We start from the raw sequence: 104,106 nt of genomic DNA, 5'->3' as shown, positions 1-104,106 counted from the left end.
ACTAGTGGCTTAACATTCCTATATACTAGCTTTAGTATTGCAATATACTATATAGGGTAGATCTTTATTTTGGCTAGTAGGTTTAACTTAAATATAATTAGTAAAATCCTCTATGTAATTTTAAAAGGTCCTAGTCTAATATAGTCTAATTTCTTACTTAGTCGTTAACTCTTAAAATTTTTGTATAGTAGCCACACTTTATCTCCCTCCTTAAGATCTAGTCCTTTAGATCTCTTAGTATTATAGTACTTTTTTATTTTCTCTTATACTTTTTTTACTAATTCTATAAAGTTTATATAAAGATTTATCAACGTCTTTATTCTCTCTTTAGCTATACTACTTGTTTTCTTCACTTACTATAGTAATAATAATGTTCTTGGCTTATATCTATAGTTTGCCTTAAATAGTAATATACCTATTCCTTCTTAAGGTGTTGCATTGTATATAAATTATATAACTGGTAATAGCAATACCTAATTGTTTTATGCATAATTAATATAATGCCTTAGATACTGCTCTAGCATCTAATTTAATCTTTCTATTTAACCGTCTGTCTGCGGATAATATATAGTAGAAGTTACTACTTAAACTCCTTACTCTGCTAAGAACACTTCCTAAAATACTACTATAAATCTTAGATCTCTATCCGATATAATTTTACTTAGTGCTCTATATCTTATAAACACTTCTTTAACATAGATTCTAGCAATATCTTCTGCTGATATTTCTTCTATATAGGCTATAAAGTATCCCTACTTTATAAGCTTGTCTACTATTATTAAGATCGCGTTGTGATCTTATCCAGTAATAGGATCTCTTAATTTTAGTAACTTAATAATAAAGTCCTATAATATAACCTCCTATAGTCTCTCTAGTATTTTAATAGGTTATAGCCCTCTATATAGCTTATGCCTCGTTAGTTTATTCCTTTAATAATTTAGATATTCCTTTATAACCCTTCTAGCTATCCTCTAGATTCTATCAATAATATACTCCTCCTAGAGTCTCAACACTAAGCCCGTAGCTCTATTGTGTCCTTAGGTTAGTCCCTTATAAAAGTCCTCTATAAACTACTCTACTATACTTCTTAGGATATACTTTACTTCTTAATTTTTATATATATCCATCTGTAGATCTTCTAACTATACTTCTAGAATTCTTTATACCTAAAAGCTTTCTAGTGTCTTATAGACTTTCTCTAGTTTATTATCTTCTTAAGTTGCTGTAATTTTCGGATAATTATACCTAATTAATCCGTCTATATCTTTTCGCAATAAAGCCCCTAATGGCTTTTCCTCATTTTGTAGTTTAGCTTTACGGCTTAAAGTATCTACCCGCGTATTATCTATACCTTTAGTATACTAAATCTCGAAATAGTATTTCGTAAGCATCTCTACCCATCTAACCTGTCTTTAGTTAAGTTCCTTTATTATTAAAAATCCTATTAGGTTCTTATAATCCGTTTTAACTATAAATAGTTTCTCTATACCTTATAAGAATACTCTCTATTTCTTTAATACTATAACTATACCTAATAACTCCTTATTATAGATGTTATAGTTTAACTCTAGTAGTATTATCTTCCGACTATAGTATGCCACTAGGTACCATCTATCTTAATACCTTTATATAAAGCACGCCCCTAGTATATAGTCTAATATATCTATTTTTATAACCGTCTCTAGTCCTAGTTAATAGATCTTAAGAACTGGCTCCTAGGTAAATAACTTTTTAACTTTCTTAAAGAGTTCTCTTTACTCTTCCCCCTATACCCATAGTTCTTCTTTCTTTATTAACCACGTAAATGGCTTAATATCCTTTAACTACTACGCTATAAACCTTCTACAGTAATTATAAAACCCTAGGAACGATTTTAACTATATAACGTTCTCTAGTTCCTACCAATTCACTATAGCCTCGATCTTTTTTAGATCTATACTAAGTTAGCCTAGTTTAATAATAAATNTAACNAAATNNGTCTTNCTAGTAAAGAACTNNTATTTCTTAATTNCTACTAGCATCTATTCNTCTTATAGTCTNTTTAANACCTATTTAACGTGTTCCCCATATTCTTCCTTAGTCATTAAGTAAATAATAATATTGTTAAGATATACCATAACAAATTTATCTAAGTATTCTCCTAATATATTGTTAATACGCTTCTAAAACGTTACTAGTGCATTTATAAGCCTAAATTGCATAACTAATAGTTTATATAGTCCTTCCTTTAACCTAAAGGCTGCCTTCCATTTATTGCCTTCCTTAATTCTGATCTAATAGTACGCCTATCTTAGATCTATCTTTATAAAGATTTGCGTATTACTTATCCTATCTTAGATTTCGCTAATTAAGGGTAAAGGATACCTATCCTTCCTGGTAATACTGTTTAACTATCTATAGTTAATATACAGCCTTAGTTTACTATTCTTCTTTAGTATAAATAGTACTAGATATCCTGCTAATAACTATAATAGTTTAATATATCCCTTTTATAGATTCTCTTAGATAAACTCTTTTAATGCTCTACCTTCTTCTTTAATAAGCTTATAGGTTAGAAAGAACTTTAGACTTATTCCTAGTTCTAACTCTATTTTATAGTCCTATGCTATATATTCTAATAGCTTTTTACTTTCCGGTGACTATAGTTTCTTACCGTACTTATAGTATCTCTTTAGTATATAGCTTAGTCCTTTTTCTATTTCTTTGTAGGTTGCTCCTACTTAGTACTATACTAACTTGGCTTATTATTATATCTTATGGCGTTAAGTATTTCTAATATTAACCTAACCTATAATCTAATTAATCCTTGGATTGTATTCCTATAACTAAGGTATGCCTAATACTACCTTATCCCGTCCTAATAGTAGGATATTAAAAGACATCTCGATTTGTCTTCCTTTAATAGTTATCTAAATAGGTCCTGTTTTAAGATTAATAATCCCTCCTCTATAGGTTATTAGATCTCCTAAAATTATAACTAATAGGTAAGGTTACTCCTTTTGTCTATAAAGTAGTCCCATTCTCTTAACTACTGCTAGTAAGATATAGTTTTATATTACTCCACTATCTATTAGCGCTTTAAACTGCTAATCTTATTAATTAATTTATAAATTTAGGTGTTATTCTTAAATTCCTTTAAGGGTCTAAGGCTCTACCACTAGCTTCCTCTGGTCCTATAGGCCTCTACTTTTCCTAACTATTAGCTGCTTAATCCTAGTATACTTGGCTCGTTCTTTAGCCAATACCTAGTTCGCTTTTTATCTTTAATATACTATAGACACGTATTTTCTAGGCATTCCTACCACTATTGTCCGTCTAAGTATTCTTCCGTAAGAAATCTTCCTAGTTAAAGTACTAAACTTCCTTCCTTTTGGATTTCTATTAGATGCTATCCATATATATATTTAGCATTCCTATACTATTACTTATCCATTATCCAGTATATCCTTATAGGGTATTTCTAATTCTTTTCTTTTGGATTCTTATGTATTTTGTATATATCGTCTATATACGCAATCTATAATAACATATAGTGTACTAGGTACTTTAGGTTAACTCTTAGCTCGTCTTCATCCCTAAGTTTAAACCTTTATTATACTAATCTAAACGTTGCAACTTTATTCGCAGGTGCTAAGATGCATCTCTTACTTCTCCAGTCCTCTAAACATTCCTCTAGATCCTTTAATGTCATAATTAAGGCTCCTTTAATATATATTATAGCCTTCTCTATAATCGGGTAGTCCTAAATAACTTTTTTATCCAACTATATATAGAAATCTTCCCACTTATTATTGTGCCGTTGCCTATACTACTTTTAGTACAGCTACTAGAGTATATATAGTCTGTCCGTAAGGAAGTATCTTCTTATTACTATATCGTAACAGCCCTTTATATTTCGTTCCTTAAACCTAGTTAGAATTCCTAAATCCTCTTCTTATTCTAGTTCGGTAAGCCACTTAGCTCTTAGTATGCCTACTCTTAACCTATTAGTAATTCTTTATACTAGTGCTCTGTCCTTTATACGTCCTAATATACTAGATCTCTTATCTAGTTTCTATTCTTACTATACAATAATTCTTTACCTAAACTCTTCTATAGTTTCTTTTAGTTTGCGCCTTACGCTCTAATCCTTAAAGTTATCTTACTTCTTAATCCTAGTATTAACTTTTTAATCTTTAGTCCGAACACTTCGTTTAACTAGTAAATCCTCTAGGTCTATATATTTGTCTCCTAGTCTAATTACTATTTATACCGCAGATTCTCTAATCTATAAAGAAGCTCCTTACCTCTTATCTATAGGTGTTCTGATTTATACCCTAAATTCTTAACCCCTTAGGCTCTTTAATCCCAAGCTTGCTTCTGACTTAAGCTTAGCTCTAGCCTTAGTCTAACTAGGCTTACTTAGTATTCTTATCTCATCTTAAGAGTCTTAAATCTCACTTATCTCGTCTTAAGAATCTTGTGCCTGTAGGAACTTCCGTCCCGAGCTTATTTATATGTCTTTAAACTAAGCTACTGCTCTGCTCCATCAGTTATCATCTATTATAGGTCCTTAAGCTTGCCTTATCTCGTCTTAAGAATCTTAGTCATCTTTTATCTCGCTATAAGAATCTTAAGCCTTTAGCCTTTTGCCTTTATTAAGTGCCGAAGTAGTTTATTATCCTACTTCTCTTATATTTTATAAAGCGATAGATATTATATCTAGTGGGGTTTCGATCCCTACTAATATTCCCTATTCCGTAATAGAATTATCCTCTACTTCTAGTATAATATCTCTAAGGTCTACTTGCTCCTAGTAAGCGGCCCTTGTTGCCTTATCGTCACGGAATATTTCGCCTAGGTCAAATTTATCGTCCTTAATATCCGATCTGCGAACTAGTTTGTTAGTTCCTCTATATCCTATAAGTGCTAGCTCTTATAGCTAATAGCTTACGCCGTACTTAGCGTCCTTATAAATTTGGTATGCGTTATTATAACAAAACGCAAAACTTCTAATTAAATATTCTTTTGTTCCTCGTAGTATATTATTATCCCTTTATACGTATATATCATCTACTAGTCTCGTGCCTTTTACTATATAGTAACTCTACCCACTTCTATAGTCTCTAACGTAATGACCCTATTTTCCGCAATTTATGCAAGCTCCTTCTTTAAACCATTTCTCTTGCTATAGAGTCCGCCTAAATGTCTTCTGCTGTTAAGATCCCTAATTCGGCCTCTGCTCCTTAGACCTTTAATTACTTAATCCTTATCCTCTAGGTTTCTATAGTTTGCTCTATCTCTTATAGGCTTCTTTAGTACTACTTAGGTCTATTAGCTCTACGCCATACCATAGTTTCTAACTTAGCTTTTATTGTTGCGTACTTTACGCCTTATATAACTATAGAACTCTATCCTAGCCTCTTTTAGCCTGTTCCCTTTAGTAGATCTAATTATTAATCTTAATTGCCTGATCTATTAGTTCCCTTAGGGTATCCGCATCTTCTATTAGAATAATCACGTCCTAAACTTTAGCCTTAAGTCCCTATTTATACTATACTATAAGCGCCCTATTATTCTACTCTACTTATATTGCTAGTATCTGGAACTATATTATATACTTAATTACTAAAGTTTATTATATAAGGTTCTAGAGTTTTCTTTCTGCTATAGTTATTTCTTCTAGGTCTCTAAATATCTGCGTTAGTCGTTTTATAAATCCTTCCTAACTTAAGAACATAAATCACACGTCTTAGTTAGTAGTCGTTATTCCGTTTACCTATATTTCTATAAGGTAAGGTTTAAACCACTTAAGTGCTTTCCCTAATAAGAATAGTCCTATATAGGCTATCCGATCCACAGGTGTAGGTAACTTTACTCCCTCCTATAAGACCTTAAAATACATCTATATAAGGAATCCTTTAAGCTTTAACCTCTCTCCTATAAATCTCTTAATTAATAGTAGCTTAATCTTTACTGCTCCTATCCCGTTAAGTCTTTCTTCCAACACTGTATTATTAGCTATTAGCTAGTTAACTATTTCCTATAGCTATCTGACCGTCATAGGTTGCTATAAGTTAGTATCCGCTATACTAGTATCACCTTCTATCCTTAAAGTAGTTGCTGCCGTTAATGGCGTTATAGTGGCTGCTTTTGATGGCATGTTATTTAACTTCTTATATTAATACTATAACCGGGTAGTAATTATATAACGGAACCTTATAGCAAGAACTACGATGGGCTTATTAATAGGCTAGGTGTATAGGAAATGTAAATATAAAAGTCAATAACGTAATAATAACTGGTGGAGTGGTTGCCCAATAGATTAACTCCAATTGTATTCTAAGAATTACTATAAGGAAGGAACTATCTAGGTAGGGACTGAGGGTCCTTAAATACACAACCGTACTCCTATGAAATCCTTCTTATATGTGATATACGCTTTATACGTAAGGTATATAAGTTCCTCTTGTTCCTCTTATTTAATACGTAGCACATTATATAACCTTAGTTACCATTCCTCGTCACATAGTTCTATCGGCTCCATCCTAGACCGTGCCTAAATCAACCAACTAGCTTCTTCCGTCTCCTCTCCAAGTAGTCGTAACATCGTACTTAAAGCGTCCGTAACATTAGTGTATATCCGCATTACGGAGATTATAGGCTAAACCTTAACTCCTAGGCTACCCGCTCCTTCTGCTAATTTAAAGTAATATAACTATTAATTAATCTAAGCCTATAGAGCACAGAAAGCACGTAGCGCTTAACGCCGTTAGCTTAGAGATATATCCCTAATAGCTATAAGATATAATTTACGGAGTTTTATAAAAGGCTAAATATAAGCGTAGAAGCTATTAGAACCGCACGGCCTTTATATAAAGAATATTTATATTAACTTTCTTAATATGCTATAATTATATGCTTTAGTATAGGTATATAAGTCTTTACGGCTTAATAGCACTGCCTAAGGTTAAGCTACTTAATATCCGCATATTGGTTAAAGCTACTAAATAGTAACTCTTTCTCCCTTAGCTCTTTAAGCTCTCCCTAAATAATAAGAGTAATACTAGCACCCGCTATACCGCGTTTCTCCATCTCTTTAGTATAGATATTTAGGATATTAGCATCCTCTAGGAGTTTACTAAGGAGCTCTCTTACTCTTTTTTTCTTTAGTGCCTTATGTAAACCTTTAGCTATTATAATCCATTTAAGCGCTAGGTCTCCTATAGATATCCACTATAGCCTAAGATAATTAATAATTACTTAGACCTTCTCTATAGCGGATATCCTATTAGCGGATATTATAGATATTATAGGTATTTCGTTAACTCCTACTTCTTTATCCTCTTAGGGATCTATATAGTTTGGTAGCAATAAGTAGGCTATTAAAAACCATATTTAAGCTAAGGAGAGTAATAGGGGAGACAATAGGGGAGATAATAGGGATGGGATAAGACCGCTAATGCCCTTAGATACTATATCCGCTATATCTCTTAATCCTCTAGCGGTGTTAGTTAATAAAGAGGGTAGTTTATTATTAAAAGTTTAAAAAGACTAGCTCCCGCTAGACGAAGTAAAGGGGTTTCTTTAACACTTTTTAGATACACCTATGGCTAGCAGTTAGTTCTGGAAAATCTATTAATTAGAGAGCTAATTAAGGCGATTTTAATGTAGGTATTTATAGGATAATAGACGTAGTGGTTACTTATATTAATTTCGTTAAAGTTAATGGATTGCCTTATATAAATAGAGCGGCTTAGCTTCCAAAAGCTTACTAAAGTGGCTTAGACTAAGAAATAGATGGATCTATCGAATAGGTTAGCTTGCGGATATTCGATTATCCGCGCAGTAGATATTCATCGGTTTCTTATTACCTCAGCAAGCTTAGACGTGATTCCATTGGTGCGGATTTTCAATCGGTCCGCAAGCTGACTAACTACGTTTGTGCGAAACCACTGGAATCACGTCTAAGCTACATTTCCAAGGGTTCTTAGGCGCTCCGACAATACCCATGATTTTTCCTATATTCGCGGTCGAATCGCTCAACTATAACGGCTTAAAATACTACCAAAAGTTGATCGATTAGAGAGACGACCTAATATTTTATAGATATTAGGTCTAAATTAGCCTACAACCCCCTAGAGTTAAGATTATTTTCGTTAAAAAAAAAAGGCGTTATTAGGTGTCACGGAACCCCACCGTAGGGGCCTCCATAGGAGAGCCCCGTGCTCTCGCGTACACCTCGCGTACAGCTTACGTCAGCTACGCGTAGGTATATCACCTCCTTACGCCCTTGACCCTTACGATCGATCGCGCAACGTCTTGTAGACTCCCCGAATACATACGCTTTGTAGCCATTACCCGCGCTCCATGACATTACGTTGCGCCTTTTTTTTTTCTTCTTTACCGACGCTTAGCCTACGACCAATTCTATGTCTCTATAATACCGCAGACGCTGCCAGAAGCAGCGTGTCTATAAGTTACCTCACTTTATACTCCCAAAGAATTAATAATAGTAAGACGAAATTCCTTACTAGCTACTATATTAAACTTAAAGAATAACCTAATACCTATATTGAAACCACAACACCAATTAGTCCTAGGAGGATTTAATTTATTAGCCCTAGCCTTAACCCCTAAAGGGAAGCCTAGTGGCTTAAAAGACTATAATGACTATAAGGGGGATATTAACAATATCTTATCCTTTATTAACTATATAACCACGGATAAATAAGCTAAAGGGCTACTACCCATTGAGATCGAGATACGAGACGCTGAGATATTTATAAAAATAGTAGCACAAGAACCTAATAAATACTACCGCCTTCTATAGAACTACTATCTAAAGCTTATACGAGCTGAGATGCGTACTGCCTAAGATTATAATATTATCTAAGACCTACAAGCTCGTAAGGCGCTCGCTGACAACACACGCTAAGAGATCGAAGACGACCTCCGCGCGTCTAAACGCGATATCCAACGATTAAAGAAGGCCGAGATTATACTTATTGCTACGGTTACCGAAAGAGAGGGTATAATTAAATACCTATAATCTTAGCTTAATAAGCACATTTGTAATAATACTAGACACCTCTCTACTGTATATAATGCTACCTAAGTCTCTACGCCCCCGGCAACCTTACCTACTTAACGCTTAATAGAAGGTTAGCGCTAAGCAGCTTTACCTAACGGGAACCCCTACTATAGCAGCGGCGACGACAAAAGCCATAATAATTAAACCTAAACTACCACTATAGGGTCTAATATACGCTACCCTAATCCCCTAATCTTTAAGGGTGACCGCAAGGAATATAGCTACTAGAAGATATAAACCCGCGAGAAACTAACCTAGAGCGCCTGCCTTTTCCCTATAGAAGATACTAAGATTAGCTATATTATTAGACAAATAAAGGGTATCCCGTTTAATAGGCTTTTCGCTTAATAGGAGACTAGCAGTCCCTAGAAGTAGCAGTCCTACTAGGAAGTCCTTAATGACTTTAACTAAATATACCGCGACTATAACCTAGTAGCTACTAGTCAAGCTAAACTATGCACCCTAAAGATAAGTCCTACTGAATTATTTAACAAGTTCTATATTAAATTCTAGAAATACACTAGAGTCCTTGCCTAAGACGACGCTAAAGACTAAGAAGATCTCCTTAAAAAAGTCACTTATCGCCTTAGTTACGCAGCCGCTAGCCATAACTATAACGACGTTTATAATATGGTAGCAGCCCTACGGAAGATTAAATAACGGCTAAACTAGATCACTACTGTAAACCCCTACTCGAAGACCTCCCTATAGAAGCCCTCTAGACCTACTAAACTACCGACGCCTACTACCCTAAGCAATACCACTGGTCCTAATATTGACCTCTCTATACTAGCCTTCCCAAAGAAGCTACTAGATAGAGAGCGCGAGCTACTCTAAAAGCTAAGGCGTTGCTATAAATGCCGTTAAGAAGGCTGTTATAGCTATAGCCTAAACTGCCTAATAGCTAGGTTTAGCAGCCGCTATTAAATACCTAACCTTATACCCCAGACACTAAATACGTCGCTATGCGCCGCTACTGTATAAGATAAAGATATAGTAATGGTAGTAGAATTAGACGCGAAAGCGGAAAATATAAAGTTCTAGCCCTAAGTTATAGGTTAGGACACTCTAATAATAGAGGGATCTATATATCGGCTTACTTAATAGATAGCTTAGTAAGAATGGAAGGACGGAAGTAAATAGTCTTACCTATAGAGGGAACTACCGCTAAGAAATAATATAAAACCCGTTCTATAATTAACTGCAAAGCTATTAATAAATTTATAGATACCTAATTTGTATATACTTATAACCTACCTACCTTACCCCTTACTAAAGCCCGCGCCCTATAACTTACTAACGGTAGTTGTACTACATAAAAGATTACCTATATAGCATAACTCTACCTAAATATAAATGGACACTAGGAGGAGCTTTAGGCCTATATTACACCACTTACAAACTACCCTATTATCCTTAGAATGAACTAGCTTAAATAATATAACCTCGCCATTAACTGGTAAAAGAGAGAAGTAACCTTTAACTCTAAATACTGCAGAGAGACTTGCCTAGGGCATGGCCTAGCCGCCTCTATCTACTCCCCAGGACATTAACCTAAGGAAACCCTTATTACTCCACCTATAACCAACTACTACTATATAAGCACCGCGGCCTTCTACCATATAGCACGTAGGAAAGGCTAGACTGTTGCTGTAGCCTCCTAATTACGACTATATAAGCTTAATAAGATTAGGACCACGTCCTCTATAGTAATAGGATAGATATAGTTAACCTCCTAGAAAACAATGCCCCCGTAGAACTTTACGGACTTTTACCCTTAAACTTTAAGAAGTTTATAAAGCTTAAAAAAGGACTTACCAATAAGAAACTCCGTAAGCTCCTCCCTAAGAAATACTATAACTTTATTGACATATGCTTATAAAAGAGCGCAAATACACTCCCCCTATATTAACCTAACGACTATACCATTAATATTAAATAAGGAAAAACGCTGCCCTATAAGAGACCTTACCTAATATTAAAAGACGAACTCTTAGTTATTAAAAAGTATATTAACAAGCACCTTAATAAAGGGTTTATTCGTCCTAGTATATCCCTAGCAGCCGCCCCTATCCTCTTTACTAAAAAGCTAGGAGGAGGTATTTAATTCTACGTTAACTATAGAGGATTTAACGCTATTACGATTAAGAACTGATACCCCGTACTGCTTATACGCGAAACCCTTAAACGGCTTAGCTAAGCCAAAATCTATACTAAACTTAATATTATTGCCGCCTTTAACCGCCTCCGAATACGGGAAGGTAATGAATAAAAAACCGCATTCGCATTGCGCTTCGGCCAATTCGAATACACCGTTATGCCTTTTAGCGTATATAACGGCCTAGGCAGCTTCTAAAGCTATATTAATAATGCCTTACGGGACTACCTTAACGACTTCTGCTCCGCGTACCTAGACAATATACTTATTTATAGCGACGACCCTTCTAAGCATACCGAGCACGTTTAAAAGGTCCTACAGCGCCTTAGAGACGTAGGACTTTATATTAATTTAAAGAAGTGCGAATTCTTAGTTACAGAAGTAAAATACCTTAGATTAATTGTTACTACTAAGGGTGTCCGTATAAACCCCAAAAAAGTATATATAATTACTAGATGGCAAACCCCTACCTATATTAAGGACGTATAAGTCTTCCTTAGTTTCGCCAACTTCTATCAGAAATTTATATATAACTTCTTAGGTATTATAGCACTACTTATAGCAATAATGCGAACAAAGGGCCTTTCCGCAAAAGGAAGAAAAATATATCTACGTTTTATCTAGACGCCTAAATACAAAAAGGCGTTCTAAGACTTAAAAGATGCGTTTACTAAAGCACCTATCCTAGCTCACTTTATACTAGGATGACAACTCTATCTTAAGACTAACTCCTTAGACCACGTTAACGCGGGCGTCCTCTCCCAGATAGGTAATGACGGTCTCCTTTACCTAGTCATATTCTACTTGTCTAAGCTTACACTATAAGAATATAACTACGAGATCTATAATAAGGAACTCCTTGTAATTATATAAGCGTTTAAGAAATTCTAACTGGAACTTTTCTTAGCAGAACCTAACTAGCTAACTAAGGTCCTTACGGATTATCGCAACCTTAAGTACTTTATAACTACGAAATAACTAAACTAACGCTAAGTACGTTGGAATAAGTTCCTCTCTAGTTTTAACTTTAAAATTGCATATAGGCTAGGAGTATAAGGTACTAAGCCTAATAGCCTAATACGCCGTTCGCAAGACCTTTCTTAGTTAGAAGATAACCCTTATAATTAATTCCAATAACAAACAATCCTAAAAGTATGAAACTTAGCCCTAGGTATACTACCTAAGATAGAACCAACCGCCCCTTAGCTTTATACCATAGAACTAAAGTTACCCCCTAAAATTAACAAACTTATTACTATAGTATATAATACCCCTATTAACCTATTACTATATTAACTAATTACCGCAAAGATCGCCGGTACCCGTACACTGCCTACCAACCTCTAAAGTTTAGGCTAGATTAATATAGCAGCCTTAGAAGTAAAAGAGAATAGGCTCTATTATAGAGGCCGTCTATTTATCCCCAACTTAGAAGACCTATAACGGCAACTAATCCAAATGGCCTATGACCTCCGATTAAGCGGCCACCTAGGTAAAAAAGGAACCTATAAGCTTTTCAGCTAATACTACTTCTGGCCCAAAATAATAGACTTAGTTAAACGCTTTATAAGCGCCTGCCACAGCTATAAATATGCTAAAGCATTTTATATAAAATACCAAGGACTGCTATACCCTCTACTAGTACCTATATAACGATGGGCAGATATCGCCATAGATTTTATTATCAACCTACCGCCTTATAAGTGATATGGCCGAACCTATAAGAACATCCTTATAATAATATGCCGACTTATAAAAGAACGCCACTATATCCTAACCAAAGGCGTAGCTGTAAGCGACATTGCCAACACCTTCCTCCGCGAAGTCTACCGACTATATAGGTTACCCGACTCTATTACGTCTAACTAAGGCATATAATTTAACTCTAACGTATAGAGGCGGATCTACCAACGCCTTAGTATCTCCGTTAAGATATCTATATCCTTTTACTACGAAACTGCGGGATAACTAGAAAACGCTAACGCTAGTATAAAGGCGTACTTACGATAGGTAGTCGCCTATAGTTAGGACGACTGGGTAAACTACCTTCCGCTAGGTAAATTTACAGCAAATAACTACATCTTAGCCACTATAGGACTTACCCCATTCTTCGTAAATAAAGGATATTACCTATAATCCGGTATAGAGCCACCAGAGCCTATTAATAAGAAACTGCTATATAGAAAACGCCTTAAGATGCTACTTACCAATTAATATGCAGACTATATAAAAGACCTACTCAACTACTACAAAGGAGAGATGGCCTAGGCCTAAGCGAAATAAGCTTACTTCGCCAACCGCCACAGAACACCACTACTGGAGATGCGTGTTAGCGACTGGGTATAGCTAGATGTACGCAATATCTCTATATAGAGGCCTATAAAGTTACTTAATTATAAGAACCTTAGCCCCTATCTAATTAAACAAGTTATTAATAGAGGAGCTATATACGAACTAGAGCTCCCGCCTGCCCTAGCCACCCGTAGGATATAGCCTATATTTTACCTATAGCTACTATACCTTTACTAGCCTAACCCCTTACCGGGACAGATATAGCCTAAACCCCTACTAGTACTAATCCAAGATAAGAATGAAGATAAGAACCACAAGGAGTGGACCGTTGAATAAATTATTAACTCTAAATACTTTGGCAAAGGTAGAGGACGATAGCTCTACTATAGAGCTATCTATATAGGATTCGATATAGATTAGCTAGAATAGCAACTATAGAAAGACTTTAAAAATGCAAAGGACCTAATTAGCGACTTTTACCACGTAAACCTACAGAAACTGGGCCTAAGTAGAGATTTTATACCTAATCCTCTATGGGAGCCCTTATAGAGTTAAACCGTTGTATATTGCCACGTAAGGGCAAATTACCGTTAAATTGCCGCAGATTGCTATTATATAATGGCAAAATGCGATCACGTGACCAGAATATTAATAAGATGTCTAGGAACTTTAACCGGCGGTTAAAGTTATCTAATTAGTCGGATTCTTAGGTGCCAAGCCTTATTACATAACGTTGTTTTAAGCCCTTAGCAATACCCCCTTTACTTTTCCTTCTCTATACCTTAAATGTCCCTTCTATATATACATAGCAACCACAGCGTCGCCGGAGCTCCGCCTCTATAAGAGGGGGGGTAGTGTCACGGAACCCCACCGTAGGGGCCTCCATAGGAGAGCCCCGTGCTCTCGCGTACACCTCGCGTACAGCTTANGTCAGCTACGCGNNGGTATATCACCTCCTTACGCCCTCGACCCTTACGATCGATCGCGCAACGTCTTGTAGACTCCCCGAATACATACGCTTTGTAGCCATTGCCCGCGCTCCGTGACATTAGGAATCCCGTAACTATATACAACTTTATTAAATGCTAGCTAATATATATAAAACCTATATAGATCTATAATAGCTACCTTAAAGAACCTATTATAGACTGGCGGATATATATTGTCCACGTTATAGTGTATAATATAGCTGTAACTACGCCAAAGAAAGGTTACTAAAGGACCATCTCCAGTCCCGTAAATGCTCTGCAGAACTATCGTACGCAGAACCGTCATACGCAGAGCCGTCGTGCAGAGCCTCCGTATGTAGAGCTTCGTGTAGAGCTTCGTGTTGAGCTTTGTGTAAAGCTTGGTGTAGAGCTTCGTGCAGAGCTTTGTGCAGAGCCTCGTGCAGAGCCTAAGTAGGCGAATTACCCGCGCTTTCTGCTTAATATCGCGGGGGCTAATAGGGTAGATATATTCATCGATTATAGAGCTGCTTCTGCGGATTAATTTAACGGTATTTCTGAGATAATAGCTGCTGTGGGGGTGCGGATTAATTTCGTTAAAAAAGGTAACTGTTCTACATACAAACAAAGTTGGATCGCTTAAGAAATACTGGAAAAGTCTCTCAGACCATAGAATCAACTTTTTGACAAAAAAGGTTAGCGATATCCGCTTGCGGATATACGTATGTCCGCTAATTGATTCTACGGTCTGAGCTTGCTGAGGTAAGGTTTCTTAGTCTGAGCATGCTGAGTCAACGGAAATTCATGGAGTCGGGAGCACGCACGTGAAATTGAGCGGTGTCGGCTATGCTGCAAATGCAGCTATACCTAATATGGAGCAACGCAGAAACTCCGTCCTGCAGTTGAATTGTATCTTCTGGGTTTCTAATCTTGGCGTATGGAGTGTCTGGGCTGCTGTGGCTGTGCTATTACTATCTTCCGATTGTGTCTATACTTGAATTCGAGGCTCTCCAGTATTACCTCTTTTTGGTTGGCTATCTCAGCTAACGAGCAACATAACCGACTCCGAAACGACGACTCCCCATACCATCATCGGTTTTCCGTGAACCGCGGCTTTGCTGTTGAGGGTAATCCATCCCTCCGACTGCACTCGTGCTTCACTTGTTTCGCCATGCAGGACGTCCATATACACAAACGCAAGCTTTCAATTGCTACACTTCTATTTCAAAATTCATTACGCCTGCCCGGGACAACCTCACTTGATGAATCGGCGACGGCCTGCCGTTACCGACTAACGACTCTGCCATGTCAGATTCCGTAGGTAAGAGGCGGATACCCCAAGATAATATTATGTCGCGCTTCCTCCTATGTCACTGTTTCTTAGATATCCTGGCTAATACTTGTACTTTGCACTAGACAGAGTCTTTAGCCATGCCCTTAATACCGTCAACAAGGTCCGAACTGGGTCGCAAAAGCCGCCGTCGGCGATACGTTTGAAGCTGTATGGCCTCTATAAGCAGAGTATGGGTACGCGCTACAATAACCTGCGGGTAATGAGGGTCGCTTGCTGACGCTCTGCGAAGAGGGAGATGTGGAGGGTACTATGGAAAGACCCGAAGGCACTGAAGAGGAAGCTCATCGCGCGCGAGAGAAATGGTATTTGATCTGACGCGCGATTCTACGTATAAACATTAAGGCGATTATAGGGATGCATGGAAGCAACAGTCCGGCCTCTCCCGAACGGAAGCTAAACGCCGCTACATCACTACCCTCATTGACACAATGCACAAGTACGCGTCTCCAAGTCCAGACTCCCGCGAGCTTGTCGCAGAGCTTGAATTTGTCTGGGATCAGGTAAAATCGAACGTACCGTCGTCCTCTTCCTCGTCACCTCTCCAGACCCTTGGTACTCTGGGTTTACATATGCCTCCTTCCTATCCAGCGCTTGGATCCTCTCATGGATCGCGCGACTACCGCGCCCCGGACCAAATACCCCCAGACGGCCCTCCGAGAGTCCGAAGTCCCATGTCCCAGGATGAGGAGGAAGAATTAGATGACAATGGAGACGAGTTTGTGGACGCGCAGGATTCCCAATATAATCCTAATCTAGAGCATGAAAATGAGGCCGACCATCCGGACCAGGCTGAAGATGCTCCACACGACAGATCATTAGCTAAGCCACCACCACCATCATCCCCGTCTGACCAGAAGTGGCGCCGGCGCGTCGAACAGGCACTTGTTAAAATGACAGCCGAGGTTGCTGCGCTGCGAGAGCAGCTTGAGTCGCGCCGCCTATTTACCAACAATCGAACACACACGGTTTTCAGTTGGCTGTTTAAATTCATCTGGACTGGTTTGAAGCATATTGCGGTCGACATAGTAGTTCTTGGTATAGTTTTACTCTGGATGCGACGCAAGGAGGACCGTCGACTAGAGGGAGCCATTCGGGTATTATTAGGAGATGCAGTTGCCCAGGTGCAGAAGGTTGGGGGTGCACAGACTGCTAGCATTGGCAAGATACCGCCCCCAAAGATTCCCGGCAAGAAAAATAGAGGGACTTAAGTCAACCTCGGCATGTTGAAGCGAAGTTGTTCGGTATTGTGTGGCCCTTATGGATATTATCCTGCAACATTCTAATACGGTCTAAACGGCAAATACCCGGGCTTTTAGAGGAGTTCTTAGCAAGTCGTTTAGCAGTGAAATTATGGTTATACCGTTTCATGATCTGACGAGGTATATGAGTGATGGCTATGAATTGTACGTTTACGCTCTCGCTTGAGACGGGTGTATTTTTACTAGGTATATATAAAACTCGGGAGAGGAAGGCCTGGAGAATCGACATTGATGCAGGGCTGGAAATAGAAAACCCAGTTCAAATATCCAATTCACCTTGAGGTTCAGTTAACAATGTTTCGATCTCCCACAATCAAATGGCTTACGTCAGAATTCAAAACACAAACATGTCAATTGGAACAACGTGTGGTGTTGTGAAATGCTAAGAACATCGTTAATTGCGCGACCACTTGTGACGAAATTCTGAGAGTAGCCTATGGAGGCTAGAAGTCGCAATCATGTCAGCACGCCAACCTCCTAATATGAAGTCGTCGACCTCCACCGAAAGGAAGACTTCCACATCCACCTACGCTGGCTCTTCCCGACCCCGCGTACCCTCAGCTTCAATACCAGAGAATGAAAGGCGAAACTCTACCACAACGCATACAAGGAGACAATCGGCAGCAAATACAGCCTCCGAGCGGCGAACTGATAGAACACAGGTTTTATCGAGGGAAACTGTCACAGCGCGAACAAGGAGTCCGCTGAAGCACACCACGGAAAGCAGAGTAAATGCGAGAAGAACCAGAGACACGGAGAGGCTAACAAAACCCACGGAAAGAGCGTCTACAAGTAGTGCAGGCACGAAGAGAGGCAACGATGAGACTAAGGGTATGTTGTGGTGCTGTGATTGAGTGTTGTGCAATTATGGGACCATTTCTAACTGTAACTTGCGCAGCGCCATGGGCCCCCCAAGCTTCTCTTATACCTCACACAACGGCACCTCTTGCGTCGCGGATATCCGTACCTCCTCTGGCATCATCAGCTCCCCAGCCGCTCCAGCCTCAACCGCTGAACCAGCTGTCTCTTGATGCGCAAGAGGCAGCGATAATCGAAGACCTTCTTTTTGTATTCATGGGGTTTGAGGGACAGTACATTCGATATGCAGACAATTACAATCCGCTTGATGAAAAGGAACGCCTTATTGGTCCTCCGTTCCGAGTCCTTCCTGGGTTAGACCCCAGTCTGCGAGATTTGACCACCTCCATGCTAAAGATGGCAACGCATTATACGGCAGTGGAGGCATTCGTGGAAGTTCAGAGCAGAGAACAGTTTGGTGCTGTTAACCACGCTCTCTGTGCAGCCGTGAGACAATTGCTTAAGGAGTATCTAGTTCTTATGGCCCAATTGGAACACCAGATGCTCACGAATCCCGCATTTACCCTCCATATTCTCAATCTTCACACCAAACCAACGAGTCATATGTTATTTCAATTGTATACCATGGGTATTGAACTGCTCAAGGCAAATGGTATTCTGGAAGACGATGACTCGGAGGATTCCATGGATGACACCGACAACCTGGAGGGTATTCTTGAATCACTGCGCGAAGGGGGAAATATAGGCCAAGCCGGCCTGCCTAGCAAGAAGATATGCAAGGGAGGAAGTGTTCTAGGCCTAATAACGAAAAGATTGGCATCTATGTCCGGCGATCCTGCCGCAAGGACACTGCTCACGACTCTTCTCAGAGAAGCTAGTCGTCCCTACATGGCTATGTTAAATGAATGGCTTCATCACGGAGGCATCAAAGACCCACATGCAGAATTTCTCATAAAAGAACAGAAGAGTATCAAACGGGAGAGGCTAGACCAAGATTACACCGATGAGTACTGGGAGAAACGCTACACCATTCGTGATAACCTCGTTCCTCCCCAGCTTGAGGGTGTCAAGGACAAGGTTTTACTAGCAGGGAAATATTTAAATGTTGTACGAGAGTGCGGTGGAGTCGACGTCAGCAAGGTTGTGGAAGACGTGCCCACGAGCTTTGATGATTCTCGATTTCTCGAGAATGTCAATTCGGCTTACGCCTATGCAAACTCCTCCCTCTTCAATCTGCTTCTTACTACGCACGCTCTACCCGCTCGTCTTCGATCGCTAAAGCACTACTTCTTCCTCGACCGGTCAGATTTCTTTACCTACTTCCTAGAGCTAGGCACATCCGAGCTCAAGAAGCCTGCCAAACTGGTCAATATTGGAAAGTTACAGTCTCTGCTGGATATTGTTCTTCGGCAACCTGGCAGTGTTGCTGCTGAAGATCCTTACAAAGAAGATGTTAAGGTTCAAATGAACGAGATTGGTCTTACTAACTGGCTGATGAAAATTGTCAATGTCACTGGATTAGATCAGGATGCAGCAACCGGAAGCATTTCCAACTATCTTACTCCAGCTACACAACCACCATCCGTGACAGATGATAAAGATATCACTGGTTTTGATGCCCTTGTTCTAGACTACGCAATGCCATTCCCTCTTTCGCTTGTTGTAAGCCGGGTCACCCTGACACGCTACCAGCTACTCTTCCGGTATCTCCTTTCTCTTCGACACCTCGAGACACTTCTCGTCGGCAGCTGGTCTGACCACAGCAAGGTCTTGAGTTGGAAGCATCGTAGCAAGAACCCTCAGATCGAAATGTGGAAACGAAAAGCATGGACTTTGCGTGCAAGGATGTTGGTGTTTGTACAACAGTTATTGTACTATTGCACAGCTGAAGTGATTGAGCCGAACTGGGTATCGCTAATGGCAAGGCTGAATGAAGGCAACGAGGATGTCCCCCAGAAAGCGGATGAACCAGCACAAGTCAAAAGAACAGTCGATGAGCTCATGCAGGATCATGTTGACTTCTTAGCAACATGCTTGAAGGAGTGCATGCTTACGAATTCTAAGCTACTACGGGTATGTCATATCTCTTCGCTCCTATTATCGTCTATAATACTAACCACATTCTTTCACTCAGATCAATTCCAAAATCCTCGCCACATGCACCATGTTCGCAAACTTTACCTCCTCTCTCTCTCGCTACCTCGTCGCCGCCGATCCTGATCTAGCAAATTCTTCTGCCGCTGCCCCCGCCAACGTCAAGCCCTCGCACGGCCACTCGAAATCGTCTTCAACCTCAGTTGCTTATGATCCAGCCAAAGTCAACAAAATGTTTGACATCCTGAACAAGTACGAAGACAACTTCGCCCGCCACCTTAAGATCCTTCTAGACACCCTCAACTACCTCGCTGCGACCGAGACGGTCGTGTTCTTGAGCCTATGCGCAAGACTTAGCACAGCTAGTGAAGGAACCCCGGGGGCCGGAGAGAGCGTTTACGGTTGAGAAATAACAAGACGGCCTTTGTCATGACTGATACGCAGATCTCGTTTATTTTTCAAATTTCTAATGCGGGTGTTCATACGGCGCGATCTCAGGATGCTGCAGCGGCGATTTCATTTATACTCGGAACGTGGCGGACAAGCCGCAATTCTGGACTCCAGGAACCCCTTTGTCGGGCATGGCGTTTGCGGGTTCTAGGCTGAGGGATGTGGTGATATAGAGTCGGAATCAGCAACTCGTTCGCAAGCGTGGCGTTACGGATTTGCGTGTTGTTTGATCCAAGTGATAATTCTCATTGATTTTCTTTGTATACCCTTTTGCAGACGGTTTTTGTGGCCGGGTTTCTTGTCTAGGGCAGGCGGTAGATCCGTCGATGCTGAATGAAAAATTCCCGGCTCTTGAACCTGTTCTCTAGCTTGCGAGATTAAAATATCTTCAGAAGCAGGCGATCCCATAACATGGCTCTTGCCCCTTTTGAAGAGGTTCAACACGGAGCAATGTTTGGCCGGCGCGTCTGCAAAACAAATTTCCGCGTTTACCTCAGCAAGCTCAGACGCGATTCCGTTGGTGCGGAGTCAATCGGCCCGCGAGCGAATGACTAACCACATTCGTGGTGCACCAGCGGAACCAAGTCTGTTTTCTAAGGTTTATTACCAGCTCCAATAATATCTACAATTTTCCTTATACTCGCGGTTAAATTGCTTAACTACAACGGATTAAAATACTACTAAAAGTTAATCGATTAGAGAGACCCGATATTTTATAGATATCGGGCTAAAATCAGCTTATAATCGCCTAAAGTTAAGATTAATTTTTATTTAGTTATATATTGCGTTATTAAGGATTATAATATTATATATTATTATCATTTCTTGATTAACGTCTGATGCCGTCCTCTAGCTGAGTCCATGCAGACGAGTGCCGTTAAGTTAGGTACAAAAAACCTCCGAGGGAAGGTATTACCTCAGCAGGCTCAGACGTGATTCCGTTGGTGCGGATTTTCAATCGGTCCGCTATCTGACTAACTACATTTGTGCGAAACCACCGGAATCACTGTCGAATATGTGGTCCGTGCGGAACACCATAATCAGAAGTACGCGTATAGCTTATATTGATTTAATCAGTACGATACTATCATCCATGCCTTTCAATTGCACTTCTAATGATATAGACCTTGTTTAACCGACTTAATATAACATTCAACTAAATCGGGTAGCTAAAACCCCACCACCAGAGCTCTGCCCGATTTTACGACTTGGACGACCATGGTATGAGCATAGATTCGCCCTGCGCGACGACCCCCACTCTATGGGGCCTCGTTCCCACCACCGTGCTCACGTCTCATCGTGACAAATCATTCCATCTGATGAGCCTGATTAGCTATTCGAGTCACAAAAGGGCACGCTTACTTTCTATTATGAATTAAACTAGTAGCTGGGTATCATCAAACATATATGCTCATCAAAGCATCATAAACCAGCCTCAGCCTCAGACGTCCCATGCACTTCCCTGCCCTCCACCACAGCATCTTCACACCTTTCCCAAGCCCACCAAACCTCGAACCCCCAAACCCCTAACCCCGTTCACCGCCTCAACCTCGGATCCCTCGCCGCATCATACGTCCCCCCTTGCCCCTGCCCCTGCCCCACCACCGCCGGCGGCACCACCCCCCCCCCCCCCATCCCCCCCCCCGCCTCAACCTCGGATCCCTCGCCGCATCATACGTCCCCCCTTGCCCCCCCTCCCCCAGAATCCGAAGCCCTCCTCCCGCCGCCACCAGCTGCTCCTCCCGCCGCGGCGCCAACCCCCGGCACGCTGCCGCGCCGCTCCAGCGCGCGTCGGTAGTACTCGAGGCCCTTCTCGGCGTGCGCGTCGTACGCGTCCAGCGCGCGCATCTTGTGGTACGCGGTCACAACCTGCGGGGGGAGCTGGCGCCGCGCGGTGCCGTCGGGGCTCTGGCTCTGGCTCTGGCTCTGGCTCGGTGCGGGGGGAGGGGCACGGTACGGCGTCGTTTTGATGGCGGGCGAGCCGGATGCCGGGTCCCAGGGCGTGGAGAGCGAGGTGATGAGGGAGGCGTTGATGCGTTCTTGTCGGGCGAGGAGGGCGAGGCGGGTTGACGGGGTGAGAGGTGGAGGAGGAGCGTTGGCGGAGGGGGGAGGCGGGGCGGATATGATGTTGGCGCTGGGGGTGGGTGTTAGTTGGTGGTTGGCTGGAGAAGGGAGGGAGGGAGAGAGGGGTGGTAACGTACCGGACTTTTTCGTTGTGAGCTTCGACGTTTTTGATTATGGCGCGGAGGCGCTCTTCTCGGTTGAATGGGACGGTGACAATTTTGTTGAATCTGGGGGGGAAGTTAGTGGTGTTGCGAGTGGGTATTGAGGATTGTACGTACGGAGGCGCTGGGACGATGAAGGCGCGGGTGAGGGTTGCCTTTTTATTCCGTCAGACATGCTCTTAGCATACCATGTTATCTACTATTCATGCATACCTTTATCTCCGGGTCTAAAGGTAGGTCTGGGGGAGTTCCAGGATTCTGCGGTCCTGCCATTGCTCTCACCACGAACTTTGAGGACGATGGTTGATGGTGATGGCGATGGCTTGGCAGCGGGAGATGGACAGGTCGCGGCTCGGTTTCGCGTCATCATGTGGATTCGCATTTACCAAAACACCTAGAGATCGCGTGAAGTATATTGTGTATCATCTTTCTTGTGTGTTATGATGTGGTATACATTGTTATTGTATATTACCAGAAATATGCTAATCTGTTATCTATTTATTATAGTCTTTTCATTCCTGATACCCTTCCCAGCTCCTCTATCGACCGAGTGGCGGTTACTTTCGCTACTGTCAGCCTGGCGTCGATCACTACTGCATCAAAGATAGATCAGAGGCGTCTTGGCAGCTAATCTTGACTGTATATATAGAAGCTCAATGAACAAGAGTTCTCATTCTGAATTGTCCGGTCAACATCCTCTTTCACAACGGCTAGGTACCTCCATAAATTTTCCTACGTTATTTAAGTGTTATTCAAGACAAATTTCTTCTGCTTTAGATAAACTAAAATGTAGACCCTCAAAAATACCATTACTGAAAATCTCGGCGGTAAAATCTCACACTTTCTTGCTCCCGAATCGGGCAAATTCTCTCTCGAGCAGGTTCCCTCATTGGACGGAAAAGTTGCCGTCGTAACAAGTGGCTCAGAGGCCATTGGATACAGTTGTACCCATACTCTTCTCGATCACAATATCTCCAAGCTTTTCATTTTCTCCAAGTCAGAAGACGCCATTAGTGATGCTCTCTCCGCCATACGTTCCGAGATGGGTGACGTGGCTGCGAAGAAGGTGGAGTGGATGCAATGCGACTTGATCGACCGGACCGAGACGGAAGAGTTACATTTGAGATTGCAGATAAGACAGACAGGCTTGATATTCTCGTCAATAATGCTGCGAGAGGTGTCATGACCCAGCAACTAGCAAAAAAGGGAGTCGATCTGCGTATGGCTCAAAACCATATGGGACATATCGTGCTGACCAGCCATCTCTTGCCGCTATTGAGGAAGACTGCGTCTCAGGGAAATACTGTCCGGATCGTAAACCTCGCTTCGAACGCCCACGAAAGTGCTTCCAAAGACACCAAATCCGAGTCCATTGAAGAGTCGAAAAAGGGCTATGGGCCCATGGCCCAATACGGCCGAAGCAAGCTTGCCGCAATTCTCTACTCGAGATATCTGGCTCACCACCTTACTTCAACGCACCCCAACATGCTCGCAAACGCAACACATCCTAGTATTGTGGAGACGAGACGGAGCAGCGAGCATATCAAATAGCCGTATTCTTTAGGTGGTTATGTCATGTCTGCGGGAATGGCGCCCTTCAAGAAGACTCAGTATGAGGGCGCTGTGAGCACGACGTATGCAGCAACGGTGACAGAAGAGGGGGCAGTATATCTCCCACAGGCCATAGGGGAACGGGGAAGTGAGTTAGCTCGGGACAAAGGGTTGGGTGAACGGTTGATGAATTTGACACGGCGGTAAGTCAAAGAGAAGACGAAGCCGTCGTCGAGTGATAAGGGGTGCCCGTTCAAGGAGCATTTGAATTTCGGTACATGCATTTTTCATTCGCAAGCCAATATATAGAGTTACTCTGTATGATTTGAGCGGGTTGTGCAAGGAAATATGAGCGGATGGTTTCATGCTCCCCGAGCATTAAGACGTGGATTATCCCTTATCCCGCCGGCGTCCCACGAGCAAGTGGCCCGTGCGCGAACACCAGAATCAAAAGTGCGCGTATGGTCACGGAGCCTCGATCCTATTGATTCTATTGGCCAGCTCTTATCGATAACAGCAGGATGAAATGTACCAGCTGAAGGGATAGATTAAAGCGATCAATTACCCACCAGAATGCCTTAGAAAGGATGAGTGCTAGCAACCTCATATCGAGCGACTCAACTCCAAAGATTAAGCTTCTATATCAAAATACTATAGTGTTTGGCCTCTATTAAAGGCTTCGTATTTCTTAGTACGGGCATTGAATTCAGCTCAAATTGATTGGCGAGTTCTTATCGATAACAGTTGGACGCGAATTGACGGGATAAGGGATACAGCGAAAATCTCCTCAGCTGCAGGTGTTCCTGACCATTTTAATTTCGAAAAGAGCATTACGCATCCTGTGAAGCTCGATGTTGATATTCTTTGGCTATCCTAGTCGAACCAGTTGATTCAAAATGACTTCACTCCAAACTTTTGCTACTGTAGTTCACAAAGCTGTCCCTGTTCTTCCACACCTCTAGTGTCCGTTTACCACTTCAATCAACACAAATCTTGAATGAAATAGTACCCAGGCGTGGAATGTGGGTCGCACGAGCATCTAGCGAGCCGCTAACGAGTGGCAGGCGCTCAGCAGCCCTCCACGGATATGCACAGAAATTACTTCAGTCATCTCTCAAACAAAGATATTTGAGACTCCTCAGGAGAACATGTTCCAGCCTAATGTTCACGTTCGTGTACCATCTAGTAGTATCGCCAGAGGTATTTCGAGAGATAAAGTTTCCGCATAAATTTTAACTTTGTCAGTCTCCTCTGAATGCCCCACAATTCAGATTGGTTGTCTCTATCAGATACGTCTAGAGAAACAGTAGTATAAAAATAGATCATCATGGAAACTTTCCAAGCTATCTTCTACTTTTTCTAGAGCTCGTCCAAGTGAGTCGCAACCGAGGAAACGTGACAAGCAAAAGTTCGGAGGGTACGGTCCCACGGCGCACTCAAAGCCGTATCTTAGTGCCTTGAGATTGGGAGTAGTTGACAGAAGTTGCTCTATAGTTTTTCCTTTGACTTGGCTGCAGCGGAGAGCTAAAGATGATAGCGCCAATACACGCGGACGAAGGGGAGGCCGAGTAAAAATGTGCCGACGGGAAATACCAAGTCAGGAACGAACTCGTGTGTAGATTGATCTACCAAGAAGAATGAATATATATACAAGGCCAAGATACCCCTAATCTATACTGTCTGGTAGACGACGATCAGTGATCTGCGCTCGGTCAACAAAATGACCGGCTCTGGCATTACTATATCAATAATCTTGATTCGAGGAAGATAAAATAACGGTCTGATAGAATCGGGATCAGCGTGGAACCATGGTAAGTAGGGTTCTGCATCAAGCCTAAACTTTACAATTTCAAGGCTCTGAAACAACCCAGAAAATTTTAGTGGGCTTATCAACATGTGCTTCATCACTGTGCCAATGAACTAAAGAATGATTAAGAAAATCAAGTCCAAGGTCGAGTTCCACTAATCCGGGAAGTCGAGACAGAAGAAGAGCCACAATTACATATACACTTCCGCACTTCAGCTCCGTACTCCAGATATCTGGAAATGGGTGGTAAGTAGAAGAGAAAATTTCCTCTGCAGCCTCAATCTCAGTCGGGGAAAAGTCAAGATGACCTCCTTACGAGATATTGCGGGCGTTCACGGCTTGATTTTCGGGACCATTAGTGTCGATGACGCTCAGTGGAAGGATAACACAACCGCGAAGTTTAAGCAACCGAACGTGAGTAGCTATTGCCGGCGACTCAAGAGAGTTCGGAGTATGAGATGTAAGGGGGCACGTGCTGGAGAACCGGGCTAAGTCCAAGTGATGTGTTGATATAGGAGCTGTTCTAGATGTCTCTGCAGAGACTTGCATACCTGACTTAATGCAGAAAGAGATGAGGTTGAATAATCTTTTAAAATTTGTGGTAGAAGGTTTAGTAGCAGTTCCGAAAATCCCATCCTGCTCTCCCCGGTAGCGAACGAGTCGGAGTTTGGGTAAGGTAAGCCATAGCGCAATGAACGGGAATATATCAAAGAATCTGAAAGGCTTTAGCAACCCCGAGAGTTCAAGATTGAACGAGTTGGTCGTATGATACCTGCTTGAGAGCTGAAGGTTGTACCACGAGGGTTGAAGTTGAAGTAAGGCTTTGCCGTGCCAATACCAAGCTGGTAAGACGGAATCAACCCTAAAGTAGGATGTTCAACGCTCTACATACGAACCGACGAGAATCGCAAGACACCGGTAAATTATTTGAGAGGCTTCTAAATTCCTGAGCATAACTTTACTTACTTCCGAATGCTTAGTGTATCCTTTCGGAGTAAATGATTTCCTTGGATGGGTAATGACAAGTGCCCCAAGTAATTAGCAAAACACCAAGTTGGCAAAGCTAGGAAAGGCTAGGCAAAGCTAAGCATTCTCAACCCTACGAAATCATCTCATCAAGCTGTGTAGGTTACGGAGGTGTAAAAGAAGTCGGTTCACAGACTTGGCGACAAGCTTGGACCACTCCAGCTATTCATCGCTCACTTTCGACGCGGCTCATGTTGCCTTGGAGCTTAAGCTACCCTATACAACGCCAACACCGCTCCTCTTCGACCGTCATACTCACCGAGCAGCAGATCGCCGATTAATCTGTTGAAACCCCCTCCGCTATATCCCACGAAGAACTACCATCATCAACCTCAACGTTACGAACCAACGAATCCGCTCGTCTGTAGTCCAGTACACAACCCAACATGGTATTTCAACATGACTCCCTACATTCTTAGAAGAAGTACTAATTCTATTAGTTCATAGCTAGGAGTGAATATGGTAAGCTTTACCGCCAGCTATAGGAGAAGCTTGCTCACCGTTTCTACTTCACAGATCGTGGTATCAAGTGAGTAAATGTTCAGTTTCTCTCTAGTCAGCCATAGCTAACATAATCTTAGTACCTTCTCACCAGAAGGTCGCCTCTTTCAAGTTGAATACTCCCTCGAAGCCATCAAGCTTGGTTCGACGGCAATAGGTGTAAGCTTCCTCCTACCAAAATCTCCACACTACTATAATCAGTGCCCCTTCGAAATTTATGCAGGAACTTATCTCCGCTCTTCACAGGTTGCAACCGGGGATGGCGTAATCCTAGGTGTTGAGAAACGTGTTACCTCTACCCTCCTCGAAACCTCGTCCGTCGAGAAGATAGTCGAGATCGACCGTCACATTGGGTGCGCAATGTCCGGACTGCAAGCCGACGCCCGTTCTATGATCGAACATGCGCGCGTAGAGTCGCAGAACCACGCCTTCCATTATAATGAGCCGTTGAGAGTGGAGAGTTGCACACAGGCGATATGTGATCTGGCGTTGAGGTTTGGAGAGGGTGCAGAGGGCGAAGAGAGTATCATGAGCAGACCCTTTGGCGTGGCGCTGCTGATCGCGGGATATGATGAGGATGGACCTTCATTGTAGGTCATACTGGAATAAGAAGCTGGCTAGGTTTATGGTGATATACTAATCGATGCTACAGGTATCATGCGGAGCCCTCAGGCACGTTCTATCGCTATGATGCCAAAGCTATAGGATCAGGCTCCGAAGGCGCACAAGCTGAACTCCAAAATGAGTTTCACAAATCCCTCACACTTCCAGAGGCCGAGGTGCTTGTACTAAAGACACTGAAGCAGGTTATGGAGGAGAAGCTGGACTCCAAGAATGTGCAATTGGCGAGTGTCACAAAAGCAAAGGGCTTCAGGATCTATACGGATGACGAGATGGCAGAAGTAGTGGGAAGATTACCAATAAACTAACGTAAGCAGCAGACTATAGCATAAGGTCCTGTGTAGCATAGCGAAATACTAGAGGTTTTTGGCCTTGTTCACACCCAACGAGGAATTGTCTCGAAATTATTCACCACATCTGCAACTCAACGCAGAAAAGTCTATTGAAAGCAGCACAGCTTCCGTACTATACACAACGGACTATTCTATGATACACTTGTCCATCGAGATTTCCCCTCCCCGACTAACTCTCCAACCTGTCTCCTTTTCCCAATGCTAGCCTTTAGAACGGGTTGTCCTCCGGCGGGATCTCTTTTACAAAGTAGTTCCCAAGAATTGGTATCTTCTGCATGATGTCTATGCGAACGCGCGGGACTTCGGCGAAGAAGAAGAGAGCAAAGATGCCGGCAACGCCAGCGAAAGCGCCGGCCGTGGTGCCACTATATTGAAAAGAAACGTCAGTGGCCCTTCGATTTCGGCATTTACGTATAACCAAACATAGTGCGGGTGTCCATGTTACTGGATCAAAGAGCCGGGCTTGCGGAAGCGTGATAGTTGGGTGAGATAACGTACAACTTCATTGCTTGACCGATGCTGATGCCGTGGAAGTGTGGAGAGGTCTTGTAGCTGTTCGGCAGAAATTTCTTAGCACAGCACTCCCATGGAACAGGTATTGGAGGGTGTGGGCGTACTTAGGGCCATAGGGAGACCTATAGGTTTGGTAGTTTGATCGGACGGACCACGGCTGCAGGCCACGATGGCCGGTGAACTGCTGTGACTGCGCAGAGGTGCTGTTAGGACCAATTGGTACTATTGTAGGGAGACTGCTGCACTCACCATGTTTGGCAGTGGAAATGACGACTAGTGTAGCGAACGGGTGGTTGTGGTTGATGATGGTTGTAGGGAAGTCTTCCAAGGCCGGTCGTTGCGACGTTTTCGCTCGGCCAATTATATCGACGCATCGGGATTGTTCGTCAAACTCAACTTCTCCCAACCTGCATTCATTGATACTGCTTTATACATCGCTAAAATCTTGTACTTTCTGCAAAGTTTTTTCAGTTCTCAGTTCACAAGTTAGGCAACAAGAATTATCTACCTCAAGGCCATACAGATTATGACTTAGAGGAGACGGATGCTCATACGTTCAGCAGTAATCGGCTAAGGGTTTTGCTAAACACTTTAAAAAGAGATCTTTCTAGGTTACGGAATTCTACCAGCTATGATATCGCTCGATAATTTCTTGAGGAAGTAGAAAGTATAAACATTGAGTGGCCTGTGGACTCGACGCTCTATATTCATCATTATGAGCATGGATCCAACTCTCGGATCCGAGGCTGGAAGATGGACGCTTTGAGTTGTGATGCTAGTGGGCCCGTGACTGACTTGCCTTGTCAAGGAACCTGGGATAGTTTTGAAAATCTCTCAACGTTTCATTGAATGAGCACAACATAGTATTTAGTTTTGATCGAGGGTTGAAGGGGTTTTCGCTGCGACAGACACTGTCATCGCAGATCTTTCAACACATTTCCGGGTCTCTGTCATGCTTAGCTTATTGATGCATCCTGGAGGCCTTGACGATGTGTCACCAACTAGACCCCAGATTTCCGGCCTGCTCGGAGCCAACTGTTCGTAACCATATCCGATATTTTACGCGCAATACTTTATCCATCAGATAAAAGGTTGTCATGCGGGACGTGTTGTGCTCATGGGTGGCTATCAGCCAGTCGGAGAGAGCCGGCGGTTTCCTATAGGACGGCACTATTTCGCCGCAGCCAAGATGCTTTTTTCCTTGCGATCCTACGATCTTAGTTTATAGTGATCTCGCTTGGGTTGATCCTGGAGTTGATTTGCTTTTTGCATGGAGCGGCACACTTATCGCCCTTCCCCAAGTGCAAACGTGGATATTCCCCTCGTTTGACAGCTGACAGAAGAACGAGTCGCCTTACCAATCTTGTTGTCGCATATCGTCAAACCATTGAAATGAGGGGTTTGGCGATGGGATATGCGTTCGCTGTGATAGAATTATGCAGCACTTCCCACTATCGCATAGCGCCCACATTCAAATAGTCGGCTGCACGCATGCAAAATCAAACGGCCGTCCGCATCCCAGACACAGTGACTTTTTGTGTTCTTGGTGCAGAGCCAAAACGGCTTCCCTCCAGCCGCCTTGTCCTTTTGCCCGTCTCCTCGGTCTGGGACGTCTCGGCACAGGCCCCAGCGTTCTGGAAAACTCAGGCACGCCCCTGCTTCCGATTTCTTCCTCTCACCTGGGCAAACGAGCTCTCACCGACACCCACGCTTCTCCGCCAACTTTATAACCACCCCGTAGCCCCTTGCTAACACCGCAATAATACTTGGAGAGCCGTACCGCACACATTACCGTCTGATCGCTTTCACTGGAACACGAACTAGTCTCGCATAACTTACATTACTTGCAACAGTCTCTTTGAGACCTTAGCTCCTCCACCATCGAACTTCTTTCGCCATACATGATTTGGGCACACCGATAACCACTGGGCCTCGATACCGAGTGCGAGTGGACAGAATAAACATCCCTTGAAGGACGTTTCGAATCAGCCGCGACGTAACACGAGTATCTTTGATACCCGAACATCGGGCGTACCGAACTTCAAAACCACAGCCCGACATCACCACTATGACCACCAACCGACCTTTTCTTTCGAACTTCCTTGCGGCCTTTCGCGCCCATTCTGCCATACAGAAAGCTGCCACCTCACAGCCTTCGACTGCAGCCAATAACCACACCACCTATGCGCATAATACGGCTGCGTCAGCATCAGCAGCTACCACCACAACTGTAAATGCTTCATCCACGACAACGCGAACAATCACCACAAAGACTGGGCACAGCTCTCCCGGCGCGACTGCATCCGCAGTTCAAGCAGCTGGCCAGTTTCAGCCCACACGGCAGCATGCTCCACCATACCATCGATCGACATCTCCCACAGCAGCAGGATTTCCGATACCCAGAGCTTCAAGTAGGGACAGACGGGGCTCCGACAGCTCGTCAGAAGGGTTCCGGGAGGTTATGGGTGCAGAGAAGTGGTACATCGGTGGGAGGACGGCAGCAGGCGAGGAAAAGTTTTACAAGCTAGGGATGGTGAAGAGGCATAGAAGCATTGACCGGCTGAGCTTGGATAGACTCAGCATATAGAGAACTGGTAACATAAAAGAAAAGAGGGCTGGCATCAAGTGGCGTTTGGGTTTGCATTATCTGGTCTGACGTCCTCCGGAGATGGACTATACTTTTGGTTTGGATGGATAGGTCTCGGGGAGTTTTTGGGTGGGATCGCAGCTCGTAGAATCGAGTATATGTATATTTTCCAGTAGCATATGCGCTGGGTTCCGAGTTTGAATGTACAACGCCGCTTCTTAGTTGGGATCCTGGTATTCTTGGTTGTGTGTAGCATATATGAGAATTCTTCTGCGGAGGATTTGAGCCAATACCATGCGATGTAATTCGCAAAATGCACGTGGTGGATGAACGATTGGTTATCAAGTAGGTACGTGACAATGTGCCTCGCCTCTTCCCCAGCAGACTCGCTTTCAGCAAGGTGCATGACATCCCTGTCGAATCCTCATCGGAGTGTTCCCGTCTTTTACACCATCTCGTTGTAAAGTGCGCGCCGATCAACCTGCGCGGATTTTACAAATATGCCCTTTCTGTAGAATATCCCTTTCCCTGGTAAAACGGGTCCTACGATTATCGATAAGAGCCAGCCAATAGAATCAATAGGATCAAGATTCCGTGAATACGCGACTTTTGGTTCTGGTGTTCGCGCACAGTCCAACTATCGCAGAACCCTACCAGGGGAAGGGAAAAAGTTATAGTTTATGTGCTAATTAAGGACATGGTACTATGAATTTGATCCTAAATGAAACAGCAGGGTAGCTACGAGGACTACACGAGAACGAAATGTCGCAACGATCTTCGCGTGATGGCGTCGTGGAAGTGGTCTGTGCGCTAAAGCTGAACTGTCATACTCACTCTTTGATGGCCCAACTAAATGCTGCAGAACGTGCTGCATCCTTAGGCCCTCACTATTTAAATACTCAATTTTCACAACTGCTTGAGTTGTTTTGTCCTGGCGATTTTCTACTTGACCTACAAATCAATTGACGATAGCTTGACTTTCCTTGCTTATGCCGAAGTGGTTCAGGCCACTGACTGCCGAGCACATCTGGGGTATGAAATGCGCTACAATGGATCCAAGAGGGCACGGAACACGCAATGAGCAGTTTACGAAATGTTCGATGGGACCCTTCCTGCTCAGACCCTCAATTTGGCGGCGTCTGTCCCTTACCGCTTTACTGGTTCCTTCATTACTATGTTATGCAGTTCTCACAGTTTGCAAACCCGAATCAGGTTTACCTCGAAGTAACTGCTGACATTTTGGTAATAGACTTGGTATTTATATGGTAACTCTGCTAGTGGGCTTGTTGGACGTGTCGAACAATGCTCTATCAGAACACTCCACCGAAACCTCTCCTTCCTTGATAACGCGTATCCCATCGCCGCAGAGGAATTCATCTACCGCCGTGACAGTTTGGCGAAGGCGCTTGCCACTGCAGGCGTGGATTGTTTCGTGCTCGAGCCTGGTTATACATTTCAGTATTATGCCAACATCTCGCAGGTAGACTGGGAACCTTGGGAACCTGAGGAAAGACCTTTTCTGATGGTAGTGGAGCCAGTGGCGAATAAAAGTAATGGTGAAATACGAGCGAAAACCTCATTTTTGAGCCCGAAGTTCGAGGAGGGGAGGGTGCGGATGCTCGGGATACCTTCCGAGAAAGATCTGAATATCATAACGTGGGAAGAGCATTGGAATCCGTACAAAACGCTGAGAGAAAGCTTATTCGGCCAGAAGAACTCGATAACGGTTATGGTAGATGAAGAGATGAGAGAGTTTTTGGTTCAAGGGTTATCGGAAAATGGCTTTGATACCATCGGATTGAATCCAGACATTGAGGCGATAAGGCAGATAAAAAGTCCTGCGGAAGTAGAGCTGCTGAGAGCAGTTAACACTGGTACCGTGGAGGCTCTTAGAGCAGTCAGAAGCTGTCTAGTACCTGACCTCACAGAGAATCAGGTCATGAAGATTCTCGACAACACACTTCTTTCGGCTGGGTTTACGCCCTTTTTTGACCTTGTACTATTCGAGGAGAATGCCGCGCTTCCTCATGGAGGCTTTGTTACTGGAAATAAAACCTTAAAGGAAGAAACCATGATTCTCATTGACGTGGGTGCGCATTTTCTTGGATACTCCTCTGACATTTGCCGCTCCTTCTTTATGCCTCCGCAAAAGCCGTTTGCTCTATCTGTTCTCACTTCTACCTTGCGTTTCATTTGGCATAGGGGCCTTTCGTCGACTGCGCTAGTAGGACGAAGCTCCTCTCTTCATGAGGAAAAGATCAGAGTCTGGCACCTTGTCAAGAAGGCCCAAGCGGAATCTGCCAAAATGTTTACGCCAAATAACACAGCAGCGGATGTAGACATGACCGCAAGAAATATCATTGCAGAAGCTGCGTACGGAAGCATGAAACATCGGGTTGGACACGGCATTGGGATCAAAGGTAAACATAAACCTGCTTTGATCGAAGATTGACATTTTGACGCTAGATAGCTCACGAATCTCCATACCTACATCAACGAAATCATATAATGCTTCGTGCTGGCATGACTTTCACCGCTGAGCCAGGTATGTAACTATGATTCTCTCAGTGTTTCAGGTGCTTATAGCTGTTCTAGGAATTTATCTCGAAGGTCGCTTCGGTATCCGCCATGAAGACGTTTTTCTTGTGAGGGAAGACGGGGAAGCGGAAATTCTTAGTGGGAGACTAGCATCAGGCCCATATGAGCCTTGATAATTACAGATCCAACTACCCTTCCTCGCCTGGCATGGAAAATAAGGCACTACAAGCAAAAGAATCTTTTAGAGAGTGATTCGTTATAGATTTCTCGCTGGCTTGTGAGAGGTCCCCAAAATTTGGACACTCAGTACAGACCTCCTGGCTGGGCCTTTATAGGTACCTCCTTGGCTTCCCTAAATCATCACGAATGAATAATTGCCCAAAAACGGTTAATCTTTTGTAAAGCATCCTTTGGCTGACTAAGCATATCCACTTGCCGCCGAAAGCCGAAGTTTTCCTTTCACCTCCGCTCCCCATCGCTTTCCCATTTCCTTCGCTTTCCATTCAGTCCTCATACTCCACTTTTCTGCCGCAACGCTAGTCATGTCGAGCGAGGTTCAGGAGACGCCTCTACAGTCGTCTCAAAATGCTAGTGCCGGTGGGCGGAAACGTGGCCCCGAAGATTTCCAGCGAGCGTATAAGGCTTGCATCAATTGTCGCCAAAGGAAAGCAAGGTGCATTCTCAGCAATAATGGTGGTAACCCTGGCCCACCGTGCCAACGGTGCCGGAGAGAGATGAGGGAGTGTCTCTTTCATTCAGAGCGATCTTGGACCAAACGAAAGAAGGACATGATCTCGGATCTAGTTGATCAGCAAAGCAATGATGAAGCTGCTGCACAAGCAAGCCCAAACATTAACCGTCTCCCGGCTAATGGCTTCATTCCGGCTAGCGCACATGAATATGGGACCTCTCCGGAGCGTCGAATACGGAGGCTATCCACAACCACTCAACCGGCAGGACTTGCAAGTTCAGTGATGCGTACTGTAGTCTCGAGCGGAAACGATGCTCTTAACCTTCTATTCGAGGCAGCACATCATAAAGATGTTATCGACTCTCAGGAAATCTCAAGGCAAGCAGAGGGTGGAGCAACCAATGTTCAGGCAGTTGCGGATGGTGAACTCTATGAGACGCCACGATCCACCATTCCAAACGTAACATCTCCGTTCATGGCACATCCCGCTCGGATGTCGAAAGCCTCGCGCGATGTTCTCAAAGTTTGGAATTCCTGCCGCTTTGTCCAGATGGGGTGGTTTTCGGCAGAGGAAGCTGTCACATATGTTGATCTGTTCTTCAAAAATCTCTCTCCCCTTTCTCCTATCCTGTCCGACTTCTACTCAAATCACTCGAACCACAGCCTTCTTATTTCGGCAGAGCCTTTTCTTTGCTCTACAATCTTGATGATTTCATCCAGGTACAACGTCCTTCCTGGGGTTGGTGGGGCCTCGCGGGGATACTTCATCCACGATCGACTTTGGGAGCACTGTCAGCGCTTCGTTATGAGAATCATGCTTGGCCAGGAGAAGGCATCCAATGCCAGAACGCGCACCGTTGGCTCAATTGAAGCCTTGCTATTAATATCAGAATGGCACCCAAGGGCGCTCCATTTCCCTACTGCGAGTGATGGATGGGATTGCGACCTTATGATTGGCGCAGCGAGCGATCCGGACGATGAACAAACTGAATGTTCTTTGAAAGGTGACTCCGCCTCAGGCCGTTGGCTTGAAGACGTTATCGAACCAGCAAAAAGATCGGATCGTATGTCGTGGATGCTCATGGGCTGCGCTTTATCACTGGCGCACGAACTTGGGTTATTTGAGGAGAATGGGACTGAGAAAAATCAAGAGACGGATATTCAGATACCCATTGATTATCTTGCGTTGCGCCGCATAAGGGCTCGGAAATTGCTGTACGTTTTTATTGAGCAACTCTCCTCCCGCTTGGGTTGCACGTCAATGATCCCGCAGAGTTTAAACCACGCTTTAATGGCGAGGATTCCATCCACCTCATTTACAAGAGCGGCAGAGCAATGGCAATCATTTATGAGTGCCTGGATTGAGCTAACAAAACTAATTAAATCTGTGTCTGACATGCTCTTTCCGTCCGCATCGTTTACACGTCAGATATTAAGGAGTGGCCGATATATCGGATTACTAGAACATTTTCAACCGCTCCTCAACCAGTGGCGGGAAAGGCATCTTGATCCTCGTAGTAGGTATATATCCATCAATCTTCTTCAATGGGGCTTACTGGAATACAGAACTTGAACCAGGTTTACAGGACATGCTTTCTATCGAATATCAATATGTCCGAATCTACACTAATTCCCTGGGAATGCAAGCTGTCGTGGAACGGACGCTGGCTGAAACCGACGCCGAGGGTCTCCAGGATGAGACTGCACCAATGATCATTGAGCCCATTGACTACGATTTCATCCAAGAAGTAGTCGATGGAAGCTGCCAGATTCTCCAGAAAGTCAGCCAACTTGCTGAATCCGGTGCACTTCGGTATTCTCCTGTCCGCATCTTCCTCCGTATAACAACTTCTTCAATTTACCTGATCAAAGGGCTCAGCCTCGGAGTGCGCAACACGAAGCTGCAAACCTCCCTTGACATTCTCGACCGGGCCATATACGCACTGAGATCAAGTACCCTGGATGATATGCATCTGGCTTCCCGCTACGCCACCCTGCTGGAATTGCATGTTGCCCGCCTTCGTGGAAGTTTCATCATCTCCTCACGACCGCCAAGATTACCCACAAGATCAGCTTCAGTAGATCGAACTGCATCTAGCGGTATGGAATTTCTCAACAATCAGAATGCTGGTGGCTCTGGTATAGCGGCCTTGGCCGAGGACGTTTCTGGAATGATGTCTGCAGATGATTGGCTTGCTCTGCCTTTTGACCCGTCAATGGCGCCATTTGGGCTGAGCGGGGTACAAACGTTTCAGGGCCTGGACGATGGGAGTTTGGATTTCATCTGGAATCTTCCTGTGTCATGATTACAATATGTTCGTTGAATAAACTACCTACAAGCATCGGAACAAGCGCTCCTATGATATGCGTCGATCAATTTTGACGACATGCGATTTCAGTTTTGGTCCACCGGCAAGCAAAGTCCGCTGAAATATCGATCATCCAGCCGGTTTACAACTGTTAACGCCGCCATAGCCAAGATTACCCCGCTATCCCTCGTACAGACCATAAGAATTATCCATCCCTTTGTGCTACACGAGATTACCCCGAGCCTCTTGCTCACGCTCGATTGCTTCGAAGAGTGATTTGAAGTTTCCGGCTCCGAACCCGGAGAAGTTGTTCCGCTGGATAATCTCGATGAAGACTGTCGGGCGATCCATCAAATGTTTCGTGAATAGCTGCAACAAATAGCCTCCTTCGTCAAAATCGATCAAGATATCCAAGCTCTTCAATGTCTCGAAGTCCTCATTCAGTACCATACCCTGGCGCTTCAGACGCAACTTCATCGCATCGTAGTAGGTCTCGGGGACTTTTATAAATTCAACACCGCGAGCCTTAAGATTCGTAATGTCGCGGATGATGTCGGAAGTTCGAAGCGCAATATGCTGTACACCGGCGCCGCCATAGAAATCAACGTATTCTTCGATTTGAGACTGCTTCTTGCCTTTTGCCGGCTCATTGATGGGCATCTTTACGACGTCGTTGGGAGAAGACATCACGATTGATTTCAAGGCCGAGTATTCCCTAATGAATCTGTTAGGTGTTGTCTTTCAACTCAAGCAAAGGGTAAACGGGGAACTTACGTGCAAATGTCTTTGTCATCAACGGACCAGAACCGGTGGAAGCCGAGAACATTCTCGTAATAATCGCATACGTTTTCCATCTCATCCCAATCTTGGTTTCCCACACAGTGATCAATGGCTTCGAGTTGGACCTGCGGAAGGAAACGAGATAGAGGGTCTTTCGCAGCAGACTCTGGTCGGTATCCGGGGAGAAACACGCCACGGTAGTCAATTTTCTCAACTAGTGTATGAGTCGTGTCACCATATGTCTTGATCGTCGCGACCTTGGCACGCCCATACTGGTCTTCGATTACCCGGGGCCCAGATACGCTTTCGGCACCGTTATGGACTGCCTGGCCGTATACTGCGTCTACGGAGTCTACTTCGAATGCAACATCTGGTCTTAATTAGCTAAGCGTTACTTTAGTCGTCCAAGAGCCACAAACCCTTAACAGCATCGCCATGCCGCTCTTGATGCGCATGGATTTCCTTCAACAAGTCTTCATCTTCTTTGCAAAACCTCATACTCTGTTCGAGGTATCTCAGAGGTGAAGTAAGAACAAAGGTTACGCTTCCGTTTCGGATAACATGTGAAGCTACTGCTCTAGATCCAGTCTCCAGTCCTCGATACGCAACCCGCTCGAAGCCCATTCGGGAGACGTAAAACGAGGCGGCTTGCTTTGCGTTCCCGACATACCAGTGCACATGGTGGTAGCCTTTATAGTTACTCAAGGCTTGACTGGCTTCGGAGTGGGTAGAGGCTGATGAGGAGGTTGGGGGTGATATTGCGGAGGGAGCCATAGTAGTTGTGGCTAAGAAGAGGAGCGGGGCGTAACAAGATATCAGCCTTTTTCACTACAAAATCTTAAGATCTATGATAATAAGAGAGGATAGAAGCAGAATGTTTGGATTTATGATTACGGCAAGTCATTCTCAGGTGACGTCTTCTTTATAAGACATTGTCAGGGCGCGTTTGAACAGGTCAGCCGATAGGATGGCCATTGCTTAGAGATTGTCGATGCCCGCCGTGTTCCACTAGTTGACGGGCGCAATCTGACGATGCTTTGGTGAGATGAACCGATCGATGCCGCGTTGTCTTTTGGAGCGGATCACGTGACTAGGATATCTTAGGATGGGCACGGAGGCTGACCGGGCGAAAATCCGCTTTATGCCGATTCAACGCGGACTTGGCGCCGGCTACCGTCCCTAACTTCCGCCTGTTTGTTACAACATCCCCCACTGACAGCTTCGACGAAAGCCACCTCTCATAAATATGGCAGAGTGGCAACAGACCTACTTAGAACTCCCTTCGTCCCAGCATACTTATTGTTCTCAACTTACTATCTTCCGGTTGCTAATAACCACTAACAGCTGAATATGATTATCTCAGAGCCTCTTCTGTCTTCCAATGACGCCCACGTCCTCTCTACCCTTTTCGATCCAGAGTCTTCGCCGTCATCCTCTGTAAAGGTCGACTCGTCACTCCGGCCTCTTCCTCAATTCTCTGATGATGAACTTGCATCCCTACAAAGAGCTGAACGCACCGCAATCCACCCTTTAGCTGTACCCAGCCCTTCAAAACAGGACATAGATGCAGCAATCACAGCTCTTACATCCATCATCTCTTCTCAGCCTAACTACGCCTCTGCATACACAAATCGCGCCCAAACAGTCAGGCTAGCTATAGGCGATGATCTCTTCGCACTGGCGAATATTGCGGACATTGAGAGGGTGTTTGATGACCTTGCGTCCGCCATATCTCTAGCCACGCCCGGAGATGCAGGCCGGGTATCGCCGGTGCAAGCGAAGGTTCTCGCAACCGCACACACACATCGGGCGTACCTGTACTTGAAAGCGGCGAAGGCGGCCGGGGAATCGGAAACAGGGTTCTTGGAAGGCGGGCCGGAGAAGCTGAGGGGTTTGAGGAAAGAGAGGCTGGAGGAGATGGCGAGTAGAGATTTTGCACTGGGAGGTAGGTATGGGGATAGGCTTGCGAAGGAGATGGCGGTTAAGACGAATCCGTATGCGAAGATGTGCGGGGCCATTGTTAAGGAGGCTATGAGGGAGGAAATATATGGTGGGAAAGCGGGTACACGGTGAAGGTCTTGTCGTATATCTGAGGTTTCGGACAACTTTAGCGGATTTTGCATTGCGGGCGTATTGGATTTAGCGGCTTTATGTTATGGAAGAGGCTGTGCTTTGGTGTTGTGCTTCTTTTTGATTTCTGTCTTTCTGTTTGAAAGATGCTTCTAATCAAATGGCTGGGTGGCCCTGTGCCTTTATTCGTGATCTCGAGTGCATTAGTACGATCTTAGGGCTCGTTCGATTGCAAGAATTCAGGTCAGTTCAGAACTAAAAATCAGGCAGAAAATAACGCGTTCCCTCCTGATTCATCACGCGTCTATGACTTTACAAATTACACAGATATATATAATCTAAAGGCTTTAGATTAAAACAAACAAGCTAAGGCTCCTTTTTAAACCAACGCTAAAATCTTTAGTTTAAAAGCTTTATATAGTAAAGTCACCAACTTTTAGTATACTTTTAGTGTATAATTCTAGCGTTCTATGAACGGTAAAAGGAATATTTAAGGCTGTGTAGGAATCTGAGGCTTTTAGATTAGAACCGAACGACCCCTTAAATTTCCTTGGCCTTTGGCAAGCTGTTCCTTCTAAATGTCATGCATGCACCCTTTCGATTACTTTGCCATGCATGTATGTCATAAATCTCACCGGATTGTGCACTATGCCTATTCAATAATTTAAGACCACTAGAGATATTGCAACCTTACAATGCTTAACAGCCGTGTTTGTGTTGTATTAAATCAAATAATCGCCCTAATAGCATTTCGTTGGTGCATAACACATTATTCTCACTGGTCATTTCTCGTTACAACGTAAAGCAGTGTAACTGATGTTCGTGTGAAAAAATCACAGCAGCCCTAGAACAAGACAGAAAGCCAAACAAGAACGCGGACGCATGAGATGTGCTCCTATACTCTCCAAATTCAGGCACAAAATCGAAGCTGAAAATTGCATAGATAGAAATGTGACAGTGCACAGAAAAACATGACTTCTAAAATAGCAAAAGAGAAGCCAGAGGTGACAATAAGATAAAAATTCCAGTTCCACAATATTTATTAGAACAAACGTTTCCTAGACGTGATCTAAGTTGCTAAGATTCAGTAGCGGCAGTCGTTATTTGGCGCTACTTACACTCTTTCATCATATCTGATTCATCCACTCAGCTTCGGGGTTGCGGCTTCACGCCAACAAGTCTTTCTGCCCCAGCGCAGTCGTATTGATTCTCCCCATGGCAGAAGTATTTGCATGATGTCCTGGATTGTAATTTCATCTACGTTTAGTAAATCCTTGTAGGTGCAATGCTTTCCATTCCAGGTTTGAAATTTTTGTAAGGTAGTATTGATGGATTGCGACTGGATAATAGAAGTATATCCTTCTGCTTCTTGCATTTCACCGAGGGCGTGTAGGACACGAATAAGCACACATAAGGCAAAGAGGTAATTCTGATGCTCAGTTCCGAGGGTGTTTGCGAAGATCTCAATGCATTCCTGGAGATGGTTCTTTGCTAGGTTTAGTGATTCAAGCTCGTTAACTGAAGCAAGGGAGATGGCAAGGAAATATTTCGCAACGCCGACGTGCGGATGTGATACGCCTAGCGTATGCTTTTGGCGATCGATCGAAAGCGAAAATAGGCTACATGGTTTTTCTCTTTCGCCCCTGCTCCACATTGTACGTGCTATATTTAGCATGATTGTTGAGGTGCACGCATGATCCTCTCCGAGCAGTTTTAGGAATCCTTCGTGCGCCTGAGAGAAAAACTGAAGTGAATCACCCGTCCCCATTACCAGGTTAACTCGACCAAGATTGTTTAATACCATGAGACTGTGGGGGTGTTCTTTCCCAAGGAGCTGCGTTAGGCCTTCTAAGCACTTTTTGTAGAGATCGTGAGCTTCGTTAATATATCCTCGAGCTTGCAGTGTCTCTGCATAATTGTTGGCTGCTACTAACGTGTATGGATCATTCCAGCCCAAAAGCTTCATGTTGTCTTCATAGGCTCGTTTCGAGGAGTTTTCGTTCTCAGAGTGGTTACCGATCTCGCGCTGCAATATCCCCATGGCATCGATCATACGGAACAGGAGAGGATGAGTAGGACCGCCTACTTCCATCACTTTGATTGCAAGCTCATAATACTGTTTTGCTTGATGAAGGTTGCCGTTCTCATGGAGGACCTCGCCATAATCATACATTGCAACTGCTGTTGAGAAGTTATCCGGTCCAACTAGGCGCAGAAAGGTATCAAGCACATTCTTGCTCATCTGCTCAGCCTCCTTAAATCGACCCTTTTCACGATATAGGGCGGAAACATTGCTCCTCACCCTAAGGGTTAGTAGATGATCTGGCCCAAAAACTTTATTGTAGCCAGCTAAAGCACGATCATACAACGCTTCAGCATCCGCTAGCCGTCCAAGGTGATCCACCGTAGCTGCTAGATTGCCTAGGGTCTTCAAAGTTTCGGGATCTTCAGGTTCAGAAGTCGCCTCTAGGTTTCTTAAGGCGACCCAGTATAATTCTTCTGCTTCTGCTAGTCTACCTTGATTGGCATAGCAAAGAGCTAAGTTGTGCGCTACGGCCTTCGTTCTTGGATCGTTTGGTTCACATGTAAGTTTTTGACTTTGATACAATCTCGTGAACCAATCTTCAGCTTCCTTTAGCTTCCCAAGCCGTTCAATGACGGCCGCCAAGTCGTTCATAGACTCGAGCGTTTCTGGCGCATTTGAACCAAGCACTCGAGTTCGGGCCTCGAGCGTGCGCCGGTGGTATGTCTCTGCTAATGAAGGGTTGCCTGATTCGCGGTGATTCCATCCAATACTGTGCTCAAGGGCAATCGTGCGAGGATGCTCTGCGCCCAACGAAATTTCGTAGATTGGCCTAGCTAGCTCCAACCACTCCAATGCTTTAGCGTAAGATCCGCGGGTAAAATAGCATTGAGCGCAAATCACTAAGAGGGGAGCATAGCTGCGAAGATCGATCTTGGCTTCTCCGGCTTGCCTTATTAACGAAACTGCCTGTGGAAGATACGTATTAACAAGGCGTTGGTCCTGCGATGTACTATCTCGTTCTGGAAAGCAATGATACATGATTTCCAGAGCAGTCTCCAACCAGGCGCGGCGGTCTGCCAAATTGATCGTCCTGCTAACGAAAAGGCGTGTAAGATCGTGAATCCAGAAATTTAGCTTTTCAGAATCTCTTCGAATAAGACTTAGATCCCGCAATTTCGCAATAGCCTTTTCCGTGCGAGTCTTGCTCATAACAACCTGCCTTACTCGGTTGCAATTATCGGGGACTGAATTTGTTCGAACGCGGTTGGGACTCCTAAAAAAGCGGAAGGTTAAGCAAAAAAAGCTTCGCGGAAAGCGTCTTTTGGGCTTAGCTAATTCAGAAAAAAGTTGACAGCTTTCAGAATCCCTTGACCAGTGATCAAAAAGTGGTATAGATTCTGGCTCGAACAAGGAGAAAAGCCGCAATATATTCAGTGAATCCACATGGTTTTCTGCGAGATCCTGGAATACCAGGTTGAAGTGCTTTGAGACTGGTCCACGAGTGGCTGAGTAGCCATCTTCCCATCGAAGAATCTGTACATTCATTAGAAGATGCGTTGGAATCCCATTGTGCACATGAGATGCGGCATTGTTAGAAAAGGAGGGCCTCACTTGGTCGGGTTGTTTATGATATCTGTCGAGGTACTCCTGAAGATTAACATTATTTTCCTTGATATATGATGCCGATTGGTCAATAGCGTGTGGTAGTAACCCAACTTCTTTAACGATTTGCTTTGCCAGTTTACCCCTCTCGTCGTCTCTCCTTAGTTCGGATGATCTGTGAAACAGTTCCACAGCATCATCCAACTCTGGTTCTTTCAACTCGTAGCATAGAAGTCGGCTACCTGTAATCTTCTCCACGGCTTTGGCTCGCTGTGAAGTCATAATGACGTGCCCATGAGCTTTCGGAGGCAAAAGGTTCATTACTATCTGATGCTCTTCTTCGGCGATATTGTCGATCATGAGTAGCCAGTTTTCGGTTTCGGAAAGATGATTCCGAACTGAAGTTACTTTGAGATGTGATTCTGGTTTGTTTTTCTCGGGTAAGTCTAACATGTCGAGGATTTTCTGAAGAGATTCCAATAGCTTGGATTCGGAGCCTGCAACTACGTAGAAACAATCTGAATATGTTTCGCCAAAATCATATACGTATTTAAGCATCTGATGATCTTAGCAAGCTCCCTGGGTATCTTAAGCCTATCAGAAAGGACGTACTAGTTGCGTCTTTCCAATACCTGTCATGCCAAAGATGCCAGCACGATTTACGCAGCATTTCCCCAGATTCGATTGATATGTACCCCTAAGCCAGCTCAACTCTTTATCCCGACCAACAAAAGCTGGGCTTAGCCAGGCTGGAATATTGTTGTGGCGGCGATTTGCTGTTTGAGGTGGCATTTTGAGAGGGGCCTGTTCACTCAACCATGCAATTTCCTCAAGCTGTTTTCGTAACCCTGTTAGTTTGAATCTCCATAATTAGCATGAGCACACATGCTTGAATCATGATGGCTGAATTTTAGCCGAGCGAGCCTACCTTCAATACCAGCGTAGGTGTAGGCGACAGCAAATCCTTGGATATATCCTGACTGCCGCTTGATGTTCGCCAAACACTGCTGTAGGTTGATTTTATCCGCTGGCCTGACAGTGGTATGAGCCACAGTCCCTGTAGATGTGAGTCTCATCAGGGTTGTATAGAAACGTACCGGTTTCAATACGTTTCATGCGGTACTAAAACGTTTCAACTATGCGCGTTTCATATAAAACAAACCTGGTACGTTTCAACTGTTTCAGTGTTTTATAGGTTTAGCTAACAAAATAAGGTTTTCCTCGTAGTTTCCCTCCTTGTTGGAATAAGGGAATCATATATTTACTACCCATGCTTACGCTGCCAAATTCTGCCATATTCTGCCGACCCTAAATTTAGCCAATTAGGATTTTCCATCCCCGGGATGGAAAATCGCCATTGGCTCGCTTACTACTAGCGCCTTAGCGGCCCTCGCAATATGTCTATGTGCTACCCCTAACAATAGATAGAAAAGATAGATTAATTAATATAATAACCTTCCCCTTACACCTAGGTGTATACCCCTATAATACCTATACTCCTAATTTCCCTCCTCCAAACCTTCTATCTTAATACCCTTTTACCTCTACCATAGCTTCTTAAGACAATATTTCTACTGTTTTAGATTTTACGGAGTATATACAAGATAAAGACAATAACTCCTACCTAGCATTCTAAGCTAGCACTACTGATAGCAACAAAATCTTATACTAAGAGAGGGTAAAGGCAAATAAGGAGCTATGGTCTTATACTTATAAAGCAAATAGTTCTAAAAAGGTAAGGGACAGGTTTCGCTATTAGATATACTATTATAAGTATTATAGTAGCTATAAGGGCACTCTAAATGCTGAAAGATTCCGTATATACCTTAAAAGCCACGGTATAAGTATTAGCTTTACGCCCCTAGGTCTAACAAAGAGAGCTTTTAATAATACAATAGTGGACGTTTTTAGTAGGAAAATAACTTTATAAGAGCAGCGAGACCTAGATAAAGAAAAGACCCTTTAAGTAGCTATCAAAGTACCTAAATTTAAGGAAGCCTATGCATAACTTATTACTATCTAAAACCTACCTTTCTTACTACTTGATTGGCCTGAATTTTAGGCTGTTATTCTGTTAGTTAACTATATAGCTAAAGAGACTCTTAAACTTGCGCGAAAAGACGTTCTAAACCTTATTAAATTAACCTATATCCTCTACCGCGAAGAGCTTATTAAAAAGCTTAAGAACTCCCTTTCCTTAGTCCACTTTTTAATTAATATGTAGACATTGCCAGTAAACATAGGGTTCCAGGCAATTATAGTACATTAGGTAGATACAGAGACTCGCTGTATAGAGACTGCCTTATTATTACTTAAAGAATTTAAGGGAGCTTATAGTAGTAAGGAGTAGGCAGAGGTCTTTCTTTAAGTTATAAGAGAGGCTAGTCTAGAAGATAAACTCGGCTTCTTTACGTTAGATAATCATAGTTTAAATAACGTTATACTATACTATATTGCAGAGGAGATTAAGAACTTTAACCTAGTCCTTTATTAAGTACGTTGCTTTAGCTATAATCTTAATCGTGTTACCTAAGTATTCCTTTTTAGATCTATAATAAAGCAAGGAGAGGGATAATAGGACGAGGATAAGGCAATTAAGATAGCTATTTGGGATATTGCTAAACTCTAAGACGAGCTTTAAGGTCAAGGATTATAAAATAAAGAAGATATTGCTAAAGAGTTTTGTAAGTATAGTAGTCTCGGTAAACTCTATAACTATAACGTCTTCTCTTGCTCTTCTCCTAGTTAATTTTAAGCCTTCCTTACGGCAGTTAGCTAAGCAATTCCTATAGATAATAACACGCGGTAGAACTCCTGGCTAGATAAGGTTACTGTCGCTTTATAAAAGCGTAAGGAATTTATATCCTAGACAGAAGATCACTAGCAGGAGCTTAGTAATAATGTTCTTATAAGAGACGACTAGCAAGAGCTTAAAGACATTAAAGAAATCCTCTAACCTCTTAAGACCTATACAAAGAACATAGAAGGGCATACCGCTATACTTTATACAACCTTTAATAACATAGAATTCCTTATCCGCTACTTTACCTAAATACAGGAGAGGTTTAAGGGTAACGCTTAAATAACTATAAGGTTAATAGCAGCTTAGTATAAGTTTAATAAGTACTATAAGTTCACTAATAATATACCCGTTTACGCGGCAGCAGCTCTTCTTTACCCCTAACTACGCGAAGTATACCTTAGGAAGGTATAGTTAGGCAAGGAGCAGTAGAAGTAGATTAAGCCTACTATTACTAAGGTTTAAAACCTATAGAGGGACTATTTTAAGCTAGAGAGCGTATAACTAGTAAATCTCGACTTAATTAAAGATCTAATTGCACGCTTTATTGCTAAAATAACTATTTTAACAGCAACCGTTGATAAATTTAATAACTTTATTAAGGTATAACTCTAATAATCGCTTATTACTCTAGCTAATATCTATAGGGCGCACAAACCTCTATTGGCGATTAATCACCTCTTAACTGGTAGCTGGAACCTGTATAGTAATTTACCTATCCTAACCTTTCCTAAATGGCTATTACCGTCTTTAGTATCCCCTTAATATCGGCTGGTCTAGAATAAGTCTTCTCGGGAGCTAAATATATAATTGCGCTAGAGAGAGTAAGGCTTAGAGTAAAGATGTTGGAGATAGCAGAGTTACTAAAGAGCTAGGTCCGTATTTTAAAAATAATAGGTAAGGCACCGCTAAGTGGCGTATTTATAAAAAGCCGCTTTATAAATAAGGCATTAAAGGTATTAGAAGAGAAAGGCGACGGCAATAAGGTAGTTAAACTACCTCTTAAATAAGATAGTTAACTATAGGCTCAACACTATAAATTACTCCTCCTGTTTATATAGTACAACGCCTAAGCTCTGCGCAAGTGCCTCTGTGAGGCGTTATGCTTGGCCTCTATTGCTATAGAAACCCCAGATCGAGTAAACAATGGCTTCGCCTAAGCTTATTAGTTATACCTGCGAAACCTGAAACATATTAAAACGTTTCGCATAAAACTGATACGAAACGCCATGAAACTGAAACCGCGTGTCAGTTTCAGTTTCAATGTTTCTATACAACACTGAGTCTCATAGCTTTCTTCAAATTACGCCACTTTAATGTGACGAGCATTAACGGAATACGAACCGAGAGAGCGCTGCGTTGCGATTGCCTGGTAGTTATAATGCAAAATGTAAGAATCTCCACATATATCCGAGCCAATGGGGGGCGCAGATGAGAGTGTGGGTCATCTGAGAGTAGGACTTTGTACTGTTCATATAGTGGTAGGGCTTCTGTGAGCTCCTGGAATGATTCTGTAATAAAGCGGAATTTCTTGTGAGGTCGTTTTCTATCTAGACCGGAAAAGACGGGTTAGAACGTGTCCAATGTGCTGTTGAATTGAAAGAAAGCAATGTTCGGCTGTACCAGAAGAACAAATTTTATAGAACCCCAGATAAGATCGCCCACGGCTGGGATGGTTGACAAATGGTGTCAAGTGCACTCTGAAAGCGATTGAACGACTCCAACAATCCTATCGAGAACACCAAGGAATTTGTGAGAAACCCTCTATGCTCATGCAAACCGTTCCTGAGTGCTCCGCATTCTGCGGACGCGGAGAGCATCTTTGACCGAATCAATAGTACTTGATTGCCTGGACAGAGACTGCATCATATTCTTGCTGTATAATCGTAATTCCGACCTTCCCTGCAAGCAAACCCACTGCGACTTCATAGGCTGGTACGGCCAATCTTTCATTGATCTCAGTATTGGGCAAAAAATGTTGAGGAATGTGTGCGAGCTATCAGTGAAGCTCTTCGTCCGGCCTTGGTTATCATCAATCTCTCCGCTCCACATAGCGAGTTTCCACTGTGCATGGTTGCCAGGACGATTTTTCTATGTCCTAATGATTGAGAGTGGGGCCTACTCATATACACAAACAAAGCTACGTTATTTGGGCAGCATTGCTTGGCGCCTTCATCGTGCTGTGAAATTATAGGCACTGGACCAGCATACACCAACGTAGCACGAGAGCCATCCCGTGATTTTGTGTTGCAGTGATGCCCGTCTGCCTTCTTTCGGCAGCAGGGATAGATGTCGCATAATCATATGCAAGATGCCTAGTGTTACATTGGGAGAATGAGGCGACTGATAAGTACATTTATTTTAGCCTCTTGATTCTACAGCACAACAAGAAGTTGTCCAGTCATTCACAACTGCTGGGGTCATGTGGGGGCCTACGAGAGCAGGCTGCTTGAGCGCATCTGGCCAGGCAAATCATTGATTCGTGTTAAACCCTTTGGTTGTAAGGTAGAATGCATTTGGCAAGCCTTGTCATGCCCTCTATGGCGATCCGATGAACAGTGATTTCTGGAAGAGCGAGGTGAGGCGTGCTAGGTCCTAAAACGAGCGGTGAGATAATCCTTGTGAAGTCAGATGCTACCGGCTCTAAAATTAGTTTATCTAACCTATAGTTTGTGGTGTGCGATGGAATGTGATACGTAAATGCCGATGGATTGGTAGCAAGCAAATCTGATGGCGCATTGGGCCTAAACAAATGTTAAGATTGCGTGCCTCTGCTTATGGCCCTTATGGACCCCCGAAACTGGGTTATCGTCTTTTATTCAAAATAATGGTTCAATAAACTCATGGTCCGCGTACGCAACTCTTTGCGGTATGTAGTAAGCTCAATGCAAAACTGTTCAACGCATTGCTTGATGCTACGGTGGATATTAATTCCATGGAATTGTGGTGAGTTTTTCGTAACCGTTTCCCTTCAACTGAGCGAGTGGAGGGCAAACCCTATACAGAATTTTTAGGAAATTTAGTTTTTCAGGGTCCTCCGAGACCGAGTCCGTAGCAGCCTATACACTTGTTGAAACCTGAAAACGAGGTCTGAAAATGAGGACTCGTGGTGTTTATTGAGTGTGGCTTCTAAGGGCCTCTAATATATACACCAAGATAGGTGATATAATAAGAATGACGACTACGTCGTCATTCGGTAGGGGAAACAGGTAATTAGACAATTCGATGAGACATATGATGGTAAATAGCGGGGTAATGAGACATAGGGTACACTAGGTATATCACACAAACCAGTGATAAGTAACGTCATTCTCCGTTCGACACATCTAGCTTGTGAGATCCATTTCAACTCCAGTCATTTTATGAGTAACCCATCGGTTAGTTTCAACAGTGTAGAGAAGCACTGTTAACAAAATATTGAGGTTTAGGCGTTTCTGTAAGATTCGGTCAGAGTTGACTTCTAATATTTTTTGAAGGGTTTCGGATTGTGGCGTAGAAAAAAAAGGTAAAAGGGAGAGGTTCTTACGGATTTTCGGCGCCCTTTTAACCCACTTTCCATTGGTGTGATTGAAGAGAAGCCATTTGCGAGTGTTTGGTATATGGCTAGCATATCTTCCCATATGATCATCAACTGCATTTCCGCGGCTAAGTTGGTCACTTGAGCCACGTATGCAGACATGCGTTAGATACAAAAGTGTATCTTCTGATCCCTCCTTCTCGCGTGTTCAGGAAGGACATGCGTCTAAGGTATACCTGTTCATATCCTAGATACCCGGGAGGGTCTTCAGCCGTCGTGTTGTCAAAAAGCAAATGGTATTGGCTTGGTAAGTTCGAGGCAAGATTTCTAATATCAACGCCTGGTGGTAGTCCATAAGACGTGTCTCTACACGTTTGAGCGTTCTGTGAGGCGTAAAATAGGTTCTCGCATTTATCATTGAGAGCATCATTTAGTTTTCTGGTGAGGATTTCCCAGAATAGCTCAGATCTTCTGAAGGCGTATGTGTAGTGGCTGTAATCTGGGCAATACTACCCCTCTGTGAGAGCCTGAAGGCTGGAAGAGGCTCTTGAAGCAGCTTTATTTAGACGGCTAAAAGACGGGTTTTGTGACATATTTTGTATGCCAGCCTTGCTCATAACCGGGCAGTGATGTCACTGGTTAGGTTACTTTATTGGATCGGTTCGGTTATACCAAAATTCAAAGCCTAACCGGTTAGACGATTTTATTGGCTTAATCTGGATCGGTTCTGAAGCTTTAGCGATAACCAGGTAACCAGGAACCAGTAAGGCCTTAGTGGTAAGGATTTAGGTAAGGGCGAACGTCACCTAAGGGAGCCAAGCCTCGTCTATTGGCTTAAAATTACCGTGTAGCAACGCCCGAGTTAATCCGTTCGAGGCTTTGTAGATGATCAGATCGATTAGATGTAGTTAATTTAATGGAGTTGATGAAGTTAAGGTGGTTATTCCTAACCGCGTTATCCCCATTGCGTCGCCTATATTACGTCGCCCATAACGCGTCACCTTTATTATTACTACCCTTACTACTGCCCTCATCGCGTTACCCTTATTACTGCCCATATACTGCCCTCATTGTTTTATAATTAATGACTAATCGTTGTTTAACACCGTGCTAAGACTCGCGATAGTAAGTACGACGTTCTAATTTGCTTATTGATCGCTAATATTACTGCTGACGTCCTGCAAGCTTTATAGGATCTCTATATACTATTTCATTACTTTATATAACTCCTCCGTACCTTCCTTAAGCACCTTTACCGCTTTATACACTATATTACTCCAAAATCTATATATTTTATCCGGTTGATCTGGTTTAACCGGTTACATAACCGGTTAGTAGCCTAAATCCGAATTTTGGATCGGTTTTGGCCTCATTTTTGTAACCTAACCTAACCGCTGACATCACTGTAACCGGGTTCAATGCGGACATTTCGATCAAGTCCAATAATGTGCAAAGTAGGAACTATGACTTCTCGCACGGCCCAAAATGATGGCGATTTGGCGCAGATGGTACCGGCTCGGATTCATTCCCTCTTCTGGCACATTCTGACTAAATGAAGCAGCTGGAGAAATTTTCGAAAATAGGACGTAAGGCAGCAGAGCGAGCATGAATATGGTTACAGAGCCCTGGAATTCAACATTCAAGGCTTTTCTCGAGGCTTATTTTGATGTGTCAATGTAGGGAACAAACGATAAGATCCTCCTGGCTTCTTCGTTGCCCTGGACATCGGCTGTGGTGAGAAAAGCCATGGTATCAATAGCAATCGTATGCTCTTTCCGGAGTCCGCCTCTACCGTTACGGTTGGCTCGTACATTGGCAATCTTGATAAGCTTGTTGAGTATTGCGGCGTATGACACGGAGTCTCTGATTAGGCCTCCTCCCCCTTCATGCGCTGTACCGTCGAGAATAATTGCCCCGAATCGATTACAGTAATAGGCATCGTATGAAAATCGAAGTATGGAGCCGTGGTGGCTTAGACGGTTCTGTCGCCGGAAAATGGACTGTAGTGTTCCACAGAGTTAAATATGCTATAATTTTGATTGAAAAGCCAATAACATGTGAGTCATGACGTATAGAAAGATAGCCTTCCTTGTAACAGTTAGGCTTAAGTCAGCATACTTGCATCGGCGCATTTCCGACTTTGTGAGGTCGGTGTGGTGCGTATTGGGCACTGTTATATGGTTGCCTTCTTATATCGCCTTGCCCGAGCAGTGGGGGTCACTTGTAGCCTGAGAAGGCACAGTACCAAGGCTGGAACTTTAAGGAACTTTATTCTCCAAGTGACCAGGTGACCATGCAGCTTTAGTAAATGTAGATGAGGCTCAAAAATACGTCGGTATTTCTGCCACAAAATGCGGTAAATGCAGCCAAGTACTATCAGATGGCTATGCTGAATTCCCCTGTGCATGTTATCTCCTCAACTCCCGCCAGTACCAAGTATGGCCCCCAAAACATTCGTTGCAAGACGTCTCAAGAGCATTGAGAGCGTGGAAAGATCTTATCAAGAAGAGGGTCTGCCAGCACTCAGTGTCCCTGTTCAAACAATTGATCTCCGGTCTATAGCGAATCGCGAAAGCCCAATCCTGAGGGAGTGCTTCGAACGAGACAGCAGAGCTGCGGAAGGATACCTGAACAAGGCTTCTCAAAAAACGCTTCTTTTTCATAGTTGTGCAAACGAAATAAGCCCATCTCTCCTTCAATCTTTCTCTAAAAGAGGCCCTTCAATACGTTTTGCGCGACCACAGAGTTATTTTTCAAGACGTCCTGCAGTCTACTGGACTGATTCTTTAGAATTTGCTTACGCCTGGGGAGTTTATACCGAGACTGGTCGTTGGATCCCTAACGTCTTGAACGAATCCATATCAATTGAGTGTTTAGTATTTGTTTCAAAGGTGGATTTGTCATCCATCCCAGCTCCTTCAGGTGTGCATATGATTCCTTCACCTTGTACGTCTGAAAGCGAGATGCAATTAGATAATGTGAGCGTCCTTGAAAATTCATGCTGTGTGAAAGGAGATCATTTAATTTTGCCAGTGGTGTGATGCGAACAAAACAGGTGGCAGCAATAGAAGCCGTATCCCACCTCCGAACAACGACAAATCAGACTGGAGCTTAATCGGCTCCCGTATTCCAATGGTAAAGATTTGATTATTTTCTTAGAGGTTGCTGGCCTGAAATCAATCCACGTATCTATAGTCTAACTGACTTGCAAAATACCAGCAAACTATTCGAGCTCTGAAGCATATCAAGAACGTTGATTCAATACGAATGTATGCCGCATGTGATGAACCTACTAGCCAATACATAGCGGAAGCTGGCGTTGAAGTATATAATCACTCTCTTTTGGGGTGGTGGATGAGCATAGAAAGCTAACTTGGTGTTAGATCTTGCATTTTTTGTCCAAGCCTGTTGTGAAATCCAAAATATAGGGTGTTGTATGTGGGCATCATCATGGAAAGACGTTGGTCAGAGCCTGCCCCTCCCCTATTAGATTTGTGTTGAGTGCAATTTGCTGTAAACTTCTAAGATCTGTGAATGTCTGTTCAGTCTATTATTATTTAGATCATTAAAGACAATAGCAAAGAGGAGAGCATCAGGGTTCAGGCTCGAGAGGCCACTGCACTTCTTCTTCCGCCTCATCTCCTGCGCTGAAAGTGTGTTCCCAGTATACGTTGAGAGACCTCGGTGGAGGGCCTGCCATCTTGCAATCCTGGAGCCAGAGTCTTAGAATATGACGGCCTTCGTTCGTATCTCCGCCATCGTCGAAGCTTTCTCTGCCATGCAAGATCTTCCTATTATTGAAGTAAATCATATCTCCAGTTTCATAATTTAATTTCAATACGGCATTCATTGCCGCAAAGTGTACTGCGTCGAGCGCTTCGGCTTGAATATCACTCAAAGCTGTTGTGCCGGGTGGACGCTTGGAGCGTGGAGAGTCCATCAAGGAGCCACGGCTGAATATCATCTCCGGCTCTCCGCTGTCCGTGTACATAACAGGTCTTTCATGGTAGACATTATTGTTGGGCGGCCTGGAAGGGAGATGTCAGCCCTTCACATGAATCGTGACGAAGGAGGATTCACCTGTTGTAAAAGGGCCAGTTCGGCTTGCACAATATTGGCAACAGGTCGGGATAAGTAGATGCAATCCTGTTATAAACCGCTGAGACAGGAGCGAAGATCCCAGTACCACCTTTGGAAGCAGATTTGAGAACAAACATGGCGACAACATCTCCGTAGTCTGTATGAAACGGCTGAAACATCAGTTAGCGCAGAGTCAGCGGTGTTGCAGAATTAAACACTCGCCAGGGCATCGCTACAGTAAGGGGAAGAGTAGATCTCGCCTCGCTTACGCGCTAAATCTTTTAGGTGGACTATCTTGTTGTTAGGGGACGGTCATTTTTGGAGAACTGAGCTGGAGTACTGAGATATTTGGTTCTAGTCTGGCGACCTCTTTTTTCAGAGAGGTGACTAGATAAGCCAGCGAAAATAATAATATTTTCCCGGCAAGAATATCTTAACAGGTTAATCCCCCAGAAGACTACGAGACCGCATCCTTTATGTATTTCCAGTCTCTTTTCGATCAAATACTCCTGGAGTAAAGGCAACGGGAATGTCTCTTTGCAAATTGCATTGAGTCGTGCTCCTGAGTCTAATAGGGCACCTGGAGGTTAGAGCTTGATTTGTCGATTGTGAAGAGAGGCTGACCGCGGTATTTGAGACAAGCACGGTGAATTTCTTCAAGATGGATCTGAGACAGAGTAACTCTATGGCCTTCGCCAAGGCTGGCTGTCTTGCACGCGCAAGACGAGCAAAGCCTCGATGAGAAGTCGTCCGGAAGCTGTGGCTGGGGAGTCGTCGACGCGAGCCTGGCATCTCTTCGTCTAAGAAAATTTGCTTGGTCTGGCTCATACATGCCGGGGATACACGGATGAGACTCAACAAACAATGGCCTTGTATCTCAGTAACCGAAGTTCGGCCGCTCGTCAGCAAAGCCCACCGTCTTTATGCATTGTCATCGGCGGCCGAGAAGAGGAAACAATAATCTTTCAGCCTGATGCTGGTGCTGCATGAGACTGCCACGAAGATTTGCCATGGAAAAGGCGAAGATTTGCCACGGAAAAGGCGAAGATTTGCCACGGAAGACTGCATTTGGAAGTGCCTTTGGTAGTGCATTGGGGCACAATGACTGCATCCGATGGACTGCCTTGCCGCCCGCGGGGGGACGTGGACGGGCGCAAAGCAAGTCCAGCTGGGCCCTGTCTCAGCCTTGCTCGCACTACCGTATGGGGACTTGCTTGCATAAATTAAACGCCTTCGTCACTCAACTCTCATGCTTCGTTACACCAGTCACGTCTATTACGCCCTAGCTACTCATTCTCGTTGACTTGTTTCGTTCTGTATTCCCGATAACGCCTTATCTTCTAGCAATACTGTTACTTCATTTACGGCCTCCATCCATGCACCCTTCCATCCGGCCATTCATTATCTATCACGCCGCTTGCATGCGGTCTGGCAGCAGTAGTCATATAACCGCCAGCCTACCTCATCTTCAAACGTGTCACCCACAGGAACTTGTGACTATTCTTATACCCATCTGTTTTCGTTCTCGAGGCTTAGTGAGACCGATGACTCCCTCTCATCATGGTTCGGTCAAGATCATTATTAGGTGCTTTTTCCTTCATGGCTGATTCCGGCTCAAACTCTCCTCAAAGCACACTGAATCAGTCTTTACACCACGATAGAAACCAGGCTCGATTCAAATGCCAGCCATGGCGAAGGCGCATTCAGCGAGTTCCGCTGGGAATTCTACTACTGACTTTGTTTTTTTACGGTATTTATGACTTTTGGCGCTTGAATACTAAAGAGAATAAAAGAGAGGAAAAATGGATGCGGGCTTCCTATTGTTCATACTTTGTTGAAGATTGTGAGACCACTGCATCATTTATATTTGACTCCGTCCACTCTCTCCTAAAGCAATGGCCTAGTACCTTTACACCAAACGGTCACTCTATTGTTACCGCAACTATACCGCTAAATACTTAACTGTATTATGCGAAAGTATGGTCTGGTACACCCAAAAAACTAACCTTTTTTGCCTTAAACGCGTAAGTTAATATGCTTTAGAGTTATTTTGCCCCTACTTAAACCAGCTAAGCCAAAGCGAAAAGGGTTCTTTAATAATAAAGTGTGCAGCGAAATGTCTATCGGCATTTATAGCTCTGTTGGTACTACGGTACTTCACACTATAGTTATAAAAAAACCGCTAAGAGTAATCTACTTTAATAGCTAATTAGCCTTACTTACCACTACAGGATTCCTTGACTCCCAGATGGCAGTCCTGGGACTCTATATACCCATTAACCCTAGGTATAACTACGTATACAATAAAACGCTTAGAGCTCATCAACTATATGACCTTATAAGGGATCTCGGAATCGACGGAGTTGTAAGGATAAACGCAGGGTTTGAAATTATGCTCTGCGACTATTCAGATTCTGGGGTGCAGGAGATTATTACCAGTAATATCACAGTCCCTAGAAACCAGCAGAGGGAGAAAGACCTCTCCCTACCTCAAGATCCGCATAGAACTCCCCCGCTTAGATATGGCAATTTGTTTGCACTACAGAATTTATGGGAATAGGTTAGAAGCAGTACCTGGCATTATAGCCAATCTGGCGGCGCTGGAAGTGGTACAATAGAAAAGAGAGTTAGACTAGATTTTTGTGGAATGGTAACTTTCTATAATCCTCGGCTTCGCAGTCTGAGCGGATCTTATTATAGGGGCATTTTCGGTTATAACACGTACCAAAACGGCTAGGGTCTTCGCCGAGGACATCGCCTTCTAAATATCAGCAAGGCAGATGCAAGAACAGTACAAACTTAGTTAAAACATGCAACCGCTAGGGCAAACACACCTAGCTTAGAACGCTCGCCATGTTCTGGAATCAATTGGCAAGCTTTAACAGAAGTAATTATAAATCATCACTATAGCCGTATAAAGAAAATACATACAACCCTTTAACAAAGAGCTTATTCCTCTAATAATACAAGCGCTATCCTAATCAAAGTTTATAAATTAAGTCACGCGGTTCTTTACCCTTATTTTCAATATCCTTTAATCGCCAGTCTTCCCTTAAGTTCAATTATAGACCAGACGATAACATAGTACGCCACTGCTTATACTAAGCACATTAATCCAGATACTGTGGGAGAATTTAAAATGCTTATTAAAGAATCTATACGCAAGGTCATGCTTAGACTTTATACTACTAAGTAGAAATTATTTGAGTGGAGTGGAACGTACACTACTAACTTGCTTAAGGCTACCATAGATTATGGAACCGTTCAATCCATAGAGTCTAGCATTAATTTGCTAGAAGAAATTAGGTTTTTCCGTACGGAGACTGCCTTAACCATGGAATGGCTTGGCTGGGGAAAATGGCATGATTGCGAGGAAAAGTGTAAATGGAATGTAAGTCCTTTTTATAAGCTGGGAATGCATAAAATTTTGCCAGAGCTCACCGTATAGATACAAAAGTTATGTGAAATCATTAATAATAATTGTTGCTGACTCTTCATTATTTAGGAACTTTGCTATATCCCCGCGTGGCCAGTTATCTACGCACCTGGAAAGCATCAAGGTGGAATTTACGGCGGTAGTGTGTTGTCTGCAGGAGAAATGCGTGACTTCTGGAAGCCAAAGTATTTGAGTCGTGACGATTTTGATTGTGGAGGTGGACGGGCAAGAGAACCTAAGCATCGATTTCCAGATGTGCAGCATAACGAATCCGAAGAGGCACCTCCTCATTAACTGTTATAGCTCATCACATGCAGCTCCCTGCCTCAAGCCCCGATTCTGCAAACTTTTAGGAGTAAACTAGAACCTACTCATGCCAGCAAATGACCAACAGGCAGCAAGCGTCCGGCTAGGTGTCAAGGTGTCGACTGGGCGCCGATCACAATTGTCGTTCCTATACACAATTCGATTAGCTAGATCAAAGCTAGATCAGGGGTGCCTGTTCGCCCAACTAGTATATATAGAGGCTCTAGAGCCTCAATCAATAAGATATAGTTCTCATTCTTAATCTTCCGTTCATAAGAAGGTGGCGATGGTTTCAGGACATAGAGCCGGAGAGCCAGAGGTTGCAAAGCGAAAGACTACCCTCCATACCAACTGCAGGGCTGCAAATCAGTCAGCTCAACTTAACAGAGGCCTTGATTTGGTTGAATTGAATGCTTTGTAACAGTGATCTATTTGGACTGGAGCGGCGTGAATCCGAGGCCGAATCCACTCCATCTACCAAAAAGACGGTTTGGCTCCAGGAGCCACTAGGGTTGTTTTGGATAATGCGAATAAGCGAGCATAAAATATCCTTTATCCAATAGAAAATGCATAAAATATCGCAATCGATAAGGGTAAAAGTGCCCTGTGCGGAGCTTTTCTACCCCAACTAGGTAGAATAGGACTCGCTCCTGCCAGAATTCGGCAGAATTTAGTAGACTTAGTAGAATTAGGAAGATATTGTAGATATTGCAGATATTGCGGATTGCGGATATTACGGTACCTTTCCCCCTTAACTATATAATAGCTAAATACTTAGAGAAAATCCACCTATTTCTCTTATAGTTCTTCTCTGATGCCAATTCTTTAAATACTCTATTTTCTTAAGAGTTTTAGGATCTATCTGTATTCTCTCCTATAATACTATACAACGTCCTCCTAAAAAGACTCTTTCTAGCTTATTACTTATTGCTAGAATTAAGAGAATTTTAATTGCTATAAGCGAGAGCCATGGCTAGCGCTTTTGTTGCTGTTCTTAAGACTACCACTAAAGTATAGTTGTTAAAATCTTATATAGCGTCTTAGAGATAAAGTCCTTATACTTATCTTAACTTTTTAGTTAAAATATTATACTATTAAGATCCTTGGCAATCTTATTAAACTCGTTAAGGTCTTAAGCTAGAGCTAGCTTTTTATATAACGATATACTTTTAGGCGTAGAACTCCTATTCCGATATCTTTCCTAAAGCTTTTTAACGCCGCTAAGTGCAGGCTTACAACACTCCTTTTTTTTTTTTTAAAAATCTACTTAATATATCTTATATAACGGGCTAGATAAAGAATAAGTGTAGTAGTATAAAGGGGCGAGTTATCTATTTTATGGTAATATCTATAAAAGGCATTCTAAGTATTTTTAATGCGTTTAGAGAACTCCTTATTAAATATATACTCCTTTTATTATATAATATTAGCTAAATTAAAAAATAAAAAGGGAAGATAAACTAACCTAAGATTTATTAAGGTGCTTAATTATAACATCTATTATAGAGAGTATATTCTTAAGCGTTGCTTTATATCCCTAGCATTTTAGGGTTACTTAGTAGAATATTTAAAGAAAACTTTTTATCGTACGAAGCGCCTCCTAGTCCTTTAGACTAAGATAGTCCTTTTTAGGTATATTTATAAGGCATATTGCTAGGGTATATAGTAGGGAGCAGGCAAGCCGAGTATAAGTTATAAGGAGAGTTGATAAAAGAGTATGATATAGTAATAAGGGTAGGCAATAGCTTAGTACAGAGACGAACCGATAAGGAGGGAAAGGACTGTAAGCCTAAGGAGCTTATAAGGAGGTGCCAAAAGATCCCTTATAATATTAAGGTTACGCTTAGTATACGTATTAAGGGCAAACTCTTTCTAAATTGCTACGCTAAGTATAAAATACTAGCTATTCTATCTTATATAATTATTAAGCGGAATTTTTCTCCGTATAAGACTTTTAAACTTCCTTATACAACTAGCTAAGCTATAAACTTTTATAGTATGTAGGAATTAAACAAATAACTTAATTATAAATCTATGGAAATTAAGTGGTATAAATATATAAAAGTAGACCCCTAACTCTAAAGCCTATAACTTATTTTATAAGGCCGAGGCGCTTAACGCAGACAGCACTAGAGCTACTAACCCAACAGGTACACATAGTGTGGAAGAGTAACCCAAACCTAGTAGCCTTATTACTTAGCCTTAACATTTCCAGGGCCTTCGACCGAGTCTCCTATAAAAGAATAATCCATAATATAAAGGCCCAAGCCGTACCCCACTAGATAGTATAGTTTATAAAGTCCTTTCTTAAGGATCGAACAACGAGGCTCTTAATTAGAGGATATATAGCATAAATAATATAAACGAACACCGGTATACCCTAAGGCTTAGCGCTGTTGCCAATCCTATTCCTCTTTTTTACCTATACACTCCTACCAGAGCTGCAAGGGGGAACCACTACAGCATTCAGATTTGTTGACGACTCTAATATACTAACATATAGCAAGACTATGGAGGAAAACTGTAGAACTATAGAAAGGGCGTACAAGGTATACACGGCGTGGGCACGCTAGCATAGGGTAGTGTTTGCCCCCAAAAAGTACCACCTTATCCATTTTATAAGGAGCTACAAGAAGTTTAATATAAAGGCTATAGCTAATATATATAGCTTTACGGAAGGCCCAGTTAGTAACCTATATATATTAGGGATATAGGTTAACTTAAAGCTTAAATAGGGACCGTATATTAACATCGTTAAGACAAAGGCAATTACCTAAATGGCCGCACTAACCCGGCTCACGGCCTCTACATGGGGCGCCTCCTTCCAGAAGGCGCGGATAGTATACTCCGCCGTGGTCTAGCCGGCAATCTTATACGGATATAGTACCTAGTACTCGCCACTAAAGTGGATAAAGCCTAAGGAGATAAGTAAAACTAAGCTGCGCTAGCTAGGCGTAGTATAGAACCTATACCTCCGTACTATTACGGGGGCGTATAAATTAACGCCAATAGTAGTACTAGAGCACGAGACGGGGTTTTTGCCGCTTTAGATACACCTTAAAGAGCTAGCTATAGCCTACGCGGAGAGGACATAGGAAGGACTAGTAGAGAATATATTAAGAGGGAGTACAACACTATATGGGCCACAATAGCCCACTAACTCCGGCCTAGAATAAAGCTACTAATGCGGCCTACTAAACAGGATAAGCTTAAGAGGATGGCGGCCGCTATCTTAGGGACAGATATATAGCTAATAAACTTATCTAAAGTGCAGTATAAGAGAAGTAGAAGGGCTGGGGTATAAGAGGCGTTTAAGGAGCGGTAGAAAAGGGAATAGGAAAAGTACTAGAGCACGCTTACCTACTATATAACGGCCTAGGCCGAGCTATAGAATAAGAAAGTCTTTAAACGCCACGCGAGGCATATAAAGGTAGAGAGTATAATTAATACGCTGCTTAGAACTAAGTATATAAGGCTTAATAAATACCTCTACTACTAAAAAGTACTAGGGTACCTAACTCCGGCCTACCTATGCGGCTATAGCCAATAATTAACAATGTACGTAGTGGTGTTCTGCCCTAGGCACGCTACTAGCTGGGTAGAAATATATTACTATGCTAGAACATCCTTATATAAAGAGCTTTTAACTAAGCTAAAGGCTACTAAGGTAGTTATAGACTAGTTTATATAGATAAACCTCTTACTATACCTTTTATTTGCTAAAGAGCTGGCTAGGGTAAAAAGAGAAGACTAGGAAGTACTTTAAAAGGCGAAGGATAAATACTACAGGGATAGTAAAATATAGTAGAATTTTATAGATGGTAACCTGGTAGAAGTTGGCAGAACTCTAGCAACCTAGTAGAATTTAGCAGAATTTAGTAACCTAATAGAATTTAGTAGAGTTTTAGTAACCTAATAGAATTTGGTAGAATCTTAGCAACCTAGCAGAATCTAATAACCTAATAGAAGTTGGTAGAACTTTAGCAACCTAGTAAAATTTAACAGAATTTGGTAACCTAGTAGAATTTAGTAAAGGTTAATATCCTAATAGAACTTAATAAAACCTAGCAAGGTATAGAGCTGTATATATTAATATAGATATAAACGGCGGAACCTTTTACACCACTACTAGCCTTATATGCTACCGGCCTACGCCCTACCTAGATAACCGGAGCAGCTAGGAATAGAAGCTAGGCCCTAGCTATACACTCCACCGGATAGACCTAGGAGTACGCATTAAGATAGCTTTTCTATAGCGCCTTAAAGAGACGTCTACTCGTGCTTGGCAGTTACTAATTAGAAGAGAGGCTATATAGGCCGTATAACAAAAGAAGGAGAGGTTTTATCCAGCCCTAGTGGTACGGTTCCCCTCTTATATATATATATATATATATATACCCATATAGACCCGCTGCATAGACCCTAACGGGAGCCGTAATAGCGTAATTGAATATTATAATATAACATATAACTTATTTTAAACGTATTTAAGATATATAAGGGTAGTACTAATGTAGGTAAAATAGGGTAATATATAAGGTCCAGTAGTTGGTTATATAAGCTATAGGTATATATAGTAATATTATAAAGCTTTCTAAGTATGCTATTACGGAGTAAGTATAAGCGACAATAAGATATAGTAAAGTAGATATTATTAAGCTATATATATAAACTGTATAATAAGATTAAGACGTTATATAAGGAAAGAAGGTAGGAAAATAGGAAGAAAGGGTATATATTATTAACTTAGTTACTTAGTTAATACGTGCATAGAGTAGAATAGGATTTAGGTCGTAGTCCTAGCAGAACTTAATAGGATTTAGTAAAACTTGGCGAAATATGGCAGATTTCTGTTAGGTTGCCATAAGTCGCGGTAAATTACAGTTTCATGGTTGGTAGAAATAGGTAGGCGTATATAAGGTATTATAGGGGTATCCCATAATAGTACTCCCCCTTTAAACTTAAGCTTTTATAAGATGGAGCTGTAGTAGTTCTAGGTAAAGTTTATAAAAATCTTCTGCGGCTTATATAAGTCCTATAGAGTTAACGGGTTCCTATAAGGGCTTAATAAAGCCTCTCCATTTTATAAGATATATATATTAGCGTTTTCATTTATTATACTTAATATTATTAATTCTTTTAATAAAGTACTTGTTCTTACTATCTACTTTAACTAATAGGGGAGGGTCCTATATCTATTTAGGCAGGGCGTTTAATATAGGGGTAGTAGGGCGGAGGACTAACGTGTGGAATATAGGGTAGATTTTAACCGTGTTAGGGAGCTTTAATTAGTAGAAGTAAGAGGAGATAACCTTCTTAACTTTATAAGGGCTAGCGTTCTTCTAATTAAGTTTTTTAGTAGGTTATTTTATGTTTAGATTTCTTATATTTAGCTAGATAAAGTTACTAATTTAATAGGCCGGTGCTAGGGTTTATTTCTTATTTGCTGCGGCTTTATAGATAGATTAAGCCTATATTATCTTATTAGTAAGGAACTATTATAATTCCTCTATTTTTTCTATAAATTAATATACTTTTATAATTTATAAGGCGTAATAAGCGAGGCGAGGGACGTTATTAAAGGGTTTAAAACCTATTTATAGATGCTAGCTATAGTTGGCTAGAAATAGGGAGACTTTTATAGTTTTTAAGACGGAATTATTTATAGTAAACTTAGTAAATATAAGCTAGTTAATCTAGTTATCTTATAAGTACGACGTATATATCTGGATATACTATTCTATTATAGCGTTTATACATTCCGTTTAACTATCTATTTCTAGGTAATATATAGTAGATAGCAGTGCTTTAATATAGAGTTAGGTAGTTAGTCTTTTCTAAAATATAGAGATAAACTGGCTGCCTTTATTAGAGATAATCATTTTAGAAAGTCTGGAGTTTTTATACATAATCTAGGAATAGTTAGATAATAGTAGGCGTTAATATATTAGGGCAGGCGATTAAGTGCCTTATTTTAGATAGTCGGTCTATAACTACTATAATATTTATATAGCCTTTACTTACGGGGAGATTAATAATAAAGTTAATTAAGATATCCTTCTATCTTTGGTCCGGAATAGGTAGTAGCTTTAATAGGCCGTTATATATCTTACGCAAAGCTTTAGCTTATCGGTAGATATAGCAGCTAGAGACGTATCTTTATATTATATTATATATATTTAGCTAGTAATACTCCTGTTAGAGTAGCTCTAGGGTTTTTCCTTAGCCTAAATAGCTGACTACTAGTAGGTTATATATGTGTTTAAGGAGCTTAAGCTTAAGTTCGTTATAGTTAGGTATAACTAGGCGGTTTTAGTAGTATAAGCGGTTCCTGCGGGCTTTATATTTACTTAGAGAAATCCTTTTAAAGCGTTTAATACCATTTAATATTAGCTTAAGCGTCTCTTAGATAAACTTGTTATTTAGGTATTTATTAATTATAATCTATTTAATTAATTAATTAGTTATTTTAAGGACGTATACTATAATATCTTTAGTAAGAGGGTTAAATAGTTTAGGGTAAAGCAGGGTTTAATTTTAGTAAGAGCGCGCTTCTTCTAGTGCTAGCGCGTCTTACGAGCGTTAGGTTAGGGTATTAGGCTTTTAGCCTTAAACGCCTAGGTAGTATATAATTAAGAATTAAAAATGGGATAGGTATTCTAACTAGCGGGCCTAACGGTAGCTTAGCTGTTTTATAGTTATAAAGTACTATAGGTTCTTATAGTTGCTAAGGACCTTAATTAGGAATCTAATGCCTTCTAGTTTAGGTCGCTATTGTTTAAAACATCTAATAATAGCTAATAATTCCTTATTATAGATCTCGTAGTTATATTTAGCTAGGCTTAGTTATTTTAAAAAGTATACTATAGGGTGCAATACTCTATCCTTATTATATTAAGATAGGATGCCTTTAATAATATAGTTAGATAAGTCGGCTTTTATAACACTTATTTAGTTTAGATTAAAGTGTTAAAGTACTAGCGCAGTAGTAAATATAACCTTTATATAGGTAAAGGCCTTTTTATATTCCTTATTAAAGATAAAGGCTTTATCCTTTTAGGTTAGAGCTATAAGGAGTAAAACTAGGGCGGAGAAGTTATTAATAAACTATTAGTAGAAATTGGCAAATCCTATAAAGGCTCTTATATTCTTAACGTTCTCAGGTTCTTACTAGTTTATAATTACTTTAACTTTCTTTAGGTCCATTTATATACCATTTATAGAAATAAGAAGTTTAAGGTATAAAACTTCCGTTTTATAAAACTTGTATTTATTTATATCTAATTATAGACTAGCTTTATGTAGGGCTTATAAAATAAAGTTAACGTATTTCCAATATTTAGTTAGGTTATTACTATATATTAGGATGTTATCGATATAAGCAGTATAGAAGATATCTAGGTAGGGACATAGGGTGTCGTTTATATAATATTAAAACGAGCTTAGGGTATTTATAAGGCTAAATAGCGTTATTAAGTATTTAAATAATCCATACTAAGTATAAAATGCAGTAAGCTATTTATCTCCTTTTATAATACGGAGGCGGTTAAATATAGAGATAATATTAAGCTTTGTATAGTAGCAAGCCTTACTTAGTCAGCTTAGCGTCTTCTATATTAATAGGATTAGATATTAGTTCTTAACGGTAACGGCGTTAAAAGCTTAGTAGTTTATATAGAAGCGCAGACCGCCGCTGGGTTTCTTAATAAAGATTACTAGTACGGCTATAGGCGACAAGCTTGCTTAAATAAATTCTTTACTTAGGTTTTCGTCTAAATACTTTTATAGTACTTAGAGTTTATCTTAGGATATCCTATATAAGGGTCTAAATCTAGGCTGCTTTCCTTCTTTAAGTATAATCTTATAGTTATATAGTTGGTATTTTAGTAGCTTATTAGCTTCCTTTTATAAAAATACTTTTAGACGACTATAGTATTCTACTAGTACCTTTATGGCAGGGTGAGTGTGCTTTTTTAGTGCTAAGGCCTTTTTAATATCGGCTATTATAACGGCGAAGATTATATATTTAGGTTTTGTAACGACGCTAGAGCGCGTTACCTACTAAATTCTACCTAAGTTCTGCTATATTCTGCCACCTATTATACTATCTTATATTATTACATACTATCTAGTACTGTTTTATACTGTTAGCTCACCTACTACTAGCGCCTTAGCGGCTCGCGCTACTTATTTGTTTATACTAGCCCTAGCGACCCCCTTTCCTTCTCCTTAGCTTAGTATCTTTATAAGATAGCATTCCACAAGCTTTAGTTTAGAGGCATTTATATAAGCCGTTACATTATACTAGGCTCTCCCTATATTGCCTAGGAAGGCCTCAATAATATCCTACCCTAAAAAAGAAAACTTTGTCTATAATAACGCGTTAACGCGCTATACTTAGATATTAAAACAACTCTACATTACCTAGGAAGGCCTAGGTAATATTCTACCTTATAAGCTAGATAGGACTAGACCTATACCCCTAGAATTAAAACTAAAGTATATAATACTAATAAACCCTAGGAAGCTAACGATGGCACCTAAAGTAAGCTTATTTAAGAGTGCTGCCTTTACCTAAGAGGAACCTAAGATCCAATTAGGATCAGAAATTAAAGATAATAATAATGTTATAGACATACGCGAGCAGATTTGCGCCCTTATAGCTAGCTAGAAAGCTAATTATCTTAAAGTAAGAAATATATAAGAGACCCTATAAGAGATCCTAAAAAACCTTACGGCCCTATAAAATAGCCTAGCTTTCCCTTTTTAAAGCCCTAGCTAACCTATTTACTCCACTAAATGCAATATACTAGGGAGTATAGATATAATAATAAAGTAATTAAAGTCCGTTAAGCTCCCTAACCCCTTACTACTATCTAACGGGATAGACCCTACCTTTAAGAATTGGAGGATTTAAGTATAAGGAAAGCTTTATATTAACTAGAACTATTTCCTTTTTAAAAAAAGCTAAAATGCTTTACCTCTTTAGTTGAACTACTAGGGACACCTAATAGTACCTTTAAGCTAAGTTTAAGAACGAGTCCCCTATCCGATTTATATCTATTAATAAGATAATATAGTACCTAGCGGCTATTTACGTTAACCTAAATAAAGTATAAGACGCCTGGTATAACTATAATCGCCTAATAATAAAACCAAACTAACCTTTGCTAAATTCTAAATTTAATTCCTATACCTTGCAGAAGAAGGCTAGGTTCCCCTTAAAAACTACTAATTAGACCTATATAATAAGCTAACAATTTAGCTATAAGAGAAGATTGCTATAACCCTAAATAACATACTAACTTATAACAGACTTATAACTTATTACCTATTATTAAATTTAGAACTAAAGTAAATTAACACCCGCCCTAATTGGTAGCAGTAACCCTATAGCGATTAAAGCTTATTAGCTATACCTATAGGAGCTAAAGTAGGAAGATAAGCTATAACCGCTCTTATACTAAAAGCGGTTATAACTATATACTAGTAAGCCTTACCTAACTAGCTACGTACTACGCTATTAACTAGTACTTATTATAATACTCTAATTAACCCTACCTTAGCTACATACTACAACTGTAATAAGGAGGGTTACTTTACCTTATCTTGCCCGGAGCTAAAGAATATAGGCAATATTAAGGAGATAGAGGAAGGAGAAATATCTAACAAGTTAGGAAAAGAAGAACCCTAGGGAAAAACTCCCCCTAGGGTACCCTATCGATCTTAAAGAGATTAATTTTAATTAGTTAATAGGTAGAAAGTATTTTACGGTTCTATATATAGTATCTTAAAATAGATATAGAGTTAATATAACCGCCCTAATTAATACTAGAGTAAATGGCTTCGCCTTTATAAATACTGCTTATATAAATAATATTGCTAAGTTTTTAAATATAGAAGCTATCCGACTAGAGAAGCCTATTTAAATAAAAGGCTATAACGGCCAAGCCGGTTAGTGTAACGGCGCTATCGCACGTTACCTGCCAAATTCTGCCATATTCTGCCGATCTACGATTAGCCCGCCCAAAGCTAGCGCCTTAGCGGCTTACCCTATATATTTATTTATATCAGTCCTAGCGACCCCTTTTCCTTCTCTTTAGCTTAGTATCTTCGTAATACAGTATTCTATAAGCTTTGGTTTAGAGGCATTTGTACAAGCCGTAATATTATATTAAGCTTACCCTACCTTACCTAGGAAGGCCTTAATAATATCTTACCCTAAAGAAACTTTATCTGCAATAACGCATTAACGCGCTATACTTAGACGCTAAAACAACTCTATATTGCCTGGGAAGGCCTAGATAATATCCTACCTTATAAGCTAGATAGGACTAGACCTATACCCCCAAAATCGAAACTAAAGCGTATAATACTAATAAACCTTAGGAAGCTAACAATGGCACCTAAAGCAAGCTTATTTAAGAGAGCTACCTTTACCTAAGAGGAACCTAAGATCTAATTAGGATTAGAAATTGAAAATAATAAAGACGTCGTAGACGTACGCGAGTAGATTTGCGCCCTTGCAGCCAGCTAAAAAGTCGATCGTTTTAAAGTAAGAAATATATAAGAGACCCTATAAGAGATTCTAAAAAGCCTTACAGCCCTATAAAATAGCCTAGCTTCCCCTTCTTAAAGCCCTAGCTAACCTATTTACTCTACTAAATATAATATACTAAGGAGTACGGATATAATAATAAAGTAATTAAAGTCCGTTAAGCTCCCTAACCCCTTATTACTATCTAACGGGATAGACCCTACCTTTAAGAATTAGAGGATTTAAGTATAAGAAAAGCTCCGCGTTAACTATAATTATTTCCTTTCTAAAGAAGCTAAAATGCTTTACCTCTTTAGTTAAACTACTAGGGACGCCCAACAGCACCTTTAAGCCAAGTTTAAGGACAACTCCCCTATCTAATTTATATCTGTTAACGAGATAATACGGCACCTAGCAGCTATTTATATTAACCCAAACAAAGTATAGGATGCCCGTTATAACTATAATCACCTAATAATAAAACTAAACTAACCCTTTACTAAATTCTAAACTTAATTCCTACACCTTATAAGAGAAGGCTAGGTTCCCCTTAATAACTACCGATTAGACCTATATAATAAGCTAATAATCTAGCTATAAGAAAAGATCGCTATAACCTTAGATAACCTACTAACCCATAAAAAACTTATAGCTCGTTGCCTATCTTTAGACTGAGAACTAAAGCGGATTAACGCCTGCCCTAATTAGTAGAAGCGACTCCATAATAATTAAAACTTGTTAGATATACCTATAGGAGCTAGAGCAGGAAGATAAGTTATAACTACTCTTATACTAAAGGCAGTTATAACTATATACTAGCGAGCCTCGCCTAATTAGTTACGTACTACGCTATTAACTAGTATTCCCCGTAATACTCTAATTAACCCTACCTTGGCTACGTGCTATAACTATAATAAGCAGGGTTACTTTACCTTGTCTTGCCCGGAGCTAAAGGATATAGGCGATATTAAGGAGATAGAGGAAGAAGAAACGTCCGATAAGTCGGGAAAAAAGAAACCTTAGGGAAAGACTCCCCCCTAGGGTACCCTATTGATCTTAAAGAGATTAATCTTAGTTAGTTAATAGGTGGAAAGTATTTTACGGTTCTATATATAGTATCTTAAAATGGATATAGAGTTAATATAACTACCCTTATTAACACTAGAGCAAATAGCTTTACCTTTATAAATACTACCTATATGAATAATATTGCCAAGTTTCTAAATATAGAAGCCATCCGACTAGAGAAGCCTATTTAGGTAAAAGGCTCTAACGGCTAAGCCAGTTGGCCTATTACCCACGTCTTAAAGTTATATATCGCTTTTAACGGACAACGCTAATATAGTATCCCCTTTTATATCCTAGACCTAGGGTCCTATAATATAATCCTTAGACGAAAATAGATGTCCTCTTTTAATATTTAGTTAAATATGCAATAAAGATAGTTTATTTGGCTAGAGGATAGACTAAGGTTGCCCTCCTTTATTAGGGAGACCCGAACTAACCGCAAGATACTAGCCGTAAGGGCTAACCCTACCTACTAGTAGGATGTCTAGGCCCGTGACTTAGCCTTTACCTAAGAAGACGCCCGCCGTAAAGCTAGAAAGAACTCTATACTAATAAAGATACTCTCCTAAAGCGCTATATTTAAAGAGGACTCTACGTATAAAGGCGAGATAGATAGTAATATAGATAACGTCTAAATTACACAAATCTAACCGGTATAGAAAAGAACGTATTAATAGGATATAAGGGATAACCTTTAAAAGATGTAATAGGAGCTAAAAGGAGTAATAATAACGCCAGTACCCCGGAAGTCCCTAAAGTTATATACGCCCCTATTATTAGGCAACCCCCCTACCATAGACATTGCTGTAATTAGCGCTATAGCGTTCTACTTTAATATATACTAGAAGGACAATAAGGTCTTTATAACAAGCCTATATAAAATTAACTAAATTATTAATAATAGAAAGAAAAGGCCAGCTAAGGAAACCGATGAGGAACTAGTTAAACGCCTCCTTTTTACTATTTATATAAACTATAAGGATGCATTCTTAGAGGCGGCCTTAGATAAATTACCCCCCTACCAGATATATAATTATAAGATTTAATTAGAAGCCAATAACTCACTAAGCTATAGCCCCCTCTACTATTAATTAACGGATAAGCTAAAAGCAATAAAGTAGTACTTAATTAATAACCTGGATAAAGGGTTTATTAAGCTAAGTTAAGCCCCTTTTACTTCCCTTATCCTATTTATAAAAAAGCCTTTATTTTTATATCGACTATTAAAAACTAAACGCTATTACTTAAAAGGACCGGTATCCTATTCCTTTAATTAATGAGACCCTTATACGCCTAAGCTAGGTAAAGATTTTTACCAAACTTAATATCTGCTAAGCTTTCTACTAAATTAGGATAGACCCTATATCTAAAGATTTAATAACATTCTATACCCGTTATAGTTCCTATAAATATAAAGTTCTTCCTTTTAGACTAATAAACGGACCGGCTATATACCAAAGGTATATAAATAACGTTCTTTTTAATTATCTTAATAAATTCTGCATAGTATACCTAGACAACATTCTTATATACTTAGACGACGAACTTAAGTATTAAGTTTATATTAAAAAGGTCCTAGAGAGATTACGGAACGCAGGCTTATAAGTTAATATTAAGAAATGCAAGTTTAGGGTAAAACATATAAAATACTTTAGGTTTATTATAATTATAGAAGGAATTAAGGTTAACCCTAAAAAGGTAAAGGCAATCCGTAACTAGAAGCCCCTTTATATAGTAAAAGGAATCTAATCCTTCCTTAGCTTTTATAACTTCTACTACTAGTTTATCCGTAATTACGGAATTATAGTAAAACCTCTTATATAACTAACTAGGAAGGACACGCCTTTTATCTTTAATAATAGTTATATAGAAGCCTTTAAAGAGATAAAGAATCGGCTTATCTCTTCCCTAATTTTTTATTACTATAATTTAGACTTTAAATTAATGTTAAAAACAAACGCCTCTAATAGGGTTATAGCGGGAATCCTATTATAGTTACATCTAGACAGTAAATAGTACCCTATAGCTTTTTTCTTAAAGATAATAGACCTAGCTAAGTATAACTATAAAGTACATAAAAAAAAAGCTAGCTATTATTTAATTACTCTCCTAATAGTGTGTAGAGCTTAAAGGTATAAACTTTTAGATTAAGATATACACAGATTATAAAGCCCTAGAGTACTTTATAACTATAAAGTAGCTTACTAAATAATAAGCCTAATAGGCTAAAATACTCTTCTAATTCTTCTTTATAATTATATACTGTTTTAGTAAGTAAAACTCTAAGGCTAATACCTTAACCCGAAGAAAATAAGACGTAGGACCTTAAAATAAGCTAAAGACCTAATATTGGACGCGCGCCCTCCTTTATCTAGAACAGCTTAACCTATAGATCCTTAAGGAGCTAGACTCCTAGTAAAATAAGCTAGTACTAATAGAGGAGTCCTTAGATAAGCTAATAGGGCTAATTAACCGCCTCCTAACTGTAAGCCGCACGGCTAACGCCTTAAGGGCCCTTCGCGAATAAGCCGTAAAAGGAAACCCCAATTTTAAAACGGAGGAAGGATTGCTTCTATACTAGGAGCGGCTTATAGTCCCTAATATTAATAATCTACGGACTAAACTAATCCGCGAAGCTTATTACTAAGTCTCTACGGCATACCCTAGCAAGAATAAGACCCGTAAAATTATTAACTGCTACTACTACTAGCTAAAAATAGTTATAGATATTAATTAATATATACGGAACTATAAAGACTGCTAGAGAGCTATAATCCCATAGGATAAGACCCTAAAACTACTTAAGCCACTCCTAATACTAGAGCGCCCTTAGTAGTATATCTTTATAGACTTTTATAAACTACCTAAGGACTGTAACAAATATAATATAGTTATAGTTATAGTTAACCACTTTAGTAAACGCCCGTTCTTAATTCCCTGTTATAAAAATATTAATGCTAAAGAGGCAGCCTGGCTATATATCTATTACGTCTACTAAATCTACAGACTACTAGATACTATTATATCTAATTATAGGCCACAGTTTATATCAGCCTTCTAGAATAAGTTTACCTAAATCTTAGGTATTAAGCTAAAGCTTTCTACGGCTTATTACCCCTAGATAGACGGTTAGACAGAGATTATAAATTAGTACCTAGACTAGAGGCTTAGGCCCTTTATTAACTATTTTTAGGATAACTAGTCTAAACTATTACCCTTAATAGACTACGCGCAAGCAACCCTACCCTATAACTATATAGGGTTTGCCCTAATTTAGCTAAAAATAGGATACTTACCCCGTATAAGCTTTAACTAGAGAAGGCTAGAAGAACCCTAGACTGTATAAGAGAAGCTATTCTATACTAAGGCCTAACAGTACGCTAAACGATTAGAGGAGGCCTAGATAGTAGCCCGTAAGAACCTAGAAAAAGCTTAGAGGTTAATAGAACAGTAGGTAAATAAATACCGTTAAGAGCCTAATTTTGCCCCTAATAATATAGTCTAGGTTATAATAAGAAATTAGAAAACTAAATAACCTAGCCGTAAGCTGGACTATTAGATAGTAGGACCGTATAAGGTTCTTAAAAAGATAGGCAACTTATATAAGATAAAGCTCCTAAATTTAATTAGGGTTTACCCTATCTTCTTACTAAATAAGTTACGGAAAGCTATAAATAACTTATTACCTAGATAAAAGAACAAGCCTCCCCTACTAGTTTAAGTAAACGGTAATAATAAATAGGAGGTTAATAGAATACTGGCCTATAAGATAGTATAGGGAACGCTAAAATACTATATCTAATAGAAGGGCTACAATCCTAACTTAACCTAGTACCCTACGTGGAACTTTATAGGCTGCCCCTAAAAGCTTAAAGAATTTTATAACTAATACCCTAATACGCCTAGACCCCTAAAGTACCTAGATAAATAGATAAAATGCTAGTATAATAAAGATAATAAGTTACCGGAAGAATATAGGGATAAAAACGCCCTAAAGCCTAATACAGCTATCTGCCAAATTCTGCCTTATTCTACCGTTTTTCTACCAGTACCGTAAAATTTCAGATATCTAGGAACTTTAACCACCGGTTAAAGTTGTCTAATTAGTTAGATCCGTGCTAAGACTTTTAGCGGCTACTCTTTCTAGCCTAGTGCTTCCACTTAGCCCATAATCACCCTTTATACTTAATCTGGACGTACTTATATCCCCTTTATCTCCTTATCTTATATTTTATAATCCTATATTTATAAGCCTAGTGCTACCCTATTTCTAACTAAGCCTAAAGGCAGGCTTTATTTTAAAGAGGGGGGTAATATAACGGCGCTATCGCACGTTACCTGCTAAATTCTGCTATATTCTGCCAACCTATAATTAGCCCGCCTAAAGCTAGCGCCTTAGCAGCTCACCCTATATATTTATTTACATCGGTCCTAGCGACCCCTTTTCCTTCTCTTTAGCTTAGTATCTTTGTAATATAGCATTCTACAAGCTTTGGTTTAGAGGCATTTATATAAGCCGTGACAGTTAGCCGGTTACCTATATTTTAAAGTTATATATCGCTCTTAACAGATAATGCTAATATAGTATCCCTTTTTATATCCTAGACCTAGGGTCCTATAATATAATCCTTAGATAAAAATAGATGTCCTATTTTAATATTTGGCTAAATATATAATAAAGACAGTTTATCTAGCCGGAGGATAGACTAAAGTTACCCTCTTTTATTAGGGAAATCTAAACTAACCGTAAAACACTAGCCGTAAGGGCTAACCCTACCTACTAGTAGAATATCCAGGCCCGTAACCTAGCCTTTACTTAAAAAGACGCCCGCCGTAAAGCTAGAAAGAACTTTATACTAATAAAGATACTCTCCTAAGGCGCTATATTTAAAGAAGACTTTATATATAAAAGCGGGATAGATAGTAATATAGATAATATTTAAATCGCATAGATCTAACCGGTATAGAAAAGAACGTATTAATAGAATATAAGGGATAACTTTTAAAAGATACAATAGGAGCTAAAAGAAGTAATAATAACGCTAGTACCCTAGAAGTCCCTAAAGTTATATACGCCTCTATTGTTATATAACCCCCCCGCTATAGATATCGCCGCAATTAATGCTATAGCGTTCCACTTTAATATATACTAAAAGGATAATAAGGTCTTTATAACAAGCCTATATAAAATTAACCAATTATTAATAATAGGGAGGAAGAGCCAGCTAAGGAAACCGATAAGGAACTAGTTAAACGCCTCCTTTTTACTATTTATATAAATTATAAGGATGTATTTTTAAGGGCGGCTTTAGATAAGTTACCCCCTTACTAGATATATAATTATAAGATTTAATTAGAAGCCAATAACTTACTAGGTTATAGCCCCCTTTACTAATAATTAATAGATAAGCTAAAAGCAATAAAGTAGTACTTAATTAATAATCTATATAAAGGGTTTATTAAGCCAAGTTAAGCCCCTTTTACTTCTCCTATCCTATTTATAAAAAGCCTAATAAAGGCCTTTACTTTTGCATTAACTATCGGAAGCTAAATACTATTACTTAAAAGGATTAGTATTCTATTCCTTTAATTAATAAGACCCTTATATATCTAAGCCGGGCAAAAATCTTTACTAAACTTAATATCCGTTAAGCTTTCCACTAAATTAGGATAAACCCCGTATCTAAAAATTTAACAACATTCCGTACCTATTATAGTTTCTATAAATATAAAGTTCTTCCTTTTAAACTAATAAACGGACTAGCTACGTACTAAAGGTATATAAATAATGTTCTTTTTAATTACCTAGACGAATTCTGCACGGTATACTTAGATAATATTCTTATATACTTAGATAACAAACTTAAATATTAAGTTTATATTAAGAAGGTTCTAGAGAGACTACAAAACGCAGGCTTATAAGTTAATATTAAGAAATATAAGTTTAGGGTAAAACGTATAAAGTACCTTAGGTTTATTATAACTATAAAAGGAATTAAGGTTAACCCTAAGAAGGTAAAGGTAATCTGTAACTAGAAGCCCCCTTATATAGTAAAGGGGATCTAGTCCTTCCTTAGGTTTTATAATTTCTATTACTAGTTTATTTATAACTATAGAGTTATGGTAAGGCCTCTTATACAACTTACCCGGAAAGACACGCCTTTTATCTTTAATAATAACTATATAGAATCCTTTGGAGAGTTAAATAATCGGCTTATCTCCTCTTTAATCCTTTATTACTATAACCTAGACCTTAAGTTAATGCTAGAAATGGACGCTTCTAATAGAGTTATAGCGGGAAACCTATTACAGTAATATCTAAACGGCGAATAGTACCCTATTACCTTCTTCTTAAAAATAATAGATCTGGCTAAATATAACTATAAGGTATATAATAAAGAAATACTAGCTATTATCTAATCGCTATCTTAATATTATATAAAGCTTAAAGGTATAAACTCCTAGATTAAGAGATATATAGATTATAAAGCCTTAGAGTACTTTATAACTATAAAGTAGCTTACTAGGCTAAAATACTCTTCTAATTCTTCTTTACGATTATATATTATTCTAATAAGCAAAACTCTAAGGCTAATATATTAACCTAAAGGGAATAAGACGTAGGACCCTAGAATAAGCTAAAAGCCTAATACCGGACACGCGCCCTCCTCTACCCTAAATAGCTTAACCTACGGATCTTTAAGGAGCTAAGCTCCGAGTAGAATAATTTAGCACCTATAGAAGAAGTCTTAGACAAACTAATAGGGCTAATTAATTATATCCTAACTGTAAACCGTATAGCTAACTCCTTAAAGGCCCTCCGCAACTAAGCTATAAAGGGCAACCCTAATTTAGAAATAGAAGAAGGACTATTTCTATACTAAAAACGGCTTATAGTTTTAAATATTAACAACCTATGGATAGAGCTAATCCGTAAAGCCTACTATTAAGTCTCTAGTATACCCTAGTTAAGATAAGACCTACTAACTACTAATACCCCATTACTACTAGCGAGGACTTTTATTAGATATAGATCGATTTATTAAAAACTACCACGCCTATAGATATGTGGATACCCTTAGGGATTAAACTCCTAAGTAGCTATAACTGCTGCTAGTTCTAGAACGTCCTTAGTAATATATTATAATAAACTGTAAGTCGTTTCTAACGGACACCCATAGCCATAATGCGGCCTTTATTATAATTAACCAACTATAAGCAATCCGTCTCCCTCCCTTATTTTAAAACTATAACGGCAAAGAATATAGCCCGCCTTTATATTAATAATATCTATTAATTCTACGGCGCCCCTAAATTAATTATCTTTAACTATAGTTCCTAGTTTATATTAGATTTCTAAAATAAATTCTACCATATCCTCGGGATTAAGATTAAGATCTCTACTATAATTTACCCTTAAACTAATGGCTAAACTAAGATTATAAACTAGTACCTTAACTAGCAACTACGTCCCTTTATAGATTACTATTAGGATAACTAGTTGGAACTACTACCTATAATAGACTATGCGCAGCTTATACTCCCCTATAATAGTATAGGGATATCGCTATTTAAACTACTCTACGGGTATACACCATAAACGTCCTTTAATTGGGATAGGCCTACCAAACCCACTACGGCCCGCGAATACCTTAGCTATAAAAAGGCCCGGGCATTTACTAAGAGAATATATAGAGCCTAAAAGACTGCTTAAATAATTATAAAAATGGTATAAGAGAAGGAGTCTAATATAAACCGATATTGTTATAAGGTAGACTTCTAAGTAGGAGATAAGGTATAGGTGTTAATAAAGAACCGGAAAACCCAGAGGCTAAGCCGCAAGCTAGATTACCAAATAGCTAGCCTATATAAGATTCTTTAAAGGGTAAAACGCTCTTTTAAGGTTAAGCTACCAGAGTTAATAAGGGTTTACCCCGTTTTCTCCCCGGACTAACTATAAAAGGCTATAAATAATCTACTGCCTAGGTAGTATAATAACCCCCTACTACTAATCTAGATTGCAAAAGACAAGGAATAGGAAGTTAAAGAAATCCTAGCAGTTAAAAAGGACCGTAATATCTTAAAATACCATATAAGCTAGGTAGGCCACAACGAAGACCTAGAATGGTACCCCGCATCTAATTTTAAGTACTCTCCCTATAAGCTACAGTACTTTTATATAGCCTACCCTAATCTCCCTAGACTACTACGTAAATTAAATAACTGGATTAAATGCTGGGAAGAAGGGTTAGATAACTATAACAATTTAGATAACAATAGGGAGTTTAGATAACGCCTAAGGGCAGGCTTTTTTAGGAGGGGGGGTAGGGGGTGATGTAACGGCGCTAGAGCGCGTCACCTGCTAAATTCTGCCTAAGTTCTGCTAAATTCTGCCACCTATTATACTATCTTATATTATCGCGTACTATCTAGTACTATTTTCTACTATTAGCTCGCCTACTACTAGCGCCTTAGCGGCTCGCGCTACTTATTTATTTACACCAGCCCTAGCAACCCCCTTTCCTTCTTCTTAGCTTAGTATCTTTATAAGATAGCATTCCACAAGCTTCGGTTTAGAGGTATTTATGCGAGCCATTACAGGTTTCTTAGCAAGTTATACTAGCGGAGTAGCTCTAATTATGTGGATATCTAGGGTGCTAAGCTTACTTAGATTGTCTATGGTTTCTTATTTAGGTTTAGGCTCTTTAAGAAACCTTTTTATAGTAGAATACTAGTCCTTCTAGTATTTTTATATATTAAGCTTAAGCTTCTGCTTGGCTTAGGGCGGTGCAGTAGTTAGAATCGGTTTGTAAGGTTTAGTGGAATTTTTAAATCCTTAATGGATATTAGTGGAAGTCTTATATCGGTGGAATTAAGTAGATTTCTTAGGTTAGTGGAATCTGGTAGATTCTTTAGATATAGGGTAGATATTAGTAGAAATCTTAGGCTAATGGATTTTAGTAAATTTCCTAGATTTTAGTTTAGGGTTAAGGCAGTAAGTTATAAGGCACTTCTACTTATAGCAAAAGGCGGTAAATAGAAGTTTAAGGTTATCCTAATTAATAGTTACCTTATATAGCTTTATCTAGGGTTATTTAAGGATTACTAAGTAACCTAGAGTAGTAACGAAAAGTCCAATTAATTCTTTATGGTTTAGGTATTGGAGTCTTAGAAATACTATATAGGTAATATATCCTAAGACGGTGCGTTTGCTATTAAATCCAAATATATTAATATGCCAGTTAAGGGGGGTTAGGGTAAAACTATTATCTTATACAGAAATCTTATTAATAAATCCTATACTACTAGCTCCTGTATTAATTAAGACTTAAGTATTAACCTATTAATTATTCTGCTAAAGGCAATAGTTATGCTATAATCCTAAGAGTTAGAGTTTGTAATATCTAAAGTATTTAACGAGATCCTAAGGCAGAGCCGTCCCGCAGAGCAACCTAGCTCTAAAACCTTTCTTTTAGAGGCGATTAGGGCGGAGTTCTTATAGTATATCGGTTGTAGCTTTGTCCTTATAAGTAGTGTTTATTAAACAAGTTAGAACTAGATAATAATTGGGGTCAGTAAATAGGGCTTAGTTAAGGCAATCGGTTACTTATACTAGTTATCTATTTATACATTTAGGATAACGGAATACTACTTATACTAGTTATTCATATATATATTTAGGGTAGTAGGATAGAGCAGTAACTTAAGATATAAGCGTCGCTTCCGCACTTAAAATAAAGGCCGTGTTTAATACATTATTTACGTTTAGTAGATCCTTTTAGGGCATAAAAGAGGGTTCTAGCGTTAATATCTATAGCATCTAGGTCCTTATAGGTCCTAGGCGGCTAAGGGGCGAAGTATTAAAGTATATGTTTTAGGGTAAGGCGTAGTATACCGTTATATAAGCCATTAATAATATTAGCGTAGGTAGTAATAGTCTCTGGCAATATAACTCCTATAAGGGATACTTTTAATTTAGGGGTTAAGGATTCCATTAGGCGGTTAATTAAAGCAGATTTATTCTATCTAGTTTCTTTAGCGTAGCGGTAGAATTTAGCGAAGTAAGATGGAAAGCTTTTAGAGCCTTATGCCATCCTATTTAGTTTCCTTTATATAGTAGCGATTTAGTTAGGGTCGCTATAAGAGGCTTCTAGTATAGCAACTAGCTCTTTTATAGTGTTTGGTTAAAACAGGTATATAGTTTCTGCGGCGTCTCTTATTAGGCGGCTTACAGCGTAATATAGCTGGCTGTTAGGGGTGGGGTAACGATTAATATTGCCGTTTAGCTTATTTTTGAGTTAGTTAAGGAAGGAGCGTAGTTTACTCCTTTTACCTAAATAGGCGGGAGGATTAGGAAGATATTTGGTTAGCATTTTTATAAGGGCACTAATTAGCAAATTTGGGATTAAGGAGCTAGTTTTAGACGCGTTTTCTCCACCTAATATTTATAGGTTAATACCAGTAAGGATAGGTAGGGGTAGCGGTGTAGTAGATAGTGGGTTTCAGCGGATCTCTTTAATTTCCTTTTTTAGAGATTTAATTAACTTATAATATCGGGCTTCTTAACGGGTAAGGGTATTTATAAAGGCCTATTACAGGTTCTTTATTTATTTAGAGAATATAGTATATAGGTCCTTTATAGATATAGGGGCTTTTAGGTTATTCTATATGCTAAATAAGGCGGCATAAGGTAGGTTTAACGTAATATAGTATTACGGAGTAAGTATAAGCGATAATAATATATAGTAAAGTAGATATTATTAAGCTATATATATAAACTATGTAATAAGATTAAGACATTATATAAAAAAAAGGTAGGAAAATGGGAAGAAAGTGTATATATTATTAACTTAGTTGCTTAGTTAATATATATATAGAGCAAAATAGGATTTAGATTGTAGTCCTAGCAGAACTTAGTAGGATTTAGTAAAACTTAGCAGAATATAGCAGAATTTAGTAGAACTTGGCGGAATATAGTAGATTGCCGTTAGGTTGCTATAGGTCGCGGCAAATTGCAGTCTTGTGGTTAGTGGAAATAGGTAGGCGTATATAAGGTGTTATAGAGGTGTCCTATAATATACGCTAAGTTTCTAAAATATATTACTTTTCTCTTTCTCCTCTTTTAGATCTAACTCTTTTTTTTTACCTTATCTTCTTTATATAACTTAATATTATTAAGACTAATTAAGTTTTTAAAGAGGAAAGCCTATATAGTAAGGTTAAGAATATAACCCTAATAGCGGATCTATTAGTAGACGGGATTTTATTTAATTCCTTCTTCCTAAAAAAGCTAGTCGCTTATTATATAATAGAGCTTATTATTTATAGTATATATTATAGTGCTGTAATAAAGTAGACTAAATAACTACGTTATAGTATAAAGAGGAGAAGAAGGTAGAAAGGGGGTATTATATATAAATAGTGGGGCCGGCCGCTAAGGCACTAAAGGTGGGCCAGCTAATAATAGGAAATAGTATAAAACAGTATAAAACAGTATGCGTTAGGTTAGTGCCGTAATAGTACTTCTCTTCCCTAAATAGTTTAGTCCTTAAACTAAATAGATAACTTTAAGATAGGCAGTGTATAGGGTTATCTGTTTTTTACCATAAAGATATTAGTTCCGCTTACCGCCCTTAACTAAGCTAATAGTAATTTTCTATACTAGGCATAGAAAATCCTAATTAGTTAGTTTAGTAAGTAAAGTTAATAAAACTCTACACCGCTACCTAAATTAATCCGCGTAGTATTTCTTAGTAAGAGTCTAGCTAATTAAATAACTTTAACCGCTAGTTAAAGTTCTATAATATCTTAACTACTATAAATTTTAATACGGTATTCGGCCATAACCTTAGTATAACTTTTCCTTATCTTATGCCTAGTCTAGGGGTCCTAGCTTTTTAGGGTGTTGCTTATAAAAGCGCTATACAGCTTATTTACAGCCCTTTAGGTCTTCCTTTAGCTGCTAGGTTATGTCCTTATAATATTTCCATTTAATCTTATAAGTTAGGCCTTAGGGGTCTTCGTATTATATATATTAAGGATTTTCTTGGGCTCTTATTTATCTTCTATATTACCATTATTATCTCTTTCTACTACTTGTCCTTATATATTACGGCGCTCTAGAGTATTAATATTTGCTTAGCTAGGGATCTCTTTAGTAGCTTAGAGGCGGACCTTAAATATAGTCTAGGAGATTTACTATAACTACCCCTTAGTATACTACAAGTACGGGGTATAAGCCGTCCCATTTATTGTCCTATTTCTTCTTAGGTTTATTTATCTTTATATTTTCTAAGCTAACTATAACTATATTACCTTTATAGAATAATACGCTCTTATCCCTATAGGTATTAGTATTATCTTTATAGCGTTACTATAAAATCCGGGCTAGGGTCTTAAGCTATATTAATATCCGCTTAAAGCGGTTAGCTATAGAGTTTACGCAAAAGAACTCCTTCTTTACTTATACTAATAGTATTAGTAGGTAGGGGCCAGCGGGCTTAATTCTAAGGTAAGGGTTAAAGCCATAGTTTACAAAAAATAGGGAGATGCCTATACTCTTATTAACTTAGTTGTTTATAATAAACTTAGTAAGCGGTAGGTAGTTAACCTAGTTATCCTATATAAAGCTAACAAAAGTATAAAGGTACTTATTTACGGCAGCATTAATAATTTTAGTTTAGCTGTCTATTTCTAGGTACTAGGCTAAGCTTAGTCTTAAGGTTATTTTAAGGCGTTTACTTAGTTGTTGCTAAAAGTCGCTAATAAATTATATACTATAATTAGAGATAATTATGCTTAGTACACTATAGAGCTTATATACGTTATTAATAAAACCATTAACTAGCTCCTTTATTAAGAGTCCTATTACTAAAATAAGGTATTTTATTTTAGTTAGGCGATCTATAATAACAAGGATATATTTATATACCTTACTATAGTGTTAGTATACCAGCAGCGTTATAATATAGTTAATTAAATATTAGTCTATAGGCAAGCGAGTAGTTTTAATAGCTTTAGGAAACTGGGCGGGGTAGAATAAGGGGTCTTAGTATAAAAGTATAGGGCATAGTTTTTAATAAAGGTAGTTAAATTAGGAGATTTCTAGCTACTAGTATATTTAATTTAAGGGGTTAAGAGTTTTAACCTAGATAGGGTAATTAGCGGGGCCACTACTCTAAGAGCGATAGATAACTTTTAGGTAGAGGTTTAGGGTATTAAGGATAAAGAGATATTAACGGAAGTAGATCTATCTGTTAATAATACTATATTCTAACTTATTATAACGGAGTAATTTCCTAATCTTCTTTAGCTAATAGGGAGCTTTCTAATTACGTAGGGCCGTCACTATATTTTTTGTAAGTTTATTCTCCTAGTATCCTAACTAGATTAACTTATTTAGTAACTTTTTAGCTATTTTAGGGTCTAGAGCGGCTATAAACTTTATGTTATTAAAGTTATAAGACTTATATAGTAATTCTTCTAGAATTATAGGGTTAACTTTCTAGGGCAGTATAATAACTTAGGCTTAGTAGTAGAGGCGTTTATTCTTAGCGTCCTTAGGCCTTATTCCTAGTAGTTAGCTTAAGGTATTAGGGAGCGTAGCTTTACTGCTAGGTCTATATATAATTATAAAGTTAAACTATAAAAGGAACTCTACCTACTAGACTTAGCGCTAATTTAGCTACTTAGTAGTTATAAACATCTATAGGTTTTTATAGTCAGTAATAATTTTAAACAGCTCCTTAGTCCCTTATAGCTTAGGACGCTATTTCTTTAAAGCCTTAATAATAGCTAAGAGTTCTTTATTATAGATTTTATAGTTATACTCTAGTGTAAAGTGCTTTATAAAAAAGAATACAACTAGTTTTAATTTACCGTTATTATTATATAAGGAAAGAACTTCGCTAGAAGCCTAATTTAATACATCTATCTCTACTACTATTTTCTTTGTATAGTTATAGTATGCTAGTACTAGTACTAAGGTAAAGGCTCCCTTAAGGGCCTTAAATAATTTAGCTTANTTTAGTCNCNATNGCNATCTAATATCCTTNTTTAGNAGTTTTATTATAGGTATAGCGACGGNAGAGTAGCCTTAGATAAATTATTAGTAGAAGTTCACGAAGCTAAGAAATTATTATAGTTCTTTAATTAATATTAGGTCCTTCTATTCCTATAAGGCCTATACCTTCTTAGGGTCTATAGTTATGCTATTAGTTAAAATAATTAAGCCAAGGTATTTTGTTTTAGTAGAGTAGAACTTAAACTTATTAATATTAATCTAAAGTCTAGTATTACTAAGTCTTTCGATAACTTTATTTATATACTTAGTGTACTTAGTATATATTTAAAAAAAATAAGGACGTTGTTAAGGTAGGCAGTATAGTAGTTATTAAGGGCGTTATATAAAATATAGTTAATATAGTTTTAGAATATAGCGGGTGCGTTATAGAGGCTAAATAGTATAATTAGTATCTTATAGAGTCTAAACCGGGTAATAAATGCTATAAGCTACTTATAGCCCTTTATAATCCGGATCCGGTTAAACATAGTAATTATATTAAGTTTAGTAAAGTACTTAGCACTATAAAGAGCGTTAAGTATCTTATAGATTAGTGGCAGTAGGTACCAATTCTTAATAGTAACTATATTTAGGCCTTAGTAGTTATAGTAGATTTATATACCGCCGCTAGGCTTAGTAGTAAGGAGGAATAGTATAGTAGCTAGTAAGGTTAATTCGCGGATAAAACCCTTATTTAGTATCTTATTAATCCACTTCTTTATATACCTAAGTTTAGTAGGTAAGAGTAGTCTATTTTTATAGTACGGGGCCTAGTTTCTAGGGATAATCTTAATTTTATGGTTCTATAGTTAGTAAGGGGGCAGCTTATCTACGTTCTTAGGGAAGAAGTGCTTAATATATTTATAAAACTCCTTTAGTAGGCGTTATAGAATATTTTTACGGGTTAATCCTAGTTTACCTTTGAGGAATTTTTTAATATTAGTATTAACTATCTTCTAGCGTAAAAGCTTAGGCTTAGTTTTTAGATTTATTTTAAGAAAGTTATAGGAATAGGGGGGTAGTACTTTATAGGCTTCCTCTATTATATAATCGCCTTTTACTAGCTAGCGGAAAGACCTTTTTAATAGGTTTAGTACTTCTATTAGGCCTATAGGCAGCTTCTTAAGTAGCTATCGGTGCTCTTCTTATTTAACTAGTTCTACTAGCTCTGCTATATAGATCCTTATTACCATTATGTCTTTTTATTTACAGAACCGAGTAAAATTAACGGTATAATTGTATTTAATATTATCTAGGTTAGGGCGTATCTAGTTCTCTAGTGCTATAGCTAGGCTAGCATAGCTTAGTTAGCCCAGGGGGGTAAAAATAAGGCGGCGGCCTTATATAGTATGCGGGGGAGATAGGTATAAGGTTAGGCGTTATAGTGGCGCAGTTTCTATTATCTAGGTCTTAATAGTTCTATAGCCAGTCCTTACTATAACGTGAGCTATAGTATATATATACGGCATATAGCTTAGTTCTAGGTATTAGGCTAGGCGGTTAGTATCTAGGGGTTATCCTAAGGGCAGCCTAGGGTAGCCGCAATAATATCCCTTATATTACCTCCTCCCTTTTTATAATTAGCCCCTAATTGCTATTACTTTATAGTAGGGAGATTATAAGGGCTTATCCTAGAAGGGGTTTGGAGAGATATTAGAGAAATATTAGTATACTACTATATATTATCTATCTATCTAACCCCTACTTTAAACTTCTAAAAAACCTTAATAAGGGAAAAACGTAACTAGAGAAAAGATATAAGGATTACTAGAAACCTATTAGTAACTACCTAGGCTAACTTAAGGATTTTTATATAACTTTATATTTAAGCCTTTGTACTAGTCTATAATTAATTATAAGTATTATAGGTAATTTAGTATTCCTAATATGGTTTTATAGAACTATTTAGTATATAGCTTGCCGTTATCTTTAACTGTTAAGATATAATCTATAATCGTTTTATATAATCCTCTATATTACTAACACATTATTCCCATATTTGCCCCTAGGCTATTAGATACAGTTAAGGTATTAATTAGTTAATTAAGGAGACTTATCTTCTAAGATTTAGTATATATACTTTTAAATCTAATAGTCCTATACTATATATTTAGCGTAGCTCTACTATCTAGTAAATATTATAATAACGAAGTATAATATACAAACGCTAGATAAACAGGTATTAGATTTAAAGAATTAATAGCTATATACGGCTATTGTAGAGACTTAAGAGGATTTCTAAAGAGCTTGATAGGAATGTAACTGCGGCTAAAGCTATATAGGGGTAATTGGGGCGGATAAACTATCTACTAAGCGATATTAAATAAGGAAAGGAAAGTTATACGTTTAGCGTGGCACGTATCGCGGGCAGTCCCGTAACACTTTATAATAGCACCTATAGTTATTGTAAAATTATTAAGAACGTCTATAACGTTATTATTTAGGTATAATTTAACCTATATACGTCTTTAATTAACGTCTTAGTTGCCTTCCCCTAGCTACGTTATTAGTTTTTATAAGAAAGTAATAGCTAAATAGCTTATACGCGTTTTTCCTTTCTTTTAAATAGCGCTATTATAACGGAGTTATATTGGTAAGGTTACGGCTATTTACTAAAAGGGTATTAGAAGGTAAAGTATAAAGATACCTTATATATTAAGCTTAATTCTTTTCCTTAACACCTTACTTTCCATTATTAACCTTTATCTAATTTTAGACATATCTTTAATATATTATTAAGATTTTCCTCTTTTCTATTAATAATTTAATATACCTCTTTATTCTCTTACTAACTACTTTTATAAGTAAATTTCTTAGTATATTTTAGCCTTACTATTATATATATAAAAACCTAACCCCCACTAACCCGCAACTAGTACTAGTTCTACCTAAATAATTTTACCTATATATCTTTAAAAGATTAGAAATCTAATAAAAGGATTCTAAAGGCTTATAATAAGACTTATTATATAAGGTCTAACACCTTTAGTCCTTATAATTAATACATATATACTAAGAGCGGTAGTTGCGTTAGGGTAAGCTTTTCTATTCTTAATAAATTTCTATTACTAACTTTAAGCTTTAATAGCCTGGGCCTAAGTAGCGACGTTTCTTTAATATTCTTAACTATTATATTACCTAGGCTCTCTCTTATTTTAGCGTAAATACTAAATAACTTAGTTAAATTTAAGACTATACTATAGCTATCTACACTGCCTATAATTTCTAGTAAGCTAGCTAATAATACTTAATATAAGAGTAAGGTTAGTATACTAAGGATAGGGAAAGGAATAGGGGTAATAAGAAGAAGGTTGCTATCTACTATAGAAAGGAGTTTATATATATACGTTATTAAATAGGTTACCCTTTAGGTACCTAGTGGATAGGTAACTATCAGTTACTATAGTAAGGTCTTAGTAGTTTTAGACTATACTAGTTAGCTAATATCTCTATTTATTCTAGGTTTAAGCGTATCTTTATTAACTATAAGCTTACGCCGCAAAAGCTTTATTAGTATTAGTTTAGACCTAATATTAGTATTAAGCGTTTAAGAATCTCTGCCCTAGTTATACCTTATTATCCTACTGCTATTTTAATACCTACTTATACCCCTACTAAGGGGTCTAAATCCTATTCTTATTAGCTATTACTTAGTAGCCTAATAGATACTAATCTTACTCCTAAGGATAAGGCATAGCAGCTTTTTAGATTAGGTATTTAAAATTTATTCTTATATATAGTAGTAATTAAGGACCTTAATTAGGTGCTTAGGAAGGGCTTAAGAGCCCTAGGAATAATGTTCCTAATATAAATAAACAAATAGGAATATAATTCTAGCAAAATGCCCTATTAACTCTATCCTATATATATAAAAAGGCTAAGGACCTATTCTACGTTAGGCCGTAGCCCTATCCCTATAGTTTTTGGAGCCTATTTATACTATATCCAATTTAACCTATTTACTCTTTAGAGCCTTTTATAGGCTACTATAAGCTTTCTTTATAGATTGCAATAACACTATAGTATTAGAGCGCTTTTTATAATTTGTAGATTATAGACCTTAGTCCTAATATTCTTTTAGAATATCTTTATAATAATTAAGGTAATCCTCTAGTTCCTATATAGAGTCCTTAGTAGGCTAGCCTAGCTATTTAACTTTATATTAAAGCTTATTCTTAACAGACTTATAGCATAGTATAGCTTTAACCTTATACCATTTGCCTACTACCTTAAGGTGTTAAATTAGGCCTAAATAGAAGTTCTTTTCTAGCGGTAGTCTATACTATAGCTCTAGTAGGTTTATATAAAACGCTAGATATATATAGGCTATAAATAGGGGTAGCTAGAGATAGTAGGCTAGCTTACTAATTTATTTCTTAACTTAAAAGGGACCTAGGTATCTTATATTAAGCTTCTTTAATAGTTAACGGATCTTAATATTTATTAAATATAATAGAACCTTATTACTTACTCCGAATTGCTTATTTTAGTGCTTATAATTATACTAAAGTCTCTACTACTTTTAAGCATCTTATAGGCTCTACTTTGCATACTTTTATTACTCCTTCTATTTCTAAAGGTATCTTTATACTCTTTAGTTGATATCCTTAAACTTCCTAATAGGATCATATAATTAATTATACGGCCTTAGCTAGTAATTATTAGGTATACTATTAAACCTAAATAATTAGACGCTATAGGCAATCTAGATTAGTGTATACTTATATAATATATATTAATTTAAATTGTAAGCGTACTCCGTATATAGAAATAGCTTATACTAATTATCTTATTAGTAATTTAAATATATTTATAAGTAAGACTCTAGTTTCTAGTTCTAGCGTTTTATTTACCCGTCCGTTTATAAATAGAAAGCTATACTATAATAGTAGTCTATCTTTAAATAAAAGTATAGATTTAGCTAGTACTGTAAGGGATATTATTACGGACAGAACAACCCCCAGACGCCCCTTAAATAGTCGCCGGTTATATACTAAAGGCATATGCCTATAGTATATAGTCTCTATAATCCTAGAGGCCTTACCTCCTTAAAGATTTATCTCTCTTACTAATCTATCCTATTCTATAATTATATCCTTTTAACCCCCTATCTATAAAGTCCCCTTATATTTAAATCCTTCCTACTCTATTTAGAAGGGCAGCTAGCTTAAAAACTAGATTATTTGTTTATATCTTTTATTTATAACTACTATCCTCCCTTAAAATCTCGCGATAATTTAAATAGAAACTCTACAGGCACTTTATAGAAAGCCGTCGCGCTAAGGCAGAAAGATCCCTTTAATAGTAAGAGATTGTAATAATATAAACCTCTAGATAAGATAGCTAAATAAGCTTTAATACCTAGATGCTTTAGGAGCTTAAAGACTCTTATATACCTATAGTTACCGCTAAGGAAAATGTAGATACCCTCTATAACGGCTATAATGCTACTAAAAAGTAACTAGAACCCCTTTAGCCCTACCTAGGCTAATTAGAAGATTAAACGCTAGAAGTAACTTTAAGATCTTCCCCTAAGCTAGAAATGCTAGAGAAATACACTAATATATTTAACTAGGGACCTAACCAGAACCCTCCTAGAAAACCACCAGCCTATAATTAGTATAGTAGTAGTATATAGACTGCTTATAAGCTAAGCGGGCCTACTTCTTTAGGAAACTAAACCTAAATACTAACTTAAGACCTAAGGCTTATTGGGAAACCCGTATTAGCTACTAGTGCTAATACTACCTCTATAGTAGGAGCTTCCCTAGGCCTAAGTTTAGAAGGTTAAAAGCCCTATACTAATCTCCTTTAAGACGGATATTAGGAAGCTATTATAAGGCTCTTAGAAGTTATATAGGAGGAAGCTACTATTAGATAATCTGTATTCTCTGTGGCGTAAGATATATACGAGTTATGTATATAGGGTACGTGTATTATAAATCTCTTTATAGAGCCCCAAGGGCCCTAGGTTAATTAACCATTAAGTTAAGACTAAGATTATTAATTAATTAACCCATTTCATTAAATAAATAGCTATATATGCACTATCTGACAGTTATAAGCCCGGTCCGCCAACATAAGAAGCTATTTAGCTATTACTTAATTATTTAAAGAAATTCTATCTTATTGTTAGACTCTAACACCTTATTATTAAAGGACGCAGACTCTAATAGAAATCCTACCTTAATTATTATAGGACGAGATTTTACGAGATTCTATAAGATTCTATGAGATTCCACGAGATTCTATAAGAGTCTATAAGATTTTATAAGATTCCACCTTAATTATTAAAGGACGATCCTGTTAACAAAATCTTATCTTAATTTCTCCTTTACCTATTAGTTAAATAACTCTACTAACGTTAAGTTTAATAACTACGATCATCCTTAATAAGCTAGAAGACTGGGAATAATGGCTATAGTAACTCTAAGCCCTTATAGATTAGCGAATTTAGGCTTACGTTAACCTAGATAATATAGTACCTTAACGAGGTCTACTATAAGAACTAGCCTATCTAGAAGTTATAGATTTTAATAAGAATATAACCTTATATATATAGCTCTTAACAAATTAATAGAAAGCGTATAAGAATAATAGACGATACTACGATTAGAATATAAAGTATTTCCTAAGATAGGAAGATTATCTCCAATAGATCCGCACCTAGATTACGTCTATAGTGTTAGTTTAGAAGAAGCTACTACTTAACCCTTCCCTCACAGTTAAGGAATGGCTAACTTAGTTAAAAGAAGATATTAAGCCCTTAAAGAACTTTATAATAAGGAAGGTATAACTACAGTATATAGAATTACTTAAGGAACTTAAGTAGATAAAGGTCACTTAGTGGCTTAACCGATAGGAATATACAATAAAGATGGCAGAGAAGTATAACCTTCTATAGATAACTAATGGGATCTGGCTTATAGACCTTATAAATACAATACGACCTATAAGCAAAACCTATTTTATTATATATACTAAACAGGCAAATAATACCAAAAAGGCTTACTTATTAGAATACTATAAATTAGTAATAGAGCTACGAGAAGCATTCGCAAACCTCTTAAAAGTTATACCATCCTTAACTACTAGAGGGAGTGTATTTAACGTAGACTTCGTAGGAAAGTCTAAAGAGGATATCTCTATTACTACTAAAGTCCAAAAGGGAAGAAGGAACAGCTTATCTTGTAATTAAAAAAGGGCAGGGAGAAATTTAACTAAAGAAACGTCTTCTAAGAAGTTAAAGAACCTAAAATACCTAGCATATAATATAAGGGGACATACCCTTCCTAACTATTGGTCTTTATTTAAGTGCAAAAGGCCTAAAGGATTTAATGCTAAGAGTATACGTATAAAAAAAGGTGTATAAAAAGGTAGAGCATAATAAGGATCTAGCTGCCTAAGTAAAGCAACTTAAGCTTAAGCAATTAAAAGATAAAGCTTAATAACAACAGGATAAGAGTTAGGAGATAGTTAGAATTAAGGAATAAGCTAATACGATATTCTTAGAATTATTTCACACTGGTTAACTACATCCACTAAAGCTATTAACTATTCTTAACTTAGGAACTACTCTCTATATCTTTAATAACCTTTTTTATTTTTATAACTTTAGGAAAGCTCTAAAATATAAATATATTATCGCCGGCAGCTTAGACGTGCCTATACTAGGGTATAGTAACGTTACTATTTAAGTTACAAAACCAGATAAAAGTAAGAGAATCCTACGTCTTAAGGACGTTGCCTTTTATATAGACTTTAATATAAATCTAGTGTCGTTTTATCTACTTTAAAAATAAGGGTACTACTAGGATAATAAAAGAGACAATAATCTTCTAGTTTAGAAGGATAATATAATCCTATATTAAATATATCTAACTAGGAAGTTTGTTAGTGTTTAATATAAGCTAACTACTACGCCGCTAATAGAAGCGCAGAGTATTGTTAAGAGATATTTATTTAGATGTAAAAGGTAATATATAACTATAGTATTTGCGTTTAGGTTATCTAGGACATATAAAGCCTTTATTATTTAGGTATTAACGCCCTAAGAGTTAAGCTTTAAGGCCCTAAGATAACGGAATGTTAACATTATAGTCTTACTAAAATTAAGCGTTAGGTCTTATAAAGGTTCTTAAAATAAAATATTAATAAACCCTATTTTAACCTCTGTATTAACTAAACTAACCTTAAGGAAGCGTATATAAGATTTATGCGAGTTATGCTTATCTATAACGCTTTTTTAAAAAGATCCTTTCCGTATTTTATAATGACGCATAGTAAGAAGAAGGAGACACTATAAGTGCTTAAAGATTTCATTTAATGGATTCGTCTAAGGCATAACCTTAAAGTTAATACTATTAGATTAGACAACAAGCTAGGGAGAAGAAAAACCCTTAAATAGCTACGGACCTAAGGGATTATATTTAAGCCTTTAGCGCTATATACCTAAGTATAGAACGGTATCACCAAATGCTTAGGGGGTATAATTATTAAGAGAGTATATGTAATAAGAATTGCTGCTAATCTACTATATAACTTATAGGACAAGATTATTAACTATATAGTTTACCTTTAAGATTAAACGCTATGGGAAAGCAATAGATGGGAATCGCTATATAAGAGGTTCTATACCTTCCTAGCTAATAGTAGATTAAGAAGACCGTAACTAGCGCACCTAAAAGCCTACGGCTGTAGGGTATATACGATAACGTTAAATACCTAGCTAAAGAAAAAAAGGCCAAGTAAGCTAAATCCACGAGCCTATATCGGCTACCTTATTAGCTATAACTCTACTAATATCTATAGGATCTAGATCCTATATAAGGGTATTATTATCTCTATTAGGGATATTATCTTTAATAAAAAGACGTTCTTTAACGGTAAGTAAATAGATATCTTAAAGGGTTTATACGCCGAATTAGATACGCTAATTAAGAAGATTTAACTCCCTAATACTTAGATTAAAAATATGGTTCTTCTAAAAGATAATAAAAAAGTATTTAAACCATTAATTTAAAAGGAAGATAATAACGTTAATAATAAGCTAGTTTAAGCTTTTAATAAGTTAGTAGATCTTAACCTTATAAGAGCTCTTAAAGATATATATTATACGCCACCTCCAACGGAAAAAGATAAGGAATCTCTATATGCCTTTTACGTTAAGTATTCTGTATTAGATATATAAGAGGCTAATTAAGATATTACTTAACAAGTAGGAGATGCGTTTAATACTTAAGGGGTGTTTAACAACTTAGTTAAAGACTTATTTAAGAAAGCCTACGATAATAGATTTAAAGACTTTATTAAAGAAAAGATTACCTTAACCTATTATGGCGCCTTTTTAGTAGGAAGGAAGTTTAACCTTAATAATTAACTTAATAATAGTAAGCTGAAATTAGGCAGAATATATAATGTTAGATTATATAAGAAAAACTTACCTTCTCTACTTTAGTTAATCTAGGACCTTAATACGTACCCTCTTTAAAACTAGTTCTAAAAGGCTTAATAAGCTTACCTACAATCTCATTATTAAATAAGGTTATTTTAAGAAATAGATAGGAAGTATATAAAGGGATAGTAGATCCTTAGCTTAATGTAGGTATTTATCTATAAGATAGATAAGTACGGATTCCTCTAGAAATATAAGGCACGCTTAGTAATATATAGAAATTAATAGGCCCTAGGAGATCTATCTATAGGAGCTATTATATTAGCCAGTATAACCTTCTAAACCCTTATAGCGATTACCGCAAAATTCGACCTAAAGACGATATAGATAGATGCAGTTAATGCGTTTATCTATTACAATTTTAACAAAGTTATCTATATAAAGCTACCGCTAGGATTTAATAACAGAAAGAAGGATAAAGTACTGCGCTTAAGAAAAGCCCTTTACGGACTATAACAATCATCACTACTATAGTAGAAGAATCTTACGAGCTTATTAATTAAATCGGGTTTTAAAGAGGTACCCTAGGGGCTGTATATTATACTAAAAGGTAAAATAGTTATCTTCTTCTATTTTAATAACATTGTCTTCTGCTATAGAAAGATAGATAAAAAGAAAGCTTAAGAAGTAATTAAGGAGCTAAGTAAGGAATACTAGATAAGTACCCTTAGTGAGCTAAAATGGTTTCTAGAAATATATATACTATATAATTATAGCTAAAGGCTTCTATAGCTATCCTAGGAAGCCTATATTAAGAAAATAGCTAATTAGTATAAGATAGGCGTTTTTTAAATACTCTTATAGTAGAATCTAAACTACTACTTACTAATTACTAATTAATCTATTTAACGCTTCCATCCCCTAATATAGACCTACTAGTCCGTCTTATATCCCTACTAAGAAAAGTAGCTTCTATAATACTATATTAGAGAAAAATGGGTTTAATACTTTATATAGCCACTATAACGCGTCCGGATATTACTTTTATAGTATTATAGTTAGTAAGGTTTAACTAGAACCTAAGCTAAAAGCACTATTAAGCGGCAGATAGAGTAACCTAGTACCTATATAGCATAAGAAGCAGAGCAATCTACTATAGAGGAGATAAGGAAGGAATAAATAGTAGAGGGAGAGATAAAGAAATACGCGATAAAGGACGAGACGATAGAAGAGATGGTAAAGGTAAAGCGCAATTATTTATCTATGCTAGCAATATATTATTTACAGATAATTCTGTTAATAAAAAGAGCTCGTAAGGATATATTATAAAGCTATTTAGGGGACTAATTGCCTAGAGAGTAAATAAGTAAGATATGGTAATAACGTCGAGCACAGAAGCTAAGTTATTAGCCCTATTATAGATAGTAAAGAAAGCTATCTTTATTAGTAGGCTGTTTAAAGTAATAACGTTAAGGCTAAATAAGCCCTTAATTATTAACTGTAATAATACCTAAATACTCTAGCTAATTATAGAAGATACGGTAAAGCTAATTACAAAGCTCTAATATATTAATATCTATTAATACTAGCTATATTAAGAATACGTAAGGAGACAAGTACTATTTTAATAGACAGCGATAAAGGAGATAATTATTAATAGACTTACGAAGGCCCTACCTAAGCAGAGGTTTTAAAGCTTCGTTAATATAATCGGAATAGTGGATATTAAGAAGTAGCTAAATAAGGAGAAGCAACTGGAGGACCTAAGGGAAAAGATTAGAGCGAGACGGAAGGATTTAAATAAGATTATAGTTTAATTAACTTATTAACGGACACAAGAAGGTAGTTAGCTTTAACCTTAAAGAGCTCGAAGCTAAGGGGGTGTATTAGATAATCTATATTCTATATGGCGTAGGACGTACATAAGTTACGTGCACGGGGCACGTATATTGTAAATATCTTCATCTAAGCCCAGGGGCCCTAGGTTAAAAAACGATTAAGACAAGACTAAGATTATTAATTAATTAACCCATTTCATTAATAAATAGCTCTATATAAACTATCTAACATCTTCTTCCCGTTTTCTTACCTTCTTTCCTTACGCAACGTTTTAATTTTATTATATAGTTTATATACATAGCTTAATAATATCTACTTTAATATATATTATCGTCGCTTATACTTACTCAGTAATATATTATACCTATAGTCCCTACTATAGATAGTTTTCCCTTTATTAAATCTTAAAATTAATTAGAATTAATGTATTAAGTATATACTCTACTAAGTTATATAGTTATTACTTGTTATTGCAGAACACCTTTATAACACCTTATACCTACCTGTTTTCACTAACTCAGTAATTAAAGACCGGTCACGAGATCGCAAACTGCCGCAATCTACCGCAGTCCGCCGCAATCTGCTATTTCTGCTAAATTCTGCCAAGTCTGTCAAATTCTGCCAAGTTCTGCCAGGACCGCTACCCAAATCCCATCCTACCGCGTGCATAGAACGGCACCTGTTAACGTTAACCTAGCAACTAAGTAAACCATATATACCCCTTTCTCCTATTTTTCTACTTTCTTTCCTTACGCAACGTCTTATACTCACTCTGTGACACTTGTCTAATCTGCATACATCGCCCATTAGCAAGTCTATCGTGGTAATTCCTATAAGGCTTCGTTACATCCTATTTCTTACCTTTCTTTACTTACGCAACGTCTTAACTTTATTACGCAGTTTATATCTTAATAATATCTACCTTGCTACCTATTATCGTCACTCGTATTTATTCCATAATAGTACTACCTGGCCACTAGACAAACCTGCAAAAGGTAAGCGAGTAACTGGCAGGTTGCTAGGCATGCTACAGCCTGTACGGAGGACGACGCAAAATTGAATTTCCCCTTCCTATTTGGGAAAAGCGTCGTTTTAATGCCAAGACCCCACCAAAAATCAACTCAATCAACTTAATTGAAGCTTTTAATACTAATATATCATCTATATAGCTTCCAAAACGTGGTGTTTTACCGTTTAATATTTACGTGATTAACCTCATTCCATTACACCTTATATTCTATAGGCTTTCGAGGCTTTCGAGGCCTTAATTGCCTCTGTTTTTAGCTTTCTACTTGGCTCTCTACCCATTTAACTACCCGTTTAACTACCCGTTCAACTACCTAGTTACAATCGTTCCTTTAGAGTCTTTAATTATAGAGCTGTCGATCTATAATTAAGCCAGGGCCCTAAGTATCTTAACATCGATTTAGAACCACTAAATTAACTAATTTTTGCCACTCTTCCTTAGTAATCTCCTCAATTTCCTCACGGCTCTGCGCAGGGAGGAAGAATTACAGATAGGCGTTAGGTAAGCCATAGTAATTGCACAACGTCTCGTAGCCCATTTGAAGCACCTCAACGATTATAGAAAGCTTGCGATTGGCTTCCTTAGAGAGTTGCTTTTGGCTTCGCTGCTTTTCCTCCACTCCCTCTCTATAATCGTTGCCTCCTTTAAGTTCTATAAGCTTCTTAATATAGCAAGGTATCCTCTTAATCCACTACTAAATTCGCTACTACTTAAGATCTTACCAAGCTCTAAGCCAAGCCTTCTCTACAGCTGCACGGGAGGTAAGTAGGCCTCTTTTTGTAGTTACCCGTTTTAGGTAGCTCTAACAAGGCTTAATTATATTTAGATTAGGCGAATTATATTGGCAAAATATGGTACCCTACCAATGGCCTTAATGGTTAGTGGTTGACGCAATTGGCGCGCAGTTGAGGGTATTTGGCAACTTGACTAACTAGCCTATGTCGTGTTTTTTTAACACGCAGCCTACGCGCAGCCTATAAGCAACCTACGCGCAACCTACGCGCAACCTACCAGCAATCTACGCATTTGGCAACCATAATTGTATTTACCTCTTTTATACTAATAGCATATTTTAAATAAATAAAAGCTACTTTAAAGCTATTTATAAGACTAGCAAAATAAATATTATTTTAGATAATTTAATATAATATAGCGATGGTTCTCTTCTACCTATTTACCTATTGACTTACTAACCTGCCTATATCGCCTACCTGTCTATATTACCTACCTGTCTATATTACCTACCTATCTATATTACCTACCTATCTATATTGCCTACCTATCTATATTGCCTACCTGTCTACATTACCTACCTATCTACATTACCTACCTATCTACATTGCCTACCTATCTATATCGCCTACCTGTTTATATCTACCTACCTATCTATATCTACCTACCCGTTAGCATCTACCTACCTATCTACATCTGCCTACCTGTTAGCATCTCCCTACTTATGCCTACCTGTTTATAGTACCTTAATTCAATTAATTGATCGAATCGTTTATAGCGTTCGCTGGCTAGTCGTTATCGTCTGGCTCTTACGACGGTCGTCTGGTTCTGGTAACGGTCGTCTGGCTCTAGCAACAGTTGTCTAGCTCTAGCGACGGTAGTCTAGTTCTGGCGACGGTCCTCTTCTATCTACCTGCCTACCTACCTACCTACCTACTTACCTACCTACCTACCTACCTACCTGCCTACCTGCCTGCCTGTATTAGTGTATAATTTAATTTAGGGGAAGGGTTAGCCTAATTAAAGGCCCTAATTATATTTAAACGGGTACCTCCCTAGGAGGCCTTAATTTAATTTAGTGACAGGCCAATATTAAAGCTCTGGTTTAATTTAATTAATTAATTAATTAAATTATTTATGGTGTTTGCTGGCTGGTTATTTAAACGGTTATCGTTTAGTTCTAGCAACGGTCGTCTAGTTCTGGCAACAGTCGTCTAGCTTTGGCAATGGTCGTCTGGCTCTAGAAACGGTCATCTGGCTCTAGCAACGGTTATCTAGTTCTAGTAACGGTTATCTGGTTTTGGTAACAGTTGTCTAGTTCTAGCAACAATCATCTAGTAATAGCGACGGTTGTCTAGTTCTGGTAACGGTCGTCTAGTTCTAGCAACGGTTGTCTAGTTCTAACAACGGTCGTCTGGCGACGGCGATGGTCGTCTGGTTCTAGCGACGGTCATCTGGCTCTAGCGACAGTCGTCTAGCTCTAGCGACGGTTATCTGGTTCTGGCGACGGTCGTCTAGTTCTAGTGACGGTCCTCTACTAGCTGCCGTTCTAGTGCCTCCCTAGGTAGGGAGGATATAAGGAAGGAAGGATGGATAAAAAAAAATAAGGTGGCTACATAGGAGAGGCTATCGGGAATATAGCGGGGACCCGATGCAGAGCTTCGTGTAGAGCCTCCGTACGTAGAGCTTCGCGTAGAGCCTCGTACAGAGCCTTTATACGCAGAGCTTTGTGTAGAGCTTCGTGCAGAGCTTCGTGTAGAGCTTCGTGCAGAGCTTCGTGCAGAGCTTTGTGTAGAGCTTCGTGCAGAGCCTCATACAGAGCCTCTATACGCAGAGCTTTGTGTAGAGCTTCGTACAGAGCTTCATGCAGAGCTTTGTGCAGAGCTTCGTACAGAGCTTCGTGTAGAGGCTTCATATAGAGCTTCGTGTAGAGCTTCGTGTAGAGCTTCGTGCAGAGCTTCGTGCAGAGCTTCGTGCAGAGCTTCGTGTAAAGCTTCGTGCAGAGCCTCGTGCAGAGCTTTCGTGTAGAGCTTCGTGCAGAGCTTCGTACAGAGCTTCGTGTAGAGCTTCGTGTAGAGCTTCGTGTAGAGCTTCGTGCAGAGCTTCGTGTAGAGCTTCATGCAGAGCCTCTGTACGCAGAGCTTCGTGTAGAGCTTCGTGCAGAGCTTCGTGTAGAGCTTCGTGCAGAGCCTCTGTACGCAGAGCTTTTGTGCAAAGCTTCGTGCAGAGCTTCGTGCAGAGCTTCGTGCAGAGCCTCTGTATGCAGAGCTTCGCGCAGAGCCTCGTGCAGAGCCTCTGTACGTAGAGCTTCGTGTAGAGCTTCGTGTAGAGCTTCGTGTAGAGCTTCGTATAGAGCCTTATATAGAGCCTTTAAGTAATAAAACTGTGTAAAAATTCATTTGCGTAATTAGCATATAACTTTACCTTAATTACATGTCAAGGAATATATAGTTAGCTTTTAAAGTTGTTAAATAGGTTAACTGCGTGTCAAGGAATATATAGTTAGCTTTTAAAGTTGTTAAATAGGTTAACTGCGTGTTAAGGAATATATAGTTAGCTATTAAGTAGGTTAACTGCGTGTTAAGAAATATATAGTTAGCTTTTAAAGTTATTAAATAGGTTAACTATGTGTTATTTGACTTTTGGATGTGTCAAATTGGTTAATTGCGTGTTAAGTTGGTTAATTGCGTGTCGAGTTGGTTAAATTGCATGTTAATTACGCGAAACGCGAAAACCAAAGTCTACTTGAATCTCATCCTGCGAATATTTTCCTGATGTACCTAGCTAAAGAAGACGTTAAATCTCGCAGGCGTCAAAGTAGACCTAGTGAATTTTCGCAACATAAGAAGTAGCCTTGTCTTCCTACACGATCGTATCAGGATTTAAGCACGTAAGGCTCTAGGCAAACGAAAGAAGTTTCGGTATTAAAATATTCGTTAAATATCGCCACTAGTTAATTCTACCTCCATCTAATCAAGTAAAAGCTCTATATAATGCTGTAAACTTCTATTTAGCAGGAGCTCCGCCTATACGCCTCCCGTAACGTAGTTTATATAAGCTTTTTTTAGTATCTTATTTCTCTTTCTAAGCCTTATACGCCTCTAGCTCTAGAGCTTTATTCCAGATCTTAATAATAGATTTTAATTTATCTAATTCCTTCTTTATTTAAGGCTTCTAAATATAGCACGGGCCTTTAAAGTTATATAAAAAGTAACCCTAGAATATAAACTCGGAGTACCCCTTCCACCGTTCTTATACGCAGCTATATACGCAGGCCTTATGCGGTCGTCGCCATACTTAGTAGCCCCCTCGACAGTGGCCTAAAACAATACTTGTCTTATCTAACCAAATTACAGCCTTCCAATCTTCTAGTGTCTAGTGGCGGTGGGCTAATACAAATCTATATTATTCGCTCTCTATAGCTGTAGTTAATCCAGGCTTCCTTATTAGCTTTATCTTACGGAAGCCGTACTTTTAGAGTATCTTTTAAACGGACAATATAGAGAGGCCTATTTGGCAAGCGATTATTTTAGTACTTTTTTCACGCCCGTAACGATCGCATGTGACGGCGTTAACAACTTTTTGCTTAAGATCAGGGGTAATAGTTTTCTTACGCCCTGGGCCAGGCTTATTCTTAAGGTGGTTATCAAGGAGAACCCAATCTGCACGCCAGCTATTCTCTACTACCTTTTTTACTAGGTTGCCGATGTGCCTAGCGCTAATTCCAGTAACGTGAGCGATTACCTTTAGGGGTGTTCCTAGAGCCTTCATTACTACGGCCTGCGCCCTCGTTGCAAGGCCGTAGCGAGGCATTTTGGGCTCCAAAATTGATAGAAAAAATAGTAGAAGGTATGTAAAGGACGTTACAAGTGACTGTAAGAATAGATTCTATCAAAAAGTCGGTGTAGAGTTGCTTTTTACAAGCTCAAAGTCAAAAAGTTGGTATTTTTGGTGGGGTCTTGGCATCAAAACGACGCTTTTCCCAAATAGGAAGGGGAAATCCAATTTTGCGTCGTCCTCCGTACCGTGTTCGGTGTCCCCCCCCCCCCATTGCGCGCGCAACACCACACACCTAATTTCGCTTCGTCTGCAGCTAAATTAGTATGTAGAGCTAGCAGAAAGCGGTGTAGTACGTGGCCAGGGCTTGAGCCATGGCCCACATCGAATTCGGAGCTTGGAGCTCAATTTTGAAGCTATTCTGAACTTTTCTCCCTCACCAAATTGTGATATCACCTCTAGATCTTAGTGTTTTACACCGTCGCCTTCCTTGATATGGCTCCAAATATAGGTGACTAGCAGCACGCCTCTATTGAAATCCTTCTTGCAGCCTGCGCCAGTAAGCGTGTATGCGCCCGTCAAGCTGATTGTTCTCCTAAGGCAATCCAACGCATTCGGAAGAAGATGAGGCTGCAACACCACGATCTGGAACAGATGTCACGATTTTTGGTGAGGGAGAGAAGTTCAGAATAGCTTCAAAATTGAGCTCCGAGCTCCGAATTCGATGTGGGCCATGGCTCAAGCCCTGGCCATGTACTACACCGCTTTCTGCTAGCTCTACATACTAATTTAGCTGCAGACGAAGCGAAATTAGGTGTGTGGTGTTGCGCGCACGGGGGGGGGGATACCGAACACGGTACAGGCTGTATGCGGAACGAAATATATATAAGCGAGGTGACTCCATTACCTAGCAATAGTTGTGTATTAAAATTAGCAGTTTTTATAGCTATATAGATTTAATCACGAAGCCTTAATCCTGTCGATTCTATTGGCTAGATCTTATCGATAACCGTAGGACGAATTCCACCAGGACAGGGGATAACCAGCCTGTTAGGAGCGCAGGATCCGATTAATTGGACCCCCCAAAAGCTTGATCGAGGAGGTTGCTTATTGTACGCTTAGTTGTGCTATTTAAAGGCGACAGAAGTGTGCCTCATAGCGTCGTAGGCTAGGCAAGGGGCGTTGGAGGGATGCATGAGGGCCCACCCGCCTACAAGGAGCAGTGACAAAACGTGGTCGCTAAAGCGCGGGGCCGAAAAGCATACGAGGGCAAGAAAAAGGCACCCAAATACGCGAAGCCTGGACATAATACTTAACTTCGCAGCCTTTTTAGGGTTACAATAACGTTAGTTATATAAATTAAATTTATAGCGGTTTGAGATATTATATACAGGTTTCTATTTTATTTTAGATATTATTACCTTATAAAACTGTCGTATAAAAGCATGTTAAAAGTAGTAAATTATTTGGTGTGCCACTTTTTTCGAGTCCCTCGTGTGCCAAGGCTAGCCAATGTGCAGCGGGAGCTAATCCTGAGCCCGGGCTCCCGGCCCCACCAGTGCCGAAACGGTCGTATTTATGATCTGCTTTGACGTTGACCGGATTGTGTGCAGGTACAACTGCTTTCACTGCTTCAAGCCGAAGGGAAACCCAAGTTCGACTGCCCCTTGTAACTAAGCAATTCTAAAGTTCTTCCATAATCCATATAACAATTGTGTTGCATCTAGAACGAGCATTAAGATGGTTAATTGGATTCTCGGAGACCTTTTCAAAAAAGATTATGGCCATCAGGGTTCTATCAAGGCCTTATGGGAGATGAGATGGATGTTTCCTGTACGCATCTCCTAGCTTTCCCGCCCGCTCGATTGCCGTTGTAACTAAGACTTCCTAGTGCCGTCGGGCTGTCTACCCGTAAGTCACACTTAATTATGTGTATTATCGATCATGTCATCTTACAGCTTTTTTATCAGCTTCCACGATGGGAAATATGAGGACTTTGAACCCATTTTCGAGAAGCTCATAGCTAGTATTGTCTTCTGCCTAACTAACTCCCTCACCCAATTCTCGTAATGAGAACCTAATCGGTCCTTAGAAAATATCAACGATCCATACTCAGACGCCTATACCTCCGCTTTTCTTCCAGTTGCTGAAACTCTCGTCAAGAAAGCCAACGAAGCAGAATCTACAGACCGGGATCTTGCCACCCAGCTATACAAGCGTGCCAATGCCGTGTTTAGACTCTCTCGATTTCCTTACATTGGGACTCCACTCAAGGAACAAGTCTTCGAGAGTCAAAAGGAGGCATACTTAATGGGTGCTAAGCTGTGGGATGTCCCGATCACCGAGGTCGTGATACCACACAAGCATGCCAGTGAGGGAGATGGTAAGGAGATCCCTTTATACCTCCGCATACCTCCTGCGTCAAAAGAGTCACCATGTCCCGTTGTGCTTCTTGTCACAGGATTGGATGGACATAGGCCTGATAACACGGAGGTAAGTCGCCTTCCGCCCTACCTCTTGAGGAAAAAACTTATTTTTCAAATTCCTAGCGTACTGAGGAGCATCTCAAACGAGGTTGGGCGACAGTAATCTGCGACATCCCTGGTACTACTGTCGATTGCCCCGCTCTCAAGACAGACCCGGTCTCCCCGGATCGTCTCTTCAGCTCAATCCTCGAGTGGATTGCATCACAGGAACAATTCAATTCTCGCAAAGTAATTGCTTGGGGTCTATCAGCGGGAGGGTACTATGCCATACGTCTCGCGCACACGCACGCCTCTTCTTTGGCTGGGTCAGTGGGTCACGGCGCAGGTACCCACCACTACATCGGTCGCGAGTGGCTCGAGCAAGTTGGGCGGCACGAGTACCCATTCGGTCTCGAGCGGGCGTACTGCATGAAATACGGTTACTCCGATTTTGAGGAGATGAAAGAAAAGTGTCAGAAGACTTTCAGTCTAGTGGAGACAGGAATTGTGAACATGAAATCGACAAGATTGTTACTCATCAACGGAATCTTGGATGGGTGCATGCCAGTGGAGGATTCTATGCTGCTAATGGAATACGGGAGCCCAAAGGAGGCGAGGTTTATTCAGGGCAGGGCTCACATGGGCTATCCTGAAGCAAACTCAGTAGTTTATCCGTGGATGGAACAAGTGATGGATACGGCTGTTTAGGAATAACGTTCATTGATATCCCTAACAGCGTTAATAAATGTGACTGTCCTGAAATAGATAAGATTAGCAGGACATCTAAATTAAAAATAATCAAAGAGCATCTTCGTATCTAGAAAATTGGGAATTAATGACGCAGGGGTGTTCAAAAAGGGGCCAAAAAGAGGCGCAAAAGAAGGCGCCACATATTAACCAAAAACCAGTAACTAGAGGCCAAATGAGAAAACTGACAGGTCACCAAGAGAATTGTTAGTGGATCAAGCAATGTCGATCAACTGCTGACCTTTCCGACTGTACCCTTTTATGACATTCACCAATCTCTGCCTGGTTTTCTCCTGCTCGAATGCTTGTGCGTGATCGCACTGTTTGAACCACAACACATCTAGACCTTCTCCGATCCAGGTATCTTCTTTCCAGCTCCCGTCCTCCCAGTTACCGTCATTGGCACCCACGAGGTATCTTCCAACAGATTCGGTATCTACAATCAGATCTCTTCCACCCAGCGCCACCGTCACATCTCGGTCGAGAATATCTTCTTTCCATAGAATATTCTCGTTCCAAAAGAAATGACGGGAAAGTGTGTGCGCGACGCCCATATCTTTTGAGGCGAAGTAGTAAAGTTGGTGTTCATTGGCCGCTTTCGGCTTGCGAGCAGTCTACTCTAGTGGATTAGCGAGCTCGGGATGCTGAAGCAAGAAGGGAATACTGACAAAAT

At 39.6% G+C, this 104,106-nt stretch overlaps 20 protein-coding genes across 20 annotated transcripts in view; 11 read left to right on the top strand and 9 right to left on the bottom strand.

The window, feature by feature from the left end:
- The first annotated feature begins 15,466 nt into the window (after nt 1-15,466).
- On the top strand, nt 15,467-17,339 carry K441DRAFT_634059 (uncharacterized protein). The gene is made up of 4 exons (XM_067646397.1): nt 15,467-15,791; nt 15,887-15,997; nt 16,054-16,126; nt 16,177-17,339. The coding sequence occupies exons 1-4, from the start codon at nt 15,776-15,778 to the stop codon at nt 17,030-17,032; spliced, it is 1,056 nt and encodes a 351-aa protein (XP_067504997.1). The 5' UTR covers nt 15,467-15,775; the 3' UTR covers nt 17,033-17,339.
- Nucleotides 17,340-17,565: 226 nt separating this feature from the next.
- K441DRAFT_555104 (uncharacterized protein) lies at nt 17,566-20,402 on the top strand (the record flags this gene model as incomplete). Its single annotated transcript, XM_067643263.1, has 3 exons — nt 17,566-17,914; nt 17,982-19,975; nt 20,037-20,402. 3 exons carry the CDS (start codon nt 17,566-17,568, stop codon nt 20,400-20,402), a joined length of 2,709 nt encoding a protein of 902 aa, XP_067504996.1.
- Nucleotides 20,403-22,117: 1,715 nt separating this feature from the next.
- K441DRAFT_695478 (uncharacterized protein) lies at nt 22,118-22,977 on the bottom strand (the record flags this gene model as incomplete). Its single annotated transcript, XM_067652817.1, has 4 exons — nt 22,885-22,977; nt 22,789-22,826; nt 22,648-22,737; nt 22,118-22,580 (listed from the first exon to the last, which is right to left on the bottom strand). The coding sequence occupies exons 1-4, from the start codon at nt 22,942-22,944 to the stop codon at nt 22,118-22,120; spliced, it is 651 nt and encodes a 216-aa protein (XP_067504995.1). The 5' UTR covers nt 22,945-22,977.
- A 319-nt stretch (nt 22,978-23,296) lies between these two features.
- K441DRAFT_658175 (NAD(P)-binding protein) lies at nt 23,297-24,556 on the top strand. Its single transcript, XM_067648299.1, has one exon. It carries the CDS (start codon nt 23,752-23,754, stop codon nt 24,220-24,222), a length of 471 nt encoding a protein of 156 aa, XP_067504994.1. The 5' UTR covers nt 23,297-23,751; the 3' UTR covers nt 24,223-24,556.
- Nucleotides 24,557-25,053: 497 nt separating this feature from the next.
- On the top strand, nt 25,054-25,877 carry K441DRAFT_716335 (uncharacterized protein). The gene has a single exon (XM_067653976.1). It carries the CDS (start codon nt 25,243-25,245, stop codon nt 25,456-25,458), a length of 216 nt encoding a protein of 71 aa, XP_067504993.1. The 5' UTR covers nt 25,054-25,242; the 3' UTR covers nt 25,459-25,877.
- A 1,564-nt stretch (nt 25,878-27,441) lies between these two features.
- Nucleotides 27,442-28,485, top strand: K441DRAFT_676419 (N-terminal nucleophile aminohydrolase; the record flags this gene model as incomplete). Its single annotated transcript, XM_067650952.1, has 6 exons — nt 27,442-27,444; nt 27,496-27,517; nt 27,572-27,584; nt 27,637-27,715; nt 27,803-28,146; nt 28,209-28,485. The coding sequence occupies 6 exons, from the start codon at nt 27,442-27,444 to the stop codon at nt 28,483-28,485; spliced, it is 738 nt and encodes a 245-aa protein (XP_067504992.1).
- An 89-nt stretch (nt 28,486-28,574) lies between these two features.
- Nucleotides 28,575-29,450, bottom strand: K441DRAFT_658173 (uncharacterized protein). The gene is made up of 4 exons (XM_067648298.1): nt 29,293-29,450; nt 29,148-29,233; nt 29,029-29,082; nt 28,575-28,895 (listed from the first exon to the last, which is right to left on the bottom strand). The coding sequence occupies exons 1-4, from the start codon at nt 29,293-29,295 to the stop codon at nt 28,739-28,741; spliced, it is 300 nt and encodes a 99-aa protein (XP_067504991.1). The 5' UTR covers nt 29,296-29,450; the 3' UTR covers nt 28,575-28,738.
- A 1,661-nt stretch (nt 29,451-31,111) lies between these two features.
- K441DRAFT_555610 (uncharacterized protein) lies at nt 31,112-31,630 on the top strand (the record flags this gene model as incomplete). The annotated part of the gene is made up of 1 exon (XM_067643289.1): nt 31,112-31,630. The coding sequence occupies one exon, from the start codon at nt 31,112-31,114 to the stop codon at nt 31,628-31,630; it is 519 nt and encodes a 172-aa protein (XP_067504990.1).
- Nucleotides 31,631-32,606: 976 nt separating this feature from the next.
- On the top strand, nt 32,607-34,526 carry K441DRAFT_66585 (metallopeptidase family M24). Its single transcript, XM_067649559.1, has 4 exons — nt 32,607-32,806; nt 32,880-34,050; nt 34,101-34,175; nt 34,226-34,526. The coding sequence occupies exons 1-4, from the start codon at nt 32,708-32,710 to the stop codon at nt 34,339-34,341; spliced, it is 1,461 nt and encodes a 486-aa protein (XP_067504989.1). The 5' UTR covers nt 32,607-32,707; the 3' UTR covers nt 34,342-34,526.
- Nucleotides 34,527-34,710: 184 nt separating this feature from the next.
- On the top strand, nt 34,711-37,165 carry K441DRAFT_676416 (uncharacterized protein; the record flags this gene model as incomplete). The annotated part of the gene is made up of 2 exons (XM_067650951.1): nt 34,711-36,376; nt 36,426-37,165. The coding sequence occupies 2 exons, from the start codon at nt 34,711-34,713 to the stop codon at nt 37,163-37,165; spliced, it is 2,406 nt and encodes an 801-aa protein (XP_067504988.1).
- Nucleotides 37,166-37,390: 225 nt separating this feature from the next.
- K441DRAFT_555620 (4-hydroxyphenylpyruvate dioxygenase) lies at nt 37,391-38,722 on the bottom strand (the record flags this gene model as incomplete). The annotated part of the gene is made up of 3 exons (XM_067643290.1): nt 37,391-37,883; nt 37,943-38,318; nt 38,368-38,722. The coding sequence occupies 3 exons, from the start codon at nt 38,720-38,722 to the stop codon at nt 37,391-37,393; spliced, it is 1,224 nt and encodes a 407-aa protein (XP_067504987.1).
- Nucleotides 38,723-39,207: 485 nt separating this feature from the next.
- K441DRAFT_658168 (uncharacterized protein) lies at nt 39,208-40,227 on the top strand. Its single transcript, XM_067648297.1, has one exon. The coding sequence runs from the start codon at nt 39,299-39,301 to the stop codon at nt 40,019-40,021; it is 723 nt and encodes a 240-aa protein (XP_067504986.1). The 5' UTR covers nt 39,208-39,298; the 3' UTR covers nt 40,022-40,227.
- Nucleotides 40,228-41,149: 922 nt separating this feature from the next.
- On the bottom strand, nt 41,150-44,408 carry K441DRAFT_634031 (TPR-like protein). The gene is made up of 3 exons (XM_067646396.1): nt 44,259-44,408; nt 43,656-44,204; nt 41,150-43,577 (listed from the first exon to the last, which is right to left on the bottom strand). The coding sequence occupies exons 1-3, from the start codon at nt 44,283-44,285 to the stop codon at nt 41,157-41,159; spliced, it is 2,997 nt and encodes a 998-aa protein (XP_067504985.1). The 5' UTR covers nt 44,286-44,408; the 3' UTR covers nt 41,150-41,156.
- A 7,154-nt stretch (nt 44,409-51,562) lies between these two features.
- K441DRAFT_716310 (uncharacterized protein) lies at nt 51,563-52,087 on the bottom strand (the record flags this gene model as incomplete). Its single annotated transcript, XM_067653975.1, has 2 exons — nt 51,563-51,963; nt 52,082-52,087. The coding sequence occupies 2 exons, from the start codon at nt 52,085-52,087 to the stop codon at nt 51,622-51,624; spliced, it is 348 nt and encodes a 115-aa protein (XP_067504984.1). The 3' UTR covers nt 51,563-51,621.
- A 1,401-nt stretch (nt 52,088-53,488) lies between these two features.
- Nucleotides 53,489-54,987, bottom strand: K441DRAFT_634028 (Clavaminate synthase-like protein). The gene is made up of 5 exons (XM_067646395.1): nt 54,668-54,987; nt 54,384-54,611; nt 54,260-54,333; nt 54,044-54,213; nt 53,489-53,991 (listed from the first exon to the last, which is right to left on the bottom strand). The coding sequence occupies exons 1-5, from the start codon at nt 54,873-54,875 to the stop codon at nt 53,556-53,558; spliced, it is 1,116 nt and encodes a 371-aa protein (XP_067504983.1). The 5' UTR covers nt 54,876-54,987; the 3' UTR covers nt 53,489-53,555.
- A 1,292-nt stretch (nt 54,988-56,279) lies between these two features.
- K441DRAFT_658163 (uncharacterized protein) lies at nt 56,280-56,713 on the top strand. The gene has a single exon (XM_067648296.1). The coding sequence runs from the start codon at nt 56,292-56,294 to the stop codon at nt 56,601-56,603; it is 312 nt and encodes a 103-aa protein (XP_067504982.1). The 5' UTR covers nt 56,280-56,291; the 3' UTR covers nt 56,604-56,713.
- A 39,483-nt stretch (nt 56,714-96,196) lies between these two features.
- K441DRAFT_555547 (uncharacterized protein) lies at nt 96,197-96,403 on the bottom strand (the record flags this gene model as incomplete). The annotated part of the gene is made up of 1 exon (XM_067643285.1): nt 96,197-96,403. A coding segment is annotated over one exon (207 nt), but the record flags the coding sequence as incomplete, so codon positions are not given.
- A 3,477-nt stretch (nt 96,404-99,880) lies between these two features.
- On the bottom strand, nt 99,881-100,293 carry K441DRAFT_716285 (uncharacterized protein). The gene has a single exon (XM_067653974.1). The coding sequence runs from the start codon at nt 100,255-100,257 to the stop codon at nt 99,931-99,933; it is 327 nt and encodes a 108-aa protein (XP_067504980.1). The 5' UTR covers nt 100,258-100,293; the 3' UTR covers nt 99,881-99,930.
- Nucleotides 100,294-101,838: 1,545 nt separating this feature from the next.
- Nucleotides 101,839-103,501, top strand: K441DRAFT_658160 (alpha/beta-hydrolase). The gene is made up of 5 exons (XM_067648295.1): nt 101,839-102,054; nt 102,113-102,132; nt 102,192-102,247; nt 102,314-102,714; nt 102,771-103,501. Exons 1-5 carry the CDS (start codon nt 101,962-101,964, stop codon nt 103,392-103,394), a joined length of 1,194 nt encoding a protein of 397 aa, XP_067504979.1. The 5' UTR covers nt 101,839-101,961; the 3' UTR covers nt 103,395-103,501.
- A 147-nt stretch (nt 103,502-103,648) lies between these two features.
- K441DRAFT_686389 (uncharacterized protein) overlaps nt 103,649-104,106 on the bottom strand; it is a gene marked incomplete at both ends in the record, with an annotated part of 1,669 nt that continues 1,211 nt past the window's right edge. The window contains 2 exons of the mRNA XM_067651986.1: nt 103,649-104,047; nt 104,102-104,106. The exon at nt 104,102-104,106 is cut by the window's right edge and continues 119 nt beyond it. Of these exons, the coding sequence (XP_067504978.1) occupies nt 103,649-104,047; nt 104,102-104,106 (404 nt within the window). The remainder of the gene's footprint in view (nt 104,048-104,101) is intronic.

This window comes from Cenococcum geophilum (assembly GCF_001692895.1).
Source record: "Cenococcum geophilum 1.58 unplaced genomic scaffold K441scaffold_16, whole genome shotgun sequence".
Classification (NCBI taxonomy): Eukaryota; Fungi; Ascomycota; class Dothideomycetes; order Gloniales; family Gloniaceae; genus Cenococcum; species Cenococcum geophilum.
Note: the sequence above shows the minus strand (reverse complement) of the source record. Positions and strands in the feature narration are given on the sequence as shown.

Coding starts and splice junctions, on each gene's coding strand:
- K441DRAFT_658163 (XM_067648296.1), top strand. CDS start 56,292: ATGGCAGTCCTGGGACTCTATATACCCATTAACCCTAGGTATAACTAC.
- K441DRAFT_658173 (XM_067648298.1), bottom strand. Junction 29,083..29,147: donor AGGTCTCCCTATGGCCCTAA/GTACGCCCACAC, acceptor TCTGCCGAACAG/CTACAAGACCTCTCCACACT. Junction 28,896..29,028: donor ATCGGTCAAGCAATGAAGTT/GTACGTTATCTC, acceptor TTTTCAATATAG/TGGCACCACGGCCGGCGCTT.
- K441DRAFT_658175 (XM_067648299.1), top strand. CDS start 23,752: ATGCGACTTGATCGACCGGACCGAGACGGAAGAGTTACATTTGAGATT.
- K441DRAFT_658160 (XM_067648295.1), top strand. CDS start 101,962: ATGGTTAATTGGATTCTCGGAGACCTTTTCAAAAAAGATTATGGCCAT. Junction 102,248..102,313: donor TTTCGAGAAGCTCATAGCTA/GTATTGTCTTCT, acceptor ATCGGTCCTTAG/AAAATATCAACGATCCATAC. Junction 102,715..102,770: donor ATAGGCCTGATAACACGGAG/GTAAGTCGCCTT, acceptor TCAAATTCCTAG/CGTACTGAGGAGCATCTCAA.
- K441DRAFT_634059 (XM_067646397.1), top strand. Junction 15,998..16,053: donor CCTCTATAAGCAGAGTATGG/GTACGCGCTACA, acceptor CGCTCTGCGAAG/AGGGAGATGTGGAGGGTACT. Junction 16,127..16,176: donor CATCGCGCGCGAGAGAAATG/GTATTTGATCTG, acceptor AGGCGATTATAG/GGATGCATGGAAGCAACAGT.
- K441DRAFT_716335 (XM_067653976.1), top strand. CDS start 25,243: ATGTGGGTCGCACGAGCATCTAGCGAGCCGCTAACGAGTGGCAGGCGC.
- K441DRAFT_66585 (XM_067649559.1), top strand. CDS start 32,708: ATGAGCAGTTTACGAAATGTTCGATGGGACCCTTCCTGCTCAGACCCT. Junction 32,807..32,879: donor ACTGGTTCCTTCATTACTAT/GTTATGCAGTTC, acceptor TTTTGGTAATAG/ACTTGGTATTTATATGGTAA. Junction 34,051..34,100: donor ACACGGCATTGGGATCAAAG/GTAAACATAAAC, acceptor GACGCTAGATAG/CTCACGAATCTCCATACCTA.
- K441DRAFT_634028 (XM_067646395.1), bottom strand. CDS start 54,875: ATGTATGAGCCAGACCAAGCAAATTTTCTTAGACGAAGAGATGCCAGG. Junction 54,334..54,383: donor GACTAGAACCAAATATCTCA/GTACTCCAGCTC, acceptor ACAACAAGATAG/TCCACCTAAAAGATTTAGCG. Junction 54,214..54,259: donor GTAGCGATGCCCTGGCGAGT/GTTTAATTCTGC, acceptor CTGATGTTTCAG/CCGTTTCATACAGACTACGG.
- K441DRAFT_658168 (XM_067648297.1), top strand. CDS start 39,299: ATGATTATCTCAGAGCCTCTTCTGTCTTCCAATGACGCCCACGTCCTC.
- K441DRAFT_634031 (XM_067646396.1), bottom strand. CDS start 44,285: ATGACAGGTATTGGAAAGACGCAACTA. Junction 44,205..44,258: donor GTATTGGAAAGACGCAACTA/GTACGTCCTTTC, acceptor TAAGATCATCAG/ATGCTTAAATACGTATATGA. Junction 43,578..43,655: donor ATCATAAACAACCCGACCAA/GTGAGGCCCTCC, acceptor ATGAATGTACAG/ATTCTTCGATGGGAAGATGG.
- K441DRAFT_716285 (XM_067653974.1), bottom strand. CDS start 100,257: ATGCCTCGCTACGGCCTTGCAACGAGGGCGCAGGCCGTAGTAATGAAG.